At 35.3% G+C, this 116,565-nt stretch overlaps 13 protein-coding genes and 1 long non-coding RNA gene across 23 annotated transcripts; 6 read left to right on the top strand and 8 right to left on the bottom strand.

Annotated features, from left to right (window-relative positions):
- The first annotated feature begins 7,095 nt into the window (after nucleotides 1–7,095).
- LOC140959834 (uncharacterized) lies at nucleotides 7,096–37,333 on the top strand. 5 transcript variants are annotated; one of them, XM_073417860.1, is made up of 31 exons: nucleotides 7,104–7,302; nucleotides 7,460–7,576; nucleotides 8,141–8,298; nucleotides 12,412–12,456; nucleotides 14,030–14,108; nucleotides 14,198–14,271; nucleotides 14,715–14,821; nucleotides 15,808–15,990; nucleotides 16,701–16,901; nucleotides 16,981–17,197; nucleotides 17,289–17,360; nucleotides 17,456–17,799; nucleotides 18,064–18,250; nucleotides 18,353–18,602; nucleotides 18,687–19,023; nucleotides 19,252–19,432; nucleotides 19,546–19,683; nucleotides 19,854–20,118; nucleotides 20,227–20,682; nucleotides 21,762–22,225; nucleotides 28,810–28,946; nucleotides 29,029–29,210; nucleotides 30,136–30,492; nucleotides 30,886–31,011; nucleotides 31,109–31,174; nucleotides 31,257–33,064; nucleotides 33,144–33,423; nucleotides 34,708–34,941; nucleotides 35,429–35,935; nucleotides 36,133–36,295; nucleotides 36,798–37,333. In XM_073417860.1, the coding sequence occupies exons 1-31, from the start codon at nucleotides 7,234–7,236 to the stop codon at nucleotides 37,049–37,051; spliced, it is 8,058 nt and encodes a 2,685-aa protein (XP_073273961.1). In that variant the 5' UTR covers nucleotides 7,104–7,233; the 3' UTR covers nucleotides 37,052–37,333. The 5 variants fall into 5 exon arrangements, with proteins under 5 accessions (XP_073273962.1, XP_073273963.1, XP_073273964.1 ...); XM_073417859.1 differs by having other exon boundaries at nucleotides 18,350–18,602; XM_073417861.1 differs by lacking the exons at nucleotides 35,429–35,935; nucleotides 36,133–36,295; nucleotides 36,798–37,333 and adding an exon at nucleotides 34,340–34,397 and having other exon boundaries at nucleotides 7,096–7,302; nucleotides 18,350–18,602; nucleotides 34,708–34,820.
- Nucleotides 9,609–11,409, bottom strand: LOC140960358 (uncharacterized). Its single transcript, XM_073418606.1, has one exon. The coding sequence runs from the start codon at nucleotides 10,782–10,784 to the stop codon at nucleotides 10,065–10,067; it is 720 nt and encodes a 239-aa protein (XP_073274707.1). The 5' UTR covers nucleotides 10,785–11,409; the 3' UTR covers nucleotides 9,609–10,064.
- A 4,204-nt stretch (nucleotides 37,334–41,537) lies between the features above and the next one.
- On the bottom strand, nucleotides 41,538–45,909 carry LOC140960047 (DDB1- and CUL4-associated factor homolog 1-like). Of its 2 annotated transcripts, XM_073418163.1 has the most exons (13): nucleotides 45,768–45,909; nucleotides 45,201–45,343; nucleotides 44,724–44,790; nucleotides 44,518–44,625; nucleotides 44,198–44,379; nucleotides 43,875–44,115; nucleotides 43,431–43,802; nucleotides 42,731–43,264; nucleotides 42,484–42,663; nucleotides 42,138–42,404; nucleotides 41,970–42,068; nucleotides 41,844–41,887; nucleotides 41,538–41,665 (listed from the first exon to the last, which is right to left on the bottom strand). In XM_073418163.1, exons 1-13 carry the CDS (start codon nucleotides 45,792–45,794, stop codon nucleotides 41,635–41,637), a joined length of 2,295 nt encoding a protein of 764 aa, XP_073274264.1. In that variant the 5' UTR covers nucleotides 45,795–45,909; the 3' UTR covers nucleotides 41,538–41,634. The 2 variants fall into 2 exon arrangements, with proteins under 2 accessions (XP_073274264.1, XP_073274263.1); XM_073418162.1 differs by having other exon boundaries at nucleotides 43,431–44,115.
- A 2,474-nt stretch (nucleotides 45,910–48,383) lies between these two features.
- On the top strand, nucleotides 48,384–50,224 carry LOC140959583 (heavy metal-associated isoprenylated plant protein 3-like). Its single transcript, XM_073417499.1, has 5 exons — nucleotides 48,384–48,529; nucleotides 48,630–48,774; nucleotides 48,873–49,117; nucleotides 49,378–49,468; nucleotides 49,565–50,224. The coding sequence occupies exons 1-5, from the start codon at nucleotides 48,521–48,523 to the stop codon at nucleotides 50,119–50,121; spliced, it is 1,047 nt and encodes a 348-aa protein (XP_073273600.1). The 5' UTR covers nucleotides 48,384–48,520; the 3' UTR covers nucleotides 50,122–50,224.
- Nucleotides 50,225–55,648: 5,424 nt separating this feature from the next.
- Nucleotides 55,649–57,232, bottom strand: LOC140960375 (uncharacterized). Its single transcript, XM_073418627.1, has 3 exons — nucleotides 56,972–57,232; nucleotides 55,989–56,067; nucleotides 55,649–55,915 (listed from the first exon to the last, which is right to left on the bottom strand). The coding sequence occupies exons 1-3, from the start codon at nucleotides 57,121–57,123 to the stop codon at nucleotides 55,850–55,852; spliced, it is 297 nt and encodes a 98-aa protein (XP_073274728.1). The 5' UTR covers nucleotides 57,124–57,232; the 3' UTR covers nucleotides 55,649–55,849.
- Nucleotides 57,233–58,525: 1,293 nt separating this feature from the next.
- Nucleotides 58,526–60,704, top strand: LOC140960374 (UDP-glycosyltransferase 86A1-like). Its single transcript, XM_073418626.1, has 2 exons — nucleotides 58,526–59,190; nucleotides 59,618–60,704. Exons 1-2 carry the CDS (start codon nucleotides 58,626–58,628, stop codon nucleotides 60,508–60,510), a joined length of 1,458 nt encoding a protein of 485 aa, XP_073274727.1. The 5' UTR covers nucleotides 58,526–58,625; the 3' UTR covers nucleotides 60,511–60,704.
- A 4,124-nt stretch (nucleotides 60,705–64,828) lies between these two features.
- Nucleotides 64,829–69,623, top strand: LOC140959146 (cell division control protein 48 homolog D-like). The gene is made up of 9 exons (XM_073416937.1): nucleotides 64,829–65,029; nucleotides 65,195–65,360; nucleotides 66,285–66,513; nucleotides 66,944–67,710; nucleotides 67,799–68,020; nucleotides 68,111–68,182; nucleotides 68,292–68,573; nucleotides 68,661–69,020; nucleotides 69,113–69,623. Exons 1-9 carry the CDS (start codon nucleotides 65,001–65,003, stop codon nucleotides 69,404–69,406), a joined length of 2,421 nt encoding a protein of 806 aa, XP_073273038.1. The 5' UTR covers nucleotides 64,829–65,000; the 3' UTR covers nucleotides 69,407–69,623.
- A 3,058-nt stretch (nucleotides 69,624–72,681) lies between these two features.
- Nucleotides 72,682–75,892, bottom strand: LOC140960381 (OVARIAN TUMOR DOMAIN-containing deubiquitinating enzyme 12-like). The gene is made up of 10 exons (XM_073418631.1): nucleotides 75,362–75,892; nucleotides 75,092–75,258; nucleotides 74,761–74,834; nucleotides 74,546–74,600; nucleotides 74,216–74,290; nucleotides 74,021–74,094; nucleotides 73,757–73,805; nucleotides 73,561–73,645; nucleotides 73,250–73,306; nucleotides 72,682–72,939 (listed from the first exon to the last, which is right to left on the bottom strand). The coding sequence occupies exons 1-10, from the start codon at nucleotides 75,675–75,677 to the stop codon at nucleotides 72,878–72,880; spliced, it is 1,014 nt and encodes a 337-aa protein (XP_073274732.1). The 5' UTR covers nucleotides 75,678–75,892; the 3' UTR covers nucleotides 72,682–72,877.
- Nucleotides 75,893–79,847: 3,955 nt separating this feature from the next.
- LOC140959938 (serine/threonine-protein kinase PCRK1-like) lies at nucleotides 79,848–83,286 on the bottom strand. The gene is made up of 5 exons (XM_073417995.1): nucleotides 82,915–83,286; nucleotides 81,693–82,076; nucleotides 80,916–81,176; nucleotides 80,629–80,751; nucleotides 79,848–80,490 (listed from the first exon to the last, which is right to left on the bottom strand). Exons 1-5 carry the CDS (start codon nucleotides 82,939–82,941, stop codon nucleotides 79,969–79,971), a joined length of 1,317 nt encoding a protein of 438 aa, XP_073274096.1. The 5' UTR covers nucleotides 82,942–83,286; the 3' UTR covers nucleotides 79,848–79,968.
- Nucleotides 83,287–84,978: 1,692 nt separating this feature from the next.
- On the top strand, nucleotides 84,979–92,960 carry LOC140958657 (putative white-brown complex homolog protein 30). Of its 2 annotated transcripts, none has more exons than XM_073416184.1 (14): nucleotides 84,979–85,597; nucleotides 85,669–85,745; nucleotides 85,886–86,158; nucleotides 86,425–86,488; nucleotides 86,589–86,735; nucleotides 86,878–86,912; nucleotides 87,446–87,519; nucleotides 87,770–88,674; nucleotides 90,827–91,123; nucleotides 91,218–91,667; nucleotides 91,839–91,987; nucleotides 92,093–92,382; nucleotides 92,484–92,631; nucleotides 92,709–92,960. In XM_073416184.1, exons 1-14 carry the CDS (start codon nucleotides 85,362–85,364, stop codon nucleotides 92,726–92,728), a joined length of 3,165 nt encoding a protein of 1,054 aa, XP_073272285.1. In that variant the 5' UTR covers nucleotides 84,979–85,361; the 3' UTR covers nucleotides 92,729–92,960. The 2 variants fall into 2 exon arrangements, with proteins under 2 accessions (XP_073272285.1, XP_073272284.1); XM_073416183.1 differs by having other exon boundaries at nucleotides 84,980–85,597; nucleotides 92,484–92,617.
- Nucleotides 92,961–94,938: 1,978 nt separating this feature from the next.
- On the bottom strand, nucleotides 94,939–97,852 carry LOC140959038 (phenylalanine ammonia-lyase). Its single transcript, XM_073416751.1, has 2 exons — nucleotides 97,244–97,852; nucleotides 94,939–96,863 (listed from the first exon to the last, which is right to left on the bottom strand). The coding sequence occupies exons 1-2, from the start codon at nucleotides 97,642–97,644 to the stop codon at nucleotides 95,114–95,116; spliced, it is 2,151 nt and encodes a 716-aa protein (XP_073272852.1). The 5' UTR covers nucleotides 97,645–97,852; the 3' UTR covers nucleotides 94,939–95,113.
- Nucleotides 97,853–101,838: 3,986 nt separating this feature from the next.
- Nucleotides 101,839–108,903, bottom strand: LOC140960004 (ethylene-insensitive protein 2.1-like). Of its 4 annotated transcripts, none has more exons than XM_073418104.1 (9): nucleotides 108,671–108,903; nucleotides 107,523–107,848; nucleotides 107,138–107,473; nucleotides 106,703–106,789; nucleotides 106,504–106,614; nucleotides 106,087–106,299; nucleotides 105,511–105,696; nucleotides 102,787–105,411; nucleotides 101,839–102,382 (listed from the first exon to the last, which is right to left on the bottom strand). In XM_073418104.1, the coding sequence occupies exons 3-9, from the start codon at nucleotides 107,393–107,395 to the stop codon at nucleotides 102,026–102,028; spliced, it is 3,837 nt and encodes a 1,278-aa protein (XP_073274205.1). In that variant the 5' UTR covers nucleotides 107,396–107,473; nucleotides 107,523–107,848; nucleotides 108,671–108,903; the 3' UTR covers nucleotides 101,839–102,025. The 4 variants fall into 4 exon arrangements, with proteins under 4 accessions (XP_073274205.1, XP_073274206.1, XP_073274207.1 ...); XM_073418105.1 differs by having other exon boundaries at nucleotides 107,138–107,451; XM_073418106.1 differs by lacking the exon at nucleotides 107,523–107,848 and having other exon boundaries at nucleotides 107,138–107,451.
- A 4,699-nt stretch (nucleotides 108,904–113,602) lies between these two features.
- LOC140959879 (29 kDa ribonucleoprotein A, chloroplastic) lies at nucleotides 113,603–116,038 on the top strand. The gene is made up of 5 exons (XM_073417912.1): nucleotides 113,603–114,034; nucleotides 114,527–114,628; nucleotides 114,733–115,035; nucleotides 115,543–115,657; nucleotides 115,808–116,038. The coding sequence occupies exons 1-4, from the start codon at nucleotides 113,684–113,686 to the stop codon at nucleotides 115,612–115,614; spliced, it is 828 nt and encodes a 275-aa protein (XP_073274013.1). The 5' UTR covers nucleotides 113,603–113,683; the 3' UTR covers nucleotides 115,615–115,657; nucleotides 115,808–116,038.
- On the bottom strand, nucleotides 115,087–115,536 carry LOC140959880 (uncharacterized). Its single transcript, XR_012172073.1, has 2 exons — nucleotides 115,210–115,536; nucleotides 115,087–115,178 (listed from the first exon to the last, which is right to left on the bottom strand). It is a non-coding gene; the product is annotated as an uncharacterized lncRNA (long non-coding RNA).
- Nucleotides 116,039–116,565: the final 527 nt, after the last annotated feature.

Below are 116,565 nucleotides of genomic sequence, written 5' to 3'. Positions count from 1 at the left end.
GATCATGTGATTATCTCGTATAAAAAATGCACAACACTAAGTGATGTGTTTTCAACACAGCAGAGTATCCATTCCCACAATATTTACACTGAAAATGAATTATATTCATTAAATAATTCATCCAAAGTATGGTCAACAAGTCAAAAATTTAACCCAAATATGATCAAAGCACAAGTCATAAAACTTTTACAATAAATCACAGTATTTTTTACATAATCTTGTAAAAAGCCCCGATCAATTAACCAACTTAACATCCGGTCTTGAGATTCACATCCTCATCCTTCCTCCTCATCGCTTCATAATACGTACCGGTCCTGTTTTATTTTCTTTGAGCCTCATGCAGTCTAATGCAACTGAGACAGCTTACTGTTCATTGACATTCTTCTGATACATTGAAAAGTAATCGAGACATTAATTCTTGTTGTCTTAAGCCAGTAAATATCCTCTGTCCATGTACACATTTCTTGCTTTTTGTTCTTCGCATATGCACTGGTGACAGCAAGCAAACTTCAACTGTAGAACACAAAAAAGAAACACTGATGTTAATAAACTAGTAATTAACAACAGTACTTTGAAGTTTAACAGTACAAGAAAATCTTACAAGAGTTTAAAACATTTAATTTTCGATACAAATTGATGAATGAAAACAAACAAAACAACTAATGTATTCTAGTTCCAGCATGATTCTACAGCAAAACACAATCAGCGCGATTTAGAAATCCTTTCAACAGATAACGATGAGAATTTTTAGCTAGAAATCAAATTGTGAAAGTGAAACTTTACCCCAAAAAATGGTAATTAATAAGTCACAAATAATTAAAATTTTAAATAATTGTAAATCATTTAATTAATATCAACTAATTGACAGAAGCATAAATTTGGTGGCATGGGTGCTACCACACAACACGCCGCATAATTTTCAACTCCATAAAAATTTCAGGAAATTAGCAAAAGTAGTGCAAGTGAAATAATATTACCTTTAATGCAGAATGCTCGCCGAAATAATGCTTGTACTTTGTCATGACATGATCTACAGAAGGTTCTCTTCAAATGAAACATGCAAAAGGTAGCGAATTTTCATCTTCTTCATCACTTACTCTAGAATCTTCATCTCCCTCTTCCACAGTAGTTCTTCTCCAAATGTTCTTCTCCAAAGTAACTGATGAGGAAGGAAAAAGCCAATTTTCTACTAGTGTGTGTTCCATGGGTTCAAATTTTGAAGTTGATATATCTAAAACAACCTATTAACCTATAATTTACACTGTTTTTTACAAGTCCGAAAATATTTTAAAAATTTTGAAGAACATAGTTAGATTAACTTTGTTGAAATTATAATATATACATACAATTAAAGAAAGGAAAAAAATGATACTGATTGAGTGGATTCTTCCAGATCAGAAGTAAGAAAATATATAGATTTAACAGGGATGCAGAACAATAAAGTCTTGCCTTGGCATCGAGAAGAAATTCATGGTAGAAAAAGAGTAGATATAATGTCGAGAGCCACCCAAAAAGTCATATAAATTTTCATGTAGAAGAAGATTGTTAATTAGACACACATGTGTGTGTGTATGGGTACCAAATTTTTAATTAATAGGAAATCGGAAAATATATATTACTCGACTGAAACGCTGAACAGTACCACATATTTAGTTTAAAGCGCGGCTGAAATTAATGGTGGTTCATCCCAAAACAAAAAAATCCTCCTACACGTATGCATCCTCCTACATATATATATATATATATACATGAATGAAATCACACATGCATATATGCAGTTTTCCACCAATAATATCAAGTATTTAAAGAAAAGAAAGTGAACAAAACCCGGATAATTAAATACGGTTCTTCTACGGTTTCCAGGTTGATAAAATTCAAGAATGTACATGAATTAAGATGCCATCTTCATCTGCACCGGCATCTGCACCTCCCATGTTATACCATTGTCGTATGGATCGGATGGGAGGTGCAGGTGCAAATGCAGAAGAACAAAGCAATCCAAGTGTAGTACGTAGTTCTTGGCTAATATGTGCATATACATGCATGCCCCCACATATATATATACACGCGCAGGCATATGGCGGTGACTGTGTTAGTTAGTTTTAAAGTTATAGTGGTAATTACACAAGACGCGCTGTGCTTACTTATAGACATGCTGTACATAAACAGGCACGTGAAGTTGTACTCGTGGACATGCCAGCTTGGAAAACTGTTGTAGAAATCAATGGAAAAATATACTTCCAATTAAAAGTCCCTTTTCATCGTTTATCTGACTCCTGTTTCAGGATTCTATTTCCAATATATGTAGCTAGGAAAATATAAAATCAGATTACTTTTTTTAATGTTATATATAACCTGCTCTCGAACAGATCGAACAGTGTATATATCTCCTGCAACCCAACATATTTCCAAATTGTCCACTTGTTGGCTGGCATGCACACTTTCCAATTTCCTAGTCGTCTTTGGTGGCCCTGCAGGGCCATTATCAATCAAACAAAAGCATGCAGTGTGTGGTTTACAAAAGTTGTAAAATAGAAACATGGTCTGCATGAAAGTTTCGGCTGTAAATCTGGGTAATTCCAATCAACTGAATTTATCCATGCATCGAGCCTGTCACAAAATACGTACGTACGTTAAGCAACCCACTTGCAAATATTTCAGAAGAGTTTTCTATCTAGTTGCCGTAATTAAGGTTCTGAGGAAATCTCTATGGCTGATGCTCTGAGGCAGATTCAGTGCTGATTCTGAGGGGTTCATCCACTATGTGTATATACTAGCTAGGTGATGATTAATTACATTGTTAGACATTGAAGATGGGAGCTAGCTAGCTAGTAGAAATTACGATTACGTGTTGGAGAGGAGAAGATGCATGCATGTGTGCTCGTGTACAGCACGTGAAATTGTCACCATGGACATGCCAGCTTGGGAGAGACGAGAGTGCGATGGAAAAATATTATACTTCCAAAAGTCTTTTTTTATAGTTTACTAATATCTCACCAGTGCTTGAAGTGTTATTAATTTTATATATATATAAAATTACTAAGTATAAGAGTTTAAATAATTATTTAAAATTATTTATAAAATGTAACTAATATTTTAATTTTAAATGTTATTATATAAACAATTTTATATCATTTGAGATAATATTGTTAATTGAGAAAAACAATATTCTCGTATCAAACTGATTTCTTTGTCATTACATTCGATTTTTTTAATTATTATTTTTATTTTTTATTGATAATATTTAATGAACTAAAAAGATGTGTAAATATATACTAATATAATCATTCATTGTATAGTTCGCTATTGTTTATTCAAATATATATATTTTTATCCGTCAACTCGTCGATTTTTTTTGGGTTCATTAACTTTTAATTTTTTGATTATGATACACTAACTTTTAATTTTTTGATTATGATACACTAACTTTTAATTTTGTGGTTATTTTGGTCAAGTTTATGATGTGATGCTGAAAATTATGACGTGACACTGAAAAATACTGATTTGTCGATTTGTCACGTCAGTAGTTAAGCCAAAATAATAAAAAAATAAAAAATTAGTGTATAGAAATCAAACTTTGAAAGTTAATGAACTAAAACCAAATTATAGATAAGTTAATGGACTATAAAAATCATTTTCCCTGATAATATTTGATACAAATCTAATTATTCATTGTATGGTTCGAAATTGTTAATTTTAACAAAAATTCTGCTTTTATATACATACTAGTATCTCACTCATGCGATACACGAAATGTTATTTGCATAATTAGTGATTGAAATTGGCAAGCATTTGCTTAGATAACTAGAAAGCTGCAAATAAAGTGATAGTCTACATTAAAGGCCCAAAGAATATATGCTTATGTTCAAAATAGCTTAGAAATTGAAAGTAATGTGCTACTATGATTCAGACTATGTTAATTGCATTCATTCACAAAAATTCACTTCATGATATATTTTCATGTTAGTCGATAAAGTTATATCTTGGGAAAAAAATTAAAGTGTTAATTTAAGATTTCATCAATTGTTTCAATGTAAATAATAAAACTAATTAAAGGATCGAGTATGCTAATGCCTTCGAAGGCATTTCAAACACTAGATTCTCCAATGAGCTACAATAGCTCGTGTTCTAAGAATACTAACATCGATGAATTAAATCGAGTTTGGTTTTAAACCAAGCGGAAGAAACTCGAAGTAATCCTTCGTGAAGAAACTGATATATTAGAAAACTTTTAAACTTATGTACACTGACTAACCGAAAGAACACAGATTAGTTTTTGCATTCTTGTATTCAGTTATGGTGACAACTGAACACACGAACACTCCAACTGATCGAAACAATTTGAAAACAATAGTTAATCAGTTAAATACACAAGATATGTTTATGGATGTTCGGAGACTTCAGCTGCTCCTACGTCACCCCTTCTACCTCTACGGGTAGGTTCCACTAGAAGATTTTGATTTATACAAACAGTTGTACGAATCCACTCAGTTAGGACTTACACTACTGCCTAAACTGAACTCCTAGCTACGACTGAAGGCAGTACCTTCCAGCCAACACTTCTTTAATATCTATGTGTCAAATACTACATACACCAGTTTAACTTCTTTGTGCGGGACGGTATTTGGAGTGATTTGAGAGTGAATGTGTGTGTAAGAACTGAACAAAAATGTTCTCACACACTGAGGGACAATGACTTCTTATCTAAGCTGATACAACAATGAAGAGATCCCTCTGGGCTAAATGCTTCTGAAAGTTGATATGCAACTGATCGTGCCATTGCTCTTTTTACACTCTCTTTTCTTTTCTTTTTGTAGTCTCTCTTGTTGAGTCTTCACTGATCTTCTCTATATATAGGCGGGAGAAACTGATCGTACGGTGAGACTCAATTATTGAATCCGTTGCATTTGAATCGGCTCCTTGAACTTTGTGTCTCGACTTTTTGTCTGCCATTCTGAAGCGTTTTGTCTTCTAATGCTCTGATGCAACGGCCATTATTGTCATTTGACTGGACAATGGCTTTGTACCTTCACGCACAGCTGGAATCCATTTACCGTAAGCTTGTCTTGATTCACAACTGAAAAATTCTGACTGATGCTTTCGAACTTGTCAGTTGAACTGATATTCAGTTGGGCTAGTGAAATCAGTTGATTCGTCAGTTGAACTGATTTCACTCCTTCAGTTGAACTGGTTAGCTGGGTTCATCGTCAGTTGGACACGTCATCGGCTGGCCAGGCTTTTGAGATCTTCCTGCTGAATCACCTATCAGCTTAGACAACCAACTGAACTGCTTGCTTGAAGAACCATTTGGATTGATTTGGTCTCGGCGGTCAGTTGGTATCTCCGATAGCTTCAGTTATGGCTTCGTAAACTGATTAGTTAGGCTTTAGCTGTCTGCACACTAAGGTAGATTATTAGTAACAAAATAATGAGTTTTGTTATAATCAAAATAAAGATTGCGAACTAGAGAAGTTCCAACACTAATCAAAATCCATACTTTTCAAACTCTTTAATCCAAACGCAACATACGTGAATTAAGTGATGAAGACGAAGTGATGAATTTCAAATTCTTTGACTATTTTAAATGAATAAGATTGAAGTAGATTTCAATTCACTCCATATTAACCATTGTAATTTCAATAGTTATTGTGGTGTATTTCAAATATATCATTTTCATCTTGGAATCATTTTTCATTTTCAATAATAGGTCTATTGTGAGACAATATCACAAATCTATATTTGTGTGATATGTCGACTTGATCCATTTCTACGATGAAATGTAAAACGTTCGACACAAAAAATAATACATTTCATTGAGTCGGGTCAAATAGATCTCTCACAAAATTAATATGTGAAACCGTCTTAAAAGAATTTTAGTCCCAGATCAAATTCATTCATCCAAATAAAGTTCAAGACGAAATTTAAATTTCTAAAACATTGAATTTTGGAATGAAGAAAAATACCAGGATTCTAATTAAAAATATTTTACTCAATTCTTAACATAATTACGATCTTTGCGAAATTAAAAATTTAAACCTCTTTTGAAAATACTTTTTTTTTCGGAGAATTTTAACGATGGAAGTTGGAAAAATTAAGTAACAATTCGATTATATTACAGGTCTTCAGTAATAAAACTACATGGGCTTAATTAAGAACTAGGCCTTAATTCTACAATTAATAAATAAGGCCGGCTTTCATGGACCGACATGTTTTGTTTTGTTTTGTTTTTTAGAGATGGTAAGTTTGTTTACACTTATATTTGGTATCAAAGATTTGGAAGGATTTTCCTTCAAAAAAAAAAAAAATTGGAAGGATTTGAATTTGTAATTCTTGATTTTATGTTTGGCTAGTTGATTTTAAAAATAGAATTTTATTATAAGAGATTTTACAAGATTTGACTGGATTTCATTTTGTATAAAAAAATCTTTCCAATAATTGGTCAGATTTGATTAGATTTGGATTTGAATAAATCTAAAAAATATTCATAACAAATATTTTTCATTCTTACTTTTTTACCATATTTATATTTCATAATTGGATTTAACGATAAATTTATTTATTTTCTATTTTGTATATTTGATTATGAAGGTTTAATCTCATAGTTGTCATGAATATTGAACAATTTTTTATTCTATAATATTTTTTTATGTATATAAAACCAGGATGTTATTGAATATTTATTTTTTAAGTAATTTATTTCATAAAATTTTAATTTGAATATTTATATGTTATGTTCGATTGTTTTATTTTAATAATTTATTTTGTGTTTATTAACAATATTTAATTAATTATATAAGAATTTGCGTAATTTATATAACACAAATATATAATTGAATTCATATAGAAAAATATAAGATAAGATGAATTTTAATTTTTTTGTTTTTTTGATAGTATGAATAATATATTTTAAAAAATAAAAAAATAATCAATATTATTTAATAAAATTATAAATTTTTAAATTCAAATTCTCGAAAAAAAAAATGTTTAAATATTATTTTTAAATTTCAAACAAACACGATATTAAATTCTAAATGCATGGATCCAATTCTACGTCTAAATCGAATCAAAATTTTAAACAATCCAAGATTTTCCCAACATTAAACACCTAAAGATAGCAGCACAGCCGAGAATCGACTTGTTTAACATCGTTTTCCCCGAATTCTATCGAAGTTTATAAACCCTATCAAATCCTTAAAGCCCAGGATCTTCCGGTGCCTCCCAGACGACACTCAGATGGCCACAACTTCACATGCATTGGCTGTAAAATCTCTCAACAATTCCAGCGGTCGCCGCCGATTTGTTGTAAGCACGTATTTGCATATTCGTTTTTGTTTTTGTGCAGAAGTGGTGATTTTCAGAGAGATGGGAATTTCGTGACTCTCGCTTGCTTGCGAGCGATCACAACTCTGTGCGTGGATATTGAACACTTTTTTTACAAAAATTTGTTTATGGGTTGCAGTTCAAGACTTTTTCGCAAAGAATAGAAGAAATCGATATAGATGTTTACAGAAGTCTAGACCCGTTAAAAGATGAACCGATTTCATCGTTTTTCCTTGACTTCCTTGTGGAGTACCGGGTATGTAATTCTCCTTCTTTATTGCGAATGTTTTTGTGGAAATTTCTGGATGCTTCTCCTCCGCTTCCGTATTCTTGTTGAGCTATTTCTGACAATGGTTCGGTTGCTCAGCCCATGTTTTAAGTTGTGCTTGGACCAACTGAGGGTCTAATCTCAGCCCAACTCCCAATTTGTTTGATGGATGGGTAATCAATGTATATTACTCTTGTAAATAAAATATATATGCGAAGTTGGATCTTTGGATGTAAGCCGGAATGCCTAGACTAGACGTTGAATCCACAAATTTAAAATATGTTTTTCCCATTTATCATAGTTCTTGTGAATTATCTGTACTTTATGGACGGGTTGATTATACACATTTTTTCAATAAAAGTAAATATAATTTTAACATAAAAATTAATATTTTTTTACAGATCGGGTCAAATAAGAGATATTGACATGTGAGACCTATTTATAGAGTTTTTGCCTTTATTTATAAGTTATATCTACTCAGCTGCATGTATAAATATCTTCACTTCGAGTTGGCTAGTTTTTTCATGTGCTGAACTTCTGTATATCATGCAGGAACTGAACACTGCTGAAGATTTTATATCATTTTACGAGGAAATGTTACCCTTGGTACAAACACTACCACAAATTATCTTGCACAAGGAACTGATAATCACAAGTCTTCTTTCTAGATTGCAACTGAAGGGAAGGCTGTCACTTGAACCAATACTACGGTATTTTCTTGTCTTGCCAATATATATTGTTAATATCGCTGGATGAATCGAGGATGCTTAATTAACTCGTCTTTTACGTGGTTACTGTGACTGCATATTTGTACCTGCATATGAGTTTTCCATCAATGTGATAAAGCGTATACGTCCAGCATATGGACTAGTAAACCTCAATGTAAATTTTTGGTTTTATTGTTGCATACTTCAATTTCATAGAACATTTTAATATTTAATTTAAGAGGACAAGATTACCAGCAATCTCTGGTTGGTCTGTACATGTGTACTTTGTCATAATTGTAAGTTTTGATAGATCATCCTAAATTTGGATAATGGATAGCTGAACTTTGGCTAGTTCAAGGTTCTAAAATTCGTTAGGTGCTAGTCGGGTGCTAGCCCAGCGCCTAACACCTAGGCCGTGACTAGGGGCCGCTAATCGGATTATACGATATCAAAACATAATAAATCACATGCTAGAACTTTAACACAATAACATCAAATTTAAAATACGTTCAAAATATTCCCTAGATAGTCTAATGTGTCATCTCAATAAAATAAGAAAGAATTCAGATATCTTCCAAACTTCAAATTTAAATGTACAAGCTTTAATTTAATGATTACACTACTAATTGAATATCACAAATTTACTCCACTTCTTCTTCTCCGAAATTTTCAACAACTTGTTCTTCATTGGACACAAAATCAACATCATCATTGTGATCTTCATCATCTACTTCGGATTCAAAATCATCCTCGTGAAGTTCTCTAACTCTAGAGCTTCTTCGAGGTTGTAGATTTTCATCAGCCCCAGTTGTTTAATCAACTAATTGCCAAGTTAGCCCCAAACCTGGTTCAACTTCATTTTCTTCCCCACCATCCACAATCCAACCTTGTGCTCTTTCTCTCTTTTTTGCTTGTTAAACAATCTAGCATCAAATTGGATAAATACAAGATTGTTCAACCTATTGACAACCAACCTATTTCTTTTCTTTGTATGAATCTAAAAAAAACCGAGAAAGTAATTAGTATAGTTAGGAATATGAACATACACTTTAAAAATTATTAATAATTTATTTTAATTAAAGTTTAAACTTACTAATTTAAATGCACTCCAATTTCTTTCGCACCCAGATAAACTTGTAGTTAATGAAATAATCCTCAATGCCATTCTTAGCAAGTTGGGTGTGTGAGCACCGTAGGTACTCCACCATGTACATGGATCAAATGTATCGTCATTTTTTTCACATGCTTGTGCAGCTAACGCTTTTCCAAATAACCCAGTCTTATCTTTATATTTTGCAAATTCCTTGTTAATAATTGTATCTTGCAATTCAAACTCATCGGCATGCAAAACTTCCATGCATTCAAAAATCCCCGCCGCAACCTCTCCATAAAGAACAATAGAACTATTTTTTTAGTAAAAGTAAGGATTGAACAAAAAAGATGTGGTATGCAATGATGTATCAAGTCTATCCTTCATTTTTGGCTCAATAATCACTATGATAGGTTGATAATTTGATTAGACATTGTTCATGGCAACCTTGATATCTTCTTTAGCTCGAAGAAGCTCTCCATATCGAAACCCCATGGATGGCTTTCTATCTCTGTCAACCAATCTGAGAACTCTTACCAAAGGAGCAAATATTTTCAAACAAAGTGTCACACCATTCCAAAAACTCATGTTCATCACAGTAGAGTAAGCCAATTTCCCTTTGTTTGTCTTTGACCATTTACAGTTCTCCCATATATCACTTGTAAACATGGCCCTTAAACTAGATATTTTCAATCAAACTTTGCAATGTGAGGAAGTTTGATGCAAACCTGGTAACTCCTGGCCGGACTATGTCTCTTATCTTCGTAAAACTTCTCATCAATGACGAAGTCTTATGGTGAGCATAAATGAAAATTGTAAAAGACTTGGCTTGGTCGATAATCTTTTTAAATCTTGGACGCTTGCCAATACTTTTAAGCATGAGATTAACGATATCAGTTGCACATGAACTCCAAAAAATCCCAGGCCGCTTTTCTTTCATCAATTTAGCCGCAACCATATTGTTGGTGGCATTGTCTGTTACAATTTGAATAACATTCTGAACTCCTACTTGTTCAACACTCTCAAAAATAAGCCCAGTTGTATGTGTCTCGTCTGAAGACTCCGTAGACTCTAAAAATACAGTACCCTCCTTGCAATTAACACACAAATCTAATATGCTTCTTCTTTTTATATCATTCCATGCATCTGTCATAATCGAGCACCCATTCTTTGCCCATTCTTCTTCGTGCTTCTTCAACAGTTGCTTTGTTCTTTCAATTTCAGCTTTCAAAAGTGGCTCTCTAAGTTGATATTGAGTTGGAGGCTTGAACCCTGGCCCAAATTGACCTACTGCCTCCATTAGTTGCTTGAAGCGCATTGAATGAGATTCCATTTTTATCAGCCCATCTCCCAACATATTGTTGAACTTGTTGAGTTCTCTCTTGGAAAAGAGCTTCATTTATATTTTTTTGGCGAATCACTCTACTCCCACTTGAACTTACATTTTCTGGAGCAATAATTGATGCATATCTATCCATGGGACCAAGTAGATGAGGTTTTTTAATTCCATCTATCCTTTTTCAGCATCTTCTTCTTCGTCTAGAGAAATATTCACATATGCTCTACAACTTTCTTCTTCCAGTATTTTGTTTTTCTTTTTGTTCCTCCCTTCTAAAATAGCATTTTTGCACTTATTACGATCTTTTTGAGATGCATTTCGACAACCAGATACATTTCCAGGTATATTTCCTATGTGCACCTTGATTAGACACTCTACCAGACATCATTTTCCCACACAACTTACATTTAACTTTGCCGAGGTTTTTAGGATCAATCAACATACCAAACTCCCATCCGATGTCATTTGACTTTCTCTTAAGAATCCCAGATTCAGGCTGAGTGACGGATGCAGTCGACGATGGATTGCTTGCCATTGTCACCCTCCAAATCTTGCTGAATACGAAACACTTAAACCTTTTCAGCAATTGTCATGCACCAAGAATAGGATATGTAACAACAATAAACCTTTTTAGGCAGCTAACTTTTGTCACCTCATTTTCGTTGAGTTTAAGCTCTTAGTCAAAAAGTGCAAAGCGTTGTTCACTTAAGTTGATTGATAAGAAACCTGCATTACAGATCAACAATATAATTTGATGTTGTAACACCACACAAACAAATGATAGTACCAGAAAGCTCAAACAATGCACTGCCACAGATATATCTTGATGCAGTGTCTACTGTCTATACAACATAATTTTTAAAGAAAAAGAATCACCATGTTGCCAATAAAAAAACTCAAAACTCGTGGAAGAAAGTTAATAAAAAACTCAAAACTCAAAAGACCAAATTTTTGTCCCTACGAATAAAAAAGAAAACTTTGGCCAATAATCAGGGAGAAAAAATATATGCAAGAAAGTGAGAAGAAAGAATAACTTGAGTCTCTGGAACGAGAAGGAGTCCTGGAACGAGAAGGAGTTTCTGGAACGAGGAGTAGTCTTGGCCGAGAAAGAGCCTTTGGAACGAGACTTTGGAAAATAACGAGAAAGAAAGAAAGGCAGCAGACCTAGTGAGCCCAAATTTTATTTTTTTAAATGGACTTCTTAGCGGATCATTAAATTTTAGAAGCCCAATTTTTTTAAAAAAAATCAGGCCCACCTAGGCGGCTGGCCTCTGCCTAGGCTCTCCCAGGCACGCCCAGGCCCGCCTAGCACCTGGGCTGGCCGCCTAGCACCTTATTGGTGCGGCTGGCCTCCGCCTAGCGCCTAGGTGGCCACCTAAGCTGCAATTTAGAACACTGAGCTAGTTATAAACTATGATTATTTTTGCATTAAATTGCTTTGCACCTTGCTGTTTTTTGAATTGTAATGCATCTATGATCTTTGCCTTTGCTCAATGCCTCAATCTAAGGCTGCATGGTTGTCTCTTTGTTGACATTCCTTTGCTTTATAGGCTGCTTTTAACAACAGCTTATGGTTGCTTATAAATTGTATCTTGATCATGTTTATGCAATATTTGATTCTCTAATTCTTTAATCACTGACTTACTTTTGAAATATGTTATTGATAGAGGAAATTTTATTATTTTAGGTCGATTGCCGCTCTATCCAGAGATCTACTGGAGGATTTCATACCGTGAGCTCTAGTTTTTTTTTTTTAATTCTTGTCTGGTCTTATATGTATTTCTTTGAGCTCATTTATCTTTCCATTTGCACTTATGCATGATTTGGTGACATGCCTGTATTATTTTCGTTTGGGGTGACACTGTCAGTCTCAGATGCTATGTCTTTTTGACATTTGGTTCACTTTTCCGTTGAAATTGACTTTTTTTCTTAACTTTGAAAAAATTTGTCGAACTGCACTAGGATCCCTAATTGAAATGTTCTGACCTAAAAAATTCAAATTAACTACTGTTGTTTTTAGTGTTATCTTTTTTCTAATTTCATGATTTTTAAAAATGATCTTTTCAAATATTTTTTCGGGTTTCTTAAATTCTTTTCTGTTATGTGCTACCCAATATACATCTGCCCGCGATACATGAGAAAAAAACTGAAGTGTTACTTTTGCAGAGCAAGGAAATACTAAGTAACGCGTATATTGTTGTTATAATTTAAGATAAACTCCAATATAGTCATAGATGTCAGAGTTCTTGAAGTGTCTACTGGAGACTTCGCTCCTGAAAGTAGGATCTGTGGCTTTATTTCTAGTTTTGTTTATTTCTAGTTTTGCAGCAGGATAGGTATATTAGACTAGGGTAGAACGGAATGCACTATATATACATCAAGGCATTTATTGAAACCATTGTGTAATGAAATATCTTAAAGTAAGGGTTTTCTAAAGCTCCAAAGGGACGTGTGATTCCTTTCTTTTACTAGACAATCACCACACTTTTTGTATCTATACTTCCGTCATGTCATGTTTGTGGCATCAGAAAATATGCGTAAAAAATACGAGTGCTTATGAAGTTTTCTTGGATGGAGAGTGATTGTGCGCATGTGTGGTTGAGAGCTAAAAGCTCACTTCAACTGGATTACTGGTTGAAAACATATGGTTGATCTAAGGATGCATTTCGTTGTTTTTTCCATCATTTTTGAAGTTTACCATTGAAAAGTTTATTTAATATTGATTAATGTCAATATCGCAATAAAAAAGAAGCTGAAAGGATTTCAAGCTTAATACCTGCTTTTCCGAGCTTGACCTTGGCTTTGATTTGGTACTAAGTTAGCTTCCGTCTCATGTCATGAAGCTGAGAGGTTGACTTGGTTTGTGCACAAACTTGTGCAAAAAATGTGATTATACATCTATATCAAGGAGAATTGTTAAAAGACAGCATGTAGTACTCCTTGAATAAATAGAAATCATGAAATTAGTTAGAGATACGAGGCGTTTGAGTTTGTAATAGTCATGGAAACTAGATCAGGCTGTCAGGGTGATTGTCTTGAGCATCCATGGGAATTGGGAGTTTCTGTTGAGTAAGTCATGTAATCATATAGATATGATATTTGCACCGAAAGTCCAACTATAAGCGAGTTAGTTGAAGTGCGTGGGTTGGAACATTCACATGGTAATAAGGGGAGAGAGAAATCGTCCACGACTGAGTTTTACTCTCATTATGCTATATAGTAATTGATTTGTTAGTTGGCCTAAATCATGTGCATATTGTCAAGTATATCAAATTCTTGGTTTCTTATACTTGTATATCTTGCAGCTTTCTCCAAAGAATTGCTAATTCTTTGGAAAGTCTTCTTGAAAGTGGTGCTGATAGGGATCCTGAGATAATTGAGCAGGTCTTGAAATTAATCTGTCGGCATATTTCTCCGTTTGTTATATTTCATATTTTGAAACGCACAAGCTTAAGTCTGGTTGTTGTTGGCAGATATTCAGATCTTGGTCGTGTATTATGATGTACTTGCAGAAATATCTTGCAGACAATACTGGCCATGTTCTAAGGTTGTTCATTTTTCTCTATTTAACGGTGCTATAAAAACTATGCTTTGCCTACATACCTCCAATGATTCATTGAGGTTTCAATCTGTGATGCTGATACTTGTTTGACATTCTCATTACTTTGAGCTGTAAGACTGGTGTAATCTGTTGCCTCTGAGGATGTAACGTAACTAATGTTTATGGAGCAACTAGTTTTCAGTTTTTTTAAAAATGCCTCAGAATTTTGAGAGAAATCATATTTAATATAATTATGCCACATCATCGCATTTATAATGTATTCATCAGTACCTTTTATTTCTTTGGATTTGGATGGTTTAAATGGTTGACCTTATTGTTTAAGGTCGAAGTTGTCGCTCATATTCAATAATGGATACTTAAAAGGACTTTATATTATGTGATGTGCATGTGTTTGGAATACTAACATGGAAACGTCTTCTGATGCGCAGAATTACTGCGAAATTAAGATACTACCCCAAAGACCATGTTCGAGAGTTTATGGCCAAATCAGTATCAGTTTTGTTAAGGAAAACACCAACTGAGAAGCTAAAAACAGGTGCTGTTTCTATTATAAATTCACTCGCCTATTTTTTTTATTTAATTGTCACTTGATGTGATTTTGGCTCTAATTTTAGCAGAAGATCTAAGCGTTGCTTGGCATTCCGTAGGCATGATGTAGCTAGCTTCCTTTTTTTTTACTCTTATATTAAATCTGTATAGGAAAGTCCAAATGACGGATAAAACAATTGCCTCAATTCTTTAGCATGTAAAGATTATATCAGTATAAAACTTCAGCACAGGATAAGGTGTTATCTTCAAATTATCGAAATGAAAATTTCAAATTAAATGCTCTATATTTCCTCTATATGATACCGATTTATATCGATAGTGTGAGCATATGATTTTCCCAAGGTAAATTGGATTTCTTGATTCAGTCCATCATCACCTTCTGCCATGCACATACTCTCAGTATATATGGGTGTCCACTGTCCACACTCATCCACTGGATATGGTGGGGTAGTTAACATAATCCACCCAAGAGTGACCCAGAACATCTCATTGTTTTTCTCTGAAACTTTAGCATATTTTTAGGTTCTAGTTAGTACACCTAAATATGTGTGTAAATTGTAAAGATTGCAATTTTGATGATATAGTTCTTCCTATGGAGGTCAATGGTCCCTTATTTTATTCATAAATGTTTAAAGGATCCATTTATTTATTTATGTTTATAGGTACATAATTTTTCTTCTAGATGTAGATAATCGCTATTCATAATTCGTGGGAGATTTTTTTTGTCTCATGCAACATGGATGCAAATAGTATTGATTCTTGGTAGCTGGTTCCTACCAATAACTTTCAAGAGAGATCACTCTAAACTTGAGTATATAAGCTAGTGTGTTTGTTCATATGCGTGTTATTCGCAAGGGACAGTTCTCTATACTTTTTCCAACGTTTCAGGAATAGGTCAATTTAATTTTTTTTAGCTGGGTTGGTTAGACATTTGACCTGAGAAAGCAATATTTGGCTTCAAATTATGGGCAGATATTAGCCAAGTCATGGCTGAAATTATTGAGGAACCATCAGAAACAAGAAAATCTGGTGCTGGTGCATTACTGTCTCATACTATGAGAATCACCTCATCGAGATTGCACTCAAGGGCTGAAATATTATTGCCACTGCTGCTGGATTACTTATTTATTCAAATTGGTAATCCAAGGGACAAAGGTATATTCATCGATCTCTTGCTCGAGTTATTTTGTTGTTGCTCGCCATCCTTTTGTTATTTCTCATTCATGTGATTCCTACCATGATTTTTCTAACTTACAGACATGTCTGCTTTCTTGTTTATGCACTGGGAATACACGAATTTATTCAATGTGAATCAAAACTCTCATGAAAACTCAATCTCCTTCATATCAAGTGGACACTGAGTATGACTTGGAAATGTTGTTTTATTGTCATCTTTGAATTGACGGACAATTTCAAAAACAAGTAATTAGATCTATACTTTAGAATTCTTTCTTGTGATTGTTTTAGAATTTCAAAAACAAGTAATCAGAAATCTATATTTTACACCCTATTAATTTATAACCAGCAGGTAAAGGCTTGTGTTGTTAACTTGGTCAAATAGTTGTATTTACAGCAATAATTTGTTTCTTAGTTCAGAAATTTGTTTCTTGCTTCTCTGAACCTGTTGATGTTTTGAAGTAAAGTAAGAAATTATGAGCTTAACAATGTAAATGTCTAAAATACTGTTGGGGCAGACACAGCACAATCTTTAAAGTTATGGTGTATGATCGACTTAGTTCTTGGTTTTATAGATTATTTGTTTAACTCGCTTGTTGTTTTAATTTCTTCTTGATATCATTTATGTCTGTGTTCTCATTCTCTTATCTTTTTTTTTATGTTCCCCCGATATATTTCCGCACATCCAGGGTTTAGCATTGCTGTTGAAGTTCTTTGTCTGGCCTTCCAAAGACTGTATGCTGAGTTAAACCCAACTCAACTGACTAGTGTTTGGGAATTCATGGTCAGAAAAATAACTGATTGTGCAACCCAAAACCCACCTTACCTCAGCTGCCTATTGACCATTCTCATTTCTATGGTGCAAAGCGATAATCTTGTAAAAGTTTCTGGTGGGTTAAAAATTATTTTTTATGGTTAAAATATTGTCTTGACTCACACTGATCTTTGACAATTCTTTACATTATGCAGATTACAGTTCTATACTTCGACTGGTTAAACTGCTTTTACATGAAGTTGTTATACCTTATCATACCACGGACGCCGTAGAGCAGCAGTCTGATGTCATCGACCAAGTTCTGAATCTAATGCTTTGCGTGCTTAATGGTCTCTCCAAGGCTAAAAACAAGTCAGTGTTGTCTGTTGTTGCTTCACAGTGGGAACCAATATTTAAATTAAGGAGCCGAAGGTGTTCTTTTCAGTTGAATTTTTCGCTACATTCTTTTATAATCTCCTTGCCTTGTCTTTGTTGGTCTCACGTTTTTTGTTTGGTGTTGCAGTTTACTGAACTTTCTCAATAATCTCCTCAACGACCTTTCCATTTTTTATGTTTTTGGAACAAATATTTTAAGGTAACCAGCTATTTGTAATAGTTTTTGTCTTTAATGTCTGAAATTACTCACAATTTTACCTTCGGTTTTTAAATTAATTCTTCGATTGATTTCAGCTCATTCAATAATATGATAGAAATATTCGAGGAAGAAACTATTTATTTAATGGTAATTTTCTGTGAGAAACTTGGGGGGGAGAGCTCTAACTTGTTGCGCAGAAACTCCATGGAAAATCTATCAAGAATACACGTTTATTTTGAAGAGACTCTAAAATATTGGATTGGAAACATCAATGAAGCTGTAAAAGGGAATTCAATTTCCATTCCAGTTCAACAAAGCGGGTTGGCAGTTCTGTGGGGTGTTATTGGGTGCTACAGTGATTTTGCAGATGCACAAGCAAGTTTGTCAATACTGATGGACTTGATAGATTCATTGGACGAGCTTTTGATGACTGAATATAGTAAGACATTCTGATACTCAAAAGGACTTCCTTTACTTTGACTTTGTATTTGCAAAAAAAACTCAATTGCGTCCATCGTAAAGACTTTCTGTTTATAGCATATTAATTTTTTATATCGAATTGGATATATTGACCAGCTGACGATACATAAGTTTACATTATGAATGGCTAAAGCTTACCTCTACTCTCTAATTATTCTAATTAGCTCCAATATACTCCTTATGTCATTCATATTTATTTATTCTGTTTTCAAATATTTTACAGGCATTCAGGAAGCCACTTGGCAAACTCTAATTGGTGCTGCATTGCGAGCCTATCATAAGTTTGCATGTAGTAGGAACATTGCTTACGGTGAGGCTTCCCTTACTAGATTCTTGGACCTTGCGAAAAGATACAAGTTATCACCACAAATTTTGGCTGTAGTAGCTGATACTTTTGATTCGGTCTTGGGGTAAGTTGTTTCTTGTTTCAACATTTTCATAAAAATGTTTTAGTGGGTCCCTCTTTTGCAAATGCATGATTATTCCCTTAATCTTAAAAATATGTTAAGAAGGTCTGGGAATCGAGACGATGGAAAATCCGAATTTTATCTTCCAGAATGTATATCTGGGAATGGGTTAGATGCATTGAACCTATTTGCTGAAAATCTCTGCCATGCCGATAAAGAGATTCGCCTTTCTACCCTGCGAATATTGTGCCATTTTGAACCTTTTCGCGACGACCCTTCTGCGAAAGAGTTTCCTGTCAAGAAAAGGACAAGAGATGATTCTGTGGCTTGTCATGTAAAGGATCCACATATTGATGTAAGTCGGGTATTTATTGTGCCTTTTACTTAATTTCACATGTTCATCCATGAAAGTTCATCATTTTTTTATTCTGAACCCTAGGTTCTCAACCTTCTCAGATCAATTGAAAAGACGGCCCTCTCAATTGGCACCAGCCGTCAAGTCATTTTACTGTGGTCTAAAATACAATCGCGTCTGAGTGCTCGGAGTGTTCCTGAACAGTACTTACCTGGTGTTTTAAGTGGAATTGTTGGAATATTTTATAACCGATATAGCTATGTATGGAAGCCAGCATCAGAATGTCTCGCCGTCATCATTGGCCAATATTTTAGGATGCTCTGGGACAAATATGTTATGCATCTTGATCATTGCCAGTCTGTTTTTCTAACATCTCGTGATCTATGTAGTCGATGCAATGATGATTGCAGCAAGGACGACGGTATGACTCTTTTCAACTGTTGATCTTATTTCCAACAGTCCTGCTATTTTTCTATTTTCTTACAGAGCACATGTTTCTTTATATTCTCCTCTAAATATCTTTCCCACCACATGAAATATTTAATAGTTTCAGGCGCCCAAGATGTAATCTGCCTACTTTTTTTTTTAATTTATTAATAAGGTTCTTGAATTTTAATTTTTGATTCACAGCCTTGTGTTGATCATGCAGGTTTGGTTGGACGCTTCAAATTTAACATCTCTACCATGTTTGATTGTACTCCACCTGTTACCGTTTTGTCCCTCTTGATTCAATCTTTACATAAAGTTCCTTCTGCTGTAGAATCAGACAGTAGGCTAATAATAAGCTTGTTTCTGAAGTTTTTGGGCTACAATATTGATGAGCTCACACGGTGATCATCTCTAGTATCGTGTCTTGAATAAAATTCTATATTCCTAATGTGAAAAGTTATTAAGGAGTATTGATGTAGTCTTTTATTTGAACATGCTTGCTCTGTATTAGCAGGGTTGAATTTTATTCTCTGGATCTTAAAGGGAAAGAATGGAAGGCGGTTCTTCAAGAGTGGTTGAGCTTGTTCAGACTACTACGAAATCCGAAAGCTTTATATCAAAGTATTTTTTTTAAAGAAGTTCTTCAATATAGGTTAGTGAAAATGGTGTTTTACCTTGTTAAAATTCATTGATATTTTATAGTTTCATCTCCATACTTTTTCATCTTGATGTAAAATCGAACATTTAATTTTTGCTCTTTGCTCACTTCTCTTTTGTCTTCGTCATTTTTTAGTTAATAATATTTTGGGTGTTGGAAAACAGGCTTCTTGAAGAAAACGATGCTGACATTCAGATGAAAGTTATTGATTGTCTGCTGACCTGGAAAGATGATTTCTTACTTCCTTACAGTCAGAATCTGAAAAATCTGATCAATGCAAAATATCTAAGGGAAGAGCTTACAAGATGGAGCTTATCTAGCAAATCTATTGGTGGCATTGATGTGCAGCACAGAACTTATATAGTACCTATTGTCATACGAATACTAATACCGAAAGTTAGAAGCTTGAAAATGCTTGCTTGCCAGAAGGTACTTTTTATTATATTATCACTTATTTGGTAGATACTCTTAGCGCTGCAAGTTTTATTTTGTTTTAATGTTTGTTCATAAATTGATGGGATGCCTGTACCTTCTCAGAGTGGTGTAAGTCATCGAAGGGCTGTTCTTGGATTCTTAGCTGAGCTTGATGTTGATGAACTTCCTCTTTTCTTCTGGCTGTTAATCAAGCCCCTAGTTTCTATACATCAAGGTGAATATGAAATGAGTAAGAGTTTCTGGAGTTTGTCTGGAAGTCCAAGGGATGAGGTTTATATATCAAATGTCATGAAGCATTTCACAACAAACTCTATAAGCACTCTGTCTTGGAAGAAAAAATTTGGTTTTCTGCATGTTGTCGAAGAAATCTTGGAAGTTTTCGATGTGCCACACCTTAATCCTTTTCTTGATCTACTTGCGAACTGTGTTGTCCGGATATTAGCCAGCTGCACATCAACTCTGGGTCATACAAAAAGTGGTGGATCTGTTTCTGTACGTAACAGTTGTAGCTTTGAAGCAGATACAGCTGAGAACAGTGAAGCGAAGGGTAGAATCATGGTAACATCGAGATATTTCTGAAATCGTTTTTCTTGGTCAATTGATTTAAAATTCTTGCTTGTATATGATGTTCAGGGCTCCTCAGAATTTCTCATTATTCCTGGTTGATACGAACTCAGCTTATTAGCCTGTGGGGAAATATCTTTATGCAATCTAATTTAGTGAACAAATAATAAATGCTATATTGTGCAACAAACTATTAAATATGGCAGCTTACCATGTTTTGCATGCTTCCATTGTAACCCACCATCCCATTCCAACAGAATGTTTCTCACACCATGCTGTTGCTCATGCATACTTTCTCCATTTACGAATGTCCATCTCTTCATTGTAATGTGTGAAATAATTTTCAAACATTCGTACAGACATACCTGTTTGGTAAAATCATTTGAAGGATGCTTACACAGTTTAATTCAGTGGCTGTAGAAATAACAGTCTTTTGGAGTTTTTCAACAGTAAACAAATGCTCATTTGTTAGTAGGTACTGAATTGTTCTATTGGCATAGTTCTTTTTGGTGGATGTGTAATCTTTTGAGTCTGCCAATATGAGTGGATGTTATAGCAAGTGTTGAACATCTAAAGATAGATATTAGATAACTCTTTGAATTAGTAGTGATTTAGATAAAAACTTATCTCCTAGATTTTAAATTCAAAGTTGATTAGATTAGATAGTAATTTTATTTTACAGAATTTCTGTATATTCTGATGTATCACTTCATTATTATTGATTGAATAAAAAGGATATTTCTCCTCATGTCTTTTTTCTATTTAACGACAGTAAGATTCAAATTTTTGTTGCTTATGATTAACACGAACCAGGCAATATATGGTATTGGTTTCCGTCTAGCTGTCATTTTAATAATTTTCAGCTTTAAAATAATTTGTTCTAAGCTTTTGTAACTTCCTCAAATTCCATAGAATTCTGTATTCACCCCCACAATGTCATGTTTATTTTGAGGTATTTGAACAGCATTTTATTCTCACAACCTTCACTGTTTCATGGAGACTTAATAGTTTTGCTACCTGTCGGGCACATGTGTGTTTAGGTCATTCTGATCAGTAGTTTTATTCACGTGCAGGCGAGGACAGCTATAAAGCATCTGAAGGACTTGAGATCCTTATGCCTGAAAATCATTTATCGTTTTCTTAGCAAATGTGAGGATCATGATTTCGAGAGTGCATTTTGGGACCTGTTCTTGACATCAGTTAGACCCTTAATTGCCAATTTTGCACAAGAAGGCGCCAGTAGCAAGAATCCGAGTTCACTATTTTATTGCTTTCTTGCTATGAGTAAAAGCAACAAACTTGTGCCCCTGTTACACAAGAATGGGAGTCTTGTACCAGATATTTTTTCCATGCTTGCTCTCCCTTCAGCTTCTGAAACAATTTTGTCTTGTGCTTTCACGTTTACTATGAACTTATTGGAGCTTGATAGTGGACTGGACAGTGAAGACAACCGTATCAAGAGAATATTTCTTCCTCACCTTGATCTTCTTATACAAAGCGTGCAGAGCTTTTTTACAAATGAAAATATTACTAAGAGGTACCACGGTTCTTTTTGTTTATTTTCACACTGGCAATATCCACTAGTAAGCTTTATTTATTTCCACAGTGAGAATACTTTGTTTTGTATGATTAATTTGCAATGGTGAAAAGGTGTTTCTTATATGTTGTTCCTGAATTTTTGTGTCCTTGGGATCCGGGCTTAAGACTAGAGGAATTGGACTTAGAGAGGAAAAAACAGGAGGGAAGCCCATTAACAGGGACGGTTATCCTGGAAGTTCTTGGGAGGGAAATAAAAGGTGTAGGAAAGAGAGATGAGAGGATTCAGCTATTTTTATTGACAGAGAAATACTGGCTTAGGCTAGGATTGGACAGAGTTTATCTCTGGGTTTAATTCACTGTGATTCCATATTATATTCATTTTGTTCATCTGTTACTGTTTTATATGAATTGTGGGTGCAACAATTGGTCTGACACGCCGGATTCCATGGGAGTAGAAGAAGAAAAGGCAACCACGCTGTTGGAGGCAAGGATCGACTGTTGGAAAAAAAGGTGTTGAAGGTAGCTGAGAATATGAATTCGGTGATGTTGAAGTTACCGGAGACAGTGGAGTCACTCAACAAAACTGCAAAAGGGTCACCAGGCTTCGAGAGAATAATGGAGCAGGGAAGTACAAGGGGCGTGGGGAAGCAACCGATAGACATCAACATACAAAAAGTTGAGGAGACGTGAATTAACCCTTGGACAGACAGATACATACCAGATTGTGGGGGATAACCAGAAGCTCATCGACGAGGAAGGGAAATCCAACAAAAGAGCAGATATGAGAGGAGAGCAAAGAAGATATCAACAAACAGGTTGAGACACGAAACAAATGGGTTTCAGTGGAGGATGATTTGGGACCAAATCCTCTTGACCATTAATAAAAATAGCTGTGAGATAAAAAGAGGAAACGAAAAAATGGCCAAGAGGAACGTCGCAGACCAAATGAGGAAAAAGATGCTATCGTGATACAAGAGTTACTAGGGTTTGATGAGAGACTCGACTGGTGGTCATCTAAGGTTGAACAGCCTCTCGAGAGCATCGTTATTGCTACAATCAGTCGCATATCAATTGCTTATTATGGCTGGGCAATCCATTGGAGTAGATCGGTGGGAAAGAAATTTCAAACAGAAATTGGAACTTGCTTACTGAAGAATTGATAAGAAGATATAGTGGACATAAAGCGGTGAATCCGTCCGATGAGCTTCGCAGATGCAGGAAGGGGGGCTGCGAGTCCGTGTGGAGCAGGATGAAGTTGGGATGCAGACGAGGGTCCTGGGTGAAAAATATCATATGGGCTATTTAGGTAGTAAGCCCAAAGAAAAATTTTGGAGAGACAGAGCCCAACGCCCATTAGTGCTGAAGAAGTAAATCGTAATATTAATGAGGTAACTACAGGGAATAATTTGCTAAGGCCACTTTTGTATTCCGGGAAAGCGAAGAACCTATTTCTTGTTGATAAGTATTTGACCCTTTATGATGATGACACTGGGAAGTTGTGGGACTTATCGAGTTTTGTGGTCATTAAAGCATAATTGGACAAGAATACAAACACAATTATTCATAACATTGGTGTTGATATTGCAATATAGACTCCAACTGTTTTTGTCGGTTTCAGTGACAGATGATCAAGGCTAGAGAAAAGTATAGCTGGTGATGATACCTCTGTAAGAGCCCGGGTCATGAATGACCCGGTATATCAGATGGATTCTCAAATCAGGGTCAATCTGCAGGATGGATTCTTCTGAAGCCGGGCAGGTGCAAGCCCGGGCTCTACTCCCCGAGCAACCAGACGCCCAGACTCTTATATAAGCCCCCGGTAGGCATTCTAACCGGGCCACCTCGATATGAGCACCGCACTCGAGTACACTAGCAGAATTGGATGTGGGCGACCGTCCTATCTCTGACACTAATCCAAGTGGTTGACAAAGTCAGACAGGCGAGATGTGACTAGTGTATGATTTGACATGTCAGAATATAGCCGCCCTACTATAATTAGTAGGTAGCACGCAGAACGAGGTCATCATCACATCTCCTACTATAAATATCAGGTTAATTCTACATTAAAGACAGGTGCACACATCTATTCATACCAGCATCAATATTTTCTCTAAAGAGCTTCCTCTTTTACACATGCTGACTTAAGTATCGGAGTGGCCACGCCGGACACCCCTCCGGCGCCCATTCACGAGTTCATTTCATTGTGTGCAGGTTACAGCTGAAGCCATATTACAGAGATATATCTCCTTGCTTTTATTCCCTTCATTATCTTGATAGCAGATCCGGTGGAGCACTCGACCCGACTCATCCATTTCACTAGGATCGCATCATTGGCGCCGTCTGTGGGAATTTGAGCTCAAGACGTAGATATGGTTTCCATTCAAAAATAAGCCCAACTATGCTTGGCAAACATACAAGTCCGACCAGCTCGGCACTCAGATCTTATATGTGGATTTCATATGGGCTCAAAGCTCAGCAGCTATCCCGGATTGGCATGAACAGCATTTGCTATGTACTCAGTAGCATACAGCTATATTAGTCATTTAATTTAGCTCAACCAGAGAAGTTTCACTCTATCGGAAATGAATTCAGATTCAGTATTTCCAGGTTAGTGATTTGGTTTTTAATAAAAACTAATACAGCAGGAAAAGCAAAATCTTGAAAGTCCGGGAGACATGAGGCCCCGTCACCATATTTTAAGTCCGGGAGATTTGAGGCCCCGACACATTATCTTAAGCCCGGGAGATTTGAGGCCCCGGCACCATATATTGAAAGACATGGAGATTTGAGGTCCCGGCATATTATTTAAAGTCCGGGAGATACGAGGCCCCGGCATATTATCTTAAGCCCGGGAGGTATGAGGCCCTGGTCCATTCTTCAAAGTCCGGGAGATATAAGGCCCCGACACATTATTTAAAGTCCGGGAGGTATCAGGCCCGGGCATATTGTCTAAAATCCAGGGCACTACACCCTGGCTCGGGGAACCGCACCTCGATCAACAAAAAGTCCAGGGTTCTCAAGCCTGGCTCGGGGCTCCGTACCTCGACCATTCCCAAGTCCCGGGACATGTTCTCCGGCCCAAGGCTCCGCACTTTGGTTATCTATAAGCCCAGGGTTCCCAAACCTGGCTCGGGGCTCCGTACCTCGACCATTCCCAAGTCCCGGAACATGTTCCCCGGCCCAAGGCTCCGCACCTTGGTTCTCTATAAGCCCAGGGTTCTCAAACCTGGCTCGGGGCTCCGTACCTTGACCATTCCCCAGTCCCGGGACCTTTTCCCCGGCCCAAGGCTCCGCACCTTGGTTCTCTATAAGCCCAGGGTTCTCAAACCTGGCTCGGGGCTCCGTACCTCGACCATTCCCAAGTCCCGGGACATGTTCCCCGGCCCAAGGCTCCGCACTTTGGTTATCAATAAGCCCAGGATTCTCAAACCTGGCTCGGGGCTCCGTACCTCGACCATTCCCAAGTGCCGGGACATGTTCCCCGGCCCAAGGCTCTGCACCTTGGTTATTTATAAGTCCAGGGATCCGTATCCTGGCTCGGGGCTCCGTCCCTCGACCATTCCCAAGTCCCGGGACATGTACCCCGGCCCAAGGCTCCGCACCTTTGTTATTTATAAGCCCAGGGTTCCCAAACCTGGCTCGGGGCTCCGCACCTCGACCATCCCCAAGTCCCGGGACATGTTCCCCGGCCCACGGCTCCGCACCTTGGTTATTTATAAGTCCAGGGATCCGTATCCTGGCTCGGGGCTCCGTACCTCGACCATTCATGAAGGCCAGGGCTCCGCACCCTGGTTATCTATTAAGTCCATGGATCCGTACCCTGGCTCGGGGCTCCATACCTCGACCATTTCGAGCCCGGGAAACACGAGGCCCCGACATCTTATCTCAAGTCCATGAGACACGAGACTCCGGCTGCTCATCCCATCTCTGGGAGACATGAAGCCCCCGATGCTTTTATACAACCAGATTGATCATCGCTTTGGGAATCCAAGCATGACTAATCGGGACAGCGAGTATGACTCTAGCCCGACTATTTAAGGGATATGTGATGATACCCCTGTAAGAGCCCGGGTCATGGATGACCCGGGATATCAGAGGATTCCCAAATCAGGGTCAATCTGCATGATGGATTCTTATGAAGCCGGGCAGGTGCAAGCCCGGGCTCTACTCCCCGAGCAACCAGACGCCCGGACTCTTATATAAGCCCCGATAGGCATTCTAACCGGGCCACCTCGATATGAGCACCGCACTCGAGTACACTAGCAGAATTGGATGTGGGCGACCGTCCTATCTCTGACACTAATCCAAGTGGTTGACAAAGTCAGACATGCGGGATGTGACTAGTGTATGATTTGACATGTCAGAATATAGCCGCCCTACTATAATTAGTAGGTAGCACGCAGAACGAGGTCATCATCACATCTCCTACTATAAATATCAGGTTCATTCTACATTAAAGACATGTGCACACACCTATTCATACCAGCAGCAATATTTTCTCTAAAGAGCTTCCTCTTTTACACCTGCTGACTTAAGTATCGGAGTGGCCACGTCGGACACCCTCCGGCGCCCATTCACGAGTTCATTTCATTGTGTGCAGGTTACAGCTGAAGCTATATTACAGAGATATATCTCCTTGCTCTTATTCCCTTCATTATCTTGATAGCAGATCCGGTGGAGCACTCGACCCGGCTCATCCATTTAACCAGGATCGCATCAGCTGGAATAACTTATCATGAAGATTGGGAAAATAAATTGGAGATTGTTGAAGATAGGGAAAAATATAGTTGCTAGAACTTGTGGAGATATGCGTCATGGGGTGTTTTCGGACCCTCATTCTCAATGTGTTGTTTTTGATGTCGGATGGAAGGATCCATAGATTAAAGCACATGCTAGCATCCCTAGTGATGTGATTATGGATAAGGGTGCACAATGCAATTTTATTTCAACATCTGTAGTTAAGGGAAAACGAGGACATGAATGTAAATGGAGTGAAGGGATTGGATGGGTATAAAGTTACATGGACAGGAATACTTCGCAAGTTAAAACTGACTTCAGAAATTGGTTGATAATGGTGAACAATTATTTAATTGAGAAGGAAAGTATGCATTTCTTGGTTGAAGTAATCCTGCGCCGCATTGAGGTTGAGGTTGTGGTCGAGATAAGGAGGACAGGAAATAACATTACCGTTTTGAGTTTGCAAAGAAGGCTAGCATATTGGATTACTCAGCTTATTTATACGGGGCTCAACTTTAATTATTCTAACAAAAAGAGAAGATGGAAGCAAATATATTTTTGAAGATTATAGCATAGTGGCAATTTCCATGTGTGGACCAAATGCTAGTACTATTGAGCACATTGATGGAAGCTCCAAGGATCAGATTTTGCTTGTACGTCCTAAGAAAAGCTTTGTGTTCCTCACGCTCTTGGTGAATGAAACAACTTCCAACCCTAACAAGGATGCAGCAGTAGCTGCTGTGAAGAAATATGGGCTGCCACAAAATATTGTAAGTGATGGTGGAGAGTTGGTGTATGTTGAAGCTATATGCTATCTTAAAGAATTTCTTAACACGGGTTTCTTGCATGTTGATACATACCCGGAATTTAGTAATATTGATGAGTTTCTAAAAGCTGGAATGGATGCTTCAACACTGGAAATTCAGTTTCTTGATCGACAACTTGCATGTGAAACAATGTAAAAGAAGAACAAGAGTCAATCTAGAACTCTTAGCCTTGAGGACAAGGCTAATATGAGGGAAGGGAGTATTGTTACGGATCTGGGCTAAAGACTAGGGGAATTGGGCTTAGAGGAAAAACAGGAGGGAAGCCCATTAACAGTAATGGTTATCTTAGAAGTTTTACGGAGGGAAATAAAAGGTATAGGAAAGAGAGAGAAGAAGATTCAATTATTTTTGTTGAGAGAAATTCTAGCTTAGGCTAGGGCTGTACAAAGTTTAAAACAATAGACGTGCACAAATAGCTTATGGTATGTGCTATGCTATTTATGCTACGTTATGACAGGACAAAAACGCTACGGGTCAACGCCACGTTTTTTAAAACACTGGTGATGTTGGGTAATAATTGTCTTCTTAATGAGGGCAAGTGTTGTGTTTTGGCATTAGTTGTCAAAGATTCTAAATGTTATTGTTGACAAGCCTATTCCACTCAGGTTCCAGGATGTATCCAGGGCCACGTTCAAAACTGAGAAGAGAAAATGGTAGTATGATTTATACTCCAGTTGATCACTTCCAAGTGTTTGCCGAGGATGAGGATGCGAGAAAAAGTGATGAGCAGCATTTATTTATCTCAAAATTACTTTTTCCTTGCTTTACCTACTGTCATTTTCTTTATTTCTTTTGAAGTTTTTTTAAGTATTGGTAAAATTTGTATCATTTTGAGTTATTTTTACGTTTCTCTGTGCTCTTGCGTGGTTCTTAATTATTATCCCTAATTAGGATTCTTGCGAGAGTGTGATAATTTGTTCTATGAAAATTAGAGATCTTCTTTCTCTGTTACCTGGCATTTAGGTTTCCAGGAAACTCACTTAATTCCTTTTTATTGTTATTCCATATATTTCTTCAGGAAGTTGGCCCAGTTCCTGGGCAAGAAGGAATTTACCATATTTAGTTTGATATCAAAATATGTAAAGGAACCTTCAGTTGCTGAAACATTTCTGGATATATTGCTCCCTCTTCTGATAAAAAGACATCAGGATTTTGGTTAGACCCCCCCGATATTTTTTGTTAATAATATTGATTAATGTTTTTCATTTATCACAAGAAATCGCTGTTCTTTTTTTAGATACTTGTATTGATGTCTTGCAAATTGTTCAACAAGTGGTAAAAGTGCTGGAGAGTGGAAGTAGTGAAAAAATTCTACATTCAATTATCCCGCTGCTTATTTCAGCTGAGTTGGTTGTCCGGACTGCTATATGTGATGTTCTCGATGCTATTGCTATGAAAGATTCTTCTGTGCTTACTCTGGTAATGTGAACTATTTGTTGTTTTTTTATAAATAAAAAGCCGTACTGGTTTATTTTTCATGAAGATAGCGTAAGTGCTAAGACATAAAAGTGTTATTTTGGGTTCGGGGCCTTGGGCCACCTCTTATGAGCTTGGGCTTTTGGAAATATTGGATTGAACATGATGTTAAAATTAGGAATCAAACCATTATGATCTCTGTGCACGGACCCCGTATATTTCATTAAATTGATTGTAGGCACCACTTTATTGTCTAGTGCCCAACCAATTTGCACGTATATGTTATAATTCATTGTGTATGTTGGTCAGTGTGGTTGGATAGAAATAGGAGGATTTTTGAAAATGAAGAAGACTTGATTGAAAATGTTTGGGACAAGATAAAATTTACGGTTCCGTTTTGGATTTCAAAGAATGTGGAGTTCAAAAACTTTTCGGTTACAAATTTGTATAGGGATTGGAGTTTTATTTTATGCTAAGATGACTTTGGCTTTTACCTCTTTTTGTGTGGGTCTCTGGTTCACTTTGTGTAATTATTATTGTTTATATCTTTACTGATATAATTCTGTTTCCTATATAAAAAAATAAAATTTAGGGTTCCAAATAGGAATTTGAAGATCGACGATTTCAAACCTTTTGTGGTTACATATTCATGAAATCGGAGGCTAATATTATTCTAATTGTACTATGGTTTTACCTTATCCGGTGTGGACCAAAAAGCTATCCTTTTTCGTTTAATATAATATTGTTTCCTATACAAAAAAATAAAAATAAAAATTGCATGTATATGTGAATGTTAATTCCAGGAATGTTCTCGTCTTATAACATGTGGGTGGTACTAAAATATGAAAGTATTGAATGGTTCATGAGCTCGATCTCTTAGGAAATATGATTTCAGTAGTAAGCTCGACCCATATTTTTTTATCTTCAGGCAAGAATTCTTCGTGAACTGAATGCATCCTCCGAAATGGAGATGGGTGGTCTTGATTATGACAAAGTTATCTGTGCTTATGATAAGATTACTGTGGAATTTTTTTACACCATTCAAGAGAAGCATGCTATGGTAATCTTGGCACACTCTATACGAGACATGTCATCTGAAGAGTTGATCTTAAGGCAAAGTGCTTTCAGATTATTGCTCAACTTTATCGAATTTTGTGGCAAGATCCATAATGGATCACTAAGTTCTAATGAAGTTTGGTCTGTAGCTGGTATTCAGCACTTAGCAAACAATTTCATCTTGAAACACATGGGGAATGCGATGGGCAAGGAGGGTGCTGCTCAAAAGGTATTAAACTTTGTATCGTTTTCTATTTTCTCTGTTATATCTCTCTTTCAAAGCGCATGTGTCTATACTCTATGTATTTATTATCTGATGTGCTTGTGTTTGTCTTCCTAACTGCCTTCCAATTCTTGAATGTCCCTTCTTTCTCTGAGGTAAAAGTTTATAGAATGGGTGATGTTCATGTTTATTAGTTGAAGATATATTCAGCATTGGGACCTCTTGTGGGGTATTTCTGTGTTTGTTTTCAACTTTTGCTTGCTTTTTTTCCCTTCCTATCGAATTTTCAATATTTTCAATGTTTGTTATGATGATGTGACCTCTGAATGTTCCACTGGAGGTGAAATGTAATAGTCACTACAAGGATTCACGCTGATCATGTATTGGTACGGTTCTTAGGTGTGGATTGATTTACTTCGAGAAATGGTGTTGAAACTTCCCAATGTTGCGAGCCTTGATTCCTATAGGGCTTTGTGCAGTGATGATGCAGAACAAGATTTCTTCAACAACATAGTTCACTTACATGTAAACCCTCTTTTACTTTTCCTTTGGATGTTCATATTGAATGAATTAAACTTAAGAGTAGATGTATGATGTTTTGCGAATTTTATGTTTCATGTAGAAACACAGGAGATCTAAGGCTTTGTCTCGTTTTAGAAACATTTTCGTATCAGTAAAACTTTCAGAGGTAACTCTTTTGTTCTTTCTGGAATCACAAAAATATTCTCTGTGCTTCACTTATCTCCTGCAACGCTTTATGATTTTTCCAGGTGATCACAAACAAAGTATTGGTTCCGCTCTTTTTTGGCATGTTGTTAAATTTGCAAGATGGGAAGGATGAGCATATCAGACATGCCTGTTTGGATGCTCTTGCTAAAATTTCTAGTTCCATGAAGTGGGATCAATATTATGCCTTCCTAATCAGATGCTTCCGATATATACAGCTAAAACCAGACAAGAAAAATCCTTTGTTGCGGCTAGTGAGCTCTATACTTGACCACTTCCATTTCTCAGAGATGCCTTGGGTCAATGAATCTAAAGTTGCTAATTGTGATACTCCTGATCCGTATGCTATTAACATGACTTCTTCGTCATTGAGAAAATGTTCAAGCTCTACCCAACTTCCAGTTATACAGATGTCTTTGCACAATAATTTGCTCCCCAAGATTCAAAAGTTTTTAGCCTCCGACTCCGATAAAGTCAATGTAACCATCAGCCTAGTTGCACTAAAACTTCTAAAATTGCTTCCTGTAGAAACCATGGAGTTGCAACTTCCGAGTATTATTCATCGCATTGCCAACTTTCTGAAAAATCGTTTGGAAAGTGTACGTGATGAAGCTAGATCTGCATTGGCTGCTTGTTTAAAGGAACTAGGTTTGGAATACTTACAATTTATTATCCAAGTCTTGAAAGGCACATTGAAGAGAGGTTATGAATTGCATGTTCTTGGATATACTCTCAATATCATGTTGTCCAAATTTCTTGTGAATCCAATTTGCGGAAAATTGGACCATTGTTTAGAAGATCTTCTTTCTGTCGTAGAAAATGATATACTTGGGGATGTTTCTGAGGAGAAGGAGGTTGAAAAGATCGCCTCCAGAATGAAAGAGACGAGAAAGCAAAAGTCTTATGAGACAGTCAAATTGATTGCCCAAAGTATCACCTTCAAGACTCATGCATTGAAACTTCTTTCACCTTTTAAACTTTATCTTCATAAGCAGCTCACCCAGAAAGTTAAATCAAAGTTGGAGAACATATTGAGCAATATAGCTGCTGGTATCGTGTGCAATTCATCTGTGGATCAGACTGAATTTTTTGTATTTACGTATGGCCTCGTTGAAGACTGTATCAAGGATGAAGGTGATGAACATGGAAATAATAAACTAGACAAAGATGATGATGACGTCCGAGCATATCATTCTGAACGATTAGTAAGTAGTATTGATCGACGCCATTCTCATTTGATAGCGGCATTCGCACTTGGGTTACTGCAGACTTACATGAAGAACTTGAAGCTTGACAAAGAGGATGGAAAATTACTGTCTCTGTTAGATCCTTTTGTCGGTTTATTGGGGCAGTGCTTGAGTTCTAAACATGCAAATGTCACAGCTACTGCAGTTAGGTGCTTGTCTCGGCTAGTGAGGTTACCTTTGCCATCCCTTCAATCTCATGCTGACAAAATAAAGATTTCATTGTTGGTTATTGTACAAGGCTCCATAAATGCCAGCAGTCCACTGTCTGAGTCATGTGTTAAGTTGTTGACAACACTTCTGCGAAGCACTAGAGTTACTTTATCTGCTGGTCAATTATATATGCTGATCCAATCTCCGTTGTTTGTTGATCTTGCAAAGAATCCCACATTTTTTACCCTTTCACTGTTGAAGGCTATTGTACACCGAAAACTCGTAGTTCCTGAGATATATGACATTGTCCAGATTGTTGCAGAGTTGATGGTACAAAGCCAGCAGGAACATATTCGTAAGAAGTGTGGCCAAATTTTTCTTCAATTTCTGCTTGACTACCATATATCTGAAAAGCGATTGCAGCAACATCTTGATTTCTTAACCGGGAGTCTGAGGTAAAATAAGTGACATAGTATGTTGTGTGTGTTTTTTTATTGTTCCTTCAATTTTTGGGTAATGTATATTTCTTTTCAGATATGAACATCCTAGTGGAAGAGAAGCTGTCCTAGAGATGCTCCATACTACCGTAAAGAAATTTCCTCAGGAGAGAGTAGATGAACAATCTCTAACTTTTTTCGTTCTTTTGGTTTTGTTATTGGCCAATGATAACGAATGCAAAGTTCGTTCTATGACTGCGGCTACGATAAAATGTCTTATCGGGCATGTGGATGCAGAGTTTCGTCAGTTCATTCTCGACTGCAGCAAGTCTTGGTACCTTGTTGGTAAACAGAATCTGCGGGGTGTAGCAGCACAGGTAAGATCAAGTAACTTACTATTTTTATGTGCTTTCTGAGTAAAATAATAATTTCACTCATTTTTTATTCTCACAAATTCGTTTCTCTTTAGTTGGATGCCACTCATGCTTGTTTGATAGCTGATTATCGGATTGAGATTCGTTGATTCAACATTCCGTGCGTAATTTGTGTTGTATGTAAAAATATCTTCATTCATACACGTAACAACTTATTCTTCCTTCTTTTAAAAAAAAGAAACATCTTATCTTTCCCCACTATTCAATTACCATGTTTACTGTATCTGTACAGAATCTGGATTGAAATGCTAAGTTATAGTTTGGTTCTGTAAGAGTTTCTTCACTAAAAAGTTTCTGCACTTCAAGATGGAGAAGAGGGGGTTTTGAATTGTAGATTTTTTTTAAAAAAATTGTTGCAACTTATTAAGTTCATTGACTGTTGCACATGGTGGCAGTATTCAAACCATAGTCTATCTTATACTATAGATTATTTAAAATGGGCTGGACAAATTGGAAAGGAGTCAAATTGGTCCAGGCTTGTAAAGCCTCACCCATCTGTGCATCAATTAACCCAGTTCAGGAGAACCAGACTCGGGATCTGATTAGCGGGCAAAGTAATATTTCTTTTGTTTTGCCTGTAACTGAAGTGATATCTTCTCATTCCTGACTAAAAACATGAATAAAATTCAGAAAAGGAAGTTCACATTTTTTAAATCAAAATTAACCTTCATTTTACAGAGTAATACAGAATTTATTTATAAATAAAAACATTTACCATTTCATCATAGAGAAGGCATACAATCAATCAAATTGCCAAAAAAGTCACCGGAAAAAAGAACTGAAATAACGAAACAAATGAAACTGGCATGTTTGAACCATGTTTTTAAATACAACCCTAGAATCCAGACTGACCTGGCAGGGAAAAATTCACAACGCCAGGAAAAGGAACTCCAGTTAATTGGTCTGGGCCTCAGCGGGTCAGTTCTTCTCTGTCTGGACCTTTTTTCATGTTTTAGTTGTTCTGTTTTAAACCCAGCTTTACTTGCTTACAGTTTTTGCCTTGATTGGTCAGCTTAATATCCTGAGCCGGTTATTGAGAAGTCCAGAATGGTTCCATTTCTTTTCATACCAGGGATGATAATATGAGCTTTTTTTATTGATTGTAATTCTCCTATAACAGAAAGAAGCTAGGAAGCTTGGAAACATTGAATCCATCAGTTGTATCTGTGCTTTACTCGGTATTTTATGTTTCCTTGTAATGATCAACTTGTCAATTTTGTAAAACAGGTTCTGGGTTTGCTAGTGGAAGTAATGGCAGAAGATTTCAAGGAAAACATCGGTCTTGTACTTCCTGTTACGAGAAGCATTTTGCAGTCTGCACTCAGCGCTCTTGCACATGGAGAACATAACATGTCAGACGAGCCAGTTGCTCCCTTTTGGAAGGAGGCATATTATTCACTGGTTTTATTTGAGAAGATCCTTCATCAATTTCATGACTTGTTCTTTGATAGCGATCTTGAGGTACATTTCATATTATATGTTGTGCTGTTTGTTCCTTGAATCAATCTCCAAATTCGAGTCATGTCTGTGGATATAGTTGTTGAATGTTATCTTTCATATTCGAAGCAATTATAATGCTTCCCATTTTGGCATTTAGACTATCATTTTGGAGTGTTGTGTGCTCACATAACCACCATGTCACATATTTTTACGTCTGAAGATTTTTATGCTCGTGCTGATCTAAAAGGATCAAATTTTCTTTACATGGCATTTCTTTTCTTTTTTTTTTTGATAGGAAACAAATTTTATTAAAATATTGGAATAAGTTACAGTCGGGGCGGATGAGTAATCCGCAAGAGTTACAATCTTAAAGCACTATTCTAAGACACCATCACATGGAATCATGACCATAAACTTTACATGGCATTTCAGTGTAACAAAGAAATTATTTGCAGTAAAACAGTTTCTCGTTATCTAATTCTGCTGTTCATTTACTGGTTTCTGACAGGATATGTGGGAAATCATCTGTCAGTTCCTGTTGCATCCTCATTTGTGGTTGCGCAACATATCGAACAGGATTTTGTCTTTGTACTTCGCAGTAATTGATGCACGTGCTAAAAAATATAAAATGCCAATGGAAGTGTTCTTTCTGATGAAACCAAGCAGACTTTTCCTGGTAGCTGCATCTTTTTGTTCGCAACTAATGGCTCCATTGGCAGATGATGCAGCTTGTAGTATTATCATGCAAAACCTTGTGTTTTCAATTTGTCATCTCCACTCCATTTTGGGAAAGAATGCATGCATGGATGCTTCTAAGTTCTGGTCAAGCCTTGAAAATTTCGCCCAGGACCAGTTTCACAAAGCTTTTACCGTTCTCGATCCTTTAAAAGGAAGGAGGATGCTTTTTTCATTTACTTCTGATGTCTGTGTTCAGCGTGCTCAAAATCAACATCCATTTATTTCCTTTTTGCTTCAGAAATTGGGAAAAATATCATTTCAAATGGAGGCTACTCAGGTGTGCTTGACAGAACACAACAATAAATTTTACATTTTAAGTCATCCAAATAAATTCAACAGGACTCCACTTTTATATCTTTGGAGCATATATCATCATGAATTTATTGTTCCTAGTAAAAACAAGGTTTTTATTCTTCTACATTTGAATAAGAATTTACTAGCTTAATTGACCGTATATAAAAACCTTTGTTGCAGATGAAAATTGTCTTCAACTGTTTCAAATCAATTTCTCCAGAACTTCTTGGTTGCTATGGCAAGGATTCACTTATCGCATATGACGATTGTACTAGTTATGCCTATCAGATGCTGTTGCCTTTGTATAAAGTTTGTGAAGGGTATACTGGAAAAGTTATTTCAGGTGACTTGTTTCTCCCATTTTGCTTACCCTGGAGAGAGATTCCTGGCAAAAGAATTAGACCACGGCCAAAAAACTAATTTACACTGTCTCTTCTCAAGTTTGATTTGTTAAACACGAGTCTAGGAATTGTCAAGTTGGACAATCGATGGATATCTTTATGTAAAGCTTCGGTATTTAGCAGTGCATCCTCATAATTTCCCTGTCGGTTTTCTCCTAATAAGAAACCTCTTTATCTTAAAAATCTTCTAACGTGAGGGAATCATGCCCAGAATTTTTAATTATCCTATGAGTACTTTTTATTCCTGAATATACTTATGGATACATGCTCTGACAATAACAATAGATAATGGAATATCTCTTGGAAGATAGATGGTTGCTTAGAGAGATTTATGTTGTATCAATATTGCTATCAGAGTTGTTCTAGTGATCAGTGCCCTCTTTATTTAGTTACTTTTCATCATGTTGATATGTCTTGGCTGACTTTTTCTTTTTATCATGCCAGATGATCTGAAAGAGTTGGCACAAGAGGTTCGCGAAAGCATTAGAGTCATCATGGGGAGCTATTTCATTCAAGTTTACAACCTAGTAAGGAAAAATCTCAAAGGAAAGAGGGACAAGAGGAAACAAGACGAGAAGATCATGACTGTGGTCAATCCAGAACGAAATGCTAAGAGGAAACTTAGAATCGCAGCAAAGCATCGGAACAATAAGAGAAGGAAAATCATGTCCATGAAAATGGGAAGATGGATGCTTTGAGATCGGGAAGATGCACGGGGTGGCACATATTCTACAAGTAACAACAAATATCATGGTAATTTTCCACCACTCGTCGTTTGTCGATTGTAACAAGTTACTTGAAACCTGATTTTTTTTAGATCTTGACATGAGAACACTGAGGCATTATGTCCTTGATCGAGCTATCAAGATGGAGAAAATTGTTCTTACTGTTGCAAATTCTGCTCATTTCCTTCTCCTCATCTTATCGTTGGCACAGCTCTGCGGCAGTATGGGATGAGGGTAGACATGTCAATTTGCCCCGCCATCAAACTGCCATATCGACCGGTTGGGAAAATTTCAACCCAATCCAAATCGTCATGTGTTGCAGGTTAGGAGGACCAACTCACAAAAAATTTGAAAAAAAAATTAGGAAATAGTTTTAAAAAAATCATACATAACATTTATAAGTAATATGCATATTTAAAAATTCCTTAACCACACCTAAATCATTACAAATAATATGACTTTTTAAAATTAATAAATTATACATGAACTAATTAAAATCATTTGAAAGAAAAAAATTATTAGAAATGGATGAGTATTTTGAGTTGGGAACAAATACACAATCAGTATAATTCACCAATTGAATCAACGCATTATGCAATAATAATACCAATTTATAAGATGTCTCCTATCCTATACCGTCCTACACGATTAGGTTAGGCTTGCTTTAATGCCCGAGGCCAGGGGCCACATTTTTCCAATATGAATATGAATTTATACGTCCAATTAATTACCATTCCCATTTGCTACATCGATGTCTAAATATCATCAAATATTGTGAAAAATAGAAGGCACGCATATCTTGTACAGAGTCAATTAACAAAAATATGTGTGTTCCTCAGGTGAATATTTTACTTTTTTTTTCTTTTTATGGGATCCGTAGTGACTACCTTAATGCGTATTGGATACCTTTTTTTAACTATATGCAGTAACCTGTAAATTTCGAAACACACAACTGACGGAATCGAATTTGGAATTTTCTTGAGAAAGTTATAAGATATACGAAACTTTCTTAAAACGGCAAAAACGCGATTTCGGAGGTCTAAATGAAGGAATTTAGCGTTTACGAACAATGCCTAACAAACTTATGAATATTACTCGTTTGGTCGTTCCGAAGGAGACTGGATCGGCTCTTTGCAAAAAAATCTGGACGATTTTTTTATTTGGTAAACTTTCCCCAACTGGATTATGAACCTGACGGCTCTGATATCACTTAAATGTCATGTCCCGAGACCGGGGTTAGTCGACATCAGATTTATTCAACAATTACATAATTGCTAAACAAGCCTAGTAGTATAGTATAAACCAAAATCAGTTTATATCATAAATACCGTAAAAATAAAATCTTCTTTACAATAATAACTCTGAAAACGATAAAAATCTGCGGAAGCGTTTATAACTTGAATTAAAAACTCACAAGAATATATCCTTAATTAAAATTCTTCATGCGTCCACTATCAGCCCAAAAACTGGTGTCTGATTCTTCTTTCTCAATTTCTTCTTCTGATTTATCTGGGGAGGGTAGAGTAAATGGTGAGTGATATGGTCGTCACTCAGCAAGTAAGGGCCGTTCGATCACAACATAACAAAATGCATAAAAATTTCGAAACACAAAACTTTCATAACATGACTTAAACAACATGCACACCGTCGACCAGACACTAAGATTCCTCTACTTTCAATGGTTTACTGATATCAGTCCCTAATTTTTACTCATCTAAGGGGGCGAGGCCGTATAGCGGTTATATCCCCCACCGCATAAGGGTACGTCATGATTGTGATTCTCACCCATATCAAGTTGAATTCTCACAGTGTCAAAACATAACTCATGCCAAAAATTGTAACCAGAAGGGGTAGAAGAAGAATTTGCACTCGACCGAATCTTTCAAAAAACGACATGCATAAACCGAAAATTCAACATTTAAAATGTGCCCACTTACCTTAGATTTGGAAACAACGTGAAAAAATAACCGTTGGATTTGGCCAAAATTTCGATATGTTATTTGAAACATATGGAAGCACATTCTGAACGGTTGAGATCGGATTCCGAGTATCAAAACGAGAGAAACGAATTTCTAAACTTGGACAGAATTTTGATGACTCATGCAAAATTTTGGAGAGGAATTTAGAAAATTGGAGAGCAAAACTCGAAAATTGATGTATAAATTCTGAGTGAGAGCTTCTCCTATTTATAGAGGGGTGGATGTGATCCAGATCATGTGTTATCTCCTCGTTTAAACTTTGAATTAAATCTTGAATTTAGGTTAAATTGTTATCACTTATCTATCCCATCATCCTTATTCAAATATATATATTAATTATCTCTTATCTTATATCTTTATCTGATATAATATATATCATCTCAAATCTTATATTCTATCTGGTATAATATTTCCAACTTTGAATTTATATCTCAAAAATTTACCTGCTTATATCCAAAAATTCTTTATTTAATTTCTTAGATCATTGTCTATTTATTTATCTCAAGTTCAAAATATATACACAATATTATCTTAAATTTCGAGCTCCAAAAATATTGTATACGATATAATTATCCACTATAATGATATAAATACTTGAAGATTGCGCAAATCCTAATATCATTAAATTACAAAATATTATCACGATCATGCAAAAATCTCAGACTTGGAAAATTAGACTTTTTACACCATAGCTCAGTTATTTCTAAAGTTCAACTTAACATCAATTCTCTTTCAGGTACCTGAGTAAGAATCGAACAATGACATCTACAGTATTAAGCAGAAGCCATAAGAAATTGCTCCTGCTGAATCACCTAAGTTGAGCATTCTCTCAATTCCAACCACTTGTGGATTCATCATGAGTACTGGCGAACAAAAAAAAGTAGAACATAAATATTTAGAGTCGTAGTAAGAGGGTAGCTGCTCACCTCAATCTCATTAATTAATTTCATGGCCTCAATGATGCAAATAACCTGTCCTTTCTGGATCTTATCTCCAACCTAGAAAAATAAAATGTAAATAACAATGTACAGAAACTTGTGTGAACAGAAGCTATATGTAAAAACAATAATGTTCTAATAATACTGAGTAATGGATATTTTGAGCATCAGTTCTGAGTATCATTTGCCTTATATACAAACAAAATATATATTATGAATCAAACAACACTCTCGTGTTTTTGAAATGTGTATTGAAATAATATAAATATTATAGATCATTATTGATTACAAGTGTTGTTATGTTAATTAGAACATTATTGTTTTTACATATATCTATAAAAACTTATCCGGTCACCTGCTGCACCATCTGCCTGAAATTCGAGGGATCCGCCGTGTTTTTGAAATATGTATTGAAATTAGAACACGTTAAAATCTAATATTTGAGTTTCTTTTTTTGTAAAAAAATATATTTGAGTTTCTATTTTGTTATGTTCTTTTTTTTTTCTATCAAGAAAGAAAACTTGGTAGAAAATTGGAAGTAATTAGTTTGGGGTCCAATCTTTATAATATAATAACAATATAGAAGCATAGGAGTTATTATAGATAGATAAATATAGATAATTAAAAAATATTTAAATTATAATTATTTCCAAGATTATATTCCTTTTGGGTTTATTCATTAACGGGAGGATGTAAGCACTTAAGTATAAATGAAAAATACTAAAATTCAGATTTAATATATTATTATAATAATTTATATTTGATCTATAAATTAAAACAAAAATTTTGACTAAGATGAATAGATATATATCTAGGAAGGGTGAATTGCCCTAAGAAATATACCGCTCGTGACAAATAATTAAATACTAAACAAAAACAATAATGTCTTGCTATTATGCGTGTATTCATTCGAAAAAACAAAAATGAATACACACTTATTCACCGCCAAATAATTGTCCTTATATACAAAATGATAAACACACTTATTGCCTAATAATAAAAGAACATGTGTCTTGCTATTTTATTTCTAATACGCCCCCTCAAGGAGGAGCATGGATGTTGTGGATGCCCATCTTGGATAGTTTCATGAGAAAACGATGATTTAGTAAACAAATCAGCATGGGATTGATGAAAATCAATGGTAAGCAACGTGGATGATAGTTTAGAGAACCATTGGCGTGAGGATAGTTTGGATCATGGATGTTGTGGATGCTCATCTTGGATAGTTTCACAGTTTGTTGGTTATTCATAAACTCTAATTGATTATGAAATTTCGATTTTTTATTCACTGTATTTAAAGCTTCAATAATTAAACAATCGGAAGAAAACTTGTATAAGAAACATCCATTCCATATTTTCAATGTTATTTATTTACGAAGACTAGAAAGATATATCAAGTATTAGTAGAGGTTACAAAGTCCAAAGTAGTAAAGTACTTGGGAGAAAACAATAACGCGAAAAGCTTTTAAAAGATATGAAAATCTAAACCATGGCAAATACTCGTGATCATTTTACATTTCTGATTTCGGTTCTTCTGGTAACGTTCAAATAGAAATTCCCCTGCAACTTCTGTGTGTCATCAGGTGTCAATTCTGGTTCTCTGAGAAGTACAGCATCAGATCTTACTAACCCAATTTGTTCAAGTCACTCGTGGGTATGCAGCAAAAATACTGAAAGAGTAAAAGCATGTGTACAAAAATAGTAAGATAATCTCATCATTCATACACAACGAATTGATGTGAAAACAACAAGAACTAGCATTTTTATCGAGGCTAGAACTCGCAGGGAATCAAAGTATTCGGTTTTTGGGAAAAAATCAATATTCAAAAACCAGAATCATTTAGATACCTTTGATCGTCAGAAGTAGCAGCATGCTCAGAAATGGTCAGAACCTTCCATTACAAATAGTAAGCGTTATTTAGTATATTATACGTAACACCAACCAAAAACACCCGGTTACATGTTACTCCTTACCCGGAGCAACTCCTTTGTATCATGGTCAACCTCTGGCAATCGCCATTCGGGGGCATGTCTTCCAGGACCTTTGACAACCATCGACAGCTTTTCCTCCAACTAAAATAGTCACAATCAAATCAAAATTACCACTTTCGACGCCCCTATTTATTCGAAGATGATACCGACCTGCATCTTTCTCAATGCATCTGCAATTGTATGTTCTCTGGCAAAACTAAGGAGAACTCGGCAGGTAAGAGCCCAGATCCACTCACAATGATATCCACCTTTAAGTTCTTCGGGTTGAAGGAGCCGAAGAAGAACGGCAAAGCCATGGTTTCCACGTATAGCTTGTCTAACTTCTTTAACTTCACTTTCCGTCGAGCCAATTAATTCATCGTTGATCCATGGAAGGGAGACGAGGTTTGTTAAAACCTTCAGAGCTAGCACAGTAACCTGACATTTTGTAGATGGTGTCATTAGTTAGAAAACAAGAATAATTTTAAAAATATGCCCAATAACTCGCACGCTATACCTTGCATTTTACATAACCAGCGTCGTCTGCTGCACCCAAAATGAGACCTAAAACAGTTTGACCATTTCTTAACGTGGCATTGAGAATGACTTTGTGGCTTGAAGGCACCAAAGCTACGATGCTCAATACTTGAAGTACTTCAGCAGGCACCTCCCCCCAAAATACCTCAGCTGGATGGGCCTATAAAGCACAAAAAATGTCAATAAAGATAAATAAACAAATAATGATCCAAAAATACAAGTCACACCTGGTACATTTCTAACAAGGTTTTATGGCCGTGTGCACCCAAGAATCTGCCAACAGCAGAGCGTAGCTTCCTCACAAGAGCAAGACCAAAAACTTGATCCTTCTGAATCTGACGTAGTACAGCATCTAGGGTGTCAGGACTTGGATCAACTCGCATGTTGTCAGCCCCAACACTCAGCGAGTCCGCAAGCAAGAGAAATTTTGCAATAAAATATTGTTTTAGTGCAGTGCAAGCATCAGCAGCAATAAGCGTTTCGAATGCATTCAGGGCCTGTGAGGTAGATTGGTAATTTGGAAGTAATCTATATAAGTGCCCAGATCTCAATGATGCACCACGCAAAATATGGAGAAGTCTTAGTGGACCACGCTGCTCATCAAATGCATTATTGGCTGGTCTAAAAGCATAACAACGGTTAAAAAATATAGCAGCAATTAATCTAGACGGATGGTGTTGACATTCAAGAAGTTGTAGAGCCAACTCAACAAGCTGGCCAACAACATTGGAAGGAAGTGTGCATATGCTTTCCATTATCCCCTGTAAAATAATCTCATTCAGTTGAAATCGGCGAAAATTAAATGTATTAACATAGAGATATACAGGCGAGAAAAGAAGTATAAGGCTACAAAAACAATGACGAAGTAATCATATCACACTACAGGGGGAAACACACTAAAAAACTATTCATCAAGGGTCAAATCACCTCGGATTTACTAATCATTAGTAAGCATGAAGATAGATCGCCAAAAGTTTGGTCACTTCTCCTAACAGCAATTAATCTCTCAATGCCACCACCTTCAACAAACAACTTGGCGAACCCTATGTTATTCACCAAGACACTGATTAACTCCAAAACATCATGCAAAAGGAGTATAGTGCTTGAAGTCTTTTCATCCTCAGAACTTTTTTGCAGCAACGCAAGAATGATATTAACGCCATCTTTACAAAGCACAAGATCAAGGACTTCTTCACGACGGCCCAGAATCACAAGACATCGGATGCAAAATTTCTCCCGTAGCTTAGAAAGACGAAGGAGTTCAGCATACTTCTCCTCGTCACTGGTCTTTTTGTATTCCTGAAATAAGAAAAGAAAACACGAAGAATACATGCCTATGTGCATTAAGCTAGAAATAAAAAATGCATTCACCTCAAATGCAGCCGTCTTAACCACTTCTGCAGCATCAGCATCAGCAGCAGCAGCAGCAGCCCTTACGGCTACTGCAAGAGCTTTGGCTGCTTTTGCTTCAGAGTCAACAGCTTGTTCAACCAAAGCAGTAATTTTTTTGGCACCTATGTTTGTCTCATCCGAAATCCTGATGCTTAGGTAGCGCATTAGCTTAGCTGGCAATTTACATGTTAATACCTCTCTCGCCAGTTGGTTATCAAGCCTAGAATCACAAATGTTAAATGAAGAAGTTTAAAAAAAGAAGCAGCCCTGTAAAACATAACGAAAAATCTATGAGAACATACTTATCCAACACTGTAGCAAGTAGTCCAGTATAGTATGTGCACATCATTTCACTGTCCAAATCCTTCCTTCTCCCAGTCTCATGCATCGGATTACAGTCATCAGCCATCAACCTCCTAGGTATTTCATATCTCACCCAATCTTTTGTTTTATCTAGAGCATCACCTTTAGGTAAGTCCCCACGCTGCATTTAAAGTTAATAATTCTTCAAAGCCAGGTAATACAAACAAACCAAAACAATAACACTAACAATAGGACATGAATCATGGTATTTAACAGTGTACATAACGAAAACATTGACATTTGCTAGCTATTAGCATACCATCCATGGTGAACAGCTGCTAAAAAGCCTGGCAGCTGCCACTTTTACTGATACCAAATATGCATTCTGAAGAAATGAATGTAACAGTCTGGAAAATTTCTTATCTCCCTGCAGAAAGAGTAGCAACAAATTCTTCTCAAATTTCAAAAAGAAATAATTGCTACTGCAAACAAAGTTTGAAAATGTGAGAAAAAGTCAGCGATTACCCAAATAAGGTCACATAGAAATACAGGATCTTGGGGGCATATGACATCATCTGTAGCATTCTTGTATCTAAAGCATCACCAAAGAAACAATGTTCAATTAAAAAATTACATGATTATAATAGTTGTAACAATGGAATAATGCATTTGAAAAAAAAATGAAAAACAGTCTTATTTCAAAGAAGAGTAGCCCGGTAGACTTTCTGTATCATTTTCTACTCTCCCATAACTAAGTAAATTCCCAGAAGTTCCAAGTAGTTAAGGTAAATTCATACATAACAACCAAGGACAGTCTCTGTGACGGTCCTCGCCCTCTACGTCCACCCATCTCTGTCTACAGTAGAAAGAAAAATGTAATCTAGAGTGCAAAAATTTGCGGTTCAAAAGTCACAGTTCACATCACAAGACAATAGTTAAGTAAAACACAAACTAACATGAAAAAAATATAGCATGACATTCCACCTGGCAACAAAATAATACCTGGTTTTTGCGGTCTCGAAAATAGCAGCTAACGCATGGAGCAAACATGGCTCGGGATCTTCCTGCTTAGCAATGATCAAATCCTTCAAGGCATGCACGTTATTTTCATCCTCTTTCTGCTCATGCTGCTCTTCCATTAACTTCTAAGGAGTTGATAATGGTAACCATTGTAATGCGATATCATAATAACAAAGAAAACAGATGAATAACAAGAAGAGAAGCTAAAATAAAATGCCGACCAAAATCAGAAAGTTAATTACAGAAGTTTTATGATCAAATTTAGTCTACAATAAAGAGAAGAGATCATCACCAAATTTACAACCACCTCACTCTGAATTCAGTATGGATGCGAAATGTGTCTCTCATTGTCTCAATTAATCAAAATTAAAGATTATTGGCATGAGCATATGTAAACGCGTAAATCATGGCCATGCAAGAGATAGAGAGAAGCAGTTACAAATCAGCACACGAACCAAATTGGAGGCGATCGATCACCAATGTTAACAACTACGTAATTATTCCAAAATACGACAAACCGTATGAAGTTCCACACAGAAATTTTATCACCGGAATATGCTGCTGACGGCGATGCATGCGGGGAGAGGTTAGTGACGATGGTCGGCGCTCGGCGATTGTGTGGGGTAGAGAATTTTAGAAAGACGCGGGAGATTTGATTTGGTCGGAGAATGGAGATATATACTCCCTCGACTCCTTTGATTGACACGTGTCCTGTTTTTTTTTTTTTTTTTTTTAACTCTTTGATTGCTTTGGCATTTTATGAGCTTCTCGTTCTTTCATATTTTTTACTTTGTAAATAAATATTTCTCGTTTTTTTTAATTTTCTTATTTATTAATTAATTACTTACCTATTTTCCCTAACCGTGAGAATCCCCAATAAGAAACTGCAATTTGCCTTTAAAACTCATTCATTTACTTTAAATGATTATATCATATAAAAATGTTTATAAAATATTATAATTGTATACACGTGTCAATTATCTTATATATGACTCATTCATTAAAAAACAAAAAAACAAAACAAACTTATGAATTAATATATAAATTTCCATAATCAAAATAGATGCATAAAGCAAGATGAAATTGGAAGTGTAGAAGTTAAAACAAAAGATCTGGAGTTGAATAATTAACTAAATGGAAGAAATGGGGGAATATATCTAAATAATTCAATAAATTAATGAATATTTGTAAGGGGCAAAGAATACTTCTTCAATGCTGCCACACCATTAAGTTTTGGTACAAAGTAGCGTAATGTACATGTGTACAAATATATAATATCATCAATAATTTATAACTTATCTTACATTAGATATTTAATTTAGAACGAAATTTTGAACTCCAAACCTAAGATAACAAAATACATCACGAGCTAAAAAAATGTATGCAATGCCAACATATATAACAAAACCGCAACCGTTCCCCAATGAATTTTTTAGATTTTATGGCATATGGCTTATTAATTATTTTAATTACAACATATGACATGAGAACACTGAGGCATTATGTCCTTGATCGAGCTAGCTATCAAGATGGAGAATATTGTTCTTACTGTTGCAAATTCTGCTCATTTCCTTCTTCTCATCTTATCGTTGGCACAGCTCTGCGGCAGTATGGGATGAGGGTAGACATGTCAATTTGCCCCGCCATCGAACTGCCATCTCGACGGGTTGGGAAAATTTCAACCCAATCCAAATCGTCATGTGTTGCAGGTTAGGAGGACCAACTCACAAAAAATTTGAAAAAAAAAAAAATCATACATAACATTTATAAATAACGTGCATATTTAAAAATTCCTTAACCTCATCTAAATCATTATAAATAATATGACTTTTTAAAATTAATTAATTATACATGAACTAATTAAAATCATTTGAAAGAAAAAATTTATTAGAAATGGATGAGTATTATGAGTTGGTAACAAATACACAATCAGTATAATTCACCAATTGAATCCACGCATTATGCAACAATAATACCAATTTATAAGATGTCTCCTATCCTATACCGTCCTACACGATTAGGTTAGGCTTGCTTTAATGCCCGAGGCCAGGGGCCACATTTTTCCAAAATGAATTTATACGTCCGATTAATTACCATTGCCATTTGCTACATCGATGTCTAAATATCATCAAATATTGTGAAAAATAGAAGGCACCCATATCTTGTACAAGTGTGTTCCTCAGGTGAATATTTTACTTTTCTTTTTTCTTTTTACGGGGAACCGTAGTGACTACCTTAATGCGTATTGGATACATTTTTTAACTGGATGAAGTAACCTGCAAATCACGTCTCATGCAAAAAGATGTTGAGATGGAGAAAATCCGTCACGAGTCCAACAACTTATACACCCTAAGGACGTGAACCATTTTTACTTATTCCACCATGTAATGGTTATGTCATCTTGATATTAAATTTATCCCGTTTATGTGTTTGTATTATTTTTTAAATGGAATTATGGGAATTTCTGTTTTATAGTCACCATTATACGTTTAATACTAAAGCCCACCGAACGACGTTCGAAGTGGTCCATGAGATTTGGGGGCAATATCGACATTTCGACGGTAGCTGGATAGTCTAATCCGACGGCGAGACATGGTCATCCACGACATCCTTGAAGACTCGTACAAGAACATAATCCTTTTAACTGTGTACTACACACAAAATCTCTTGTGATCACGTCTCAATCTCATATCCGACTCGATCTAATAAATAAAAAAATATTTTTTTATTTGTCTTATAGACATATTTGTATATATTAATTAAAGTAATTTGAATACAACATATGCTATATTTCTAATTTGGAAAGTACATGTGCGAGGTGGGATAAAAATTTTAAATTAACTATTACGTTAAAAACAACATTCAAGATATTTTTTGAAAAATAGAATTAATTAAACAAATATTTGTATTTTCAAATTTGGTATATGATAATTTTTATTTATAAAGGAAAAAAAAAAAGGAATCATTATAACATTAATATAATAATAATATTTAAACACAATAATATTTTTAAAAAAATCTCACGTCTTTATTAACAAAATCAGTAGGTCGAACAAAAATATTTCTCTAAATAAAATTATACCAAATACGACACATTTGGTGACCTAATAATTTTCCTAAATTACATAAAAATATCAACTTGTGGGCCCCGCATGGTTCCATGAAAAACTCAGCCACCTTATTTTTCTCTCTTTTATATATTCATTCGTTCCTTTGCTTGCCTCCATATTCCTCTATTCAAACCATTCCATTTCTTGTTTCCATTCCATCAATCTGATTCCGGGGAAGAAATAACACACCAAATGGGAGAGGTAATTAATCTTCTTCTTACTTTCATTTCCCAGGCAAAGATTTCTCCATTATTTTACTTTTTTCTTTCCATCATTTTGATCATGTGTGATCGTTTTCTAGAAAGATGAGAAGAAGAACGAAGGCGAGAAGAAGGCCGATGGCGGCGGAAAAAAAGACGACGGACCCATCACCGTCGTGCTGAAACTGGACTTGCATTGCGAAGGATGCGCCAAGAAAGTCAAACGCTCCGTCAGCCATTTTGAAGGTACTTTCTACACTTTATTAACTTACGCTCACACTTTATTTATTAAGTTGGTGAAATTACTGCAAAAGAAATTTATTGAGTCCGATTTAATTGTGAAGGTGTTGAGAAAGTGAAGGCAGACTGCGCAGCTAACAAAATAACGGTGGTTGGTAAGGTGGACCCGGCGGGGCTCCGTGAGAGAGTCGAGTACAAGACCAAAAAGAAGGTGGAGCTCCTCTCTCCTCAGCCCAAGAAGGACGGTGGAGATGGTGTTCCAGCCGCCGGAGGCGACAAGAAGACCGATGGGAAGGCACCGGAGAAGAAAGCTGAAGAGAAAAAGGTTGATGACAAGAAACCCAAAGAGGTAACAATAATAATAACAGATAATATCGAATAATTATGAAAATGTTTACAAAATATCATATAATGTTAAAATTAACACCTTGCTACTTTTCTATCTTTTTTAAATAATTAAACTAAAATAACTACTGATAAAGGTTAATTTAATGGTTTTGATCGCTGACTTGCACTATATATTTTAGTGCAATTGAGCTTTTAAAAAATAATAATGTTTTCAGATAAATTTGATTAATATATTAATATGTGGTTATTATCATTGTCCAGGCTGCCTTAAGCACCGTGGTGATGAAAATTAGACTGCATTGTGACGGATGCGCACACAAGATTAAGCGGCTCATTAAAAAGAACATCGATGGTTAGTGCGTAATTATTAATCTGTATCACAAAATTTACTCGAAAACGTATAATTAAGCATGCAGTCATTAACTTTTCAACAATTTTGAATATTTAGGGGTTGATTCAGTATCAACGGATTTAGAAAAAGATTTGGTCACGGTGAACGGGACAATGAACGTGAAAGAGCTGGTATCCATTGTGAAAGAAAAGCTCAATAGAGCCGTAGAGATAGTTCCGGTGAAGAAAGACGACTCCGGCGGGGGAGACAAGAAGGCGGCAAGTGAAGACAAGAAAGGGAAGGAACCCAGCAGCGGTTCTGGTGACAAGAAGGACAAGGAGAAGGAAGGCGGTGGAGCTGAGAAAAAGGAAAGCGGCGGCGGGGACGAGAAGGCGAAGTCAGTCGGCGGCGGCGGAGGAACCAAGGTTGAGGTCAACAAGATGGAATTTCAAGGGTACAACCCGCACACGTACTATGCCGCCATGCCAATGTACAATAGTAGTTTCACAAATCAAGATTATGGATTGCCCATGTACCAGAATGTTCCAGGTTATCCTAGCACCGGCTACGTCGTACAGTACATGAATGGGCCGCCGCCCCCTCCGCCCACCTATTTAAACATGAACGACCAAATGTTTAGTGATGAAAACCCTAATGGATGCTTCATAATGTGAATGAGAACTGCACGAGGAGAATCTATATTTTTTTTAATGCATGTAAATCATTACAATTGAGTTATCTATTTTTATGAAAAAGTATATATGAGAATACCAATTTTTTGTCATTTAACCCTTTCTCTATTTTCTCTCAATATGCATATACACACAAAAATCAATTTAATAAAAAATATCATTAAATATTTATGTTAAAAAATATTACTTTTCATCCTAAATATATATATTTGTTTTTGTTATAATAATAATATTATTAATTTAATTAACCTGCCGTTTTAGTTGTTTTATTGTTTGACTTTGGCCTTTATTTTTTTTAGGTAGTCTATTAAAGACGACATGCATGTTAGTTTCATAAATAATTATAACGGTGTTAAAAATATGACGGCAATATTTGAATCATATTTCTAGAATGATCATTTTACTTTTTTACAAATTCGTATCGCGCGTGTATTATGAATTATTTTAATATAATATTCAATAGAAAAGATCAAAGTCATTGATCACCTAATGCTTACCATGTATTCAAAAATATATGATAATGACATAACACAAAAAATTTTAATAGAAATGAACAATATCAGTGATCCTCGGATGCCGAAGGGGACGCTCCGTATTTCTCAAACTACGTACTCGCAAGTGTCGATTTGATCCTCTTCCCTAGGGGTGGTCGACTCCAACTACCATCCATGTTTGATCCATGTTAGAATTTACCAATTACTCATCCCACCTCCTACATGTTCTTTGGTAGCTCATATTTGATGGCACGTTCTGTTCTTTTCTCCATATATCATCACTTAGCATTAGAATGGAGCTTACATATCTTTTCTATTTTGATACCAATTATATATAAAATTGTGTATAACATTATGTTATTAAATATTATACCTTTGTGATGATTAAAATTTTTATTTAAATATTTTTAAATCGTATATGTAATTGGTCGAAAAAATATTAAAATGGCCACATGATTATAATTCTTACTAATTTGAAATTTGTTGGTCAACGATCTTATTTTTTTGGGATAAGCTCGTGGATAGAAATGTTCCAATTGGCCTTATTGTTGGTTTACGATAACATTAAATAAATTAATCACTCATTATTTTTTTATTATTTTACGTTTTAATCACCATTAATCAATTGTTTATTGTGTGTCATGTGTGTGTGTGTGTGTATATATATATGTACGGAGGTGGTGGTTGTTGGTTTCACAATTTGCACCACATATATATTTGACAAGACGAGTGCCCCCCGGGGCCTAAACCTCGATTCCAAAATTATTCAATTTATTTTCTACCAAATCATATTCAAAATCTACCAAATCTACTGACCACCCGAAGTCTATGTCTGTGAAGTTTATTTTTTAAGAATTTTTTTAAAAAAAAATTAGCAATATATATTTGTATCGATCTATAATTTAATATGCTATATCTAGTACTTATCACCACTAGTACACATGTTACAACTGGAGTTCGAACTCAAAATTTCATCTTAAATTTAAGATATTGATGTCGGAAAGGACTAATAAATAATCAGCACTAATACATATATTTAAATGAGTTTGGTCACAACTCAAACCCATCTAAGATTAGTTACTTTTTAACTTTAAAATTTCTCTAGTCTACAATTTGACTTTAGACCTGAACTCGATCTGGTATTTCTTAATATAAAAAAATTGTCGATCGGGAAAATAATATGACAAAATCAATTTGACTTTTGACAACATCTAAAAGTTGATTTATGCATGGCACTGAACACCTAATTAGTTCTAAAACGAAGTTAAATTTTGACAACGATCTGAAAATTAATTGTTATCGAGCAATTTCACTAATTAATTATACGTGGTATTAATATTAATTGCAAATTGTAATATTAAGGTTCATTGTCACTGAATTTCATTTAAACTATGTTGAGATTTAATTGATTATGAAGTTTATTTTAATTGTTAAAAAGCATTTAATTATAATTATTATTTTATATTTCGACTTACTTACGTGATAAAAGATCTGTATCATAAAATTTACTCGTGGGACTGTCTCACATGATTTTTTTATGTAAAATTAATTGGAAGGTGTAATTAATATTTGTTAACATTTCGAAATTAAAATTGCAGTGACAATATAAATAATTATTCTACGATGTTAAATCTGTCATGTTTTTAAATTTTGTAAATTCAAGATAATATATTAAAAAAAACGATTCTGATGTGTTTGCTTAGCGACTAATGTTAATAAAATATTTGAATCTTGGTACGCAATGCATACACCATTTTGCATGTGTAGCAACTTGTTTGAATTTCTAAATATTTTATATTATAGACAAAATTCAATTTTTTCGATTAATTGACAATTTAGAAAACCCCGTAGATTTTAATTTTAAAAAAAATTTGGATTCGATGACTTCATCTCTTCTGAAATTGTTTTCTGTTTTTTTTTTTAAAAAAAAATATATCTAAATTATTGAACTTGTGGGAAGAACCTAATTCTCTCTGTAGTGGGGAAGATTAGCAGTTAGCACTTATGTATCGTTTAGGTACGTTGTCCCCATAATAATTAAAAAAAAATGTATTGGTATTATGTGTTTCGGACATATCTCCAAAACTTATCCTATTTGTTTAAGAAACATTGACTTCAATTTTGTAAATTATCACCTATTGAAAATACACGGATGGCATAATTATTTTAAAGATATGACTTTTAATAAAATATTCTCATTCTCTCGATGATATTGGTATTATGTGTTCCGACCGAATGATAAAAAAATTATTTTTTATGTAAAAAATACTATCAATGAAAATATGGATCAATTCGATCTGTATCAATGATATAGGTCAGTAAGACCATATCACAATAGAATCACTTATTTGCTTTTTTACGTTAAGATCTCGTGTGCAAAACGACATGAGCACTATACAAACATTTCATATATTTACTTTCTAAGACAAACAAAAAAATTATGCAATAGGATAATAAATTAGTGATATACATAACAAAAAATAACAAGTTTTCTATGTATATATAATTAGTTGTGATCTCCACCACCCCTCAAAGAAGTGGATAATTTGCAGGAAAACATGTTTGCCACACCTACAAATGTTAAAATTGCTTCGAGGTTATTTGAAAATTTAATTAGAGTAATGTTATATATACAACAGAAATTGTACAGCAATTCTTACATCATAAAAATTTCAAAACAAAAATTTTATTTATCAAATATCATGATACTCTGAATATGATTTTGTAATATTTATAAATATCGTTTTGCTATATATTGGTTAATTGTACTTTTAATATTATTCGATTAATTATTTGCGATAATCTTGTTAATGACGTGGGTAGGAATCCTAAGGATTGCAATGTTTTTGTACATATATGATGATGCCATAAGTCATCGCTTAGGATACCTTTTNATTTCCTAACCCACCAAGTTCTGTAAATGTGTCGTATTATCTATTTTTTTACTCCTATTTCAATTTACCATGTTAAAAAGAAATAATCTTTATTCAAATTTACTTAATTAAGTGGAATTTCGTAGAATACGAATATTGTGATTAAAATATTTGAGTGAATTTAATTTAAATCTGTAACTCAAATCCATCGTATCCATTTTGATAATAATTAAGATTAAAGATTTGAAATCTGTTGTGTTGTTCAAGTACATTTTTTTGCTATGAATTCAAATCAACTTTTCGAATTATTTATTTGAAATCTTTCCAACCAAACACAAAAAGAAATTATGTTACGTTGATCTTATCAGATGAATGTACATATTTAATCGGAAATGAGTTTTTTTTATACGATATGTTGTCGAAGGTACGTACAAGGTGCTTCGTAGCTTTTGGAAGCCTCGAGTAAAACTCCAAATACAACACAGAATTTCTAACATACATAAAAATAAAAAAACAATTATAATCACCTTCAACTAAATTATGTCGTACGTCAACTCGATTAAATTTATAATCGGTTTTACTAAAATTAGAATTTAAATGAAAAAATATGTCCTATACTTCCATTTCCATTTTCTTTTTTAGGATTTATGAAGGTGGTAAAAACGTGTGAGGTTCAGATTGGCCTATGGAATTTGGTCGAATATATAATAATAATTTTATAAAAATAAAATATTTAAAAATGTTGGAGTCAAACAATGGGTCCAGTCCATGTCATGCAGACTTGGCGTTACGGCGACGTTTGAAAGGGATGCCTAATCTACATGATCGATCAAACCGTGACTTTAGTTATATATAAACCAATTTCCATGTCCCACTGATTGAAAAAAAAAATTGAAATAACAAATTTTTATTTTATTCTTATTTAATTCATTCAAAAAATTGTTATACGTTTTACATGGCTGAGTTAATTCAGATATTGAGTATGTCTATTGTGACACGATCTCACGAATATTTTTCTGTGAGACGGTTCAATCCTACCGGTATTCACAATAAAAAGTAATACTCTTAGTATAAATAGTAATACTTTTTCATGGATGACCGAAATACGACCCGTGAGACCGTCTCACACAAATTTTTGCCTTAAATATTCTAGTAAAACAAAAAAAATTACTAAATCTAAAAATTAGTCGATCGATTTAGAAAAACGGAAAATAAAAAACAAAACCTATACAATATAGGGAGTTATACATGTATCTTTATAAATGCAGCCAAAAATTAAATTATTAATACATCTATATTTAAAAATTAAAATTGTTTTACAATAACGATGTTCCTATCTTAATTTATTTTTTTCCTTTCACAAATATGTGAAAGTATTAATGGTAAATATGACTTTGAATTCGTTTCTATAAAGAATTTCAGCCGTTTGTTGACTTAGCCTCAAGTTGTGATAAGCTTGGGAAAGGTCCAATTCTACCCACGGGAAAAGGTCAAAAGAGTATAATTTTTTCCAAAGTTTTTAAAATTCTATGGGGCTCAGCTCAATCGGTCCATCGTTTTCCTTTTTATACTACTCCTTCGGCAGGAGATGGACTTTCCTATGTTCTCTTTCACATGGTTGGATTTTTTTGTCAAGCCGTAGAATCTTAAACGTCAACATTTTAATAATCTTTAATACAAATTTTATTAGTAATAGTAATTATTTGCAAAAATAACCATCGAGAAATAAGTAAATGCCTGATCATGTCTCTTATAAAACACGTCGATGAGCGAGATGTATTTACGCATCAAATTGTTGGTAACACTATATCTAAAAAGAGGCTACCGAAAACGAGTAGTAGTCGTTGCGAGGAAAATTTTGATATTTAAGTTAATTTTTTTCTAATGAAGGATTAGAGTTATGTAGTTAAGCGATCTCAAGGTAGATAGCTGAGCAAAGGACCATTTAGTTAGCATTGATACACTGGCGGCATAGATTACTCGACCTTACCAATGAGATAACTGATGGTCTTGCATTAGTCTGAGTGCTTACATAAATCACACCTATGCAGAAGTTGAGAAGAGAAACAGAAAGGCTGTCCTTTTGTGCACGTCGAACGAGCAAAAATAACATATAACAAAGGAAATTGCAACTAAACAATATATGAAATAGTCTTTGATAGATGGTAAAAAAGAGATGATGAGTTTGAAAAGCAATCCTTGAAAACATAAAAGATCATTACAGACCCAACCTTTTGTCTTCTTTCTTCACATGTTCTATTTATTTGCACTCGAAAGAGGAGGGGTGAGATCAGGGGAATTTAGAAGCTTTCAACAGAGTAACTCGAGCCACGGAAGAGAAAATCAAGGGAAGTAAACTGGCCAGTTGACATAGTATGAGTCTCGCACTTCTCTGCTCATTTGATTCCACTGTCAAGAAGAAGAGTGAATCAGAGTGGAACTGACACTAAAGACTTTCAAACTCAAAATTTAGACGGAGTACCTTAAATTCGTAGGGTTGATTCTTTGCCGCTGCTTTTTTCCAGTGGTAGTGCTCAAATAACATTGCTTTGTCATGCCAACTATGGAATAAAATAAAGATAGCATAAGAACTGGAAAGACATACGAAAGACATTACAGAAATGAGCATATAACTCTGTACATCAGGTTTTGAGGGGGAAAAAAGAAAAAAGAGAGCGTAAATGCAACGAGTTAAAGGAATTCAAATAACCACATAAAATACGAGTCGAGATTCAGTTCCATAACAACAAAAGAAACAACAAAATCCTTCATAGAAGAGCAATCATATCGAAAATAACAAGGGAAGTTGCAAATTAACATAACTCCCATAAACGTATTGAGGATGGTTCACTAGAAATATCAGTGCATGTATTTATAAATAGAGTGCTATGTCTGGCAAATAGTGTTAGAACCAGCCTCACAAATAATAATCCACATGTTCAAGCAGTGTTTTGTGGCAAAAACTAAAACCATCAGGTTGAACTAACAACTCTACTTCAACTTTACGAACACAGCCAAAAAGAAAGACAATTTTTGCATAACTTCTTTTGCTCAACAAAAGATGACCGTATTTATGTAAATATTACCAACACACAAGCACAAAATTATCATTTAAAGAAAATCTTACACAATGGAATAAAAAAACGCAGCATAAAATTCTTCCTCCCACAAAAATTGCAAATTCTCAAGTCTCAACATCCATACTACCATAATAATGATATAAAAGCTACAAAAAGATAAAAGGCTTCATCAATTTGCTATAATCCACCCGAACCACGAAGCAGGCATTTCCTCCGCAGGTTTCAAACGCAGAACATTCGCAAATCCAATTAGCACAGGGAAGTTTATTTAAAATTCAAGGACAATTTGATTCAAAAACATTTCAACAACATATCACCCAATTCCACCGACCAAAATCCTAGAACAGCAAATATAGCGAGGAGAAAAGGGTGTAGCTGTGCGTACTTGAACTGGTTGGAGAGTTGCCACATGTAAGGATTGACCCAGGTTAGGGCTGAGAAGGCGGCGGACCCGATCCAGATGTTCATGAATCGTTCGGGGCCTGAGTGCGGTACACCCTCGTCGCCCCGATATGCGTTCCCAAAGTACTTCTCCATCTCAAAGAACCCACTTTTGGTGCTCGCTTCCTCCCGCTGTATGCTGTGTGGCTCCGGGCTTATCTGTTCCCAGTAAGAAAATAAAAGGTGTGTTACAGCGCCCCAAAGTCTAAATTTACAGATTATGTTACTAACAGGTAAGTTTTTTTAGATGACACACATTTTAAATCTATAACTTAAATTTGATGCAATACGTTGAGAGTCAAAGTAAAAAAAAAAAAAAACGACATAGAAAATGGCTATCATCGACTTCTCAAAAAATCGACAGTGTTACAATATCAATATCGTACATTGAAATATTAAATTAATAAAGAGTGGTTTCTGAATCCATGAAGTTACATGGTACAGTAGAAAATGTTTTTTTAGATTTATAACCTAATATTGATGTTCTCAATTTCAGAATCGAAATAACGGAATAAGAGATATTAGACTAATAAAAAATTGTTTATAAACTCATGAAATTACATCAATCAATATATAACACAAAAAAAGTAGTGTAACTTATATTTGAAAGTAAAACTAGGCCTAAATGTATATCGATTTAACCGATTTTTTAAATTCAAAACCGAAATCAAATCGATTAAACCAAATTGATAGATATTTTTTCAAAAACGAAATCCAACTGCCAAGCCAATCATTTACTTTTGTTAAACTGAGATTTTGCTCACCCCTATTAGACAGTAAAAAATTGGAAATTTGTTGAAAAATTCAAATTTAAATTTAAAAATAAATCGGAGTGTTGCAATAGGAAAATACACAAATCAAACTCGAGTCCATCTAGACACTTTATGGTATGAAAGATCAAATACTAAATGATTATATATATATTTGTTTCACTCAAACGTTTTATAAGTTATATGAAAGATTAGAATTATCCATATATTTTCATTTAATCATTCTTATATCATATATCATTTAGCGTCTTATCTCATGAACCACACAATATCTTAGGTTACGAAAATGCTAGGTCTCATGCAACATATATCATGTTATATATTCGTTATTGTGAGACTCCATATTTTGACAAATTTTAGTATTATGAAATTACTATGATTAAATCTTATAGTAAATTGGTATATGACGACAAATGTATTTGTAGAAATTGTAGTAAAGTATAAATTTTTTAGTATACATCAAAATCCTTTGTTAATCGATGACCTAAGGACACAAATTTTAAATTGACTCGTGAAAGCTATTTTACATGGAAACAACAAAACAAAAACAAAATAAATAAATAAGTGAGAGGAAAAAAGGAAAAAAAAAACAAAATAAATAAATAAGAGAGAGGAAAAAAAAGACAAAAATCAGCCAATAGCTCAAGGACTCGCAGGCAGCAGGTAAGCAAAAAGACACATTGCATGCGAGCCCAAAAAGATTATATCAAGATTTCCAGTGTTTTTTTTTGCGTCATCATTTCATTTTTTAATCAGTATATAGCAATCACAACCATCGTAGAATTCAATCAACAAAAATCATCCGTTAATCCCACAGGAACAGAAATCATGGCCCAAACACCTGAATTAATCAAGCCTCATGCGATCGTGATTCCAGTTCCTTACCAGGGCCATATCAATCCACTCGTTGATCTAGCTATCAATCTTGCTTCCAGAGGCTTCACAATCACATTTGTTAACACAGAATTCGTTCACCACTTGTTATCAAAATCCCACAAAAATTATTCCAACGATAGCACAGGCACAGATGCCGATACTGATATCTTCTCCGAGGCACGTAAATCGGGCCTGGACATCCGATACATGACGATGAGCGATGGTTTTCCTCTGGATTTTGATAGAGAGACAAATGTGTTCGAGTTTTGGGAATACTTGCTTGAAGGTTTCGTAGTTCAAGTCGATGAGTTGATGGAAAATATAGTAAAATCGTGCGATTCGCCGGCGTTGTACAAACATTTCTTGATTACGGACACTTTTAATTCGTGGCATCCCAAGATCGCGAAGAAGTATAATATGGTTAATGTTTCGTTCTGGACACAGCCTGCTGTAGTGTTTGCTCTGGAGTATCACTTGGATCATCTGAAAAAAAATGGACACTATCCGCCGCCAAAGGGTACTCTTTTCTTTCCCCTGCGTACGTTTTTTCTTACTGGCTGCTTTACTATGAAAATATTTAGAGCGCAAGCACGTGTTTATTTGGGATAGTGAAATAAGTAGCTTCATTTGGTTTAAGTTTCTTGCTTTTGGTTTTTTGGGACGAATGAGTTAATTCCAGCGTACGTGCTTGAAAACTGCTCGTTATGAATTTGTTCAAGTATATATATTTTGAAAAATGTTGCACGTACCATGAAAGTTACAAAATACATTTGAAATTATAAAATTATTCATGCATTTTATTTGGAAAAACTATGTGAAACCTAGATTTAGGATAATTTTATAATTTCAGATGCACTTCATAATATGATATATTGTAATCCTAATTATACATGTAGAATAATATATTTATATTTTTCATAAAAATATGATGATATTTTGTTTAGAGAATAGTGATGATACCATAACCTACGTCCCGGGAGTAGACCCGATCAGCACAAAGGACTTGATGTCATTTCTCCACGAGACGGACATAACAGTAGTGCACAAGCTCGTGTTCCGAGCATTGGAGCAGATTGAAAATGCAGATTTCATTCTGTTAAACACAGTTCAAGAACTAGAACCCAAAACTGTGCCAGCCCTCAACCAAATCCTGCCCACTTGTGCAATCGGCCCTGTAAATTTCTCCTCGAGAAACATCAAGATCTCCAAATCCCTGATACAGCAGACAGAATGTACTGAATGGCTTCAATCTAAGCCTCCTGCCTCCGTTCTATACGTCTCATTCGGCAGCTTAGCTCAAACAACAAAGCAGGTAATCGAAGAAATAGCACAAGGGCTTCTGCTTGCAGACATAAACTTCATTTGGGTGGTTCGAAAAAATATCGTCATAGATTCTGATGCTACGAACGTGCTCCCTAGTGGGTTCGAGCGAAAAATGAAGGAGAAGGGATTGATCGTGCCATGGTGTGATCAAGATTCCGTGCTATCCAACCCTGGGATTGGAGGATTTTTAACGCATTGCGGGTGGAACTCTGTGCTGGAGAGTATGTGGCATGGTGTCCCGATGATATGTTATCCGTTTCTCTATGATCAGCCTACGAATCGGAAATTGGTGGTTGATGATTGGAAGATTGGAACTAATCTTTGTGATGGCGAATCTGTGACGAGAGATGAAGTTGCGGGGAAGATAAAGAGGTTGATGTGTGGGGAATTCAGAGAGGAGAGCAAGAAAGTGAGGACTGTACTGCGCAATTCTTTGGATGCTGGCGGGTCTTCGGAGAAGAATCTTGTGCGTTTTGTGGAGGATTTGAAGGCTAAAATCCATGCAAGTAACTAGTTTGACTCGAGACGATAAAATGATATAAATATATAATATGAGTGATACATTGTCATGTATTGTTAATATATGGTTCAACATTTCATATTTATCTTATAAATCAAACCAAAAAGAATACCTTCCATGTTTGAATTAAACTTGTTTCTCTTTGAAATAATTGTAATTGTATAAATGGAGGATTATTATAAGAAACCATTCACAATATTATTACTCAGAAATTAATTTTTTATAAATATAATTCATTTTGGTTTCTTGATAATATTAACGAGATTTATATCTGATTAAATAAAAATGTAATCATTATAAAAATATGTATTCATACTTTTTCCTCTTGAAAGTTTTCCATGATAAAAATACATTGTTTAGTAAGAATTATCTTATAACAAGCTTGCAATCATAATAGTTGTCTTCTTCTTCGTTTTACCAGTGACAAATTTAAATTACGATTCAAATTTGTGAGGAAATGGTTGGACTCAATTCAATCACCACCGAATCCAGTCAAGAACAGAAATACACAAATTCCTTTCTTCGTCATTTTTCTTTTCCCATCGGTTAACTGCAGGGGTCTATGATAGATGTAGTTTATGTTCGAATCTTATAACGCGTACGTTATTTCTGACTATTGATTAACTGATGCTTTTTTTTTTTTGATCTACTGGGTGGGGATACCAATTACAATGTATCTATTTTATTATCACTCTCGGGCAGATGCTCGGTCCTAGTCTGTCTTCTTCCATAATCTCCTTCAGTCTCGTTGGAGGATCCTCGATAATGCTCCATCCTCTGTCATATTCAAGGGATGTCGATGCCAAGAAGTCTGCTGCTCTATTCTCCTCTCTATAGATATGGTGTACTTTAACTTCCCAATCTTTAGCAAGTAGGTTCTTGCATCTTAATACTAAGTTGAGCGATGACGAACATGGTGTCCCTGCGCTTTGTATCCATTTCACGACTATCTCTGAATCACAATTTAGCACTATCTTTTTGTATCCTAATTCCCAAGCTATTTCAAGTCCTTTGTACGCAGCCCATAGTTCTGCTTCCTCGCTTGTACAACTGCCAATGTTATGGATGAAACCTACAATCCAGTCTCCAAATTCATTTCTCAGAAGTCCTCCTCCACCTGCCCTTTGGTCTTGACGTGTAACACAACCATCCACATTCAATGCGCACCAATCTTTTGGTGGAGGAGTCCACTTAATGTACCGGTCTTTGTATACGTTCAAGTTGTTCGACAAAACCCTTCTTGTAGAGAAAGCAGTCCTAATGTCCCAGTATTGTTCCTTAATCCACCGAACCTTCGTTCTAATATCCATCTTCTTTTCTTTGAACACATATTCATTCCTCCATTTCCAGATCCACCAAATTGCAATCGTAAACATATTTTTCCAGTCTAGTTTACCCTCCTTGTGTATATATTTTGAAAGATTTTCCTTCAACCAGTCGTCAAAGTTCATACTCGAATCCACTTGATACTTACGTGGGGAGATCAACTCACGCCATATGCCTCTTGCTTCAGTGCATTTGCGGAATATATGATCCACATCTTCAGTTTCATGTAAGCACATAGCGCACCGACCATCCATCGTAAATCCTCTCTTTACTCTGACATCGTTACTCATGATCTTCTTATGACGCACAAGCCATAAGAAAGCGCGCATACGGTTAGGTACTTGCTTGAGTAATTATATATAGTACTTTGTTGTCTACACTGAATCGAGATTCTGGCTCGTCTCTGATTCAAGTTTATTATTTTTTTCTTAAAAAACTTTTTGTAAAATCCTTTATACTTTTTAAAAGAAATTTGGATGTGATTTTTTCAGCGGACAACATAACCTACGTCCCGGGAGTGGACCCGATCAACACAGAGGACTTGATGACATTTCTCCACGAAACGGACATAACAATGGAGCACAATTCAAGGTCGTGTTCTGAGCATTTGAGGTGATTGAAAATGCAGATTTCATCCTGGTAAAACACAGTTCAAGAACTAGAACCCAAAACTGTGCCAGCGTTCAGCGAAATCCTGCCCACTTTTGCAACCGGCCTCGTAAATATCTCCACGAGAAACATCAAGATCTCCAAAAGCCTAACATAAGAAACATAATGCACTGAATGGCTCCAATCCAAGCCTCCTGCCTCCATTCTATACGTCTCATTGGGCAGCTTTGTTCACTTAAAAGCTAACCAAATAATCGAAGAAATAGCTCACTGGCTTCTGCTTACTGACATAAACTTCATTTCGGTTGTTAGAAAAGATAGCATCATAGGTTCTGATGCTACGGACGTGCTCCCTAGTGGGTTTGAGGAAAAAGTGAAGGAGAAGGGATTGATCGTGCCATTGTGTGATCAAGATTCCGTGCTATCCGACCCCCGGATTGGAGGGTTTTTGACGCATTGCGGGGGGAACTCTGTGCTGGAGAGTATGTGCGTGTCATGATGGCCCGATGATATGTTAAACCGTTGCTCCATGATCAGCCGACGAACCGGAAACTGGTGGTTGATGATTGGAAGATTGGGATCAATCTTTGCGAAGGTGAATCTGTCACGAGAGATGAAGTTACGAGGAAGATAAAGAGGTTGATGTGTGGGGAATTCAGAGAGGAGAGCAAGAAAGTGACTGTACTGCGGAATTCTTTGGATGCTAGCGGGTCTTCGGAGAAGAATCTTATGCGGTTTTTGGAGGATTTGAGGCCTAAAATCCATGCATGTAACCAGTTTCAGTTCAAGTTGTTAGTTTTCTCTGGTCAATATGTTCTTAACCATCAGTAATTTCATTTTCAAATAAAGAAAAAAAAAACTTCTCACGGATATTAAGCTACAACTTAACCCCTTTTAAGGGGGGTGGGCCTTGTATTATTTTGATCAAGAGCGGTGGATGGGCCAATTTCAGCCCACTATCTCCTAAAAACTTGGCTCATCAATCGTCAGCTAGCCTAATATTTTCTGTCTCGTGGGCCCAAATTCCTGCGCGGACCAATTTAGAAGGACGTAGAACATTCTAGTCTCTAGAATACATATAAGTATATCGAGTCAATAAATTTTCTCGAACCCAAAAGCCAAATTTAGAATCAGCAGCCTCTCTTGTCGGCTGGGTATATAATCCCAAATTTTATATTAAGTTATAAAATATCATTTTATATGTCAATTTTACAAGATAGATATATACATTGAATGCTTATGTTAGTCGATAGGATTAGGCTTAGGATTTAGATTTGGATTTTTTTTTAATTTTTACTGTTCTTTGTTTTACACAAAACTGAAAATTTTTCTCAAAATTCTAGTCATTCTCGAATCTCATCTCATTCTCGTCTCGAAAAAATCTCAACCTGACATATTTTCCACCCGAATTATCGTGATTTTTCTTGTTCCGATTAATATCGGGAGAGGATTTGGAAATAAAACATAATCCTGATGAGATTTCCGACCCAAAGTAATAGTATTAATAATTTTGTTATTATATTGGGCTATAGGTTAATGGGAATCAATCCATGTAAAAATTAATTGTGGATTTATTTTGCAGATTCATTAATTATTGAAATGATCTGATATTAAAATCACGAAATGAAATTTATTTTTTAAAAAATTATTAATAATTTAATTAATTAATATTTAAAATTATTTAATTATAACAAATATGTATAATAAGATATGCAATTTGTCCTTCATCTAGTTAACAAGATTTATCTGTTAATTCATAATTTGTATGTTATTTGTATTCCGGACATTTTATCAATAATTATCATTTATCAAATAAATAAAATTAAGAGTGGTTTTGCAATTTTGGAGCGGTCATTAAGACTTTCTCTTTGTAATATAATAAAATATTGTATTTTTTAATTTATAAATAAATTGCTAATGAAATTGTGAAATAATAAATTATTACAATTTCCTAAAATTTCAAATATATGATTTCGTTTCTATATTTAGAAGTATATTTTATTAGTTTTATTAAAATACTCATATTATTAATTATCAAAAAACATGTAATTATTTTTGAATGAATTAAATAGAGTTAAATCAGGTAGATTGTATGTAAATTTCTTTTCCAACAATTTTCTAAATTTTTATAAAAAAAAATCTATATATTTAGGACGGAAAATATTGTATGGCTTTATGTATCTATAGACGCGTGTGTGTGTGTGTATATATAAGCCATTGATTTATTATTAAGGAAGAGATGCTTTAAAATTATGGAAAATGTATTTTGTAAAATCTGAAATCTTAATTTTTTATCCGAAAAAATCTAAAAGTTGCACCGTTAATCTTCCATCTTGGTAAATGGTAAAGCAAAGCATCAGTCCAATAGAAATTAGTATAAAATTAATAACCTTTTCTTTCCAAACAAGAAACTGCGCCATCTTCACTATATATATATCCCCCTAATCTTGGTAGATTTCATAATTCATAGCATATTATTCTCAGTTTCATCAACAAAGCAACTCGAAAAATCTTTTCTTTTATAATCTGATTCACACTCATACAACGCCATGAGCAATCAGGCTGAATCTTCCGATTCGTGAGTTTTTCGCGCCATTCTTAGATTTGTGTTCTTGCTTGTTTATAGATAGGTGTTCATGTATATATCTCGTGTTCTTCTTCTTTCTTGTTGGGTCTTTGATGTTTTCTTGTGGGTTTCTCTGATTTATATATTTTTTCGGGGGTTTTGATATGTGATGTGCAGTAAGGGTACGAAGAGAGATTTTAGTACTGCGATCCTGGAGAAGAAAAAGGCTGCCAATCGATTGGTAGTGGATGAAGCTGTCAACGACGACAATTCGGTGGTGTCTCTTCACCCTGAAACGATGGAAAAACTCCAGCTTTTCCGCGGTGACACAATCTTGATTAAGGTTTTATTTCCCCTATTTATTTTTTTACCATTCCAACTTCCTTTTTTCTTGAAAAATGCTGTTGGAGGAATGAATGACATTTGAGATTTTGTTGTCGTGGGCAGGGACGACCCAGAAAATTGAGAGGGGACTGGGACAAAGCTTGTGTAGGGGGACGGGTTTAATAAATTCTTGGGGTCAAAGCATGGATATTTAGAAAGTTACATATTAAAATTCAACCTTTTTCTGGTGGGTGGCTGGTGGGCGATCGCTGCTTCTTGTTAGATTTGGGGTTTTGAATGTGGTTTCTTTCTTTCTTTCTTTCGTTCTTTTTTTTTTTATTGATGTTTTCTAGTGCTAATCTCTGAAAAAAGTTTAAGAGTTTGAATAATGTATCATGAACCATGAAAAGTTTCAAAATCATGGCTCATCTTTTAACTTTCTCTGTGTTTGTAATTACTGCTTTGATTCGATGGTAGCCATTTTCTAAGTCGCTCCTTTCGCAATGTCGACTCTCAACGAGAACACTAATGTTAGGTTATAAACCCAATAGAGGTCTCCCAAAAGGCTTATCTATCGGGTGGTGTACCTCAAGTGTTTATAAGTCATTTTTTATTAGTTTATATTTCGAAGTGGGATATTGTAACATTGCATTCATGTACTGGAAGATTTACTAGGTGGCTATAGTTTACCTGTTGTACAGTTTGGGTTGAGTTCATAATTCATATAGATTACTGATAGTAAAAACTTGGGGTGCATTTGCAGTGAGGATGTTAGATTTTTTTATTGTGATTTAATCGCTTGATTTTCCTGTCAATAACTATTATTATTTGGTATACAGTTTAAGCACTCTAAATGTTTAGTACATGACAGATCACGTATATATGTTGCTCACTGATTTCAGTTTTTGGCTTTACATATGTAATACCGTGTATCTGATTACAGGGGAAGAAAAGAAAGGATACGATCTGCATTGCCCTTGCTGACGACACGTGTGATGAACCAAAGATCCGGATGAACAAGGTTGTCAGAAGCAACCTCAAGGTTAGGCTAGGAGATGTGGTTTCTGTGCATCAATGTGCTGATGTGAAGTATGGGAAGCGTGTTCACATTCTTCCTGTGGATGACACAATTGAAGGTGTCACTGGAAATCTTTTTGATGCTTACCTAAAACGTAAGTTCTCCACACATGCAAACATGTAGTACATTTGTATATTGTCAACCTGCCTCATTGATTTTAAATGTCTACGTGATGTTCATTCTTCAATCCTAATCAATCTTTAAAGTAATCAGACATGTTGCATTCTTACTTCAACCAAGAACTAAAACCTATGTTGGATATCTGAATGCAATTTGTTAACTATGTAAAATATTTCCCGCTGAAGCCTGTGATTGACAATTATGTGATTTTTTGTTTAGTTTTATCTAATTTAGTGAACTTTTATTGTAATTCTAAATGAACTTTCCACTTTTAAGATTTCGAAGAAATTCTAATTCTGTGGAAAGTTAGGTAATGTGAAGATGGTGCAGTTGAATGTGAACCGACTCTGTGTCCGTTATTCTATTTTTTTCATGGAAATTCATGTTTTCCTCTTGTTGTGCAGCTTATTTCCTCGAGGCATATCGCCCTGTGAGGAAGGGTGACCTATTTCTTGTAAGGGGAGGAATGCGAAGCGTGGAGTTCAAAGTTATTGAGACGGATCCTCCGGAGTATTGTGTTGTTGCTCCCGACACTGAGATCTTCTGTGAGGGGGAACCTATAAGAAGGGAGGATGAGGATCGATTGGATGATGTTGGCTATGATGATGTAGGTGGTGTCCGTAAACAGATGGCTCAGATTCGGGAGTTGGTAGAACTGCCACTAAGGCACCCACAGCTTTTCAAGTCCATTGGTGTCAAACCTCCAAAAGGAATACTGCTTTATGGACCCCCAGGATCTGGAAAGACTTTAATAGCCCGAGCAGTGGCCAATGAAACTGGTGCTTTCTTCTTCTGTATTAATGGACCAGAGATTATGTCTAAATTGGCAGGAGAAAGCGAAAGCAATCTCAGAAAGGCATTTGAAGAAGCTGAGAAAAATGCACCTTCAATCATATTCATTGATGAAATCGACTCAATTGCTCCAAAAAGAGAGAAAACACATGGGGAGGTGGAGAGAAGAATTGTTTCTCAACTCTTGACATTGATGGATGGACTCAAGTCCCGTGCCCATGTTATTGTCATGTGTGCTACAAACCGTCCCAATAGCATTGACCCTGCCTTGAGAAGGTTTGGGAGATTTGATAGAGAAATAGACATTGGTGTTCCCGATGAAGTTGGTCGTCTGGAAGTACTTAGAATCCACACTAAGAATATGAAGCTTGCCGACGATGTAAGTTCAAATTTCTAACTTTTGATTGAGTCATACAATTCTTAGTTTACACCATGATTTAGTTATATTGATTTATCTGCTTTCACAGGTTGATTTGGAAAGAATTGGGAAGGATACACATGGCTATGTTGGTGCTGATTTAGCTGCTCTGTGCACCGAAGCTGCCCTTCAATGCATCAGGGAGAAGATGGATGTGATTGACTTGGAAGACGATTCCATTGATGCAGAGATACTGAACTCCATGGCTGTCACCAACGAACATTTCCAGACTGCCCTTGGAACTAGCAATCCTTCTGCACTACGTGAAACTGTGAGTATTGATATCACACTTTTTTGTTGCTGTCTGATCTTTGTTTAGTTTGAATGCTAAATATGATAATATGCTTCATGGATGTTATAGGTTGTTGAAGTTCCCAATGTCTCCTGGGAAGATATTGGAGGCCTTGAAAATGTCAAGCGTGAGCTCCAAGAGGTATCTATTCTTCACATTATGATTGTAACTTCTGTATGCTTACAACTTCTTGTATATTCAAAGTTTGAATGGTTTCTTAAACTTATCTTTGACATCGTGTGCCTTATAGACTGTCCAGTATCCAGTGGAGCATCCTGAGAAGTTTGAAAAGTTCGGAATGTCCCCTTCAAAGGGTGTTCTTTTCTATGGCCCTCCCGGTTGTGGAAAGACTTTGTTGGCTAAGGCCATTGCCAATGAATGCCAAGCAAACTTTATAAGTGTCAAAGGTCCTGAACTGCTCACCATGTGGTTTGGAGAGAGTGAAGCCAATGTTCGAGAAATTTTTGACAAGGCTCGCCAATCCGCTCCTTGTGTTCTCTTTTTTGATGAGTTGGACTCAATTGCAACCCAGGTGCATATCATGGCTCGTGTAGGTAGTTCCTATGCTTGGTTTGGTTTTTATTTGTCCTGAATTAGATTTCTCCCGTTTTTCTTGCAGAGAGGAAGTAGTGTCGGAGACGCAGGCGGTGCTGCAGACCGAGTATTGAACCAACTTCTGACTGAAATGGATGGCATGAATGCCAAGAAAACGGTTTTCATTATCGGTGCAACCAATAGGCCTGATATAATCGACCCTGCACTCCTCCGCCCTGGTCGTCTTGATCAATTGATTTACATCCCTCTTCCAGACGCTGAATCTCGCTATCAAATCTTCAAATCAAACTTAAGAAAATCCCCAGTATCAAAAGATGTCGACCTGAGAGCCCTAGCTCAGTACACTCAAGGCTTCAGCGGTGCTGACATTACTGAAATATGCCAACGTGCCTGCAAGTACGCCATCAGAGAGAACATTGAGAAGGTAAGAATTTTTTACATTCCATTTTTGCATTCCACTCGTGATCAATGGACGGAAGTTTCATATGTATTTTCTCGTATTCTCTTGGTATGAAGGACATTGAAAGGGAGAGGAGACGAGGCGAGAATCCGGAGGCCATGGAAGAGGATGGTGAAGATGAGGTATCTGAGATCAAGGCAGCCCATTTCGAGGAATCGATGAAGTTTGCACGTAGGAGCGTCAGTGATGCAGATATTCGCAAGTATCAGGCATTTGCTCAGACGTTGCAGCAATCTAGAGGATTTGGAACAGAGTTCAGGTTTGCTGAGAACAGTGCTACCGCTGCTGCCACAGACCCTTTTGCAGTTCCCAAAAGTGCTGCTGCCGATGAAGATGATCTGTATAGTTAGCTATATTTTATAAATGAACTGATGGAACCCTCCAAATGTTGGCTTCTGCTAGAGTACCATGAACCACATATACTGCTCTGGTGATTGAATTTGTTCATCTTATGATATTATGTTGATCCAAATGTTGTGTTGTACGATATATTTAGTATTTTGATTGTCATGCTTATTACATTTAACCAAAAAAAATTCAAGAAGGCTGCCACCAGTCATTTTTAAATCTAGTTGGGGAGGAATTTTTCAGCTTTACTCCTATTGATTTAAGGTTATTTGCTAATATATTAGATCAACAGTGATGATTATTGATAAATTAACATAATTCATTCCAAGTTAGGTTCACGCCGGCAACGCCGTTGGTGGCCCCGTCAGTCTCTGTTTCTTACCTCGTCTTTGGCTCCCACTGGAGTCACGGTCCATAAATCTTCCTCTTATCATCGGTAAAGCATCCGCCTGCTTCGATGTTACCAACCTATCTTCCTTTTCTTGTGCCGGCTTTCTTCACCGAGAACCGCAGTTAAGACATCGTCGAATCTTAGAAAGCCCATAAGAATATTGTTGGTAATGTTGATGATAAGTTGATCATATGAATCTGGTAGACTTTGAAGTAGAAGCTCCACACGTTCATTTTCCCCTATTTTATGCCCCATGGAAGTGAGTTGGGCAAATAGAGTATTTAGTGTGTTGATATGGTCGGTCATCGATGAGGATTCCGCCATCCTAATAGTATAAAGCCTTCTCTTTAGGAAAATCATGTTGTGTAGCGACTTGACCTCGTACATCTTTGTCAGAGTATCCCAGATAACTTTGGCTGTTTTTATCTCAGAGATACTTGACAAAACTTCGTCTGCTATAGCCAAGTGTAAATTGGCAACAACGTTGTTATTCATCTCATTCCACTTTCCATCATCCGTAATTTCCACCGGTCTATCTCCAATAGCCGCCCAGCAGTTCTCCTTTCTTAAAACTGCTTGTATCTTTATTTTCCACAGCATAAAATTGCTGCCGTTGAACTTTTCGATCTCGTACCTTCCCGCCATTATGTCTACAACAATTTGGTAGACTGGACAAAATAAGCTCGTCTTAATAAAAAAATCTCAAAAAATCTTTTCTGATGTGGAAGATCAGTCTAGGTTGCAACCACAGAGCATACTCAGAATTTTAAGAAATTTTAAACCAGGCTCTGATACCACTTGTTGGTCCCACTTGCGGAATTTGAGATAATAAAATCCGAAAATAAAGAATAAACTGGACACCGAGATTTACGTGGAAAACTCCTAAAAATTATTAGGGTAAAAACCACGGGCAAGATGAAAAGAATTTCCACTATAATATTTTGTGGTGTACAACTCACTCACTGTGTTTCCAAAGATAAAACACACTCTCTTAATACAGGAGAACAAACACCTCACAAATGTTATAGAATATTATAAGATGATAGAAAACTCGAAAAAAGGATGATTTCAAAATGAAAGGAGGAGCTCTATTTATATAGCCCCTTGACCGTGCCATCTTTCCACGAAATAGCCAACCCACGTTTTAATTATTTCCGTTGCCAACCTTGGCCCCACTTATCAACTTCTTTGTCGACACAGTTTTCAAAATCTGTCAAGGTGGAATATGCACAGAAACTGTTTGACGAAATGGCTAAGAAGGATGTGCCTGCCGATGTTCATGTTTATAGTTTGATGAAAAATTTGTTGGTAAGTTGGGGGACTTGAAAGGGCATTTGAATTGTTCGATGAGATTGTGGAGAAGGGAATTGTCCCGAATTCCCAGAGGTATGGATCTTTGATACATGGCTTGTGCAGAACAGGGAAATTGGAGGCGACAGAAATGTTGCTCAAAGACATGCAAAGGAAAGGAGTAGACATTAATCGGGTGATATTCAATACATTGATAGATGGTTATTGTAGGCTAGGGATGATTGATAAGGCTGGGAGACTGCGATGTGTTATGGAGGGGAAAGGCCTTGAAGCTGATGTATATGTGTATAATATGATTGCTAATGGCTTGTGCAGATTGCACCAGCTTGAAGAAGCTGAGAGATTGCTATTGTCAATGGTGGATAAAGGTGTCGAGCTAAATATTGTTGCTTACTCTACTTTGGTTGATATATATAGCAAGCAAGGAAAATTTCGAGAAGTGACATATAATACTTTGATTGATGGATATTGCAAGAAAGGTAAGCACAGAGACGCATGTTTGCTTAAAAAGGAGATGGAAGATAAGGGGCTAACGCCAGATGTGTTGACATATACATCTTTTGTTCATGGGGAACGTATATTTGGTAATGTTGATGAGGCTATGAAATTGTTCAAAGCTTTGCCAGTGGAGAACTTGATTCTGAGTGTGGTGACTTACACAGCATCGATATCAGGGTTGTCAAAAGAGGGAAGATCGGATGAAGCTTTTGTGTCGTTCGATCATCGATGAGATGAAAAGAGCGGTATAACACCGGACGATAATGTGTGTGCTTCCCTTGTCGGCAGCCTCCATGGTACTTAACTGTGAAACTAAGATCTGATAGAGGGTTCCTTTGGATAAATGCCTAACCTGTCAAGAATGATGGCACACACTCTTGCTGTTATCAATCAAATCTCTTGCTCCGACAAGTTTGTGCCAGCCAATTGGCAGAACATGTGATTTCTTGAAACTGCATCTGAGTGCATATATGCATAAGAGGAAAGTATTTATGGATCAGCCATTCTCTAAAGAGATGATTATCTGCAGTCCTTTAACATCGGACTGGTCATCTTGAACGGTGGCGCAACAGTAATAGGGTTGGATTCAAAAATTTCGGGAGGTGATTTCAATGGATTTAAGAAGGTGAAATTTGGTCTATATTTGCAGTTTGTCTCTGCTTGGCATCTCCATGCCATCCGGTCACTTGGTGTAAGGCTCGATTCGTGAACTCTGCTCGTTTGCTGGCTTGAAATTCATGTCTTATTTTTCTCTGTTTCTAAATTACACGTAAACTTGTAAAACTGGGGGAAAAAAAACGACTTATTACTCGCACTTCAGAAAACAAATTTCAAATTCATAAAAGAAATTCTAATAGCTCTGTCTTAGTCGTGTCAATTATGGTAAGATTATGTATGATTTGTAGTTATTAGTAGTCTGAGTAAACATGTAAATTTATTTGTCTTTTATCTAGCGTTGAAAGAAGTAAGAATAAAACTAGAACTGCTGAGAATGACGGCCATGTGATATATCTTTGCATAATTTTGAATAAATATTTTTCTTTTTTAAATAAATCTTTGGAAACCCCTACAAGAAAATACAAAGAATAAAAAATTTAACAATGAAGAGTGGGGAGCAACTTTAACAAACCATAAAACTATAACCAAGTTTCTGATCGAATGAATGATATGAGTGAATGATATAGAATATGGAGTAACAAATAAATATGACCTTCAATGTGTAATCTAAGCAACTATAAAGAATCGGGGTATACAGCTCACAAGATCAATATGTCTAGTGTTGATTTCGGAAGTTCCACCACTTTTTCTTCCTCTTAAAATCAGCTGGTGGCAAATCTGAAATGATGATGAATTTTCCGAAATTAGTGTATATAGACATGAAAAGCTAGTGTCATTTGAGCTACAGTGCTACACTATCGACGGTTTTAACTCATCGGTATGAGCCCGGGTGTATCTAACATATGGGACAAACAAATACAATATCCCTGAAACTCGTCAAGTTTCCCCAAGCAAATGTCCTCAATCTGCTCCCGATTACTAGTATTCAATTGATATTTAAAGCAAACAGCTGAGTAAAGATCGCCATTTAGTCCCCATTCTAGCTTGAAGCATTCTATCGATTCAGGAGATAAAAAAGAGAAATTACCTCCTTGAGGATAGATAGAATTATAATGCACCTCAGCCCAGAAGCTCAAATACACAACTGCACGAGACATGACCAAAATGTTTAATGATTGCCACAAGACGAAGCATATTAACGTAACTTGAAAAAACAAGCAAAATATAGAACTCCTCCGGGACTATTTCTGGAAAGGCAAGATGTAGAAATCAACATCACACAAAGTATATGGCTGAATAAGAGAGTTGTGAGATCCGAACATTTTATTAACTGGAATGAGGCAATCACGATCAAGTAATTCACAAGATTTACAGTGTAAATAACCATTTAAAAGTAACCTCTTTTTGACTTTTGTTGTTGGGGAAGAATCTCGATGTAGCAGGTGTCCTTGAATGAAGTAACTACAAGAATTCTGACACCATACTGTCAATAGGAAAATTGCTACATATTAGTTCCAGGAAACATATTCTTTGAAACAGAAAATCCAAATATGTTTAAAAGCCAAATATAACAAATATATGTGGAAAATAATACCGAATCCGCAGCTGCCTGCAGCGTGACATGATCACCCCATTCTCCACTCCTGATTTAATAATTAAGCAGTGTAATGCTCACATAAGAAACGTATTAAAAATTAACACTTGTACCACTAGCCATTTGGCTCAGTGGAATGTTATGCTCACAAAAGTTGGGGATCTCTCGGTTCGAGACTTACACCACCCCATTACTCAAATAAAAATGAAAAAATAGAAGCTAACACTCGTACACAACAATTGACGGCAAAGTTTTGAATCATACTTATATATTCTCTTCAAGTACTCAGCATAATCCATTGGAACATACCCCTCGTACATTTCTGGATGAGCTTTAAGCTGACAATATCAAATTAACACATAGCAAGCCGTCAGTTTTAGATAAATAACGTAAATATATGATTCGAAGAATACCTGAGAAAGGAAATGGGGCAACAGAAAAGAACAAAGCTACAATAACCTGGCAGACAACTTGCTGTCTCACGAATTTGTGGTGCTCAGGGGTCCGATAGAATTGATCTGATAAAGCACGGAACTATAGCAAACAGAAGAAGACTGAAGCAGAGTTAACTTAAAGTACAAATAAATATACAGCAAGATCACTGAAATTTTTAGATATGTAAAAGTAGAACATAAGTATGTTACAGCAAACATAATTATGTCCCCCATAAATTTATGATCACATAAAAGGAAGATTACACCTTAAAGGAAACATAACCAACCCAAAAAATGTCATATGACTACGATATTAATAGTAAACATAATCATTGTTAAAGACAGATAAACTAACCTGACAGTTACCATCTCCTTGAACTTTGTGCTCAATCAAATCATATAACTTTAACCTGAAACGTTCACAACCTTCAAGTTACATCTCGATCATGCTTGCTAATTGACCAACATAAATTATCTGGTTTAGACAAGATGTTCAATTGAACCACCATAAAACACAGTTGAACTAGCAGCTAAATATGTACGGGAAACGACAATAGGGTTCTGATGTACCTGTCGAGTAGCCTTTGATGATCAGAAGTCGCTTCATCAACTGAAGGTATTTCTCCATTAATTCTAGGAACATGCTACATGAAATCAATCATACACTTATTTCCTTTGATTGTAACCTTTTCTAGGGATTAGAATCTTGTTCAAGCACGCAAAACTAAAAGAGTTTAATGGCTAGTAGTTCAAAGTTTTAAGTTTTCTAGACAGAATCAAAGACCTAAATATGATTGATAATTTAGGCAACACACAGCTCTTGGCCTCGATCTGTCAACTGAATGTCATATGCACAGTGATGATTCCCACATGAGAGAGGACTCGGGGGGATTATACTTACAGGAACAGGAAACATCTGGTACAACCTCTTTTCGACTTCTCCATCAAGTTCAAACTCATCTGCTATTTCCAAATTATAAGAAGAACCATCATCATCACAAGATCTATCACCAGGACTGGAACATATACTGCCCACATCAACATTCTCACGCAGTCCACCCTCCCGGCCTACAAATTTTTCACGTTTGATTAGGCATTTACAACGAGACCATCAGGTCTCTAGCATAGGGAAGAAAGAGGGTTGAAAAGGAGTAATAGCAATATAGCATACCAAGAAAATAATTATCTGAAGAGTCATGCCAGTTTGGGACAACACTAGAGCTCTGTGAATATTCTTCACCAGAATGTGATAATTCAGGAGATTCTGAAATTGATAACTGTGACAATTCTTCTTGGAAAAGAGCACGCGCGATAATCTCATCTTTGTCAATGCTGGCATAATCTGTATCACAGTGACTATCTCTAATATACTGCTCGTGACAAATTTTTAAATCATGTCGAGTACTATCACCATAGTAATTATTACTGAATATTTGGTCCACATTGAAAAAACTCCAAGAAGCAGCATCTGATTCCGGCTCATACATAATTATTCCCTATTTTGTTAGAGCTCACCAACAGCAGTGCTCTTTTTATAAACAATGTCAATGTTCGCTCCGAAACACCTGCCAGCTAAACAAAAAACGATTTATTCAGTTAAGAAATAGCATATCAACCTCAGTAAGTTAGATCTCAACAAATTACTAGCTTTGAAGAAAATGAGATAGGTATCTGTTGACTATCCAATTCAATTTTTTAACGTGATGATAATCAGTTTCTTGCATCCAGTTCTTGAATATTCATTGGTAGAAGAAATAAGGTCGTAAAATGAAAATAGCTACGCCATAGAGTACACATCTCAAGGCATTACNCAGCGGTTGTATTGAAATATCCTCATTTTAAGATATTCAAATATTTGTCATCTATAAAAATCGAACCCGTTAATTTTTCCGATATCAATTGTAACTAAAGACCATCATAATCTTTTGACATATATATATAGAATATTTTGTGATACGGATCTCTTATTTGGGTCATCCATGAAAAAATATTACTTTTTATTGTAAATATCGGTAAAGTTGATTCGTCTCACAGATAAAGATTCGTTATATATTCGTTAGACTATATATATATATATATATAATTGTTGGATCTATGTAACGGTTGGATCTATGTAATTGTATTTGTCTGCTTTTACCTGGATTGAACATGCGAGTTTTAATCAAATTTGTCATTTTTTGAATCAAAGCAGAGACTCTATTAATCTGTCTTTGTCCGAAAATAAATATAATAAAAAAGTACACGTTTTAATTATATTTTAGTTTCGAATAAAATTTATTTTATTCTTAAAAATAATAAAATATATAATATTGAGCAAACTATTTATCTATGTACGGCGGCCAATCTGAACAAAACAAGAAATATTATTATATTGATTTATTTATCTTTTTTATTTCGTTTTGAGTCAACGTAAAGTAAAAATTATCGTGTAAAACAATTTAGTCGGTTTTTGCTCCAATTTGTCTCCCATAGGGTAAAATACAAAGAGTGGGTCTCATGTGAGACGGTTTCACGGATCTTAATCTGTGAGACGGATCAATTATACTCATATTTACAATAAAAAATAATACTTTTAACATAAAAAGTAATACTTTTTCACGGATGACCCAAATAAAAGATCCGTCTCACAAATACGACATGTGAGACCGTCTTACATAAGTTTTTGCCAAATAAAACAACTGCATCATAGGTTAATCATTTTTTTTATCATGACCATAATTCTACTCTTTTTTATCAACATTTTTTTGACATTTCAAACAGATTTTCTCTCAAAAGTTCACCTACGCGATTGCGGATTCGTCATAATATATATTCATATGTAGTTTGTTTTGAGGATGATCAGAAAAACAATTTTATATATTGCATGTTCAGATAAATAGTCCACAAAACATTTAATCAAATTTGAGATTAATTTATCTTAATATATTATTACCTTCAACTCGATCCGTACAATTTTGTTAATGTTTTTGAATGCTGGTTTACACTGTGTACGCACTGAAACCTTTTTTAAAAAATCAAAAAAAATTAATTAATTAAATATGTTGCAACTTCGTGAGTCATGCCTCCTCCCCCACCCCCAGCCTCATGCCTCAATTTTACATTTTTCTTGAAATAAAAAATTTAATATCAAAGTACGCTATAGTTGATTGAGATATTTGTATATATATAGTTATTTTTATAATTAAATAAATATCATACTATATTTTGGAATTATTGTATTTAAATGATGTTATATTATTATAATAGTAAAAAGCAACGAGAGACTAAACTTTCATTTCAAATAAAAAATGAAAAAGAAAAATATAGAGGTGATAAACTGCAAATTTGAAACGATAAATGTTTTTAAATTAAAAAAAATCAAAAAGAAAAGGCCAAAATAGAAACTAAAAAAAAGGGAAGTTGGTGAAAAATCCCCAATGAAAATATTTTTTTGGGTTCACTCCATATCCACAAAATTGTGGTATTAAGTCATACAAAATGTGATACACTTCATGTGGAAATGTGGTACTAAAATAATATCCAGAGACTGAAAAAAAAAACGACGAATGGAGACTGAAGGTCAATTTCGGAAAAAAATAATTGGTCAACCTTGTTGAATAATTATAGAAAAGGTCACAAGTGGCTTTCCAACTAACAAGATCTTGAAAAGGTTGTCAATTTGATTATCACCTTTAACATGTACTATTATTTTTGGTCACTCTTATTGAATCGAGTTACTTTATATCTTTATTTATTTTTTAATATAAAATTTGAATTAATCAAATGAATTCAAAATAAAAATATGTGAAGTTCGTTGACGTGTATATAGTCATCGTCCAAATTTTCGATTATATTTAACTCTTTGTTGTATTTATTCAAAGGAAAATATGAAGGAAAAAAATTAAGTTCAATTTTTATTTTGATGCACTAGTCTAGGGCAAGTTGTGTTGGATAGATGATATGTGGTTTAAGGAGTCAACTAAAACATGGATATTTCCACATTTATTTAACTTTGAATTAAATTCTGAGGGTGATAGCTAGCTAGGTGCAATGGTTGNGGAATATTTCACCCTATTTTATGGGATACTACCCCATGAGGTAATCAAAGGTCCAATTTTAACTACATCTACGCGGGGTCCACCAATTCATATGTGGGGTCCATCAAATTCTTTAAAATCAGCGGCTCAGATCCTATGGAGCATTGCTCCCAGGTAGCATCGACTTTTCCCACCCACCCCCAGCCTCATGCCTCAATTTTACATTTTTTTTGAAATAAAAAATTTAATATCAAAGTACACTATAGTTGATTGAGATATTTGTATATATATAGTTATTTTTATAATTAAATAATTTATATTTAAATAAATATCATACTATATTTTGGAATTATTGTATTTTCATTTATTATTATTATAATAGTAAAAAGCAACGAGAGATTAAACTTTCATTTCAAATAATAAAATGAAAAATAAAAATATAGAGGTGATAAACTGCAAATTTGAAAGGATAAATGTTTTTTAAAAAAAAAACCCAAAAGAAAAGGCCAAAATAGAAACTAAAAAATAATTGGTCAACCTTGTCGAATAATTATAGAAAAGGTCACAAGTGGCTTTCCAACTAACAAGATCTTGAAAAGGTTGTCAATTTGATTATCACCTTTAACATGTACTATTATTTTTGGTCACTCTTATTGAATCGAGTTACTTTATATCTTTATTTATTTTTTAATATAAAATTTGAATTAATCAAATGAATTCAAAATAAAAATATGTGAAGTTCGTTGACGTGTATATAGTCATCGTCCAAATTTTCGATTATATTTAACTCTTTGTTGTATTTATTCAAAGGAAAATATGAAGGAAAAAAATTAAGTTCAATTTTTATTTTGATGCACTAGTCTAGGGCAAGTTGTGTTGGATAGATGATATGTGGTTTAAGGAGTCAACTAAAACATGGATATTTCCACATTTATTTAACTTTGAATTAAATTCTGAGGGTGATAGCTAGCTAGGTGCAATGGTTGTTGGCACGCAAACTTGATGAAAACATGTCCAAAATCCATTCATTTTCTAGACAAACAAAGCGATGAATTTTGACTATTTTGTGATGAAATTTGCATTTTCTTGAAAATGGTTGTTAAAAGATTCGACCATCTTTAAGACATGACTATCCATATTTTCCCTATGGCAAGGTTTGCAAGTGTATGGTTATCGTTGCATTCGGTTCAAGAATTTCGACTAAATATAATGAGGTAGAAGTAGACGTTGATCAAGAGGTTTTGAAATCGCGCAGATTTATCAGAACTAGTGAAACCGAATAATTTTTATGGGTTGAAATAACTTGTTATTGAGATCCAAACTGGTGAGTCTCGACTCTCGAATCCAAAGGCTAATATCCCAGTTCAGGTACAAGCTTTGTACATCATCCAGGTATCTGATATCTACAGACAATAATCAGAATAAAATAAAATAATCTTGTTTCAATGAATATTTAACAAGCTATTAATCTTGTTTCAAAGAACATTTAAAAAGCCATGCATGCGTTCCAGGTCTTGCGTATCTTTACGGCTAGAATCTCCTTTGCAGCTATCTGTTCTCTCTTATTTCCTTGTACACTGGAAAGAGAAGCGAACCGGAATCTCTAATAGTGGCAAGAACTAAGAAGCACTTTTGCAGAAAGATGGGATTCATCTTGTTTCCTTAACCAAAGCATGCAGCCTTTGATTCTTACAGAATATTCACACGAAAATTGAATCTAAAATACCATCGAATCTGATCTATAATCCCAGGTCACACTCTATCAACAACTTTTTACGACCTTTTGCGACCATACACGGACTAGCCATCCACCACCATCACCGATTTTCAAATCCAAGATCCTCCTTTTACCATTACCTTCCGGTTCTTCTTCACAACTTTTCGACAACTCTTTACTCTTCAAAGAGGGTTCCGGATTGCCAGTACCTACTGATGCCTCCAGAACTTGATTCACCATTTCCACAACTTCGCTCATTTTGGGCCGTGTTCTTGCAAGTCTGGACAAGCAGCGGTTGGCCACAAGCGAGAGTTTGTGAGCTGATTTAAGAATACTTTTCTCTTCAATTCTTGGATCTATTATCTTCTGAAACTTCTTAGGATCTGATAGATATGGTTTTACCCAGTCTAAAAGCTTCTGCTCACTTCTGGGACGGTTTCTATCCAATGGACGTCTGCCTGTTATTAGTTCGTAAAGGAAGACACCATAGCTCCATACATCGCTCTTTGATGTGAGACGACCAGTTTGAATGTATTCGGGAGCTGCATATCCCATGGTCCCAACAACCTGATATTGACCAAGTATTTATCAAGCATGAAAGTAATGACTCTAGTATATTTTCTGATCATATGGCATAAAAGGCAGAAATTATCTCCCAAAAGGTAAAACGTAGGAGTCAATACAGCATTGCGTCATCGAGCTTACCGCAGTTGATACATGAGTTAGTCCTTCAGAAGGACCCAATCGAGCCAATCCAAAGTCTGATAGCTTAGCATTCCACTGCTCATCCAGGAGAATATTCGAAGATTTGAAATCTCGGAAGATGATCTGAACATAAAAAATGGGAGAAAAAAATCAGCCTGTACATGATAAGCCATGTTTAAATTACATGATGATATATTTTAGCTCTAACCATCTGAATATACAAAAAAAGACCTATATATGGTCTAATGAAAAAGAATGAAAGATAAGGAGATGCCATAAGAGTTGACCTGAAAATCCATTTCCTCGTGCAGGTAGGCTAAGCCACGGGCTGCATCTAGAGCTATCTTAAGCCTCATATCCCAGGAAAGTGGTGTAGCTGACCTAGCTGACAGATGGTCTTCCACGCTTCCGTTTGTCATGTACTCGTAAATGAGAAGCCTTTGAATACCTCTTTCATCATCCTCCGCACAGTAGCCTATGAGTTTCACGAGCTTTGGATGTTCAACAATACCAAGAACATTAACTTCCGTCACCCATTCTTTGTGACCCTTAAATAACATAGAAGGTTCCGTTTACAATTAAGAAACTGTTCCACAAAAATTTTTAGCTCGACTTTCTAAATCAGAGGCGCCTGTGCAAGATACTCATAACTAATTTCTCTACCTAAGAAGACGATAATTTATGTCTTGGAACCACTTTAGCTCAATTCATAGGAATCGACACAACAATAGTTTTCTGTTTTAACAAACCCCTCACATGTGCCTGAGACCGGGAATATATGCACGAAATTAAGACACAGTTCATACATGTGGGCAATAGTTGACCATTGGACAATAAAGGCCAAAAAATAACCAGCCAAGATGAGCCTAATTAAATATAAAATGATTGCATTGCACAGGTCTTGAACTCGTCACCACCTGTTTCTAAATTCTAATACCATGTCAAACCCACTTTATCCCAAAAGCTTGAGCTCATGACACATGACATACAATGGTTTTATATTCTCAGAGTACGGAAACAAAAGGTGAAATCTTGAAAACAAGAAAGCGTGAAAGAGAATCTACCTGCAGTCCTCTTTTACCAAGTTGTTTCACAGCCACCTGAATTTTTTCAGATGGATTCTCGGAACTCTTGATCACACCTTTAAAAACGCATCCAAATCCACCCTCCCCAAGTTTGGTAGTTCGACTGAAGTTTTTTGTCGCATGTTTTATCTCTGAAAATGTAAAAACTCGGAGATTACCAAGTCTATCAGACAAATTTGGGAATTGGCTCCGTCCTCTAGACTCAGTACTTGTATCTGAATTCTGAGAATTAACTGCAGATCCTGATTGCCTCATTTCTTGATCAGTAAATGAGGACAATGCTGAATTTGGTGGTGTGATCTTTTCTTCCTTCTTCTCTTCATTGCGAACTTGGAAACATTTCAAGGGGTTAAACAAATCCATCTGTGAAAATGGAAAAGGAGAACCTTCTTGAGAAATCATCACCAAGGCATCGGTTGCTTATCCCAAAAAACATAACAAAACAACTCAAAATTTTAATAAAGTAGGATCATGCTTCTTTAAACTAAAAGCGTGAAGTGTTGACAACACAATCACATTAAACATAGTCGAGTTAACAAATATGAAACCATAGGGCGTGCCGCCACTGCTTCAAGCTATAAAGGGCAAAATGGTGAAAAGCGTAACAAACGAGTTAAAAAGGTCGGCGAAGGAAAAATCTTGAGGTAAATAAATACCATGGACATGACAAAAGTTCCCATAACAATAATTAAGTAAATTTATACAGATTCTCTATGTCACTTCTTAAAAACGAAACAGTGACAAATAATTTTGCTCGTAAAAGAATACAAGCAGCAGCAAATCCACGAACACCCCAATTTCCATTACCGTTTGGCATTTACCATGACCAACGTAAATATCCGGTAGTACACGGGGTAGCTCGATCCTACTGAAAACCAGATATCTAACACGAGGTGGTGGAGCCATAAGAGCCAATACTATGTGGGATCAATCTTACGCGATATTAACTCTTGATCAAGAAAACCCTTGAATTGTCCCATAGCATCAACACATGGTGGATTTAGATTTATACAAATCAGTAATATTATATCAAAGATGAATCTTACGTTCAGGTTTCTCAATTTGATTCCAAGAATAAACTCTTTTCATGACTCCTAGTATAGGCACTCGAACTTACATTTTCTATCTAAAAACACCCAAGAAATCAAGAATCCAAATTAAATCCAGTTAAAAGAAACATATCATGTATCAAGAACTTTACCTCCGGAAGCTGAAACCAGGGACACATATCTGTCCTCAATTTTTAAATCACCTAGTAAAGTTCCAATCTTGAACGACTGCTGAAGAGACGATACAAAAGCCGGAAAATTCTAGCCTCGATACGTCGCCGAAGTCTTATTATTGAATAAATAAATAAATAAATTATTGAAGCCGCCCACATAATATTACAGGGACTAGAGTTAAATACACCCAAAACAATAATAGGAGGGGAGAAAAATTGTGTGTATTCACATATATAAACCGTAAAGTGGAGGGACAAGTGTGAAGGCGGCCATTTAATACTGGAACTTCGTTTGCGAGAGAAGATTCTGACAAAGTTAAGAAACTCATGATCTTTGTTTGATTGAATTAGTCCGAAAGTTAATGAGCTATATGATCACTAATATAAATACCCAATTACCTTTGGTTTACGTTCGTTTGATGATTTTGGTTTTTGTTTGATTAATTACAAGTTTATTTGGTACAAAGTGACAATTGGGAGAAGAACAAAGTTTTCAAGTGTTACATATATACTAGTATTTTAGCACAAGCACGAAATATTACTTTATTAATTATTCGCAAAAGTTTTTGTGAAAATATTAATTTTTATGACAAAATTATTACTTATTATTGTAAATATTGACAAGATTGACTCGTTTCACAAGAGACATATTGTTGAATATTACAATTATTTTATCTATGTGATGCACAAATTGTTATTTTATGTAATTGATTATTAAATTAAAATTATCAAATATTAAAGTTTGAAAATGTATTAAAATTATTAATATAATATAATTAATATATTTAGATTTTAAATATTATTATAAAAAAATATTTATATCATTTTGAGATAACGCTTAAATGAGAATAATAATTTTTTGTCGTTAAATTGACTTTTTTATCTTAGTTGAGCGAAATTGTTACTAATAAAAAAATTAAAAATTAAATCTAAAAAATCATTTTTTTATAAAAATTTTAAACAATAAATAAATATTTTTCAAAAATCAATTTTTTTCATTTATTATATGAATAAATTTTGATTAAAAACCTAATTATTTTTTAAAAAATATTAAAAAAATATTTATATTGAAATTATAATTAATATGCATAATAATGATAATAATAATTATTATATAAAAATTTACGGACAATCAATATACCAAAATTCACGAAGATAATCTTTTAATAGTTTGAAAACGTAATATTATATAAAAAAAATTATATTTTATTTAATAAGATAGAACTAATGATAATTAAATACATAAAAATAACACCAAACTCAAACACAATAACTAAAATTAAATGAAATGATAACCAATGTAGACACTTAAATATAGTTTATATTTTCAAAATGTATAAAATTCAAATTTAAATTTTTTTAAAAAAATTAAAAAACTTTAAAAAATTTCACATTTAATTACACATTTATTAATTATTTATTTTCAAATATTTAATACGGTTGATGAATACATTAATATTAATAAATATTTTCTTTTATGGCTAATTTTTGATGAAAACTTTATAAATATGCCAAAAAATTGTTTATACAAATATATATGTGTATAAATAAATAAATATTATAAAATAATAACTTCTTAAAAGAAAAATATACAATATTTTTCTTTTATCTGACATCTTAAAGTGCTAAAAACGAGAATTGATTATCTCTAAGCGATTTTTTTTTTTTTTAACAAACTCTTAGCTTACATTTCAAACTTTGCGTCTAGAAATAAATAACTAATCGTCAAGATTTGAAAATGACATTCCCAAATCACTAAATGTGATCGTGTTTATAACATAGAATGAATGACATACAAGAAAATGGATACAAATGGATGTGCAAAACTCTCTCAATTGGACTGAATTAATGTCCCGCAGATGTTCCACGTCCATTTTCGAATCCGAATCCGAATCCGAATCTTGTTTATTGTAATCCACTAAATATTTTTGGCATGTGACTTGGGAGATTTTATTTAATTTTTTTTTCTTTTTTTGGTAAATGATATGTACATGCATGTACTGTGACGAGAGAAATGAAGTAAAAAAGGATCGAGTTACATTTTTTGAGTCCATGCATTGCGCCATCAATTTCTCCCCGCCAATTCTTCAACCAAAAACAATGGAGCTTCTCCCCAACACTGGATACCATTCTCACATCTCACCTCTAAACACCTTCACCAGAAAAGCTTTCGTCTTTTTGGCTAAAGAATCATCCCCCCTCATATTTTCGTCATCCAAGCCCTGTGATCAACCTCCATGATTCCTGTTTTTTTCCCATACAGATTATGTAAAAGAGCGTTGATCGGATTAGTGATAAAGATTCTTGTGAATCTTTGAGTTAGCTTCAAGCATTTGAACAAACACTATTGGTAAAGCATTTGTTTTTGTGACGTTCTTGGATGATTTTCCTTATGTATGAGATTTGGATAGATTTTTGTTATTAAAATGAGAGGAATGAGGATTAATTCCTCTTGTATCCAATCACTGGTGCTGTTGATTTTGTTTCTTGTTCTGGGTTTCTCATGGCCTGTTTGGTGTGTGGATGGGGACGACTACTCGAATACTGGTAATCCTACAGCGATCCCACTGGTTACATCTTTTATCTACAGCCAAATTTCGAATCTTACGAAGATATTCAACAAGGAAATCACCAACAGCTTGGGATATTGCATTAAGGATGTGTGAGTTTCCTATTTTTTTAGGTCATATTATTCCAATTAGTTTCCTATATATAAGAGTTGCTTCTTCCCAGGGACACTGATATGAATGAAGCATTCAATTTTTCCAGCAATCTGGATTTTTTGAATAATTGTGTCAAACAGACGAAAGGTATTGACATATATAATCACAAAAGATGACAAATTCAGATTTTATTTTATCTCCCTATCTAAATCTGCTTCATTTAGAGTTTGCTTTGCTTCAGTGCTTTTAATGACCTGATTGCAGACAGTCATTACTTAATTTAACAGATGTTACGAAAAGGATCTGTACAGCAGCGGAAATGAAGTTCTATTTCACTAGTTTTATGGACACAAAATCAGCCAATGCTCAATTCTTAAAACCAAACAGAAACTGTAATTTGACTTCTTGGGTCCCTGGTTGTGAGCCTGGTTGGGCTTGTGGAGTTGCTTCAAATGTTACAGTTGACCTGAAAAACTCGAAGGACATCCCTGATCGGACTCGTGATAGCCAACCTTGTTGTGAAGGTTTCTTCTGCCCTCGAGGCCTCACTTGCATGATCCGTAAGTGCATCAAAACAAATCATTCTTGTGCCATAAGCTATATATTGTTTTGCTGCTGGTCGCTCATTGGGAATATTTAAAGGTTGAAAAAAAATTACCTTGGAAGCTGCATGTTCAACTATGATTACAAGAAAAAGGATTTAGGACTTTCATAAACATCAGAAACTATTGCACAAAATTCAGCATAATTGATAAATGCACGCTTGTTTGTTCATGAAGAATTGAAAGATCTAACTCATATCTCCTGTTTTGCAACTCTATTTTAGCCTGTCCTTTAGGCTCATTTTGCCCACGTTCAAAGCTTAATACAACCTCTGGCATGTGCGATCCGTAAGTCTTTTTTTCCTGCTGGACATCAATTTCTGTGTTACGTAGAATTGTTGTCGTTTATATGATCTGTTGATATGCATGTTGGTAAAGAAAATTTCAGGTATGCTTATCAATTACCTCCTGGTAAGACAAATCATTCGTGTGGTGGAGCAGATAGATGGGCCAGTGTATCCAGTAGTGAGGAGTTATTTTGTTCAGCTGGCTCTTATTGTCCAACAACCACCAAAAAGATTACCTGCACCAAGGGGTGTGTATCTCACCACAAAGCTTACACCACTAAAACATTTCACGAACGAGCATTCAAATAATTCATAATTGGTCACCACACTTTCATTTGGAGTTTCTTTTGCCTGTTTATATACTAATGATCAATGTTTATCCACATCCAGACATTATTGCAGGCAGGGCTCAATAGACCAAAGAGGTATTCTACGAAAACATATTAAAGTTTAAGCATAAACGTACTAATGCATTACTTGTTTCATATTCTACGTCCCTAAGTTAGTCCCATTCTTTTCAGCGATTTGGTATAAGGTTTCTGTATGGCGGGAAAACTCTCGTCAACATTCCTAAACATACTTTGAAATGTATATTTAACTATCCAAAAGTTGCACATATGATGGAGCTTTATGCTCATTCATTATCTAGGAAAATTGTTGATACCATTTAAGATTTTCTTAATTGCTGCTTCCTGGAGCACCTATGACATCTGATGATTGTATATATGATATTGTCATTACACCTTTTATGAAAAGGAATAAATGTCAATAGCCGAAAGTAAATGGCTCTTTTTGAAAAAATTGATTCAACTTTCATGGCAAACATAATTAGATGGCAGTGGTTATATATAAATGAGGTTTGAATTTTGATATTATTAAGCGGTGTTGAATTAGGTACACATAGTCATATGTGACGTATACTGTGATTGCTCATTTTTCTTATGCTTAACACTTGCAGCTTGCTTCAAGTTGAGTACTTGCAATCCAAATTCAGACAAACAAAACATGCATGCTTATGGATTCATGCTAATTGTAAGTTCTTGCAAACATGTAATCATCTCGTGCTACAAGGACACAAAGTTCTTTCATACATGCACATCTTGTAATCTGATTGACGTGCAATGGCTTCCACGCCTTCTTGCCAGAAAATTTTCTTTTGACCAATAGAAATTAGAAATAACTGCAAATGGGGGAACAGTGGATCATGAATTCCCTCAAAAGCATAGAGATCATATACTAGAAGACAACTAATTGACAGAATCTGATTTTATTTGTTGTGCAGGGAGCTTTAAGCTTGATACTGATTGTTTTTTATAATTGCTCTGACCAAGTCCTCACAACTCGATATGCAAGATTGGCCAAGTCCAGAGAACGAGCAGCGAGAAGTGCCAGGGAGACTGCGCAAGCAAGACAGAGGTGGAAGGTTGCAAAAGATATTACCAAGAAGCGAGCTACGGGCTTGCAGCAACAGCTGTCGCGTACCTTTTCACGAAAAACACAAGGGGATCAATCGAAGAATTTGAATCAATCAAGCGCAAATGATACACAACTTCCACCGAAATTTCCAAGTACTGCTAGTGCACCTTCCTCTGATGCTCCAAAAGCAAAGAAGGATACAGGCAGCCTAACCAAAATGCTTCAATCTCTTGAAAATGATCCAGATGGTCATGGGGGTTTTCATATGGAGATTGGAGACAAAAATATCAAGAAGCATGTTCCCAAGGCAAAACAGTTACATACTAAGAGTCAAATATTTAAGTATGCATATGGTCAACTCGAGAAAGAAAAAGCTATGGAACAGAAAAATCAAAACATGACCTTTTCAGGAGTAATCTCAATGGCCACTGATACAGACATAAAGACTAGGCCTACAATTGAGGTTGCTTTCAAGGATCTTACTATAACTCTGAATCACAAATTCAAGCATCTGATGAGGAGTGTGACAGGGAAAATACTGGCTGGACGAATATCTGCTGTCATGGGTCCATCAGGAGCAGGGAAAACAACATTTCTTTCTGCCGTGGCAGGAAAGATAAAGGGATGCACCATATCTGGTTCAGTTCTCATAAATGGAAAGCCTGATCCCATTCAGTGTTACAAGAAGATCATAGGTTTTGTTCCCCAGGATGATATTGTACATGGAAACTTGACAGTAGAGGAGAACCTTCGGTTCAGTGCTCGATGCAGGTATCTTAACTTGTTTACTCATCGTGTTCCTGTAGCAACTATAGTCACCCCATTCCATGATAAGAATCACGTGAGAAATATATACTGAATTGGTGAATTGTTAACTTTTAAGGCATATAAAATCTCTCATATATTTCATCCTTGGCTTATCATTTCAGCATAGAGTAAACTTAAAAATTATATCCACTTTGGCATTGACAACCCTAAAGATAATAAAAAAAGTTACTGAAGGAACATATAGTTGGCCAAGAGTGTTTGGAGCAATCTTTTTTATACCATTTCACTTGTTTTCTTACACAAAAAATACCCTGTAATTATACCTAAAAACTAGAAACATCAACCCAAAAGACAGGATAACTTTACGGCGAATTATACAAAAGATAATATTTACCATACAAGGACTAAAATTCAGTTCATATCAACACTCTATGCCCAACTTGTTGAAGGAGTTGAAGAAGGGGTAGGTGTTTGCCATCACATTCCCTTGTTTTCATGCTTTGAGATTATTCCACCATTCTTGATAGCCATGTAGCTTGAAGCAACTCTCACAAGTATGCTTTGGGTTTCCGCTATGAGAGAATTTTACTCCCTCTGTTGGTTCTTCAGAATAACACGAAAATTCTCCACCATTTAACGAAGAGAACCAGGATTTTTTATTTTGAGTGAAGATGATCTCTTAGTACATGGTTTGAAACATTTTGAAGCCATAATAGCAACGGCTGTACCTTCTATGTCAATAAAATCACGATATGTCTCATATCTTCTCGTTGAACATGACCACAATCCTATTCCACAGTAGGGAATGGTTTATTTGGAGCATACTACCCCTAATTTAGTTAAGTCTGATATCCAATCCGTCAAGAAAAATAAGCTCCCCATCTTAGAGAAGGGCATTTTATTTTCGCGCATAATTTGTAAATTTTATTGTGTTAGGGTGGCGAAATTCAATCTTCCTCCACAAACCTTGAATTAAGCCCCAGCTTGTTTCATTTGCGCCACACAGTCTCTTTAAACTGTAGATCTGAAATATGTTAGTTCCATCATAATAAGTCACACAGACCATACCTGTTTGGCAGTAGGAAATGAATAAAATTGCGGATGATGAATGTATTCATCATCAATTGGTCATCCCTTCACCATAGCCTTCTCTATTCTCCATTTTCTGAAAATTCAGATCAGTCTGTTTAGGTTGGTGGGAGATATATATTTCAAAACTTGTCTCTGCCCGAGATATGTATCTTGACAGTCTGGGACCATAAAGCATAATATTTTCCATCTAGTTTGATTCAAAATTTTGCAACATCAGTATCATATGTTGTGGCTGGGTTATGGGCCTGACTTTGTGTCAAGATCTGCTTCATTCTAGTCGATAAATCCTCAAGGACGGCAGAGTTCCCATCGTTTGATGTGTACTACTTTTTCTGGGGAGCCGAGGTTTGATTTAATATATACATCCAGAAAATAAAAATCCCACGATCAATTTTCTGCTACCATGAAGGAATGAGAGATGGTCAGAGAGTTTTTGGAGCAATCTTTTTCCGTTCTATTTGACTTGTTCTTTTTGTAAAAACAAAATTGCCATGTAATTATACACAAAATAGCCTAACCGAAGAAGGAAAACTAAAAACTTCAGGCTAGCAGATAGACTAAATTTGCCACACAAAGGAATGAAATACAGCTCGTCTCAACAACTACGTACAAACCTTCCAACTGCTTTAGGTTCATAAATTAAGTTAGGGAGTCATCATGCATTTAACGTTTACATGTTTGATTGTGTTTCATTGTGATTGTTTAGACAGAGACTGCCAATGGATTCTGTCGTGCAGTTGCTCTAATCAGTTCATAACATCAAATTATAGGAGATAATCTTGGATAGATGTTGTAATCTATTGTGACATGTCCTTTCATCAGTTATGCAAACTATATCTCTTTATTTTTAATTATAAAGTACGTACGTTTCAAGACTAAAGTTTGCAATTTCTTTTCATGTTAACTCGAAAATTTCTAATGCTAAGTTGACTTGGGAAAACAAGTTTCTGTTTCATGGTGTTGCAGTAAACTCCAACTTTCTTTTCATTTAATTCACCTTGTTTTGGACGTCTCATGTCTTTATTTTGTTGTCTACTCTGTGTTTTCCTCCGACTCTATAAAGGCTTTCTGAAGACATGCCGAAGCCCGATAAGGTTCTTGTTGTTGAAAGAGTTATTGAGTCCCTCGGACTACAGGCAGTCAGAGATTCACTTGTTGGGACAGTAGAGAAGCGAGGTATCTCTGGAGGCCAGAGGAAACGAGTAAATGTTGGGCTCGAATTGGTCTTGGAACCTTCGTTACTAATCTTGGATGAGCCTACATCTGGATTAGACAGTTCATCTTCCAACTTACTTCTTAGAGCTCTTCGACGTGAGGCTCTTGAAGGAGTAAGCATTTGCATGGTTGTTCACCAGCCAAGGTGGGTCCTAAAACGATCACCTACTTTTATGCATCTATGTCCCTTCCTTTCTAGAATTCCATTATTTACAAGTTTGTGTCTTCCGGTATTTCAGCTATTCTTTGTACAAGATGTTTGATGATTTGATCCTTTTGGCGAAAGGTGGCCTTACTGTGTACCATGGACCAGTGAAGAAAGTTGAAGAATACTTCTCTAGCTTTGGAATTACCGTACCAGATCGGGTCAATCCACCAGATCACTACATTGACATTCTCGAAGGTTTAGTGAAACCAAGTTCAGGGGTGACTGTTCAACAGCTACCAGTTCGATGGATGCTTCACAATGGATATTCAGTGCCTCCAGACATGCTTCTGCATTGTGATCAAATTGGAAATTCATCTGCCGGTGCTAGTAATAGCTCTAGTGATGCTCTAGAACCTGCTTTTACCGGAGGTTCGTGGCAGGACAATCAAGAACATCAGCAACTCCACTTTTTTCGAAGTCAAGATTTATCCAATAGAATTACACCTGGCTTGATGCGGCAGTATAGATATTATGTTGGAAGGTAAATAATACGAGTCTTTTTCGGTGTCGTCCATGGGGTTTCGGACTCATATTGCCATAGAGAGTTAATGGTCTTCAAGTTTTGCAATTATTGTCTTCAAGGGTTACATTATTTTTACCCCTGTGCTGTTTAGTGATTATGTCGGCATTTATATGCTGTAATCTTTTTCAGAAATAGCAAGCAACGACTACGAGAAGCCAAACTACAAGCAGCGGATTATATGATCCTTTTGCTAGCTGGAGCATGCTTAGGAACACTTTCTAAAGTGAAGGGCGACACATTTGGTTATCATGGTTATATGTATACAATCATTGCTGTCTGTGAGTAACTTTTTTACCAGCACCTTGTCACACATCCATTTTCACTTAATTTTTAATTTCTTTATTCTTTAGTACTCGTACCTGAAAATAATATGGTATTTGCAGCACTCCTTTGCAAGATTTCAGCTTTACGGTCATTTTCATTGGACAAATTACACTACCGGAGAGAAAGCGAAAGTGGCATGAGCAGTCTAGCATATTTCCTCTCCAAGGATACAGTAGATCATTTCAGCACCCTTATCAAGCCTCTGGTTTTTCTTTCCATGTTCTTTTTCTTCAACAATCCAAGATCAACATTCGTGGATAATTATGTGGTTTTGCTCTGCCTAGTGTACTGTGTGACAGGCATAGCCTACATATTTGCCATCTTCCTTCAACCAGGTCCAGCACAACTGGTACGCCATCATAGATATGTATAGACATATCATCCACAAACTCATTATTCGCTAGGTGTATTCATGTAAATATGATTAAGCCTCTTTTTCTTGTGATACAGTGGTGTGTGCTGCTTCCTGTCGTTTTTACCCTCATCTCGAATCAAGGAAAGGACGATAAATTTGGAAAGATATTAGGACCGTATTGTTACCCGACATGGGCTTTGGAAGCGTTTCTCATAGCCAATGCTCAAAGGTCAAACTATACATGTTAGTACCTGAATTCTGAGTGTTTTTACAGTTCCCAGGTACTGAATTTGCATGATATTTGCTTTGTGTTTTCTCAGATACTCTGGAGTATGGTTGATAACACGTTGCGACGCGTTAAATGAACTGGGATATAGTGTTCACCATTGGAGTTATTGTCTTGTTTTATTGGTAGTTAGTGGTGTAGGATGTAGGTTTATAGCTTTCTTCTGTTTGCTGAAGTTCGGAAAGAAATGAATCGTAGACATAATATGTATTGTAAAGAATGAAAGCGCTACCTGTTGTCGTATTATTCACCATCGAATATATTATAAAAGGAATTATTCATAGCATTCTCCCAATGGATGTCTTTAATGGTGTAGAGTTATCACATCTTCTCGAGTGAGTATATTGTATCGAGTTTTCCTACTAAGGTTTATATGTTTAATGTGATTTGTAGACTATTTTCTTAGTCAAGAGATTTATACAATGCACACCGAGGATAATAACAGCTGGTTCTTATATCGTCAAGGAAAAAAATATTTATGATACAAACTCTTTCTTTTCTAATCGAAAAATTAGGAAAATAGGGAGTGATTGATGTTCTAATTCAATAAAAATGATTCATATTCGAAAGAAAATTTTGCTCATATTAAAACTAATAAATATGAAAAATCCACTCAAGATGAAAAACTCATACCAAAACTCAACTTAAGATAAAAACTCCACAGAAAAAAAGAAAAATTTCACAGTGATGTAACTAGACTCAATAATAAAAACTCGAACTAACGATGAAACTCAACCCCAGATGAATCTTTACCCAAATATGAAAAACTACCCTCAATGATGAAAAATTGGCTCAATGATAAAAATGTGGAGTGATGAGCCAAGATCTTGAGGATTATCGAATTCATGAGGAGGATTCATTAGCAGTGACAACAGCTCATGTGATCCAAACTGATGCTCTTCCTGCACTAAAGTGACCTCGAAAGGCCCCCCAGAGGTACATTGATGGATTAGCTATTACTTTGTCAAGACATCCTTCAACAAAACGGGATTTTTCTTCTTTAGTTGGCATGGACAAATCTCTAGGAGTTAATAATCACAAGACATGTCATGTGAAGTCTAGAGCGATTAGATTACCTACTGAGGAGTCTTCCGTTAGAGCTATTCAAGTGCCCTTTGGTTCATTAGTGCAGAAAGAATCTCAGAAGAAACATGCATTTGATGTGGTAAGTTTTAAAGCAAAATGCTTACGGCTCCCTTTTGTATTCCCCTCTGCTTTCATCTTTCTTCTGTCAACCCTGTGGCTCTATCCTTTTTCTCTTCTCCGCAACTCATTCCGGTGGACATGAATGTCTCTATGTTGTTGAGCTATGTTTCTGTCTGCTTTATTCAAATTGATCTGATATTATCAGTTTAGGCGAAAATAAGTTAATATTGTGCAACTAGATTAAGTAAAAACGAAGTAGGGGCTAAATTGTTACCTCATGGATAATGTTTGAAAAATAATCATTTTTGGGTTGAGAAGCATCCAAGTGGGACTATTTTGATGAAAAGGAAAAACTGAATGAATGGTACTGGTTTTAGGTTTCTCGATTTCTTCAACAATTCTTTCTCCATACAGCAAAAACATGAATGAACTTTGCCATTGTATGCTAGCTCCACAAGGCGTCTGTTGTTTTATTATGTTCGGTTTCTGCTGTTACTTCCTCCACACAGCAAAAACATGAAATGGTCATCTTTCTGATTTTCTATGGTTATAACATTCAAATTTTTTATCTGGTGATGAGATTGTTTTTTCAATCGCATGGATGAAAAATCATCTGCGAATTCCGAATTGTTTTTTAAAAACAATAAGTAAAAAAAAATAGTTCTATAGAGATAATCATATGCTGTAGTACCGATTATTTTTTCTTTTTTTCGATGAAAAGATAAAATATATTGCACCAATCTGCTAGTTTCAAATAATAAGTAAAAAAAAAGTTCTATAAAGATTTTCACATAAAGTTATTTCTAAAATGTATTTATTCAACTTATTATTATTTTTCCCAAAATTAGTTTTCTTCAAAAATTTAACATATTCAACATAAATATTTTAAATATCAGAAACAGACATTTTTGGTTTGGTTTGACTTGTATGGTATTTTTTAACATTGATTTTTCAAATGAAATATTTTGATTATATTTAAAATAATTTATATTTTATAGATACTATAAATAAACATATATAAAGATGAATGTACAGACAATATTTAACAATGTGATATATGAAAATGACATTATAAATGTAAAAAGTTAAAGGTGCGCATTGGTCAGAATCCGGTGTCATTTTTATTTTATTTTTTATATATTAAAAAAAAACCCTACAATATCTGCAACTTTTTACAAGCTTAAAAAGAAACCACGTTGAAGCAAAAAGAACAAACATTACAAACTCATGCTTTATTTCTTTAAAAAAAATTAAGAATAACACCAACTTGTTTCTGACTACGAGATTACATGACTAGCAGATAGGAAGAGGTGCACCATTCCAGCCCTCCAGGCATTTCAACAACGGATCAACAATCGATCCTTTGCTCAATGCAGTGAATACTTTGTCACATTCCTCCCCCGGAGAGGTAACGTTTTCGCCGGTCAAGAATTTGGCACCGAGTTCCTCTCTGATGAACTGATACAATGGGTATGATCTGCATTCCTTGATCTTGTTAGAAATCCCGGGATTCCCAGTTTCCAGAGCGACTCTTGCACTCTCGACTTCTTTAGGTAAGACGGATTTTAGTTCATCCTCAAATGATTCGATCTTTTGGAAGATAGACGTGCTCACGGTCTTCTCAGTTTCCCCATTCTTCAAGGCATGCTCCACAAGAACTTGTCTCAGTTTTTGCATCAATGGGTAGGTCGCGCTGCAGGGGTCGTCGATGTATGAAAATACGTATTCACGGTCCACCACCCGGAGCAAGTCCTTCTCGCAGAATCTTGATGGATGAAGCTCCCCATTGGCACCCATTGTCAAAGTTCTCTTAGCTACTTGGCTGACAGTGTTCTTGACAGCAACTCTCAGATTCTCCTCCAAGTGTCTCAAATCGATAGCTTGACATAAGGCGATCAGATAGGTGGATGACATGAGTTTCAAGATATCTACAGCCTCAGCTGTCTTTCTTGAAGAAATCAACCCCAGAGAATTCACATCTTGATTGTGTTGCTCGGCGCTTTGGACGTGATTTGTGACAGGATTCGCCAAGAATTGGAGCTCGGAACAGTACGCAGCCATGGCGATTTCGGCTCCCTTGAAACCATAGTCCAAGCTCGGGTTCCTACCACCAGAGAGATTTGACGGCAACCCATTGTTGTAGAAATCATTCACAAGCTCAGAGAATTGAGCAAACATAAGCTTTCCAATTGATGCAATAGCCAACCTTGAATTATCCATAGAAGTTCCAATAGGTGTTCCCTGGAAATTCCCACCATGTAAGGCCTTGTTCCTTGAAACGTCGATCAAGGGGTTATCATTCACAGAGTTTATTTCTCTTTCTATCATTTTTGTGGCAGTTCGGATGACTTCAATCTGAGGGCCGAGCCATTGCGGCGATGTTCGAAGTGCGTATCTATCTTGCTTCGGCTTCTGCAATGGATCTGTTTCATGTAGTTTCTGGGCAGCCTTCACATATGCACTGCCATCAAGAATATGTTCCATTATCGCAGCAGCCTCAATCTGCCCTGGATGGTGCTTCAACTTATGCGTCAAATGATCCGTAAACTCGGGTTTCCCATTCATAACTTCAGCGAAAACAGCAGACATAACCTCAGACAACACAGCGAGAACGTTGGCCTCAAAAAGGACGATCGAGGCCAAACCAGAACCAACAGCTGTGCCGTTGACAAGTGCAAGCCCTTCTTTAGGCTGCAACTCGAAAAACCCTCCATTGACACCAGCGAGTTTAAACGCTTCCTCGGCATTAAGGGATTCGCCTTTAGGGCCGACCGCCCTAGAGTTGGGGCGACCGGTTAATAACCCAGCAATGTAGGATAAGGGGACAAGGTCGCCGGAGGCTGTGATCGTGCCACGGAGAGGGAGACATGGGGTGATATTTTGGTTGAGGAATTTGGTGATGGCTTCCAAGATTTCGAACCGGATGCCGGAGTACCCTTGGAGAAGGGTGTTGATTCTAACTAGCATGGCTGCTCTCGTTGCAGTGCGCGACAGAGTGTGACAAGTTTCCGTCCCATTCCCGAAAATTCCCGCATTCAGGAACCTGAAACAAGTCAGATTCTTCAGCTGTTAGGGGATATAGTTGACAGTCGGAATGATATCAACAAGATCAGAGAAATTCGTTCCACTTGTACGATTTTACAAATAACTTAATTCTAAATTTTGTTTTAAGTTTCAAAATTCATTTATCCACACTGTTCATTTCATTATGACACTTAACTATTATAATATAATAATAATTAAACACTTTTTCAATCATATTCCTTTGATTATTAAAATATAACTTAATTAATTATTTAAATTTTTACCATTGTAAAGTAATCTTGAATGAAAACATGACAATCATCAAACTGTATCTTGTGAAAAATATTAGAGCAAAAATTTATAATAAATAAAAATCGAAGTTTGAAGAATTTATTGTACCTAATGAGCTCCGTCTGAAGAGCTCCGCCCTGCTTAGTTCTCCGATGCGACGTGGCACCGAAACCAGTGGTGACGCCATAGCTATCAGTCCCTTTGTTCATGCTCTCCATTACCCAATCACTGCTCGCCTTCACTCCAGCCCTCGCCGTCTCCGCCAGCTCCACCGCCACCTCATTATCCCTGGCCGCGATCGCGGCAACCTGCGATATTGTCAGCGTCTCCCCTCCTAACTTCACCAACGGCTTCCTGAACTCATCCACCATCCTCTTCACCTCGTTCAGATGGCTCCCCTTCATCTCCTCCGCCGCCACCCCCCAGTTCAAAGGGTCCTTCTTCAAGCAAAGATCCGATGACAACTTACCGTTTGAGTACTGGTGCCCGTTCTCCATCACGGCTGCCATGAAAAGTCAGAAAATGCAAGCTCCAAACGGTCACAACCAACAACTTCTCACACACGAACACCAATACAAGATCACTTCGTTCCTTTTTTGTTCTTCCCTAGTTATAAACAAGAATGTGTAACAAGTACTGTATGTAATGTGCAAGTGATTCTAAAGGAGAGGTCCTTAAATACAAGTAATATATGTGGGTATAAATAGAGAGCTACGAATGGGGGTTGGTTTGGTTTGGTTTGGTCTGAATTAAATATGTAGGCAGGCAGACGCTATTTGATTTTGGTAGGTGGGTTTTGTGGCACAAGGAAGATAGAGTTGTGTTGGATGGAGTTGCAGGCGAACAGGTCAATTTTGCGAGGGAGTTGGTTGAGGTTTCATCTTCGCCGTTGATTGAATGATTTCGACGGTGTGGGTTCGTCGACGTGGCTCTTGCATGGAAACATGATATTGTTTATTTTATATAAAAGGATTTTGCGATGTGGTAGCTGGTGCTTTTGGGATTGGTGAGGGTTATTCTTGATATTTCACATCTAAATTATAATAATAATTGGGGGTTAGATTGTTAATTGTTTAACCCGATCAAATGTTTTTCTTGATTTTTAACTTTTTAAAAAACTTGTTTTACAAAAAATATCATATTTTAAACTTTCTCTAACAATAATTGGTGTAATGTTAGTCACCATTTTCGTAAAATTAGAACATATATGAACTCAAGACTTAACGTTTTTACTGAATTTATTTTGACTACTTTAGATTTAAAAAAAAATCAAACCATCGATAATCCGATCGACAATGGGTATGTAACCGATCGATGGCACTCATGTTTGAATGGACACACATTAATAGAAAGTTTAGATAATATTCTCTATACTTTCTTTTTTATTATCGGATACGAATGATAATATTTAACCAATAGATAAAAGGAGAAGTTGGTGAAAAATTCTCAATCAAAACATTTCTTTGGGTTTACTCCCTACCCACAAAATTGTGGTACTATGTCATACAAATTGTGGTACACTTCATGTGGAAATGTGGTACTAAAAAGTACCCAGAGACTGAACACAAAAAAAAACGACGAGTGAAAACTGATGGTCAATTTCTCGTAGAGAAAACCCATTAATTTATTATTTTGATTAAAATTTAGCATTTATTGAAATAGGTTCGATCATTCATTTTGTCTATTCACTGTCATCTTCTCAAAGTAAGAAATTTTTTGGGCAAATGTATGGTGTACCAATGTACCATGCGAGCTTCGATACTATGCTTTTTAAAAATTACATATATCGATAATTTTTATTATAATAATAATATTATTTATATATATATAAATAAAAATTTCTTTCTTTATAAATAAATTTTGTAATCACATTATAAGAGAGACATTAAATTAACACATTCAAAACTATAAAATATAACAAGTTATTAAGATGTTGATGTTTTTTTTTTTAATGAAGACTATATTTTAATTTGATCTATCCATTTCAATTAAATGCATTGGTGTAGTATGCATTTCCTTTTTAGCGGCCGATATGATATTTACTATTCCACAACCAACGAGAAGGCCACCAAACTTTCCATATATTTTTCCTTTCGTTGTCCAAAAGTTTGGTATGTGTTTAACCATTTTCAAAACGTGTAGATAGACATATTTTTTTTCGTGATATATGTCAATTTTGTTTATATTAACAATTAAAAGTAATATTTTCGACATAAAAAATAATATTTTTACATGATTAACGATTATTGCATAAGGAAAAAAAATTGTTGGGTCAAATTGTCAAGTCATTTGGCACTACGAAATTATGGGAAAATGAATTGGAAATCGAACATTTGGTTTACTTTGTCCACAATTTATTCTGTAGTGCTCTGAAAAGTTTTCCCACGTCCATTATAATATCACTTCCAAGTGATGGCTAAACTAAAAACAAAAAAATTCTAAAAACTTTTTTATGATCGATCTTTATATCCTGGTACATTCATTACAATGGAGAGATGAAGATAGTGTAATCATCACATTTTCAATCATATAATCTCTCACGATATATATATATATATATATATATATNATGATGGATGGAGTCCAAGATAAGTGGATCAAATAATATTTCAATATACATTTATAAAGTTTAATAATTATATTGCAGCAAAAGGTTTTGAAAAAAAAAAATTAAAGTCATTGAGAAATTTGATACTAAATAAATACACATATTAATGCCAATAATTAGAAATTTAATGAGAAAATATAATTATTAATATAAATACTATTTATATTGTATGGTATAAATGCATCACATACAAAAGTGCATGATTAAGAATGATTTCCACATGATGAGTCATGTGATGACGAACGCCACACAAGGGAGACATTTATTACATCAACGTTACGGTGATGCGGGGAAATCTAGACCGTTGGATGTAAAGTTGGTTTGGTGGATAACGCTTCTGAGTGGTTCATCAACTCAAAAATAAAGCCGCTGCTCCCACACACACTGAATAAAATCTAACGCGTTAATACAATTATTTGTAAATCACGTTCATCGAGTAACATGACAAATAATATTGGACAAATCATGCGTGACAAACTTGTCCGATAAATTGTTGATAGGAAAAATCAAATTTTTGATCATTGGTTAAACGATCATATACTACGTTAACTCGGACATCTACTGAATACAACATGAACCATTTAATAATATTTGAGGTGGAGTTGTAAATTTAAATTTCATTTTATTTTTATAACGACTGTTGATACATACTAGATGTGTGTTCTCAGCAAATTTTTTTCAATTTTCTAAATTAATTTTCGTTGTAAAAAAATTTAGTATTGCTCGATGTTACTCCATGGGTGATACCCTAATTCTTCATCCAATGATTATAATAAAACCACGATTATCTTTTATAAATGGGCTCTCACATATTGCATTACATAAAACCAACAAATGGGCACTTTTATAACTCTTGCATCAAGAGATATGACACTACTCATACTGGTGTTCCTGATAATCCAAGGGACGATGGTGAGTATAGTTGTGCAAAGACATCCGGAAGACGACGAAGACAAGACGCTTCTTTTTAGGGTAAATTTCTTTTAAATTCTTACATTTAAACTTAAATTTACATTCAGTCTTTGTTAGAAAAACTTTGTGTTTGAACCCTCGGATCTACAACAAAATGTATTTGCACTTCTTGAGACCATGTCTTTTTTCGGATAAATATCAATGCAAAAAATAAAAAAATATGGTATTAATATATGATTTTTGAGTATTAATTGTTTCAGATCTGATACTAATATATAATTTTTTAGTAACTTGAAAATATGTTACCAATATATATAATTTGAGTACCAACTGTTTTAGATATGATACTAATATATAATTTTTTAGTACCCAGATATATGTAACAAAAGTTGATATTAATAAAGTTGTTTAAATTATATAATCAAAATATTATATTTTGTACAAGACATAAAATAATTGATACTAAAATATCATATATTAGTACCATATTTTCAGAGTGTTGTACCAATTTTCGTCCGAAAAGACAAATTTGTCATTAATACCAATATTTGTCATACATGTTTTGATACTTAAAAATCACATAGATTTGAAACAACTGGTACTCACATATCATATATTAATATCATAATTTTAATGTTTTGTACTGATTTTCATCCAAAAAAATATATGTGGTTTAGGGAGTTCAAACACATTTTTCTACCAATATTCGATATATATGCTTGCGTACTCAAAAATCATATATTAGTATCAGATTTGAAATAAATAGTACTCAAATATCATATATCACTATATTTTTAATGTTTTGTATCGATTTTTATCTATGAAAAGACATGTGACCCAAGTAGTTCAAAAACATTTTTCATTGCACTAGGTCAGAAAGCAAATTTTTGTTTGCTTTTGGGGATTTTTGAGCAATTTATCATTCTTTTAACTGAGCATGAATATTATTTAAAAAAAATAAATGAATATTAATTCCAACATTTTACAATTACCAAAAGTAATCCAGTCCATAATTTAAGAACGTTCGATTCTTCTTATCTATCGAACATGACCTTCTTTCTACTGCGTGATTAATACTCCAGTGTGGCACTAAGTTGTGGTTGAAAATATGCATCAAAATAAATCGCCAGCTGTTCACTAATGGCGTTAGACCTCGCAAAATTTTACGAGAGCAAGAATCCATTTGCAACCACCATATTTCCACTGTTTTTCTATCCATTTCCTTTAGCTAATGTGTTGCATCTAGTACAAATTTATCCTAGGCATACGTAATAAAATACATGGAAACTACAAGAACGACTCAGTCAGTATTTAATACACAAGAGAGTTTGTCGAGTCCATAATCAAGAAACCAATTTAATAATTTAGTGCTACAACTTTCGGGATCCATGCACCGTTTCCTGGGATCCAACTGGTTTATTCGACAAACGCCGTTTATACCTTTTCAGTACCGATGCTAGATTCTCTTTTCCTTTAGGAAAAGCTACATCACCCGCTGCAGTGCCTGTTCGTCCCTTACGACAAGATATGGCGATTTCAACATCTTTGATCATGTCTAAAAGCATAGCTGCAGTTGTGAATTTGCCCCGAGCCATTTTAGCAGGTGGGGGTAAGCTACCATTTGAAATAGGAGGGCTGGACTTTCTTTCATATCCAGGTGGAATCTCGAGGCAGAAGCAAGGAACTGGTGGCGATCGAGGCTTTGTAAAAGCCAGATCAATTATCCCCTGTATATACATGGGCGTGATGTAAAATATCATAAAGAACCAGATAATGAGCAACATGTGAGAACACTAGCCAAGAAGTAGTTTTATGCAAAGGGTTGATCCATTAATTTTATCATTCGGGTCGTGATGTATTTTGGGGTGGTGCGCCAAAATTTATAATTTTTGAAAAGACCTGACATTTGAAAACATTTTACGTCGGGGTGGAACACACCCACCCTATTGCCCCTGGCCGGAAGGCGGCAGGGAAATCGATTTTAATATTCTTGGTACAAAAAACAGATGGAAGAAAACAATAATGTAAAGGTAAAATGGTAGTTTAATTCCTATATAATGATTGATATTTATGAGGGAAATTCAGAAGAATATATGGTTCAAACATCGCAAAAAGTAAAGGTTGAGTCTACCTGAAGACGATTAAGAACATAAGTGTATTTACCCCAGAGCTCAGGCCGGCTTTCCATGAGGGAAAGTTCAAGAATCCTGTGAATGCACCAAACACCAAAGCTTACAACAATATCAGCTCTCCATACACATCCCTCACCACAATTTGGAACCGACGTTAATTTTGTATGGTCTGCATCTTCATTTTTCATAGCAGAACCTAGCTTTCTGTCTATGGCCCTTGCTTCAACTTCACACAATACTCTCTCCCTGGCAGCTACCCGATCTATAAGGTCCTCGTCAGTCCCATCATTTTGTCTGAACAGCCAGTCAAATCCTTCCAACTTCAGAAGTTTCATGATGCAGCTTCTGAAAGACTGTAGAAGCTTCGCTTCAAACTCCACAATCGACGTAGTTTCTTGTGTACTTGACAGGGGTTTATCAGCCACACCAAATCGTTCATAGGGCTGCTTAGACCACAGGGAATTAGCACCCAAACCAGAACTGAACTGTAGAGAAAACGCATCTCTGCAGACCTTCGAAGGAGAGAGCTCACTAAATCCTAAAGAAGCACCAGCCCAAGACGAAGGACTCTGATAGGTTTGTTCACGTGCTAGGCGGCTGATGAAATGCCCATATCCAGTGATATTATCATGATTACTAGTCACAGAAGAATCTCGGTGAGGGACATATAGCCCTGATATGTCCGGTAAGCTGTAAAATTTCTTCAAGTCGGCTGGGTTGTTAGCCAAATCCACGTGTTCAGGTGCAGAAAGCTCCTGAAATGGCCTTTCAATATTCAACGAATTGTTTCGAGAAACAGGAACATTGTGAAAACCAGGAGGGGTGAGAGTGCGCAACCCATTCTGTGGCTTCTGCCCCAATGCCCGAGCAAACAACTCTTTTGAATTTGATTTGATTGGCAGAGTGAACTTTTGCTTTAATGATTCCAATTGGTCAACTTGATAATCAGAACCTTTATCTATAACCGTTCGACCTAGATACCAACCTAAATCACAACCATGCACAGTGGCTGGCTGCAGATTGTATCCATCAGATGCTGCTGGAACATGAACACTATGATAGCGCCTCTCACCGGAGTCAGGAGCCTTGTGGTTGGAATTTCGAACGTACGCGTCTAAAACCTGCGGGCTGGGAGACCACATTGACGAACCCTCGTGAACCCCAAGAGGTGATCCAATACCACTCTGGGCAATCTGCTGTTTTGGAGAATTGTAAAAATTAGAAGTTCTCAGAGAATCAGATCCTCTTCCACTAACAGATGGTATATATCCAGTAGAATCCTTACACGTGCTATCCAATTTCACAGGGGTAAGTGAAGATTTTATATCTAAATTTGGATCAGTCCCCAGTAAAACATCCAGTTTCTTAGACTTCGCTTCCTGGGTTGTTTGCCCATGAAAATCAAAAAGTTGTCCCCAAAATTCATCAAGAGTAGTAGTTAAATGGCGTCTGGCAGCACGACCAAGTCCTGCTAATCTTGAAAGGCTTCCAGCCCCACTCCCTATCTCATCGCTTTTCCCACTAAAACTTCTGACAGATCCTGGACCGTCAGATACCAAAGACTGGCTACCATCAGAAACATCTTTAGTTGACTCTTCTGGCTCCCAAGGGCCAACCTCATCACCCTTCTCCTGTGGCAAATATTCCTCATTTGGTGATGTCTTCTCCACCAAAAACTCTGGCTCAGCACTAGATGAGCTAGCAACCAGTGGTTTACTATCAAGAACCTCATTATGCAAAGATATAGGCACAGACATTTCTCGGATGGTTGCAGATGCCTCAGAAAATCCTGAACCAGGGCTTGCCACTTCAGATTTTATCTCCTTAACAGTATTCAAATAAAGATCAGTTGAAGTATCCGTAAGTGTTTCAGGCAATTTGAGATCAGCACTTGAAACCATGACGAGTTTATTGTCTCCAAAGAATTTATCAAATGGCAATTCAGGTTCCTGCTGTTCTGTGGCACTGTCTAAATGATGCTGGGATGCACGACTTTCAGTTTGGTCTCCATCTGTGCATGGCTCAGGCGCAGCAGTTCTTATGTCCCATATCAATGCCTGGGCATCTACTGCAGAGCTTGCAGATTTCAATGGTGTGGTACCCAGCCAAAGCATCAAGCAGAGGGATGATAAGGCACCAAGCAGAAGAATAAGATAAGGAATAGGCACACTGTTTCCAATGTTCCACTTCAAACTACTAACCCAGTCACTACTGCCGAAAATAATCTCTACGACAAAGACAATCTGAATCCCCAGTATACCAACAAATGAGATTAATGTGAAGAATTCCACCAGCATAGGAATTTTGTATGCACCCATTATTGATCTTGATGAAGCAATGCGGAATAGGGGGATAGCAGAAGATGGAAGTAAAAGACCAACTAAAACCTGCGTAAAGATCAGGAGTTGAAATATCCCTTCGGCTCCTGTATTCCACACACAGTAGAGGGCTGGAATTATAGCAATTATTCGGATGGTAGCCCGATGAAGCCAGTCAGGAATATCAGTTTTAAACATATCTTGGATAATGACTTGTCTTCCAAGATACCATCTTAATGCTATTAGCTGACTAGAGCAAAGCATGATAAATATCAAACCAACTGAAGTCACTGAGTTCCTAAACACCTGCATCATCATTTAGTGTATCATCAGTAACTGTCGGTGGACAAAAGGAATTGCACCTAAATCTTAACCAATTGAATATTCTGCACATCCAACACCAACCTGATCCAGCAAAGACAATGCATCCTGTAAGGTAAGCAAAACTGGCCCAGTACTATATAACACATTAGCCGCCAAATTCATAAGCATATAGTTCAGCAGGAAAATGCCACTGAAGATACAGATGATGGCAAAAAAATGGTCCTGACACAAGGTACCTTTAGAAAGACTAAGTTTCCCTTGAGTTAACTGCAAAAACATGGGGCGGAGTGTTTAATTTCTTTTAAGACAAATATCACATAAAATATATCAGAGAAAATGAGAAATGAAGCTGTGCATAAAGAGTATGACAGGTAAACAGTAGAAGATTACCCAAAGATAGATGTACATTCACAAATCTGAAATGCAGAACCAAACTAATGACAAATTAATATCACGCATAGAACAGCACAACTGAAACAGCTAACCACCACGGTCTCTACATTTTGTTGCCTCTTATTTGACAGTACATAATTGAAAGTCATAGATGCCAGAATATCAGTAATCAATAACTATGCAATTTCAGAAGGCACTGATGATAAATGAAGACGGCGCGCGCGCACAGTGTGCATGTGTACAGAGAGAGCGGGAGAGAGATACCTTTACAGCAGAAGAATGAAGGTAAAAATTGTAAGGCGTAATATTTGCCCCAAGGAGACTCATCAATACATATGCATTTTCTCCATTCAGCTTTGTAAGCATCCCACCCATGGGAAACGAACTTTCTGGTTGACTTATGAGCAATCCAAAAATACAAGATACTAGTATGAAGCTTGCCAAGCATGTGGATAAGAACTTTGCCTTGGGATTCTCCTAGTAACAGAAGATGAAAAACAATTACATTTCATCCATTTTAAAAAAATAAGAAATGCAACATAATGGAGAAGTATAACTTCTGTTTCGTGTATTATTCTACGCGGTTCACTCATCCGCTCTTATTGTAAAACTATCTATTTTTACTAATTATAATTCAAGTTTCCTATCAAAAAAAAAGAGAGAGAGAAAAGTATAACTTACAAAGAGGCTGGAGAGAAACGGAAACAAAATAGCATCAAAGCCAGTCAAAAAAACACAATTAAATATGTCGATTCCAAAGACGGCGTTGAGGCCATAAGCAGTGCCCAGGACCTATTAGAAAAGATTATTCATGAAATGACAATGTGTTGCCAGTTAACTAAAAATTAACTTCAAACACTTTCTGAAAGAATGAAATTACCATAGTGAGATCCAAAGCTATCATTGAAATCTCTGCCATAACTCCTAAGAGTATGCATGTCTTATCATCATATTCCTCATCGCAAACCTATGCAATATCAAGATTATGAGTTTGACATCTTTCAAAATCCACTGAAAGATAAGGAATTTGATGGAAGCAACAGAAAAGAGAAACAACCCTCCTCATGGTTCAGTGAACAGGTAGCCAAAAATTAGTCTTGACTTAATGATTCAGTTAGGAAAGATGACTATCAGCTATTTCACATGTTTAGAGTCCAAAATGATTCGGTAAGATGACTATCGGTCAACATAAATGATTTAACAAATGAACCTAAGATATCTAACATTTGCACCAAGCACAACTTCAAGTACAGTAATTCTGAACCAGAATTTATTGCATCTCGAGAAAACTAATGCGCTGAAGGAAAATAACAACCTGGGCAAGATCTTTTCCGGTGGCAATTGCTACACAAGCAGATAGGTACTGATACAAAATAGCAGCAGCATTAATAAGAAGCAAGAGCAAAGACAAATCAAGTCCGAATCGAGCACCTCCCTCTACAGCAGCAGCCCACTTTCCAGGGTCTACATAGCTGATAGTAATCCAAAGTAACGGTCCAGCGGAAGCAAGCATCCGCTCACGAATTGTTGACTGACTAGTAGTGATCAAATTCTCGGTTTCCATTTTTCTCATATGTCAAAATTTTAGAAGATTTGAATCATCCTCTGAAAGTAGAAATTTTCAAGCAGCTGCAAGATGTGACAAGCATCACTAAGCTTAACAATAACAAGCCACCTGGCATATGAAAAATGACACTAACATAGCCTGGTAGGAAAATAATCGGCAACTCTTTCGAGGCAACTAAAAGGAGAATGGAATATAAGTCATCCTTGTCGAGAGAACCAGTCTAGAAGTTTGTTTATGAATTCATTCCCAGTGTATCCTTGTTGCATGACAACTGCTGACACGATCGAACCATGCACTGGAAATACACGTTTCAAATCACCATCATCACATTGCATAATTGATTTTATATTCCCGCCAGAACAGACTCGATTTGATCTGATTAATCTTCATTGCTATATCACGACAACAACTACAGGACAACTTGAACTTCTCCTAAGTAGTAACTGCGCCTGGTCGTTCCTAATTCAAGAAAACAATTTCAATGATAAATATGATATCCAAACAGCAAATAATCTCTGAACTCTGGCGTCGCGACTCACAACATATCAGATACCACAAACAACCCAAGAATAACATTTAAAATAACATCCATGCCCCTCAAAATTATGCTGTTTAAGGAAATGCATTAATCAATAAAATTCCTGAACTTCAAAATCCAGGCATAGTTATTAAACCACAAGAGCATCCAGCAAAAAAATAGAACGACCCCTGCCAACAAACAACGGCACTCGACCAATCATTGTCAGAAAAAGGTTTCATTAAAATTGTAAAAGAATATTAAATCCACCAATCGCCAATAAATTCCCGTTTGTCTGCTGTATGAAGAAAGGTCCAAAACTAAAATCAAAAGTTAAACTGCTTTCTCCAAGACCAACCATGGCAAATCCGAAGTCCGAGCTAATGTTTTAAGAACAAACAAACACACAAATAGGAATCGGACACATACACTGAAAACTAAAAATAATGACAAATATACCATGCTTCAAACAATTCAGACGTACAAAACATCAACTTCCATACCACCAAATGACATAAAAAAACAGAAGATTCAAAACCCTAATTTCTCAACCAAAGAAAAAAAAAACACACACACACACACTGAGAATCCAAATCCCGAAAACACAGCTGATACCATTCATCCGTCCGAAAATACAAACCAGCCGTAAATAAAAAAAACCTCCGATCTGTATATCCATAAATAAATAACAGCAAACACAAAAATTACGAAATACACGAAGCTAAACATGCTCTTTTCGTAAAACAATTAAATTCATTTTCCACCTTTTCGTGTCTCTCTTCGATTCAGGGTTGGATCAGACTTCAGAGCCTTCCTTGAATTCGCGCGTTTACTGATAAAATGAACTGATTTAAAGAGAATGGACAATGAGCGAACAGATATTAACACGAACATAGAGATAGAGAGAGAGAGAGAGTGAGCTGTGAGAGTCCCAGAGGGGTAAATTTTTATGCGTACGTATTGATTGTATATATCTGTGCGTGTGTGTGAGAGAGAGGGAGGTTGAAGATAAAATCCGTGGGGAAATAAACGGTGACGATGAATTAAAGGTTTTGGTCCGACTTCCTACTTTCCGTTTTGGAAATCGCTACCTAAATAGACTATTTTAGGATTTTTTTTGGTCGTCGCCGATATTTAATATTTTTTATTTTAAAATCTGAATTTATTATTATATTAGAAATTTGTAAACTTACTAAATAGAGAGTCTATTTTTATAATTTGAATTTATTATTAAATTAAGATATCAATACGCCAGGTTAAGATAATATATTTTTTATTTATTGAATAATGTAAATGCATAATATTTAAAAATTAAAATAATATTGATGTATTTAAAATGAAAAATATATGATTATATTTTTTATTTTGTTATGAGTATTTTAACATGCGGTAATTTTGTTAGTTATTAAAACTATTAATATAAAGTTGGAAAATAATTATATAAAGTTGAAAGTAAATTTCATGATTTATTATTTTTTAAAAAAAATATTGTATAATTATTACATTTTAGAATTTTTAGTTGATATAACCTGAATTGGACCTACTGGGTTTTCGAGACAGAGTCTAAAGTGAGACAGGACGGATCTCTAATTTGGTCAAAACCATCTCAAATCTGTCTTGTTGTCATCTCTAGTCTCTTGTAACATCGTCGCACGGTTTTTTATCCGTTAGACATGTCGATTCGGTCCATGCTTATGATGAATCTCAATATTTTTTACATAAAAAATAATAATTTTTCAAAAGTCGGATCGGATCTGTGATTCGTCTAACAAAATTAATTATTGAGACGGTCTCATAAAATTTTGTATGATAAAAAAATATTTAAAAATAAATTATAATTATTTTAACTGTGTAAACATACATCGCGTGGACTGAGACAATTATATATATAAATGTATTTATTCAAATATATTATCAATGGTAGGAGTATACATTTCTAGAATATTGAATCAAATTGTTGATTTCGAACAAATTTTAATCGATCAAGGGTTTCTTCTTGTCATATTTTATCCTGTATCATATCAGTTTTAAAAAATCGATAGCTTTCATTTAAATTTTTTAAAAAATTACTTCATTTTTATTTTTATTTTTTTTTATGGTATGAACAGTGGGACCGACTAATACATATTGTGTAGTGATTCGAGGTTTATGGATACATAACAATTCGAGGTGGGTCATGGTGACGTGCGTTGACCAGAATACATGTGCTGATTCTATTATACCACGTGGCAAGGTAATTCATAAACTTACGATTAAATTATGGTCGAATTAGACAAATATTAAAATTAGTTAACTAAGAAATTATTGTCGACGTGGGAAATGATTTGACTTTTATCAAAGACGTACTCTCAAATTATCCGGAATTAATGTTTTCACTCTAATCGTATCAGCTTACATTTTAATCAATATAGTAATATTCACTTATTAGATGTGATGTGATAAAATATATCAAAGAAATCAAAGAAATATATCAAATATATGAGTATCATCTCATTGATATGCATGTGGTTATATTTTTATCAATATAGTAACATTCACTTATTAGATCTGGTGAAACATATCAAAAAATATATCAAATATACGAGTATCATTTCATTGATATGCACAAAGGTTGACACGATATATATATATACTGGACATATTTGGTTCCTGTTAATTTGCAATATATATACTGGACATATTTGGTTCCCGTTAATTTGTAATCGTTATCAAAGATTATCACGGGACAATAATATGCAATGTGTCATTATAAAGAAAATAAAACGTTCATATGTTCCAATTGAGATTGGTGTTTCTATGTTTTTCATTATTTTTAGATCATAAATATTGAAAATATTATGTCGACATTTATATTATACGCGTAAGACTGTGAGCGTTTGTCGTTTTATCAAAATTTATAGCTGGTGATAACAGTGTAAATCAAATATTTAAAACGTATAATAGCACAATACTATATTTCAATTGCTCTACCCAGCAGAAACAACGAGTACATCTAAAATAAACATAGTGACATACAACGGGAGAGGCTCGGGTTCGATTCAATCTCTTACCCCATTGGAAATCGATCTATTGAATTACCTATCAGAATTCTAGCGAAATATTCTTGAATTTTTAATAATTTTGTCGATTTTGAAATTTTGAACGAGCCTCTCTACAGCATCTTAAGATTTAGCATGTGCAAACTCAAGCTTAATATTAATTGTTTACTTCGAATAATGTAAAATTTAAATAATTTATAAACTCGTTGGTTTTGAACCGTCTGGAAAGCGTAAAATCAAACGTTGGGATCGCTAGCTACATCAAAACGACATATCAACCCGTTAAAAATCAATATATTTTTTTTTTATGATTAATCGAATCTTTCAAATGTTCTTCTATTGTTTTGTTATATAACATATATACAGGCAGACAATGCATGTAGATACATTAAAATCTCAATATAATGTATAGCTTTATGTCTAGTAAAAATTTTTTTCCCGTAAAATGTAAATAATTGAGAATTTTTATTGCTTCAAAGTTTGTGTATGAGTTGATATGTATATTAAACTTAATCAATGTTTTTTTAATAATCAAAATTAACTTATTTTTTTGAAAGGCTAAAATAATTGAAATGATATATTGCAATTTGTAATGGATTAAAATAAAATAAATTAGCGTGAGATAGTAAATGTAGTTTTATTTATTTATATCTAAACCAATACGAAAATAATTTATATTACATCTGGATTGAACGAACTGAATGGATTTGATTTCAAATTCACTCTTCAAATCTATTATATCAATTCGATTAAAAATTAGAATGTAGGATTTTAAATTCCTTTCCCTAGCTAAGTAATCATTCATTCTCATTTATATAACCTTCATTTCTTTTTTCAGTTATCTCAAATATATGGTCAAATTTATTCATTTAATAGTATATTTCTTGTTTTTTTTCGCTATGATAATGTGGTATTTGTTATTCTTAGGAGATGGGTTGGGAGTTTTTGGGTTCCGTAAAAAAAAAAAAAATAAATTTTAAAAATAATTTTTCTCGTTGATTTATGTCAGGAAAGTCGGTTCACTGTACCTAACCTTCCAAAGCACGTGATCTTACAACTTTACTTCACTAATTATTATTAATTATTATTTCTGTGTATAATTACTTTTCTTAATTATCGTCCTTATTCCATACAGGATGCCTCTTGGGAACATTTAATTCAAATTAGTGAACGATGTAAGATAATAGTTATTACATGTGTGGATAATGAACATAATCATTAATAGATTGAGTTGATTTAGAATTTTTTTTATAGTTTATAATTATTATTTGAATAACGTTAATGCAATTATATTAAACACGTAATTTGTAGAGATGATATTTGAATTTTTAAAATGAATTAGATATTATAATCATGAGTAAATTATATGAAAAACATTGCTTATCTAAATGGATATGATATTTTCATAAAAAACTAATTGGTGTTACAAAGCCGGACCAGTAAAGGCTCCGACCTTCATATATAGTATAGATTTTGTTTTGTTTGCATACTTAAACATCATGTTTTTATTTTATATAATTCAAATCTAATTGTAATGTGAGTAGAAAAATAAAAAAATTTAATTCGAATACTGGGCAAATACATTATCCGAGTGCCTATGTTTTTGTGTCTAGTAATTGTGGAATCAGTTATCATGTTTATTTTCTAGTACGTTTCAAGACTCAATACAAGTCATTTTCTCGAATACATGAACGTTTAATACAAATATTTTGTAGTTCAGGAGGGTTAAATACTTATAGAATACAGTGTCTTGTAATAATACTGTATCCGAAGCTTATATTCGTGAGATGAGTTTGTCCGCTCCATGTATGTCGTAAAAAAATAATATTTTTTTGAGTCGAGTCAAATATTAGTCTCATAAAATTGACTTAAATTAGCCACGGGAAAAAATTTCCAGTAAACTGGATTAATGGGCCTCGTTCAAGTGTACTCGGTCCAAGTAAGATATAAGCTCCAGCCCAATAATGATCAATCCCAATTAAACCAAAAGAAGACAAAATAAAATAGAAAATTAAACAATTCTGAAAAGCAAACACCCATTGGATGAGCGAATTAAATTCTTGTGTCCGTTTAATAGTTTGCACCAAAATACAAGTGAAACACCGACTTATTTGCATAAAAAATCATACCTTATATAACATTGCTTGTAAGTTAAGGAGAGAAAAGTTTTAACTAATATTTGTAAAAGAGTAATTCCAGTAGATTTTTTTTTGTAAGTGAGACGGATCGATATGGATTCATATCTATGATTATTTTTTTCAAGGTTTTTTTGCACTATTTATGGTGAGTAATATTTTCAATTATTAAATCATCTTAAATTTTAAAAATTTCCCAAAATTTCAGAATAGTTTGAGAATTGAAAATATTATTTACATAATCATTAAAAATAATTTGGTTTTTTTATGTATCAGATCGAGTTAGAGATTCATTTCATATCATCATAAACATTAATTGTTTCTTACTAAGTTGGATCAAATGAGAGATTGATGTCAAAAAATTGATCGGTGAGATCATTTATAGGAATTTTGTGGAGTGATTTACAATTTTTCCAAAGGAGAAGACGTTATTATACGATAAATATTTTAAAAAATGCAATTATATATTTATATTGTCACTTATTATTATATTTGGGAAAATAAAGAGAGCTTTTTAATCTCCATAAATAAATTTGTTATAGCTCATCTCCAAAACTCCATTCCAAGAGAACTAAACGAAGAAACCTTATCTTCACACGCAATTATGGCTGCTTCACTCCACTTCCTTACCCTCAACCCACAAACCCTTTCGCACCACTCCGCCGCCGCCACGCCATCTTCTTTCGCTATATTCACACTGAAACCACTACCTAAATCAAATCTCTCGCTTTCCGCCGGTAATTGCGGCGTCAACTACTCGACTCCCATTTCCAGATTTTTGGGAAAGGTTGCGTTTTCGTCGGATTTGGACCTGGAAGAAGATGACTTTTCTGGGCCGGTGGAGGCGAGTTTGTCGCCTGACTTGAAGCTCTTTGTGGGGAACTTGCCTTTTGATGTTGATAGCGCAGCTCTTGCAGGATTGTTCCAACAGGCCGGAAATGTCGAGATGGTTGAGGTAGTACTTTTGTTACTTCGACGCTGTTATTACTGCTGATTAATGTGGGACTATTCCTCATGATTTGCTGGAAAGTTTTCGTTTATTTCTAGTTATAATTTATCTTTTTGCAGCTATTCATTTGAGAGTTCCAGTTTCCAACCCATTCAATAACGCGTTTTTGTTAAATTCTTGTGATTGATTTCTTCTGTGGCCTCAAATTACCTACTTTTACTGAATCCTGACCCTTCTCGTGTTTGTGCTTAGAAATTATTATTTATATGCCAGATTTATTTTGACGAACTTATTTTTTCGTGACTCGAATCTTATTTTATGTTGATTGCTTGCCTTTGTAAGCCTAACACATGGATTAGGCTCAAGATTTCACAAGTATCTGCATGTCCCTTTGCTTCTGTAAACTATGCCTTAGTTCATTAGACGAATTGGATGCTGAAGAATTTTTTAAAATACTGTTGCTAAAGATTTTACTCATTGAACTTGTGAAATTTGCAGGTTATCTACGACAGGCTCTCGGGAAGAAGTAGGGGCTTTGGTTTTGTGACTATGTCTAAGATCGAAGAAGCTGAAGCTGCGGTTCAACAATTTAATGGATATGTAAGCTTACGTAAAGTGCACCTTACTCGCTCTTTACGACAGTTGTGGCTTAAATTATATTTTAGGCAATTGGAATTAACGTGTCATAGCAAATGATATCACAGGAATTGCAGGGAAGAGAATTGAGGGTAAATTCCGGGCCACCACCAGCTAAAAGGGAAAATTCCTCGTTTAGGGAGGGACCTAGAGGAAGGACGAGTTCTGGTGATTCAAACAGAGTTTATGTGGGTAACCTTTCATGGGGAGTAGATGATCTTGCACTTGAGACCTTGTTTAGCGAGCGAGGAAAGGTTAAGGAAGCCAGGGTGGTGTACGACAGAGACAGTGGTAGATCTAAGGGCTTTGGGTTTGTAACTCTCAGTTCTCCTGATGAGGTCAACAATGCCATCGAGTCATTAGATGGATCTGTAAGTACAATGTTCTGAAAATGATGAGGCTCGGCCATTGGTGCATAGCTCTTTGAATATATTTGTCAACTAAAGCACATGGTGGTTGCACCTATTGTTTTTGTTTATTCATGCTCAGTATATGTACTTCAAGATTTGATCCACTTGTGCGTGATACCGAACATTTTCAACAACTTAGGTTCTACTTTCAGAAACAAAATTTTTTCCTGCAATTATTTTGATAAATATTTTATACAACACAAATCTGATTACCGAAACTTTGTCGGTTGAATGCCTTTGATAATTGATAATCTTGATATAATCAATGATTCAAAATATGTAAATAAATATGGCCCAAATTCTTTTTTCATGCCTGTGGTTTTCATCAATTTTTCATTCAATTTCCTGTCGTATATTTGTGTGCTCAAAAGTGGTTCGAAATCTGGTTTGACCTAGGACTAATTATGTGGTGCAAGTATAGCATTTTCTTTTATAGTAACTATCTTATTTAAAATTTTCTTGGCATAGGACCTTAATGGCAGGGCTATTAGAGTTAGCGCTGCTGAATCCCGTGACTCCCGTCCAAGGCGTCAATATTAGGGAGGGAGTCATCACATTCCTTGATATGGAAAAGTAAATTTGGGTATGTACCTCAGATATTTGGAACTTTCTTCGAGCATAACCATCACATCCATATTTTTCCTTTTCCTTATAGTAGTCCTTAGTCTTCTGCCTCGTTTTACAAAATTTATTTGGTCCATCTTAACTAAATACAAGTTCCATTGGATAACAGAGCTCGGTAGAGGAGGAATCAAGGGTTGCAGCTACATTCCTGTTGGAGCTGATGGGCGATATAAATCCCAACTTTATATGTATGCACTCAAGTTGCAACTTCAAATTTTGGCTCTCCTGTCTGACAGGATCCGGAAGTCTATTATGTTTTTGCAATGTACGTATGTGACTATTTGGTCCACTGGGTACCTTTTCATGCGAAATTTCAATTTTGGATAAGATTTAACCTTTATGGCGTACCATCATCAAGAATTTTGTGATTGTGAAATGAATATGCATGTAGCTTTATTTCATTATTGCTATATATATAAAAAGACTGAAATCTTTTGGCGCTGTCGACTGCTGAATACCGCCCTCGGAGGGAAAGATGGGATGGATCGCATTGGGAATCAAATGCAAAGGTGGCCGGAAAGCCAAGCTCGTGAGTCAGACTAGGATCGGATTAGCTACTCAGGTGGAAAACATAGAACCTTAATTGTTGTCGAGTCAGTTTAGTTGGAGTGGGGAGCTTAAACAAAATTTAATACCTTTTGCAATATGAAATTTGAAGTCTCTAATAGTCATAAGCTACGTAAAACTGCTACTGATTATTATCTGATTTATTTTTTCAAATTTAAAAATTATAACTGCTAGGGAAGTTTGATTGTGCCATGCATTTGGTGCACGGATCCTTTTCTCTAGAATGCTAATGATGATTGGGCTAAGTCTTGAACTAATCAGACAGAATAAGGGCACAAGTGTGGCTGTTAAAACAGACAA

The sequence above is a fragment of the Primulina huaijiensis genome, chromosome 15, assembly GCF_012295235.1.
Source record: "Primulina huaijiensis isolate GDHJ02 chromosome 15, ASM1229523v2, whole genome shotgun sequence".
Lineage (NCBI taxonomy): Eukaryota > Viridiplantae > Streptophyta > Magnoliopsida > Lamiales > Gesneriaceae > Primulina > Primulina huaijiensis.
This window is presented reverse-complemented; position numbering and strand designations above follow the sequence as displayed.

Coding starts and splice junctions, on each gene's coding strand:
- LOC140960047 (XM_073418162.1), bottom strand. CDS start 45,794: ATGCATCGCCGTCAGCAGCATATTCCG. Junction 45,344..45,767: donor GCCGTCAGCAGCATATTCCG/GTGATAAAATTT, acceptor TCAACTCCTTAG/AAGTTAATGGAAGAGCAGCA. Junction 44,116..44,197: donor CTTGCTACAGTGTTGGATAA/GTATGTTCTCAT, acceptor TTGTGATTCTAG/GCTTGATAACCAACTGGCGA.
- LOC140959583 (XM_073417499.1), top strand. Junction 48,775..48,872: donor CTCCGTCAGCCATTTTGAAG/GTACTTTCTACA, acceptor TTAATTGTGAAG/GTGTTGAGAAAGTGAAGGCA. Junction 49,118..49,377: donor ATGACAAGAAACCCAAAGAG/GTAACAATAATA, acceptor ATCATTGTCCAG/GCTGCCTTAAGCACCGTGGT.
- LOC140958657 (XM_073416183.1), top strand. CDS start 85,362: ATGAGAGGAATGAGGATTAATTCCTCTTGTATCCAATCACTGGTGCTG. Junction 85,598..85,668: donor GGATATTGCATTAAGGATGT/GTGAGTTTCCTA, acceptor GCTTCTTCCCAG/GGACACTGATATGAATGAAG. Junction 85,746..85,885: donor TTGTGTCAAACAGACGAAAG/GTATTGACATAT, acceptor TTAATTTAACAG/ATGTTACGAAAAGGATCTGT.
- LOC140960374 (XM_073418626.1), top strand. CDS start 58,626: ATGGCCCAAACACCTGAATTAATCAAGCCTCATGCGATCGTGATTCCA. Junction 59,191..59,617: donor ACACTATCCGCCGCCAAAGG/GTACTCTTTTCT, acceptor TATTTTGTTTAG/AGAATAGTGATGATACCATA.
- LOC140959938 (XM_073417995.1), bottom strand. CDS start 82,941: ATGTGTCCCTGGTTTCAGCTTCCGGAG. Junction 81,177..81,692: donor TTGGTAAAAGAGGACTGCAG/GTAGATTCTCTT, acceptor ATGTTATTTAAG/GGTCACAAAGAATGGGTGAC. Junction 80,752..80,915: donor ACGAGGAAATGGATTTTCAG/GTCAACTCTTAT, acceptor TTTTATGTTCAG/ATCATCTTCCGAGATTTCAA.
- LOC140959038 (XM_073416751.1), bottom strand. CDS start 97,644: ATGGCAGCCGTGATGGAGAACGGGCACCAGTACTCAAACGGTAAGTTG. Junction 96,864..97,243: donor CTTCAGACGGAGCTCATTAG/GTACAATAAATT, acceptor GACTTGTTTCAG/GTTCCTGAATGCGGGAATTT.
- LOC140959834 (XM_073417859.1), top strand. CDS start 7,234: ATGGCCACAACTTCACATGCATTGGCTGTAAAATCTCTCAACAATTCC. Junction 8,299..12,411: donor TCACTTGAACCAATACTACG/GTATTTTCTTGT, acceptor TTATTATTTTAG/GTCGATTGCCGCTCTATCCA. Junction 30,493..30,885: donor AGGAGGGTGCTGCTCAAAAG/GTATTAAACTTT, acceptor TACGGTTCTTAG/GTGTGGATTGATTTACTTCG.
- LOC140960004 (XM_073418104.1), bottom strand. CDS start 107,395: ATGAGAAAAATGGAAACCGAGAATTTGATCACTACTAGTCAGTCAACA. Junction 106,790..107,137: donor CCGGAAAAGATCTTGCCCAG/GTTGTTATTTTC, acceptor GATATTGCATAG/GTTTGCGATGAGGAATATGA. Junction 105,412..105,510: donor CATTGTCTTTGCTGGATCAG/GTTGGTGTTGGA, acceptor ATGATGATGCAG/GTGTTTAGGAACTCAGTGAC.
- LOC140959146 (XM_073416937.1), top strand. CDS start 65,001: ATGAGCAATCAGGCTGAATCTTCCGATTC. Junction 65,361..66,284: donor GTGACACAATCTTGATTAAG/GTTTTATTTCCC, acceptor ATCTGATTACAG/GGGAAGAAAAGAAAGGATAC. Junction 68,183..68,291: donor TCAAGCGTGAGCTCCAAGAG/GTATCTATTCTT, acceptor TGTGCCTTATAG/ACTGTCCAGTATCCAGTGGA.
- LOC140960358 (XM_073418606.1), bottom strand. CDS start 10,784: ATGAAGCTCTTTTCCAAGAGAGAACTCAACAAGTTCAACAATATGTTG.
- LOC140960375 (XM_073418627.1), bottom strand. CDS start 57,123: ATGGAGAAGTACTTTGGGAACGCATATCGGGGCGACGAGGGTGTACCG. Junction 56,068..56,971: donor CAACTCTCCAACCAGTTCAA/GTACGCACAGCT, acceptor TTTATTCCATAG/TTGGCATGACAAAGCAATGT. Junction 55,916..55,988: donor ATCAACCCTACGAATTTAAG/GTACTCCGTCTA, acceptor TCTTCTTGACAG/TGGAATCAAATGAGCAGAGA.
- LOC140959879 (XM_073417912.1), top strand. CDS start 113,684: ATGGCTGCTTCACTCCACTTCCTTACCCTCAACCCACAAACCCTTTCG. Junction 114,035..114,526: donor GAAATGTCGAGATGGTTGAG/GTAGTACTTTTG, acceptor TGAAATTTGCAG/GTTATCTACGACAGGCTCTC. Junction 115,036..115,542: donor TCGAGTCATTAGATGGATCT/GTAAGTACAATG, acceptor TTCTTGGCATAG/GACCTTAATGGCAGGGCTAT.
- LOC140960381 (XM_073418631.1), bottom strand. CDS start 75,677: ATGTATGAGCCGGAATCAGATGCTGCTTCTTGGAGTTTTTTCAATGTG. Junction 75,259..75,361: donor TTCAGATAATTATTTTCTTG/GTATGCTATATT, acceptor AAAAATTTGTAG/GCCGGGAGGGTGGACTGCGT. Junction 74,291..74,545: donor AAGGAGATGGTAACTGTCAG/GTTAGTTTATCT, acceptor TGTTTGCTATAG/TTCCGTGCTTTATCAGATCA.